Source organism: Schistocerca serialis, chromosome 5, assembly GCF_023864345.2.
Source record: "Schistocerca serialis cubense isolate TAMUIC-IGC-003099 chromosome 5, iqSchSeri2.2, whole genome shotgun sequence".
NCBI classification, from domain to species: Eukaryota; Metazoa; Arthropoda; class Insecta; order Orthoptera; family Acrididae; genus Schistocerca; species Schistocerca serialis.
Genome location: NC_064642.1, coordinates 515,937,289 through 516,081,467, shown reverse-complemented (window position 1 = coordinate 516,081,467; position 144,179 = coordinate 515,937,289). Strand labels below are relative to the sequence as shown.

At 46.5% G+C, this 144,179-nt stretch overlaps 2 protein-coding genes across 2 annotated transcripts in view; one reads left to right on the top strand and one right to left on the bottom strand.

The window, feature by feature from the left end:
• Window positions 1-6,676, top strand: part of LOC126482052 (cylicin-2-like) — a 7,784-nt gene extending 1,108 nt beyond the window's left edge. Inside the window, exon 2 of the mRNA XM_050106027.1 lies at window positions 5,948-6,676. Coding sequence (XP_049961984.1) covers window positions 5,948-6,676 — 729 coding nt within the window. The remainder of the gene's footprint in view (window positions 1-5,947) is intronic.
• A 25,101-nt stretch (window positions 6,677-31,777) lies between these two features.
• On the bottom strand, window positions 31,778-100,514 carry LOC126482051 (juvenile hormone acid O-methyltransferase-like). The gene is made up of 4 exons (XM_050106026.1): window positions 100,459-100,514; window positions 89,274-89,406; window positions 67,931-68,078; window positions 31,778-31,962 (listed from the first exon to the last, which is right to left on the bottom strand). Exons 1-4 carry the CDS (start codon window positions 100,512-100,514, stop codon window positions 31,778-31,780), a joined length of 522 nt encoding a protein of 173 aa, XP_049961983.1.
• Between the last annotated feature and the right edge of the window lie 43,665 nt (window positions 100,515-144,179).

The window sequence follows — 144,179 nt, the reverse complement described above, 5'->3', positions numbered from 1 at the left end:
GCCAAGATAACAACGTCACGCCTCTTGGTCTATGGCGTCTCTTACAAAAGGCAGGAAAATGAAGGTCACGCAACTGCTAAGTAAGTTCTCACTAAGATAACGATCTAGGATGAGGTCGCGTCCCCTCTGGGCCAATAGGAATCACGTTCGCTCTCCCCTCCCGATCTGCATAACTCCAGTTGCGTGATTTTCGTTATTCGACGTCTGTACCCTGTAGTGTAAGGCACAGTTTGTTTTCTTTGTAAAAAACAGACATAACAAAGAAAACTGATTTATTGACAATTTTTCACAATACATTTTTTAGAGTTATTACTCAATACAGTTTTTGTACTTTATTAGAAAAATCTATTTACAAATAGAGATACATCAGAGGTATGCTATTACGTTTCGCATTAGTTATTTACATATTTTTATATCACATATAGAATACGTGGGAAAAAGAGAGACTTAACTAGTATGACCAGCAGCAGATGAAGACAACCACAATCACACAAACATGTACATGATGTGCAATATATACACACCTATGACAAATAGTGCATATTCCCCTCACACATGTAACATGAATATTTCCACTCTCCCTGTCACCCAGGTGAAGAGTGTGAGTACAGGAGGGTGCAGATCTTGTCGTCGTGGGTGAGCCTTTTGTCGTCATGTTGCAACCGTTACAGAATGACTTTCCGTTGCATTGCAGTATGCACCTCATGGCCTTGCACTCGAAAACGTACTTGGCGCACGAAGTGCAGAGTCGAGATGGAGCACTGCCAACACTCTCGAGCAAGCACCTCTTGTAATCTTTGACTGTTAGAGCCTTTGAGGCTGCACAATGTACACTCTTAGCCAGACTTTAGGTGGCACCGGTAACTAACTGTATAGTACGTGTACCTCTCAGGTCCGAACTCCAGAAACTCCATACTCCTTTACCCATTCACCTCGTCTTTCATAAGGCCGCTAACCTTCTTGTTTTGAGGTGTAATATAAGGATTATCAGCTGCATATCCAGATCTGTTGAATGCATTGCGATAACACATTATTGCTTCACATGGAATGCAGCCTCTGGCTGTCTCTACCCATATAAAGTAACGTTGGATCGTCAAAGTTTGCTTTGACTAGCTCACAGTGGAAGTTGTACACGTGGAGTTAGTAAACGTCCAGTATACATATACAGACAGTCAGGTTTTGTGAACACCGAAACTTTAGCCATCTCACTAGTGGCTAATCCTTGATGGAAGATAGTGGCCTGCTTAAAATTTGATCTTGCACTGTGATCTCTTGCACCACAACGTCCATTACAACAGTAAACAAAATGAATTTTGCAACCCTTTCTCAGTTCTTCCACAGGTTTCCCGAAAACTGAATTATTCATTAATTAAAAAAAAAATCCTTTCCGGAATCATATGTCGCAGGAGCCCACTTTTGGATACTGACGTCCGTATACTCTTTCAACCAGCATGACTGTTTGAAGGAGGTGGTAGAAGCGACTTTAAGAACTTTCATCCCCAAAACTGAGGCATTGTTGGAGATCTCTGTAATGCACGATGTGTGTCTATTGGTTCCTCACCACCGTCAGCAATTTGGGGATGGAACCATTGTGTGGGACGAGTCACTCCAGACACAGAGCAAGTCACTGTGCACATTATGCAGATGGGCGAGATATGCCACGTCTTTGTTCTTATTGAGTCTGGCGATTTCCTTTTCGTTCAGCCAATGGAATTCTCCAGTCGCCAGAGACTGTTGCATGGCGTCCCCTTACAGGCTGTACACATCCAGGTATAAGACGTAACTCAAATTGTCAGAAGGCTTGTGATCCTCCTCGCTTATTTACGGGTTAATCACCTTTACATTATATGTCTGTCCATTTATAGTTGGGCATGCGCCAAATTCCTGTCAAACATTCACTGTATGCCCATGCTGCACATCCATTATGGAAGTGCCTGTAAGATAATTGGTGACTGCAGCTATGCCGGGCAATGTCGTTTTGTGTAGTGTCTCCTTTGCATCCAGATATTTGTAAAGAAAGACCACTTTCTTCGTCACAAGCTGAAGCTTTGCATATTTGCGATGTGCAGCTCCAGTGGTGCGCCTGTTCTCCTGACACATTGTCTCAGAAAATTTCTGAAGAGGTGCGTGCATGAACTGTAGGGAATCCAGGAAATGGAGCGTCGTTTTTTGTGAGATTCATTTGGAGCGTGCAACATATTTTTCAACGTTATAAGGCAAAGCACTAACCTTATCATTTCTTAAACGGAAATCACCAAAGTGTTCAACAAGAAGCGAGCATCATGCTCACTCAAATTGTTGAACACCAGTATGTGTCATGGCAGGCAGTGTTTCAAGTTACGTGCCTTGTGGGCTGCACCGCGGAACGTCCCCGTCAGATAACAATCGTCTCTACGTTTCTATCCCAAGGGCAGCCCATAAATATGACAATGAGCTGGCATCATACTCCCAATGTTTAGTCATGGGAATATTGGTGTGATAAATCCGATCAACATTCAGCGCAAGTCTTTCGAGATGAGCAAGCAACCATCTTGCAGAATTATCCCTGACATATGGTTCAGATTGGTTAAGTCTGGAATCATTCGAGCACACAACGTGATAGTCACCCACAAGGTAAATGTCGTTCTGTGAGAGCCAGTGGGGTTGTCTTCACAGTGTGCCACAGGAGCTGGTAGGCACTCGAAATCCACATAAACAACAAAGGGCAGTGCTACTGGTCGTTGGCGTTCTTAAACTTTAGGAACTCATTTGCCTTGGTAGCCATATGCATACACACTGATTCCTGATAATGCGATTTCTTTTCAAAATACTCGCTCTTAGTAATCAGTTTAGATGTATATGGCAAAAATGGCGTTTATGACCATATTTACTCATTTGGGTGGAAAGTAGACAGGACATGCCTTTGGTCCAGATATAGTGTTGCGTCTCAGCCTCAGAGAATAGCAACCAATCTATATGTTTGGGACAATAACGAGATACTTTTGAAAAAAAGAGTGGTCCAGCTATTTCATGTTTTAGATCTTAGATCTTTTGGTTTTGTAGTGTGCTCATCATCATCATCTTGTGATTCGATTTTATTATCTGCCCCTAAGCTGTAGATATGAACTGAATATTCCTGACTCTGCCTCTTCAATTTTGGCAGATTCTAAAGTTTCCCAGGAAAGGTGATGCTAGTGAACTTAAAACGCTCAGGAACATTACATGAGTTGTATGTGGTCATAAGCAGTGGATTATTCTGGTAATATCTACTGCAATCCAGGAGCAACCATGAAAAGCAAAATCGAACCCCCACACCTAGATTTTGGACATCAATGCATGCTTTTCTAGCAGCAACATCTTTTTGAAGAGGGATAAATCTAGACCCGACCTCCAATGTCTGGACCACAGGCATGGTGGCACAAACGCCTGAGCAATGAAAATCCACATACACCATCTTGACAGGCGGTAGCCAATTGACTTGACGGTGGGCTCTATACGACGCGAGTATTTTAGTAGCACAATATATAAAACATAACGTAATTCGACGAGCAGTTTGGTGGCAGAACAGATGTAATAGTTACTGCAGGGGATGTAGACAATATTGAATTTCCTTCCAGTCTTCTCCTGCAGCATCACAAAACAAATATCAAACACTTAGCAGTTTTATTTATAAACAATATCTTTTATTCGTCAACTAAGATACTGTATGTGCAGTAGGCAATGTGGACAGAGAAAGCGTTATTAACTGTGCCGTCTCTGCCTACAGATTCAATTATGTGCTTGTAAATTAAGTAGAGGGCGATTAGCCCGCTGTCAGTGTCTCTCCAGTAAGACGGACTGCGAAAAGGTAAGCATCTTTAGCGCCCTCTCAGATTTTATTTTTTTTTTAAATCGTAATTTGACCACCGCCGTATAGACATCCATTACAAGATCACAGCAGAAACGGTAGGTTTTCAGATCTATGCGACTTTCGAGTGGAGTGAAAAGAACACACCTATTTAATGCGTTGTGCATGTCGGGTTGTGTACCTACGAAACACCATATTATAGAGGCGTTAATCTTCTGGCCAATGTTTGGAGGGTAACGCATACCAGTCCTATGTGAACGATATACCTAGATCATTGGATCAAACATATTTAATCAATGCTCGGATAAAAGTTTTTGCAGTGTTTTGTACCTGGCACATATTGTTGATAGTTCATGTCTCCTTCAGTGCATAAACCACATAATGGAGACACCTTCAACTCTGTTCAGGGTACAGGTTGAAAATTCACCACGATTCATGCGCAAATGAGTAATCGATATTATGAATCATCTACTTCTACTCGCATCGTTCGACATTCACATGGACTACCGCAACAGCTTCATGTAGATGATAATTAGCATATGGATTTGAAGTAATGCAATATTTGCTAAGGATTTTTAACAAAATGGAGATGTGTGACAGTGTGTCATCAAACCACGACTTCTATGTGCAAGAGAAAGACTATCAGGTAATGTTATCGCAAACAACAGTAAGACTGTTACATATTTCTTGGCTAATGATCGTGGTGTTATCGTACTACAAGTTACAATTTCTAACTGTGGAGTGGACTTTTTGAATGGTCTTGTTGAAACCCGTCTAAATGCATTAAATGCCGCCAAGCAGTATCTTTAATTTTAAAGTTACACTCACTGTACTCTGCACCAAACAACCTCTTCCACCCCACCACCCCCCCCCTCCTTCTCTCTCCCTCCCTCTCTCTCTCTCTCTCTCTCTCTCTCTCTCTCTCTCTCTCTCTCTCTCTCTGTGTGTGTGTGTGTGCGTGTGCGTGCGTGTGTGTGTGTGTGCGTGTGCGTGTGCGCGCGCGCGCGCAGGTGGTGGTGTAAATTATAACAATGCATACTCCAACAAAGGCGACACATGTACGAATATTATACCGTACATAAGTGTCGCACTGAAGCTTCGGATAGGTATGTATTTTTGATTGAATCCAGGTTATTATTCTTAACAATCATATCTAGATATTACCGATTTAGGACCGGTTCATATAAACAACGTTCTTCCATAGTTAAGAAAACTAACCAGCTTAAGCCGTTCCCTATGGCAAACATTTTTTTTCGTCACTCCAGGACCTTGTTAATGTTATATACCACGCATCGAAGTTCTGTTCCGAAACAGAAAATACGTAAATGAATCGATTTGTCGAGCTCAAACCATTCACCACTTTAGAACATGGCAGCTGACAGCTGTAGTGCAGACATTTAGCCGTGCTAGATGGGTCAACTATGGATCCTAGCCAGAACCAAATCGTCTCTTCGGCTGCAGCATATTACTTCCTCCCACCTAAGTCTCGCGACGTCACTGCGTTGGGTGGATTCGGGAAATTATAGCTAATATGTAGGTTTACTGACAATCAACCTTTGGTTAAAACTTCGGGCTGAGAGGCCGAGGTCGATCTATAAAACTACTATTTCCTGACGTTTTGTTGCCCGCAATTGGCAAAGAAACATCAGGAAGTTTGATAGGTCGATGACGGCTTCTCAGTCTGGAAGTTTTAACTAATGAAGACCGGCCGTGAAAGCCTACACGTTATCACGTTATGAATCACACTTTGGGTTCATTGCCAAGCTCAGGCTAATTGACCACAGGAGAAATATCTTCGAGAATTGCCACCTTCTAACTCGTCAACTGCGAGCGAAAATAGATAACGGAGAGGTATGTCAAGGAAGTGATTTAAAAAAAAAAGGGAAAAGGAAAAAAAAAAAAGGGAAAAGGAAAAAAAAAAAGGGAAAAGGAAAAAAAAAAAGGGAAAAGGAAAAAAAAAAGGGAAAAGGAAAAAAAAAGGGAAAAGGAAAAAAAAAAGGGAAAAGGAAAAAAAAAAGGGAAAAGGAACAAAAAAGGGGAAAAGGAAAAAAAAAAAGGGGAAAAGGAAAAAAAAAAAGGGGAAAAGGAAAAAAAAAAAAGGGGAAAAGGAAAAAAAAAAAGGGGAAAAGGAAAAAAAAAAAAGGGGAAAAGGAAAAAAAAAAAGGGGAAAAGGAAAAAAAAAAAAGGGGAAAAGGAAAAAAAAAAAAGGGGAAAAGGAAAAAAAAAAGGGGAAAAGGAAAAAAAAAAAAGGGAAAAGGAAAAAAAAAAGGGAAAAGGAAAAAAAAAAAGGGAAAAGGAAAAAAAAAAGGGAAAAGGAAAAAAAAAAGGGAAAAGGAAAAAAAAAAGGGAAAAGGAAAAAAAAAGGGAAAAGGAAAAAAAAGGGAAAAGGAAAAAAAAGGGAAAAGGAAAAAAAAGGGAAAAGGAAAAAAAAGGGAAAAGGAAAAAAAAGGGAAAAGGAAAAAAAAGGGAAAAGGAAAAAAAAGGGAAAAGGAAAAAAAAGGGAAAAGGAAAAAAAAGGGAAAAGGAAAAAAAAGGGAAAAGGAAAAAAAAGAAAAGAAAAAAGAAAAGAAAGAAAAGAAAAAAGAAAAGAAAAAAAGAAAAAAGAAAAAAAAAGAAAAAAGAAAAGAAAAAAAGGAAAGAAAAAAAAAGAAAAGAAAAGAAAAAAGGAAAGAAAAAAAAAGAAAAGAAAAAAGAAAAAAGGAAAGAAAAAAAAAGAAAAGAAAAAAGAAAAAAGGAAAGAAAAGAAAGAAAAGAAGAAAAAAAGAAAAAAAGAAAAAGAAAAAAAGAGAAAAAGAAAAAAAAAAGAGAAAAAAAGAAAAGAAATACATAGGGTTGTCAGAAATGGTCTGAAAAGCTTGTAATGGTGTTGCAGAAGGGATAGTACTGCGACATAATTGTTAAGGACAAAGTTCGATGCGTTGCGCCGTTTACGGGCTATTTAGGATTGAAGTCAGCCGATCACGTCGTCGCGAGCACAAATTCAAGTAGCCTGTCACATGTGGGGTTATCAAACGTGTTCCTCGTTCGGTTCCTCATACCGAACAAACGTAGCTCTTGTTCACTTAGCTTAAATTTATCACTTTCGAAATATCCACATTTTAACTTGTGATGAGCTTTTCAACAAGTAGTGACTCTCAGACCTACAGATGTCTGAATTACCGAATTTTAGCCCGTGCAAAGTGCTTGAATTAGCATGTGCAACGATGCGACTCGCTAACTTCTATGCTAAGTAAGTCGGAAACGCCACACAGCACCCAATTGTTTTCGTAATTATTTCATAGCACAACCTCCCCAGCAACAACCTTACAAGCCTTCCAGATTGTTTATGACCACCTGTGTTCGTACAACGTAACTCCTATCTTCAAGAGGGTGTGGGAGAATGAATAAGGTAGCCGAGAGAGAGAGAGAGAGAGAGAGAGAGAGAGAGAGGAGGGGAGGGGGAGGAAGATCATTTCCATAGACCGTATGGAGCACGACCATCTGTCGTACAAATACAGCACAGCTGTTTCAAGATTATAAATAGCGGGCTAAGGTATTACTATTTTGTCAGAACCAATTCCGAAGACATAATAAAAATCGTGCCAAATGCCGAAATCTCTGCTATTTTATAAAACTTTCTGATCAGTCATCAAGGAAGAGTTCAAGGATATAATGAGTGAGCAACAACGCCACGGACACATATTCAAATGGCCCTGAATAATTGTGTTTATCCCCACTGAAAAAAAGAAAAACTAACGGATTTCAAGCCGATAACGTTTCGCGTAGACTCGAAAAATCATACATCGTGCCACGACAGCAAGATTAAAACTTTTTCAGATGTCGCTGGGCTGGGACAGAAGTGTAGTATACCCAACAAAAACATCTCACCTGGAAATTGTTCCTTAAGACAGATGCGGCATTCACATTACAGCATTAGGCATAATTATTAGGCTCTCCTGAGGTCATCAGTCCCCTAGAACTTAGAACTACTTAAACCTAACTAACCTAAGGACATCACAGACATCCATGCCCGAGGCACGATTCGAACCTGCGATCACAGCGGTCCTGCGGCTCCAGACTGTAGCGCCTAGAACCGCTCGGCCACCCCGGCCGGCATAATTACTAGGGCTACTGACCACGGCTTTAGAGACAGTTTTGCATAAAGTTAACCATAGATACTTAAGGAGTGTATTACAACATTTCAAATTTCCACAAGCAACAACAGACTTTCTGCTGTCAAGACGATGACGACGACGACGACGACGATGATGATTATTAGTGTTTTAGGGCGCACAATCTGCTGTTAAATCAGTACCGAATTGATCGCTACGAAGAAATATTAGGAACATTAGGGAGTTCTCTGATGGAAAACTACAGTCATTCTGAATATCATGCAAAGGATTGAATGCGTCAACAGACTGGCTCTGTTCAAAACGTTGTACGTAGCACAAGTCGTATCACAGACAGAAAATAATCTCGACGACCAATCCATCAGCTCATATGCATGTTTATAAGTGGTCTCACACAGAATGTGTCGCGACACACACACGCGCGCGCGCGCGCGCGCGCGCGTGTGTTCAGGTAGCCGCTATACAGCTGATGGGATGACGCATATCTGTTACGTACTAAATTTCATGTGGTACTCAACTGACAGGGGTAGCTCGGTGTTGTGACGTTGTAATGTGGTAACGGTAGAAGTTTGGGAAATTTTTTACAGTAGTCTGTAGCTAGTGTGTACATACTGTACTTCTAGTAAACTACCATATTCGAATTCCTGCTGTTACACGCCCACAGTTATGTCATGGTGTTAAAAAGACTCATTTTAGGCCTCACCATAGTGACGTCACACATTTGTGGCATTGCGGAATTGTTTAACTCGGAATACGTGTTTACTTTTTAAATTATCGTACTGTGCTACTTTTGAAATTCAGTTATTGGGGTATTTTGGTAAGGAATATGCCATAACTCGGTCCAGATGTCTACTCCTTGGTAGTTACTCCTTCCAGCAACAGTATGGAACATCAGTATTAGACACACACCGTCATTTTCCAGTTAGGCTACCTCTGCTGCTTCCTCTTACTATGGAGTCTGTAACAAAACTGACGAGGCTCTAATGATGAGAGGAGGCATTGTTGTTCTTGGCCCACGGGGAGCGGTATGTGGGTGGGAAGGGGTTTACCATCTTTTATGGGTCAATGCCTTAGAGGCGCAGCGGCAAGTGTGTGTTTCCTGTAGTGACCTGCCACCTGCCACCTACCACGATCGGAGTCTGGTAGGAGGCTCGGGATGTGGCAGGGAGATGGTCTGTGTTTCTAGCGTGGTGGCGTCAGTCTATCGTCAACCAGTTCGGCACTTAAACGTGCAGCGCTGAGTCGAAAGAGGCCTTGCTGTGGACACGCGAAGTGGCCGGTAGCAACACATTCTCCATTGCGGAAAGTCGCGGCGAGTGACGCTGCAGAGCTGGCGGAAGAGCGCTCTATAGTAAAGCGGGGCTCTGTGGATCGCAGTCCAGCAATGTCGATCGTCGTTCAGTCATGGATAACCTTTATGTACTATCATGATGTCACACACGCTAATAATGCAGAGAACATTTACTTTGTACTTAGCAAGTGCATATTTGCTGTTAAATAATGTATAGTGGAAACTTTTTGTTAATACATCATGATGCGGTAATTTATTCGTGTATTTTTACTTAGAGTAGTATGCTCCAGTAATGCTTATCTCTCTCTCTCTCTCTCTCTCTCTCTCTCTCTCTCTCTCTCGCTGCGTAACAGTCGAATTTATCTGCTTGCAATATCCTGCGAATAACTGTTTTCTAAAGACGACTTCGGCCCGAATCACGTTCAACCCTATGGGAGCGTTTTACATACATGGGAATTCCGTTTGTGTCTTCAACTTCTATAGATTCGCTGCTCATGGGGTCGACTGTTACAGACTTCGGCACTGGTGGAGTACAGGAATTTATAAATTGATTTCACTGTCTCACAATTACGCTAGGATTATGTCAATAGCCTGTAAACATGTAATGTGAGCTCTATCGTAGAGACCCTGGCGACATAATCTGCCTGTTTCGATCACTAATGTACAATACATACAAAATCATGTGTTTTAAGTACACTTTTGTACTCCTGAAGTTATTTCCAGCATTGCTTCTCCTAACATATCGTCTATAGACTCCTTCCTTCCAAATATATAGGCATTAAAACGATTAAGTGACATGTTAACTACGTCATCTTCTCTCAAGTATTTCCGTTACGCTGCATACATAATCCAACTTTTATCACGTATACTGCACTCAAGTACCGAGTACCGAGCCGCTGAAGATACTCCACTACAATTATTATGTCAAAGTCACTGCCAGCAGGAATCAAGCGTAACTCAGGCGTTTTGATCTGCTAGCAGTCGGATTATAGATATTGGCTAATAATAATGTTCTGCAACGAGGTTCCGACAGTGCTGATAAATCTGGAAGGCTGGTAGCAGGCTGCTATGGTCGCGTACACAGCAGTAAGACGAACGCCTATTCGTCATGGTCTAGTATAACTCCTAGCGTAACAGCTGCGCGCTGTACTGTCGGACAAGAAATAGTACGTACAGACTCTTATAATATCAGTAATATTAAAACTAATCGGGTTATTAATAATATTTACATTAACTATGGATGTACAGATATTTTTCTTACTGGCTGATCTCTTTGTTGCTGCTGGAATTTTATGGTGATCCTTTCACTATGGTGCACATAACGTATATGACAGTGATTGTGCAAATGGATTTATGTGAAGAGGTGGAAGGGGGGTTGGGAGGGGGAGGGACTTGATTCCTCTTTGCTCACGTTGCCGTGACGTCATCCTAGATCGTTATCTTGGCGAATACTGTCATAGGGATTTGGTGACCATTTTCCTGTTTTCCCCCTTTTAACACTCACAATTGACCAAGATGCTTGACCTCGTTATAGTGACTCGTATTGGTACAGTGGGTGGGTAACCTTCGTTTCCTTCCAATTTTAGGTCATACAACTACCTAAGAAGTGGCGACGGCGGCACTTCACACGCAATTGCCAAAGATGCGGGGAGTCTTACAACTGTTCCTTTAAATCTACTACGGTCACTGATACACTACTTATCTGTCTAATTTCCATACAGACTTACGGTGACTACCTACCCATTGTATAGATTACACAATCACTGAAGCCTTCCAGTGGGAGAATGTGATGAAACGTAACAATTCTGCGTCACATCAGGAAATGACGTTGCGAATATGGATTTAACTGGGACTGTAAGTCAAGGGTCCACAACTGGCAGAAAGTGTGTAAGACGCTGGGAAGATCCTTGTAAATGGTCACCAAGTATACAGTGTTTCTGCTCCTTCGTGGTCTAAATACTTTACTTGCCAGTTGTCTATTTAAAATGACTACTAAACCATTTAGTCCCCAGTCATAGATTGACAAAAATTAGTAGAAAGTCGGCACATCGTTGTATATTTTAAGTCTATAAAGCAGTGCGTGCTGGCAGAACCTCAAGCCAGATCTTAACGTTCACAGAAATGTCCACCTCGACTACACCGACGCCTGTTGTCTTCACAGTGTGAAAAAGTTAATTGAATTACGAATTGCTTATGTGGTACACAAGGTAAGTTAACTAGCAGAGTTAAGGAAATAAAGTTGATGGCCGTGAAATGTATCGACGGACGAAGGCTGTGTACGGTGAGTGCAGTCTGAGTCGTTCAAGTGTTGTGGAATGGCGCAAATGATTCCTTGAGAGGCGCGAGTCACTGGAAGACGATGCTCGTCCTGGACTGGTTCATCCACCGTACAGTCCCGACCTTACACTGTGTGGTTTTTAAGTGTTTGAACCTCTAAAACAAGCTATTCGTGGAAATCGATTCGCAACGGACGACGAAATGTGACTGGATCCAGGCCTGGATACGACAGCAGCCTACTAGCTTCAAGGATGGAATCGACCGACTAGTGTTGAAATGGGATAAATGTGCCAACAGTTTTGGCGACTACTTTTGACAATTTTTGTAAACATTTTTGGAATACAGTGATCAATAGATTATTATATTTTGACTAAAGTTCAGTTTTGATCACATCAGTTGACTTCGTAGCAGCTGAGGAGAGCTCTGCCTACCATCCTAAGGGAGCCATGGGTCTGATGATGGTTATGTAAAAATAACCGAAACCGGTTACCTATGTCATTGAAACATAAATGGTGTGATCAAGACTGAACTTTAGTCAAAATATGACTACTTTTGAATTTGTGTTCTGTGTATAACTACATTTTTGGGTTAATAAAATCGTTGCTGTTACTTTAAACTAGTGACCTGGTTTCATTCGAATACCCCTTAAACATCTACATCGATACTCTCCAAATCACGTCTAAGTGCCTGGCAGATGGTTCATCTAAACAACATCACAATAATTCTCTATTATTCCAATCTCGTACCGTTGCCGGAAAAATCTATCTTCCAGTGCGAGCTCTGGTTTCCCTTATTTTACTATAGCGATCATGTCGCCCTACGTAGGTCGGCGCAAAAATATTTTTGCGCATTAGAAGGAGAATGATTGTGACTGAAATTTCGTGAGAAGATTCCGCCGCAACACAAAACGCCTTTGTTTTAATCATGTTCACCCCAAACCCGTACCATTTCAGTGACCCCCGCCACCCCCCCTACTTCGCTATAATAAAAAAAAACGTTCTGACCTCCTCTGGACTTTCCCGATGTACTCCGTTAATCCTATCTGGTAAGGATCTCACACCGCGCAGCAGTATTCTAAAAAGGGGACGGACAAGCGTATTGCAGGCAGTCTCCGTAGTAGATCTGTTACATTTTGTAAGTGTCCTGCCAATAAAACGCAGTCATTGATTAGCGTTCCCCACAACATTTTCTGTGTGTTCCTTCCAATTTAAGTTGTGCGTAATCGTAATTCCAAGGTATTTAGTTGAATTTACGGCCTTTAGATTTAACTGAGTTGTCGTGTAACCGAGTTTGACGGATTTCTTTTAGCATTCAAGTGGTTGACGCCACGCTTTTCGTTATTCGGGGTCAATTGCCAATTTTCTAACCATACAGATATCTTTTTAAATCTTTTTGCAATTCATTTTGATCTTCTAATGACTTTACCAGTCAATAAATGACAGCGTCATCTACAAACAACCTAAGACGGCGGCTTACATAGTTCAACAGCAAGGGGCCTAGAACACTACCTTGGGGAATGCCAGGAATCTCTTCTGTTTTACTCGATGACTTTCCGTCAGTTACTACGAACTGTGACCTCTCTGGCAGGGAATCACAAAACCAGTCACATAGGTAAGACGATATTCCATAAGCACCCAATTTCACTACTCCTCCCCCCTCGGTATGCACACGGAATGCACATTGGTTTTCTTCCCCTTCTTGGCAGCCATGTTCATGTTCATAAGGGGCCTCATAACGCGTCTAACATTGGAGCTCCCAACTACAACCTATCATAATAGGCGATTTGTACTGAGTTGTGTTCAGTCTTGCTAGTTTGTGCATAGTTTTGGAGGCTTTGTCGATTGTCAGTTTCATATGATCGTTGAAAGTGTTTTCCGTCTAGATGCAGACCTAGGTAACGTATGGGTAGCTTCCTCTTGTCCAATTTTAGAATCGGGTTCCTCTTTAGTGTCCCTCTGAGCAGCAAATTTACAGTTTTATTGGGCGCTATTTTTAGTTTTTTTTCTTTGCACAGATTATTCATTTTCTGAAGCAGCAGTGTGCCTTTTGTCTCTTAGTACTACTCTCTTGTAGGCTGACACCACTACGAGCAGGTCTTCTGCGTAAGCCACCACACCTCTTACCCTGTCGTCGTTGTCCAGGGTGTTCAGCTAGGGCTGGATTGCTTTTTTTTTTTTTTTTTTTTTTTTTTTTTTTTTTTTTTTTTGGTAGGGTTTAAGGGCGCTCAACTGCTGAGGTCATTAGCGCCCAGTCACTGGTGTTAGAGCAAATGGAATCTGCTAAAACTCAAGGGGATGGGGGGACACCAGAAGTACCTGACAAAGATGCAGATAAAATAAGTAAAAAGGTTAAATGTCTTTGGACAAGCCAGTTAAAGTTATAAAACGCAGAATACGAGCAGCTGCTCGAGCGTCATCAGCTAAAACATCCGGTAAAGTAGATGGCAGGGACAGGATAACACGAAATTGACTAAAACGGGGACACGACAATAAAACATGGCGCACTGTTAATGCCTGACCACAAGGGCACTGCGGGGCTGGATCACCGGAGAGCAGGTAGCGGTGGCTAAACCGACAATGCCCAATCCGCAACCTGGTCAGAAGGACCTCCTCGCGCCGAGATGGTCGGGAGGATGTTGTCCAAGCAGTTGGGAGCGGTTTTACTGCCCGGAGCTTGTTTCCTTGGAGGGATGACCAAGCATCCCACCACAACGACACAAGCCTCTTACATACATCCCCACGAACGTCAGATAACGGGACACAATGGGAGGCTGGCCGAGGCAGGAGGACTGCAGCCTTGGCTGCAGCATCCGCAGCCTCATTCCCAGGCACTCCTACATGTCCGGGAACCCACAGAAAGCTGACAGAACCGCCATTATCAGCGAAAGAATGGAGGGACTGCTGTATTCGTTGAATCAAGGGATGGACCGGATAGGGAGCTCCAAGGCTCTGAAGAGCACTGAGTGAGTCAGAGCAGAGTACATACGATGAATGGCGGTGGCGGCGGGCATACTGAACGGCCTGATGGAGAGCAAAAAGCTCAGCCGTAAAGCTGGAACATTGGTCGAGGAGCCGGTATTTAAAGGTGGCGGCCCCGACGACAAAGGCACAGCCGACACCATCGTCAGTTTTGGAGCCATCGGTGTAAATAAAGGTGTGACCGGCAAGTCGAACACGAAGATCGACAAACCGTGAGCAATACACTGCAGCCGGAGTACCCTCCTTCGGGAGTGAGCTGAGGTCGAGATAAATAGGAACCGGAGCCTGGAGCCAAGGTGGTGTCGGGCTCTCACCCTCTCTGAAGGTGGTAGGGAGGGCAAAATCCAATTGTCGAAGCAGGCGACGGAAGCGGACTCCGGGGGGCAGCAGGGCAGACACATACAACCCATACTGACGGTCGAAAGAATCGGCGAAGAAGGACTCTTAAGATGGGTGGTCGGGCATAGACAACAGCCGGCAGGCATACCGACACAGCAGTACGTCGCGCCGGTAGGTCAATGGTAACTCGGCAGCTTCAGCATAAAGACTCTCCACAGGACTAGTGTAGAAGGCTCCGGTCGCAAGACGTATCCCCCGATGGTGGATGGAGTTGAGCCGGCGTAAGAGGGACGGCCGAGCGGACGAGTAGACGAAGCTCCCATAATCCAGCTTCGATCGGACTATGGACCGATACAAGTGGAGCAGGACAGTGCGATCCGCTCCCCAAGATGAACCGCTAAGAACTCTGAGGACATTAAGGGAACGTGTACAACGGGCCACCAAATTAGAGACATGTGGAGACCAACACAGTTTCCTGTCCAATGTGAGCCCTAGAAACTTAGTTGTGTCCACGAATGGGAGAACAACGGGACCGAGATTTAAGGATGGCGGAAGGAACGCTTTATATCGCCAAAAGTTGATACAAACTGTCTTCTCTTCAGAGAACCGGAAGCCATTTGCCATGCTCCATGAGTAGAGGCTGTCTAGACAACGTTGAAGGCAGCGCTCCAGGAGGCATGTTCTCTGGGCACTGCAGTAGATCGCGAAGTCATCGACAAAGAGAGAGCCTGAGACATTAGGTGGAATGCAATCCATAATTGGATTGATCGCGATGGCAAAAAGGGCTACGCTCAAGACGGAGCCCTGAGGTACTCCGTTCTCCTGGAGGAAGACGTCGGACAATGCGGAACCCACACGTACCCTAAACTTTCGATCCGTTAAAAAGGAATCAATAAAAAGGGGCAGGCGACCGCGTAGGCCCCACCTGTGCATAGTGCGGAGGATACCTCCTCTCCAACAGGTATCATAAGCCTTCTCCAAGTCGAAGAACACGGCTACCATTTGGCGCCTTCGCAAAAAGTTGTTCATGATGAATGTCGACAAGGTCACAAGGTGGTCAACAGCGGAGCGGCGGCGACGAAAGCCGCATTGGACATTAGTAAGTAGTCGTCGAGATTCAAGAATCCAGACTAACCGAGCATTAACCATGCTCTCCATCACCTTACAGACACAGCTTGTAAGAGAAATGGGGCGGTAACTAGAAGGAAGGTGTCTATCCTTCCCGGGTTTGGGTATAGGAACAACAACGGCGTCACGCCAACGCATGGGGACCTGACCTTCGGTCCAGACGCGATTGTAGGTACGAAGAAGGAAGCTTTTGCCCGCCGGAGAAAGGTGTGCCAGCATCTGAACGTGTATGGCATCTGGCCCCGGAGCAGAGGACCGGGACAGTGCAAGCACACGTTCGAGTTCCCGCATAGTAAAGGGGGCATTATAAGTTTCCAGATTCAGCGAGTGGAAGGAAGGTCGCCGAGCCTCTTCTGCCTCTTTCCTGGGAAGGAAGGCAGAATGGTAATGGGCGGAGCTTGAAACCTCCGCGAAAAAGCGGCCAAAGGCGTTGGAGACAGCCACAGGATCAACAAGGACCTCATTACCTGAGGTCAGGCCAGGTACCGAGGAGTGGGCCTTAATGCCCGACAGCCGGCGCAGGCTACCCCAAACGACAGCAGAGGGAGTGAAACTGTTAAAGGAGCTGGTGAAAGAGGCCCAACAAGCTTTTTTGCTGTCTTTGATGACTCTATGGCATTGCGCTCGGAGTCGTTTGTATTCTATACAATTCGCCAACGTAGGATGGCGGCGAAAGGTGCGTAAAGCACGTCGTCGAGCACGGATAGCGTCCCTACAAGCCTCGTTCCACCAGGGGACGAAAACGCGACGTGAAGAAGAAGTAGTATGAGGAATGGATTGTTCGGCAGCATTGATTATAACAGCCGTGAGGTATTCGACCTGACTGTCACAACTGGGAAAATCGTGGTCCGGAAAGGTCGCCAGGGAGGAGTACAGTCCCCAGTCAGCTTTCAGTATGTTCCAGCTCGAAGGACGTGGGGATGGGGTGTGGTGCAGGAGACGAACGACACAGGGGAAGTGGTCGCTCGAATAGGTGTCAGAAAGGACATACCACTCGAACCGACGGGCAAGAGTGGCAGAACAGATCGAGAGGTCCAAGTGGGAGTAGGTATGAGTAGAGTCCGAAAGGAAAGTCGGGGCGCCGGTATTGAGGCAGACAAGATTGAGATGGTTGAAGACATCCGCCAAGAGTGAGCCTCTTGGACAGGACGCAGGAGAGCCCCAAAGGGGATGATGGGCATTGAAGTCGCCAAACAATAAGAACGGCGGGGGAAGCTGAACGATCAGGTGCATCATGTCAGCCCGACTAACAGCAGATGATGGTGGAGTGTAGATGGTTCAAACTGAAAAAGTAAAAGCAGAAAGAGTAATGCGGACAGCTATTGCTTGGAGTGGGGCGGTCAATGGGATGGGATGGTAATAAACATCGTCCCAAATAAGCAACATGACCCCACCATGAGCTGGGATACCGTCCACAGGGATGAGGTCATACCGCTCCGAGGTATAGTGGGTAAAGGCAATACGGTCAGTCGGGCGCAACTTGGTTTCCTGGAGACCAAGAATGAGCGGACAGTGCAGGCGGAGGAGCAGTTGTAATTCCTCCCGATTAGATCGAATACCTCTTATGTTCCAATGAAACAACGCCATCTCTAGTCAAAAGGTTGGGGGAACGAGATGGGGGAAGAGCTGGTCACCTCGACGGCCGCAGAGGGACAGGTTGCGAGGGAACTATGCTACAACCGACGGGAGGCGGATCCGGTTCCATTAACTCGTCGCCAGCTGCGGCGGCTGTCCCTGGTTGTGTAGGACGGGCCGCATCATTTGCCGACGAAAGGCCGGCGGAGCGCCTGGCAGCAGAGCGTCCCGGCGAAACTGAGGACGGCCGGGAGCAGCGACTCACGGATGGAGCGTCAGACGAAACGCGCCGGGGTGGAGAGGGGGATAGAGACTTCTTCTTGGAGGCCTTCTTGGAAGGCCGAGGAGGCACAGGGATGGTGGGCTGGACCCGAAGAAGGTCCTCACGCGCGGGGTCCGTTTTGGAACGCCGGACCTCGGAAGCTGGGGTCCGGAACGTTTCCCCGATGGACGCCTGAGAAGAGGATCGCTTCTCAGGTGGCGTGGGGGGAGGAGGGGGGGGGAGGAGGAGGAGGAGGAGGAGGAGGAAGGGTGGCCCCTGGGGCAGAGGGGGTGGGGGCCATGGGGGAGGAGGATTTGGAAGGGAGGGATTTGGGAGGCGGAGGCAGAGCCCCCTGATGGGCGGAGGAGGCGGAGGGGGGACAGGATAGGGGTGAGGATACCGTGGAAGGAGTGGACACAACTGAGAAACGAGGTGGTCAATGGCACGGGATGGAGGCGGTCGTACTTCTTCCGGGCCTCAGAATAAGAGAGCCGATCCAAAGTTTTGATTTCTTGTATCTTCTTCTCCTTCTGATATGTGGGGCAGTCTGAGGATCTAGGCGAGTGGACGCCAGGACAATTAACGCACTGAGGTGGTGGGGTGCATGTATGTTACTCATGAAGAGGACGTCCACAATCGCCACAAAGGGGCTCAGCCTCACACTGTGATGACATGTGCCCAAAGCGCAAACACCTAAAACAGCACATAGGAGGCGGGACGTAAGGTTGCACGTCACACCGGTAGCACATCACCTTTACCTTCTCCGGGAGAACGTCCCCCTCGAAGGCGAGGATAAAGGCCCCGGTGTCGATGCGACGGTCTTTGGGGCCGCGCTGGACTCGCCGGACGAAATGCACGCCTCGGCGCTCCAGGTTGGCCCTGAGCTCCTCATCAGATTGTAGCAGGAGGTCACGATGAAAAATAACCCCCTGCGTCCTATTTAGTGCCAGATGTGGGACAATGGATACTGGGATGCCCCCTAGGCGGTCGCACGCCTGGAGCGCCGCCGACTGTGTGGCGGAGGTGGTCTTGATAAGGACGGACCCTGAACGCATCTTGCTGAGAGCCTCGATTTCCCCGAAGACGTCCTCAATGTGCTGAACAAAGAACATGGGCTTGGAGGTGGCGAACGTCCCCCCATCGGTTCGAGAACAGACCAAATAGCGGGGGAAGTACTTCGCCCCAAGCCGGCGGGCCTGTCCCTCCTCCCATGGAGTGGCCAAGGGGGAAAGGGCAGGAGAACCAGAACTAGAAACGGTACCTTTTCTTTTGAAAGACTCGGCCGCAGAGCGACCTGATACATGTTGACGTTTCATCTGCGAAACGTCCGCCCCGATACCACCCACTCCGATCAGGGGCTCTCCCCACGAGCGCCACCCAGCCGCAGCAAGGGCCGCCTGGCAGGATGACCATTGCCGGGAGTCCTGATGCCCCAAGGAGACGGGCATCTACTCCTTGGCCGACGTGGGGAGGGTGCAGCTCAGGTATCGGCAGTACGATCCCTGTGTTGTCAGGGGGCTACAACCTATAGGGTACATGACGACCCCACCACAACGGGCTGGCTACCGTGCTGGATTTCTGGTGCCATGGAAAGTCCATCATGATCGCTGGTGCAGATGGAGATGCACTATGGGCGTAACTTGGACAACCCATCAGGCGTTTAGGCCCAATGTGAGGAATAGTGGGTATGGTTACAACGCCGGTGCAATGCTGAGTGCCAAGGTCTTAGTGCACTTAGGACCAGTGGTACACCATGTAAGGTGTCCTTCCCCAAAAGGCTCGTACTTCTGTAGAATTTTGAAAAATGGAGGTCAAACCCCAAGGGGGACCATTACATGGAAGGCCGAAACGGTTGAAACTCCTTTTAGTCGCCTCTTACGTCAGGCAGGAATACCTCGGGCCTATTCTTACCCCAGACCCGCAGGGGGGGGGCTCGATTGTGGTGACCCAAAATATTGGTCTGCAGATGTGGACATCCCTTTGTAACAACTTTGTGTGTACGAGGCCCCCACTCCACCACTCTGCCTCTGCAGTACTCAGACTATTGTAAAGGGGGGTTGATAGCCCTATCTCCCTTAACATGGCGAAGAGAGATGACCACCACAGGTTGTCAAAAACGCCTGCTATGTCTATTAGTATGGCGGCCACGTATTTTTCTCTGATACTATTTTGTTACTGTCAGTGTTTGGTTGACGGCGTTTTCTACTGATTTACCTTCCCTGAAGCCGAATTGATGGGGCGTTAGGTCGAGGAGGCGTCTGTGCTATTGGAAGCGGTCACACGAGGCTTTGCTGGACCTTGGCGAGAGTGTTGATGATGTTTGGTGTGTGGGGGCGATCAACTGCGCGGTCATCAGCGCCAGTACAAAGTCACAATTTTTACAAAGTCAATTTTTTTTCACAACCCAATCTTACCACTGTCACAAATGGTGAAGATGACGATGAAATGATGATAACAAACACCCAGTCCCCACGGGAGTATGTAAGAGGCATATCGGTTGATACGCTTTGGCGTCTGTTGCCTCTTTGTCTTTTGATTTCCTGATTATTACCACATTAGCAGTTTCCCAGAGGCTTGGAATTCTGCCTATTAGCAGTGCCTCATTGAACATGTTGGTAAGAAAGGTGTGATTTGTGTTACGATGTGTTTTAATGTTTCTAAATGCATTTTGTTTGATTGCCGTCGCGATTACTTCTTGTGAGAATGGTAAGGTTTCACTGTCACTGACATGGTTGCCTCCTCTCTCAGAAGTGTGTGTCGCTCGTCTCGATCGTCAAAATCCAGAGCTGGTTCGAGGGCCCTGCCTAGAATGTTCCCAGTGTTCTCAATTGAGGAGAGACCCGCCTATCTCTCTGACCAAGGTGGTGTTCAGCAAACACGAAGGAACCCTCAAACTGGCCCCGGCGGAGGTTCGAGTCCTCCCTCGGGCATGTGTGCGCCAGCGCGTGTGCGAGCGCGTGTCTGTCCTTAGGATAATTTAGGGTAAGTGGTGTGTAAGCTTAGGGACTGACGACCTTAGCAGTTATGTCCCATAAGATTTCACACATATTTGAACATTTTTGAACCCTCAAACCAGTTCCGGGTTTTGACGATCTAACGCTCCAGTTCGGCAGAATTTCGCACGCTGTTCATCAGGAGAACGTCTAAGGACTATGTATCAATGTGAAGCCGAATAATTACTTGCATAAGTGTCAGATGGACCAACGCCTTTCTGACTTGCTCAATTTGTTAAGCTCATTCTTTTGAATGTATCATCCAATTTTTCTGAAATTTTAATTTTTTTGTTTTTTTTGTTTTTACATGTACATCGGATCTACGGATTTCCGCCCTTTTCGTGTAATTCCTTCGTGTTGTATGTTTTTAGTCTTACGAGAGTATGTATTCCGAAGCACTTCTTTGCAGTTTTCCTAAACTGTTTCACTTTTTTTTTTTGTTCAGTAGAGAAAGGCATTCTTAGCGCACTTCCAATGATTTGCTAACAGTGCTGTGCTGCTGTTCTGCATAAAATCCGTGAAGAATGACTGCCTCTCCTTTGAACATTCTGTATATATTCAACCATTATATTTGGCAATAACGCTGGACGTACACGATTCGAAGAGGAAGAAATCAAGGGGAATGGGTAGAGACATAGAAATTTAGGCGCTATAAATCATTAAGATAGACAGGCAAAAAGGCTTTAAAATAGCTAAAATAGGCAATAAAAGGCATCTGAGAAAATGACCCCAAAATCTGCAGTGGTGACTGGAGCAAATTAAACAATTATTGTAGCGTCAATTTCTACTGCAACTACACTGTCACCATATGGAACTAATTAACTCTGTTTATCTAGAATAGTCTTCGATCTCTGCACTGGATCATTGACAGTTTTCGCTGACTTCGTGAAACACTGTCCCGTTTCTTGAAACTTGCGCATCACTTGTGGCAGGGAACCAAACTCGGCCGCGAAGATACCGTGCTTCATTCTCCATTGCGATGACCACTTTGGTTATTCGCAGAAAATTTCAAGCTTAGTAACTGTCTGTATCTATGACGGGGCTTTCGCAAAGATCATCTCAGCACTGAAAACTAATTTGTCGACATCCTGAAACAAGCTCATCTCTCTTTACAGTCATGTAAGACCACGTGATGTGCACTTCACATGAAGCATGTTTCGAAATCGCAATTTTAAATTGTCTGAGCCTTTGTTACTTATGGTGCAGCGTCCGAGACGAAAAATACACTGTCTAATAAATTTCTACAGGCTGCAGTAACTATAATGAACCGGTAAATAACCGTCTTATTACTGCATTGTTAACTTTTTCGAGACGCTGTTGTAAGCAGAATGCTTTTGTTATTTCACCTTCTGAAGGATCTAATGGTCCAACAGTGTCATTGGCAACAGAACAGCCCATAGGATCAACTGACTCAACAACTTAAATCTGAGTGTGTTTTTACTTCACGTTTAATTAGTTTTCTTACTTCACCGTAAGATTCACTTTGGTAACATTTTCGCGTACTTTACTCACTGGGCCATTAGTTCACGTACTTTTCCTAAATCTCTCTTAATATAGGATGCTGTAATTTCCACAAAGGGGTCCGGCCATCAATCAAAAGCTGCACATAAATTTGAAAAGAAATTTCCATTTTCGACTATGCTGCAATTGAAACAAAGAAATTTTGCTAGTAGCCTAGCGCAGTGAATTTTTTTGTTTCGTTTTTCCGATATGGTGAGAAATGAAATTTTTATTTCCTTAGTTCACTGACTGCTCGCATACCTTGCACAGAATTATTCTGTCAGTAGAATGCGTCATAACTGAAATTATTAGTGTAACTTTGCATTTAATGCGTAAAGACACACGGTATTTCGGCTTGTTAGTTGCTACCTTTACCAATGAAGTCACAATGAAAATTGAAAGGAAGAACAAATCAGACTAATGAAACCAGGTTTTTTGATGCCACATTTATTATTGCTTTTCAAGGTTAGGATGCCAAGTAAACATGCACGATAATTAAAACCCTTACCTACTGGTATCTTTCTTTTTTACGAGACCGTTCTTAAGAAAAATAAAAAAGGCTAAACGGCATTAATTTCGGCAGTTGGGTGTTTATATAAAAAAAGACAGAAAAAATGCCGTGTTTTAATCACAAAGAACTAAATCGTGCAAACTGCCCGTTGAAACTGTAGCTAGATGTAACATTTAAAAAGTGATTCTGCGAGGTTCCACTCTTCGATAATGAGTTTAAGTAACTGTAAATTCTTTACACACTTGCAACTGATGTGATGTTTATTTTTACAAATGAATAGATCGCTTATTTCAATTACAATTAAAATCTGAATTGATCTTTTTTTATAACACTACAGTAATTTAAACAATGAATTTATAATATCAATCACAGCTAGAACAATCTAAATATTTAAACCAAAAATACGTCACATAGCTTCAGGCGGATGTTCCGTACTACGAGAGGAATTATAAACTGTTATTCATGAAGATCCCACTGCCCCAGCTCACAGTTTGCACTCAGCTGTTTAAAGAAAGTAATTGCGACACCTGCTGGTTACACGACTACAGTGAGACTGCTGTTTTATTTTCCTGGCCCATGTTACGTTATTTAGTTTGCTTGAAGTCTTTCAGACAAAATCTTTTCTTTCAATGTGCGATGACTGCCTTATGAAATTTTGCCTAATCTAACATCGGTGTGCCCCATACCCTCAGAGTAGCGCAGTGCTTGCATCCTCTTCACTCAGCTACTCAGGAGCTGAATGGAGAACGGCACCGAATTTCCGACCACACGAGTGTCGCCTTTTGTTTCTGCTCTTCCGAACACTTGAATCGGGTATTATTGAAAGAGTCAGGTAAGATCACGTTCTAAATCTTGTGTTATTCCTGGCTGCGACCACCAGTATTTTATTTTGCTAGAAGCTCGCATTGATGCAGCTCGATAAACGCTGAGTTATGGAACAAATGTGGAGTGAGGTACAAGCGACAGGTGGTACAGTAGGGACCAGTACCGTGGGAGAGTCCGCCAGTTGTACTGAACTTGCTTCTGATTGGTCGGCACATTCGGGTGTTAGGCGCCAAAACACCTAACTTCTCATATTAATTATTTATATACTTTTCCTTGTCTTTAAACCAGTTTTTAGTTTGACAATCTCTCACAGTTACCATGCGAGTATACCGTGTTTGTTTATTAAATTTCACTAGTTTTGAGGAACAGAAGAGTAGTGATATTGCAACCGAAGTGCTTCGGACATCTTCGGGTCGCTTTGGCGCGCCTGGGAGACGGAGTACTTCGGCTGCGCTAGTCAGACTGTTTCGGGCGTCCTAGAGGGATGGACGCGTAACTATGTTAAGGTCATTCTTCAGAGCCGGACATGTTGTACTCTCTGTCGGAAGTTGGATAGAAAAGTTACCGTACGATTACGAAAGCTACGTCGAGTGTCGTAAAAGACAGTGTAAAATGGGCGATTATTTAAATAATAAGAAAACATGATATATTTATCAGATGTGTAACCTACCATCATTGTCAGTCCTACAGATCTCGCCCTCTGTAGATACAGATACTAACCTGGGCAAGCGGCATTCCATAAGAAGCACAATCACAGTTTCAAGTTGACAGCATAGCCGCCTCCGCCGAAGAAGATCCCACGACCGACCAGCTGTCTTCTGCACTGGGGACACAAGTTGAGAAGACGACAGGTTGGTGGAAAGAACGGTTAGGGACTCCCCAGGTCTCTCCTCCCTCCCCCCTCCCCCCCCCCCCCCCTCCAGGTCTCCCCCAGGTCTGTTCCTCGTGATATTAGTGATACGTTAAGCGCCTAACGTTACATTTGAGAACTGATAATCAACCAATAATATTAATTCTGTATCCCTCAACAGTACCGGTAAAAGCGAGCCCTACGGTTTAATAGGGAATCCGATCCAGATGTAAAGGTACCTACTCTGTCACATGGGGCCATATGAGCATCTGCTTTATAAAAATCGACACAAGCCACCGCAGCCTCCGCTATATAGGCTGCACCAGGCTTGATTAGGCACAAGACATTTATATGCAATGGTGTTCAAAACTTACGGACGAAAGTAACTTCCGCCTAATGTGTCTCTACCAAGTAACAGTCCTATGAAACTTGGGCCATACATAGGAAGAACTGCTGTAGTAGAGGAGGTAACTTAAAGGAATACTCTGATGTGGCCGAGCGGTTCTAAGCGCTTCAGTCTGGAACCGCGCGACCCCTACGGTCGCAGGTTCGAATCCTGCCTCGGGCATGATTAGATTAGTTTTTCGTTCCATAGATCCGTGTTGCTCGGGGCTGTGAAACATGTCAACTTTCTTAAAAAAAATTTTAAGCTGAAATAAAAATACTAATAGTATGAATACATACAATACATGATTTGTTCCTATTAAAAAATTCGTTAATAGAGTAGTAGTTGGCCACTAGTAAGTCTTTCAGGCTCCTTTTGAACTGATCTTTATTTGAAACTAAATTTTTTGTGTTTGCTTGAAAATTATTGAAGATCAGTGTTCCTGAACAGTGGACCGCTTTTTGAACTAAAGTAAGTGCTTTTAAGTCCTTGTGCAGATCATTTTTGTTCCTGGTATTGTATGTATGAACTGAGCTGTTTGTTGGAAAAAAGAGATTATTTTGGACAAATTTCATTAAGGAATATATATCCTGAGAGGCAGTAGTTAGTATACCCAGTTCTTTGAAGAGGTTTCTACAGGACGTCCGTGAATTTACTCCACAAATAATACGTATTACACGCTTTTGGACTCTGAAAACTTTTGACTTGAAGAGTTACCCCAAAATATTATACCATATGACATTATGGAATGAAAGTAGGAAAAGTATGCAAGCTTTTTCTTTTTATGTCGCCTATGTCTGCTAACACTCGAATTGCAAATACAGATTTGTTAAGGCGTTTCTGCAGTTCTGTGGTGTGCTCCTCCCAACTGAATTTATTATCAAGTTGTAATCCCAGGAATTTAAGACTGTCAATCTCTTCTATCTGCTCTTCTTCATACTTTATGCATATGCTGGCTGGAAACCTCTTACAGGTTCTGAATTGCATGTAGTGAGTGTTTTGGAAGTTTAATGTCAGTGAGTAAGTTTTAAACCATTTATTAATATCCATGAAAATATCATTATCAGATCTCTCTAGAACTACACTCGACATACTATATATTGCAATACTTGTGTCGTTGGCAAACAAAACGAACTTTGCTTCTGGCAGTTTAACTTATGAGAGATCATTATTGTACACAAGAAAAAGCAATGGCCCTAAGATGGATCCTTGTGGGACATCACATGTAATTTCTTCCCGTTCTGATGATGACTGATGACTTAATTCACTAGTCCCTTGCACTGACACCCTTTTTTTCCTGTTAGTGAGGTATAACTTGAACCATTTTGCAGCACTACCTGTGACACCATAGATCTCTAATTTATTTAAAAGGATGTTGTGGTTCACACAATGAAATGCCTTTGACAAATTACAGAAAATACCTGCTGTTTGTAATTTGTTATTTAATGAATTAAGTGCATTTTCACTGTAGGTGTAAATAGCCTTCTCGATATCAGAACCCTTCAGAAATCCAAACTGTGTTCTTGATATGTTATTTGTGATCAGATGGTTGAGAAGCTGCCTGTACATTACGTTTTCTAAAATTTTTGAGAATACTGGAATGGATGTGTGTGATGTCTTTAGGTTAGTTAGGTTTACGTAGTTCTAAGTTCTACGCGACTGATGACCTCAGATGTTAAGTCCCATAGTGCTCAGAGCCATTTGAACCATTGAACTCTGTGTGATGAACAGAAATAACAGTAATTAGAGGACAGTAGTTACACTTAAGTCACTGGGGTTTATGATGGTCCCCTGGACTTCACAGAAAAGCGGGACATAGCTCTGGAAAGGATGTGCGATGACTACGGACGGCAATACATGTTCTACAATGTGGTCCATGCTGGTCACAAGGTTGGTAAAAGTACTTGTGGTAGGGCGTTCCTGTCCACCAGTGCTTTTGACAACTGCTGGATCGTCATCGGTACATGTGTACATACTGAAGTACGTCTCCCTAATGCATTCTACACGTGCTCGATGGGATTTTAAGTCGAGGGAACAGATAGACCTGTCCATCCTCAGAATATTCTCTCGTTCCAAGAACTGACCGGCTAGTGTGTCAGCGGCGTATGCTTCTAACGGTCCCGTTATATTCGCAGTACATTCACATTTTCTTCCCCAGAAAAGAGTTAAAATGAGGTACTGAAATGAAGCATTGAACACGTTTTCTGAATTTCGAGACAAGGATAGTGAGTGAGCGGAAAATCCCTTTATCAATTGTTTTCGGAAAATCTTATGTGGAAGAAAGTCCGAGTTGCAAGACATGCCGCATTCCAGGGAACGTAGCACCTGGACGTAAAACTTGTAAGCAGTGGAGGCGAGAAAACACTTATCCAGATGGCACAGAGCTTGCAGACGCTATTTCTGTGCCAAATGAAGAGATGATTGAAGTTTTGTGCACTCGTCGTCGTGTCTTCGCTATTGACTGAATGACTGTATTGTGCACCAGGCCAGTGTAAGTGCTCATGATAGTGAAGTTAACGGTAAGTCTCCCATTGAAGAATGTTAGATATCTTTTGTACCAGAGCAGCACCAGTAAATGCATTTTCAAGATACATACCGATAGAAAAAAATTGCAACATTAAAAAGCAATGTAGAGTTGAAATGTTTGAAATACATTTGTCTGGGTAACATGGTAACATATTTAAGTGATTAACATTGCAAGATCACATGTTAATGTATGTGCCATTGCAAATGTTAGCTACTGGTAAATTAGTAACAGGTGTAACCGCCACAATGTTGAATGCAAGCATGCAAACGTTGATGCATTGTGTTGTACAGGTTCCGGATACCCGTCTGTTGGATGGAATTCCATTTAAGTGTTGCACTTGTGTTGTGTACATAGTTCCGCGTAGTCAGCGCGTACACAACTTTCCCAATAGAGCGCGCCCCGCTAAGCACAACAGCGCAGGCGCAGCGCTCGTCCTTCTCCGCACTACGAGATGGCGCTGTCAGAGACGGACCAAATTCTGCTTCCGCCGATCCGCGTATTAATATGTAACGCAGCCAATGAGATTGCTGCTAACGTAGAACCTTTTCTCCTCGCGGATCACACTCGCGCAGTGATACCTGAACGCGCGCGATATTATAACGAGTGCACAGACCTCCGATTAGTCAGTCTGCATCGGTCTGCATTAGTCTGTGCCTAATAAGATTATCATATTCCTGTACAAAGCAGTAGGTACAGATACAATACCGGGAGAAATACTAAAATGCTTGAACCACAATGGAATAAGAGAAATATTGAGGTTATGTAATAAAATATATGACGGTGGTGAATGGCCTGAGGACTTTGACAACAGTAATGATTCCATTACCGAAAAAACAAGGAACCAAGAAATGCAGCGAGCACAGGACAATCAGCCTCATTTCACATGCAGCCAAAGTGATGTTAAGAATAATTAATAAAAGACTTGAAAAAGTAATAGAGGAGAATCTCGCCGAGGAGCAGTTTGGCTTTAGACGGAATACGGGCACCAGAGATGCAATAGGGCTCCTACGAATTTTGGGAGAAAGGTTTATTGGAAAAGGAAGAGACCTATATATGTGCTTCATCGATTTAGAAAAGGCATTTGACAATGTGGTTTGGGACAAGCTGGCGACTATTGTGAGGGAAAAGAGAGTGAACTGGAAAACCAGAAGACTTATAAACTCATTATACATTAATCAAAAAGTTTCAGTTAAAGTGAGAGGAGAAAGTACAAACTGGATCAGAGTAGGGAAAGGAGTAAGACAAGGATGCTGTTTATCACCTCTTTTCAACCTGTACTTGGAAAATATGATTGACCAATGCTCATTAGATGACAAAGGAGTAGAAATTGGAGGAAGAAGAGTAGGATGCTTGAGATTTGCTGATTACATGGTCCTTCTAGCCACAGGGGAAAAAGAATTACAGGATTTGGTGGACACCACTGCAACTAACTGAAAAAAATATGGAATGAAAATTAACACAAATAAAACAAAAGTATTGGCAATAGGAGGGAACAAGGAAATAAAAATTGTGCTGAATGGAGAAACACTAGAACAGGTGCAATATTTTAAGTATCTTGGAAGCAGGATAGACACCGACTGGAAGTGCACCACAGAAATTAAAACAAGGATAGCAATGGCAAAAGAGGCGTTTTATAAGAAAAGGAGAATCTTCTGCAGCGGTCTGGACAGAGAACTCAGAAAGATACTCATAAAATGTCTTGTATGGAGTGTTGTTCTATATGACGCTGAAACATGAACTATGAGGAAAAAAGACAGAAAGGCTGGAGGCTTTTGAGATCTGGACATGGCGGAAGATGGAAAGAATAAGTTGGAGGGACAGAGTAAAAAATGAAGAGGTACTGAGAAGAGTGGGAGAGAAAAGACAGTTACTAGATGTAATAAAGAGAAGAAAAAGAAATTGGATTGGGCATATATTAAGAAAGAATGATGGACTGATAAAAACAGTTTTAGAAGGTTATGTAGAAGGGAAAAGGAAGCGAGGAAGGAAGAGATTCCAGATACTGGACGACATGATTGACGGTACAACATACAGCAGCCTTAAGAAGGAAGCAATGGATCGCAGAAAATGGAGAGGCAAAGGACCTGCTAATATAGCAGATAACTGATGATGATGATTCCTGCACATAGCCATGAAGATAAATGTACAGACACTTTGACAAGGATCAGAGATATGTGAGAATAAGATTAATGTACCAAGACCAAAGGAACTTCAGATTGTCAATTGTCAAGTTACGTAATGTCTACTCTTTTTATTACTATAATAAATGTGTATGAAAATTAATCAAGTTCTGTTTAAAGTTGGTCACTGTCAACCTGCTACTCTAAGCGTGCAAGTGGCATTTCTATCGTCTGACCTAACGGCAGAAGATAAACACGCCACGATAAGACCACGAGACATATTGCTGACACTCTCTTACTTCGTTAGAGCGACAAGTCAATCTGATGGTGTGTGTACCGAAGGTCTTACAGTATGCACACCACAACTTGGTTGGTCAATACAGGGACGGTTAATGCTGTTTGTAGGTAACGCTGGAGTTGTAGCCTGATGATGTTCCTTATGTGCTCGATTGGAGAGATATCTGATGATGGAACAGGCTGAGTCAGCATGTCGACTCATTGTAGAGCATATTGAGTTACAACAGCGGTATGTGGGCTAGCGTTATCCTGTTACGAAACACCCCGTGGAATGCTGTTGATGGATGGCAGCACAACAGCTCGACCCAACAAACTGGCGTACAAATTTGTAATGAGGATGCGTGAGAGAACCGCTAGAGTGCTCCTGTTGCCATACGAAATCGCACCCCAGATCGTAACTCAAGGTGTAGGTGTAGTGTGTCTAGCACGGAGATAGGATGGATGCAGACCCTCAACTGACCACCCAACCAACACAAGGCCATCACTGGCACCGAGACGGAAACAGCTTTCACCAGAAAACACAACAGACCTCCACCCTGCACTCCAATGAACTCTCGCTTGACACCACTGAAGTAACAAATGGGGGTGGTTTAGAATGCGCGCTACAGGACGTGTGTCTTGGGGCTGTCCTTGGAGTAACCGATTTGTAACAGATGTTTGGCTCACTGTGTTTCCGAGTGCCACGTGGCCGTCTTCTTGCGACCGTTCGTTCTTGTGACCACCGCAGCTAGCAATCATGCACAGTAGATACATTCCTGTCGCGTCTTTATGCAGTATCACACAGAAGGAACATCCGATTTCTCTAATCCCTATTACACAACCTCGTTGCAACTCAATAAGGCGTTTATAATGGGGTCTTTGTCGCCTTGAAGGCATTCTTGACCAACGTCGATTTACTACATCCAGTTTCAAACGTAACTATCGCTCACGACCGTTACAGCACGTATTGCTCTAAATTTGAATAGACATCTTTCAGATGTAGAAAATCTCCTTCAGAGTTTCGTTTATGTCGCGCAACTCCCTGGTATTGCCCTTTTTTTCCGGTCAGTGTACGTAGCGGATCTCTTCAGTATTTCTTCGTTTATCTTTTAATGAGATTTTATCAGTGAGTAAGTGATTTATTTTCAACAGTGTACAGATTTTTTATTTTTATTTAATAATCAGTACATGAAGTTGGAAGAGGAGTTTATTCTTAGAATTTGCGAAGAGTACTGTCTACTTTTCGCACGTCTGAAGTGCCTTAATCGTATTGTGGTAGCAAGTTGGATTAATTTAATGCTGTCAGCTCGCCTATTTTACGACCACTTTTGCGTTAGAACAGTTGCAATAACAATAGTTTTACGGTAGGTTCCTCGACAGTCAGTTCACGCGAGCCAGTTTATCAACATTAAAATTATCGAGGTACAGCCCTCGGGAACTAATGGTTGGAAGAAAAGATTAGACTGCAATGTCCTGTCGACAGAGGTCATTAGAGACGAAATACAGGTTCGTATTACGGAACAATACGTAAGGAGAATCGCCAATGACTTTATCAAAGCAATCATCCCCGCATTTAGCCGGAGCGGTTTAGGGCAATCATGGAAACGTAAATCTGGATAGCTAGACAGGTATTTGAGACGTCGTCCTCATGAACAGGAATCCAGTGTGCTCATCACTCGCTGCCCTCTGTCCGATAACTGGAATTCTCTCATTCAAACACAAACAGCACAAAATACGTGCTCCACCGCATGCTCCATCTTAAAATGTTACATAAGTTACGTAGCAGTGGACACAATGTTCGCCATTGCAATGCCCACAAAAAACTGCCAACATTACCTGCTAGCCCATTACTGTTTAAGCAAATCATGCATCTACTTGTATCGACATTTTTATGCATGCGTTTAACTTGAGGTACGAATATTAGTGACTTCCTCAGCAGTTCTGAGATAGACGCCCCGCATGTGCATGCCTTCACCTGGGAACAGCTTGGAATCGAGTGGACACTTCACGTTTTGAGTGCGTGTGCGACTAGGGCGTTGTATGTTAGCGTGTACATTGTCCTGCTCTTACTGAGCTTCCGAGCAATCGCGGCGTCACCCTTGAACGCCGCCTCTTCACAATCCCGTTGGAAGGTCGCTCTCACGTCCCTAGGGATGCAGGTGAGGAAAGGGTTCATCGCCGCCAGCGTTTCTGTGAAAAAAGAAGGGCAAGCATTGAAGTCTTTGCTCAATGTCTCTAAAATAACCACCCACTCTTCTTTACACACTGAACTCAGCGTTCTCTAAACACTTTCCGTACAGCAGATCAAGAATTACAGGCCGTTTTAGCCTTCTAAAATTTATTTCAAGCGTTCTTTGAGATGTGATCCGTCTGTACAAATGAATTAAAGACTTATTAAATTTTCCCCGAGACATTTAAGTCTCATATTTATCTACGATAATTATGGAAGTTGAAGAAATGAAGCCGGCGGGAGTGGCCGAGCGGTTCTAGGCGCTACAGTCTGGACTCGCGCGACCGCTACAGTCGCAGGTTCGAATCCTGCTTCGGGCATGGATATGTGTGATGTCCTTAGGTCAGTTAGGTTTAAGTAGTTCCAAGTTCTAGGAGACTGATGACCACAGCAGTTAAGTCCCATAGTGCTCAGAGCCATTTGAACCATTTGAACCATTTTTTTGTTGAAGAAATGAATTAAAATTTATGCCACGGACCTGGGACTTTTGCTTTCTATGCAGAAATGCTGACCATTTCCACACATTTCAGTGTAATACTTAATTTTCACTCTGTAGGCTGTGTGTTTTGCCAACTGCCACTGTGTGATTTTCGTTCGCGGGTTGTGGTGAGGTGTATGAATATAATTTGATGTTCGTTTATTATGTGTTATCCTGTTGGTGCCGCTGTACTATGTAGAGGGAATCTACAATAAAGTTATTTAGGTAAAAGTGCATTTATGACGTCCGTAGCTTTTCCGTTGCATGCTGCTGTTAGTTTGTACATTCACTCACGGGAATTGAAAACGAATCATGAGTCAGGTGCAGATAGCCATTGAGATCTCTTTCGTAATTTCGTGTGCTTCGTAAATAAAAATTATTAGTATTTTGTTTTAGAAGGTTGTAATTTAACCACACTGTTGGATTTTCTTTAAAATCGGAAATAAGAGAAATTAGATTACATTACGAGTTGCTACACATGAATCTATTACGATAATATTTTCAGGTTGAGATTCGTTGGTTTCATCAACTCACAACCAAGCTGTCACATTCGAATCTACCCTAAGCGGCTGTTTACGCTACAGATTAGTCTCGATTTTCAGTCACTAAAGGAAGATGAAAAATCAGTGGAAAAACTTAAAATTCATAACAACCAGATAAGTGAAAGGTATTCTGACGTTCTCCATATCGAAAACAATTTTAATCAGTTTTTATCTTCTGCCGAAAAATCAGATTCAGCGATTCCCATTGACTGCTGTATGCAGTTAACTGATTGGCTACAACCAACTCAACGAATTTCCAACCTTTGCAAACAATAAGAGAGCCACCGACACTGTCAGTGCACTTCAGCGTTTTTTAATGTGTAGGCGATGGCAGGTTAAGTAGACATTAAGTTGTTATTTATTCTGGTTATGTTTAACATTTCCATTATTGTTTTAGTAAACAAAATGATGATTAGTTGTTGATTTGGTCACTATTACCTTGTTCATTGCAAGGGTTATTTGTATGTGAAAAATCTCCTGTAATGTTAGCACGTTTGTATTGCAGTTTATCATTCTAATAATTTTCACACTGTATTTCTTGTTAGAAGCTTCAGGCCAGAGCTTTGTTAGGTGTTTAGCAAACCTGTTTTCATAAAATCACAAATTTGCAAGTAGAACAACATAGTAAATTAATATTGCAAACATTGTACTCCTAAAAGTAGTGTCTTACAATATTAGTTTGTAAGGCGATGGTATTTTTCCTTCATACATGTAGTATACCCTTTTGTTTGCATATTTTATTCGATATGGGATAGTGACTGTCGATGGGTGATTGGGTAATTGATTGTTTCTTTGGTTGTTACTGGGTAGCACCACGTACTGATATTTGTCTGTAGTGTTGCATGCCTGAGATTTGAGCTGGACGCTGACCGCACTGTGCCGTGGTCATTAGGCTTTCCTGTGAAAGCAGCGATATGCAAGAAGGAGTGTAGAAGAGAAAACGTGTTTTTCACAGAGAGTGATATATTATTCTAAAGGGAACAGAGATGGGGCAACAACTTTATAGCCAGCAGGCAGTCTCCCTACGGTGGGCCCGATGACCTTATGCTGGACTCACCACTGCCCTTAAAAAATATCTGTGGGAACAGCCAGTTGCTGGAAGCCGGGGGTGGAGAGCGATAGCATCTTATAAGGGCAGGGGTGGGGAGGGGAGGGGAGGGGAGGGGGGTATCCTTCGAGTATGAAGCAATGCGCAGCGGTCACGAAAGGCAGACACGAGCTAGCATTTCGCAAATCACCTCACAAGAGGTGGCGGGGCCACATATCACACCAAACAGCAGAGCAGTGAATTTGATTGCTAAAGTTCTCAGTCGTGGGAGGAGTTTTAGAAGGTTCTGGAACAGTGTTCTGCACGGAGTATGAGCGACAGGCGACTGACTGGCAGATTCATGACCGTGTATTGGGAGGCACTGCTTTTGTAATGGGCGCAGGGTTTCATTGTAGAGAGAGCACACGTGTACGCCACAAGCCTCGCTGGAAACTGGCATAGGGGATTGAGAGACTGTCCTGCGGGTGTCTAATGGGGACACGTCGCGCAAGGAGCAACTTAGACTTCGCTGACAAGAACATCTGAAGAGTCAGGAGAGAGGTAAGTAGTTTCTCTGTAAGCACAGTGACGATTCTTTGCTTCTCTGTGGAGTTTGCGGCATATGAACTACTTTCTCACGAACCAATACACGAGTGGACTTTATGTTCCTGGCTTATGAGCAAACAGAAATCGTGGGTCGTGATCTGTGTCATACTAAAAGTAGTTCAGCTCTAGGAGTTTACAGACTGTCTCTTACCTCCACTGTGTGTATAATTTATAGGTACGAAACGGACATCCTCTGCACGGCAGCAAACAGCATCAAGCAGATCGACGCTGCAGAATGACTACTTCTTGCAGCATCAATCGGTGATATACATGGCTCGGCAGATAGGGAAACTGTCACAGTAAACGTGTTAAGTTCCATTTGTTTCTGCTCTGGGCTCTTTGCTGTCAGTGCCGGTCAGGGTAGGGGCATTCTGTTTCAGGGGGATTATCGATGTCGACCAGTTTAGTGTGTCCGTCGGATAAACAGGGACGCGATTTTCAGAAAAATCGCAAATGTTCTACCGATTTCAATGCCAGCGTAAGAGTGGGATTTAACATACTGTATACGATCTTGCATTTTTCTGTTGTTTGAAAATAATTTAACAGTATATATTTGTTTCATTGTAGCAGGATACTTAGCCAACAATGTCGATCTCGAAAGCAAGTTGGAGCAGAATATTCTGACGACTAGATATCGAATGTATTCCTTTAGGTGTAGGTTGTCAATGGAAAGGCTGTTTTTAATTCGCTTATAAGCATGATATTTCCTTTGGACAACCACACACACATACATACATACATACATACATACATATGCCAAACGTACACAAACAGCACTGGTTTTTACAAGACTTTTGTATTCTTATTGTGAAGTAATTTGTATGGAACATTACATGACAAATTTATTATATAAACAGATGTATTAAAGCCCACTGAACATGCTTCTACATATGGAGGAGAGAAAAGTACGTGACATAAAACAGCCTTCATTTAGTTCCATTGATGGACCCACTCAAAGAATGTAGAAAAGGAAGAACTACGAAAAACATAAAAATGAAGATATTACAACTATGTCAGGCATTTTCCTTTCAAGATATACAACCTTTCAAGCATGTCAGGTTCAGTAAAACGTAAAATGCAATTCCAAGTTACTCAGTGTAAGGCCGCAACAGTTCCTTCATAGCAACAAGGAGGAAGTTTGAAGAAGAAACTTTCTTAAAAAGCGAAATCAAATTGCTCGATGCCAAGAATGTGTGTGACATTATTTGCATTTCTCAGACTTTATGTCGGGTTAAAAATGGAAAGTGACGTGGACCTTGATCAAGTGTGACTTCCTTTTAACTGTGTGGTACATGTTACATCGCATTTAGGAACTTTCGGGCATTTGAACATGTATCAATAATTACAGATTTCTGTAGTTGTATATATACGTTTGGATGTAGCTGTACTGCGTTGATGTACTGGTGGATATTGTGTGGTATGACTTCTGTAGTTGGTAGTATCATTGGTACAATGTCAACTTTATCCTGATGCCACATGTCCTTGACTTCCTCAGCCAGTTGCATATATTTTTCAATTTTTTCTCCTGTTTTCTTCTGTATATTTGTTGTATTGGGTATGGATATTTCGATTAGTTGTGTTAATTTCTTTTTATTGGTAAGTATGATGTCAGGTTTGTTATGTGGTGGTGTTTTATCTGTTATAATGGTTCTGTTCCAGTATAATTTGTATTCATCATTCTCCAGTACATTTTGTGGTGCATACTTGAATGTGGGGACGTGTTTTATAAGTTTATGTTGTAAGGCAAGTTGTTGATGTATTATTTTTGCTACATTGTCATGTCTTCTGGGGTATTCTGTATTTGCTAGTACTGTACATCCACTTGTGATGTGATCTACTGTTTCTATTTGTTGTTTGCAAAGTCTACATTTATCTGTTGTGGTATTGGGATCTTTAATAATATGCTTGCTGTAATATCTGGTGTTTATTGTTTGATCCTGTATTGCAATCATGAATCCTTCCGTATCACTGTATATATTGCCTTTTCTTAGCCATGTGTTGGATGCGTCTTGATCGATGTGTGGCTGTGTTAGATGATACGGGTGCTTACCATATAGTGTTTTCTTTTTCCAATTTACTTTCTTCGTATCTGTTGATGTTATGTGATCTAAAGGGTTGTAGAAGTGGTTATGAAATTGCAGTGGTGTATCCGATGTATTTATATGAGTGATTGCCTTGTGTATTTTGCTAGTTTCTGCTCGTTCTAGAAAGAATTTTCTTAAATTGTCTACCTGTCCATAATGTAGGTTTTTTATGTCGATAAATCCCCTTCCTCCTTCCTTTCTGCTTAATGTGAATCTTTCTGTTGCTGAATGTATGTGATGTATTCTGTATTTGTGGCATTGTGATCGTGTAAGTGTATTGAGTGCTTCTAGGTCTGTGTTACTCCATTTCACTACTCCAAATGAGTAGGTCAATATTGGTATGGCATAAGTGTTTATAGCTTTTGTCTTGTTTCTTGCTGTCAATTCTGTTTTCAGTATTTTTGTTAGTCTTTGTCTATATTTTTCTTTTAGTTCATCTTTAATATTTGTATTATCTATTCCTATTTTTTGTCTGAATCCTAGATATTGATAGGCATCCGTTTTTTCCATCGCTTCTATGCAATCGCTGTGGTTATCCAATATGTAATCTTCTTGTTTAGTTTGTTTTCCCTTGACTATGCTATTTTTATTTTTATTATTTTTATTATTATTATTATTATCGGAACTGATGATTAGCATGATAAAGAAAACATCACAGGAAAAAAAAACACGAACAGTTTCTAAACAAGACGTTGAAGAATTAACTAAGAAAGAAACGACTGTTAGAAAAAGGGCCCCGCCACATCAACGAGACAGACTACCAGTACACGGAAAATTTGATTGGAGAAAGAGAAAAAATTCTAACAGTGTAAGAGAAACAAGAAAATACTCCTATATATGTATAATCCGAAAACTAGTGAAGAATAAAACGAGAATCATAATCGTGCCAAAGAAAGACCACAGCAGGAAACTTCAGATAGATACCACAAAGAAATTAAAAGAAAAAAATGCATTCCAGCAACATCACGATCACCAGAGGGAACACAACAGCACTATTCAATAAAGAGCAATATACAAACGAAACCAAAGAATTCAGCTCTTTAAAGATTGTCTCTGAACTGAAATCTTGTCCCATGGTATATTTGCTGACACACCAACAACAACGTCAAGGACGTAAAACATGGTTTATATTCACGGGGAACGACAAACAATATGTCACATACAAGGTGTATGAGGCTAACACTGAGCGACCTGTCAAATCTGTGTTGTTCTTGTATAGACTGCTGTTTTAATCTCTTCCAGACGCTTAAACCGAGTTTCAACTCCGCACAGGACCCACGTTATTTTTGATAGTGCCATCAGCTAAGTTAGCTTTTTGTTGTTACGAAAATGGAATATTGGAATTTAGAGCAACGTTATGCCGTTAAGTTTTTTGTTGAACGTCAGGAATCAACGTGTGTGTGCCAATTGAAAAGTTGAAACAGGCGTGTTGATGACATTCCTTACAAAGAACATGTTCTTCCCTGGCACAAATTATTTTTGTAAGGCGGAGAACACATTTAAGAGGAACCTTGCTCAGGGAGATCTTCAACGAAACCGACGAACGTTTGCGTGCTCATGTGAGATCAGACCTTCAGGCCGAACTGTCAACTAAACGTTTTACGAAGATGTCCTTGAAACGATCAGGGGAAGTGTGAATCGAGTGCAAGCGGACATTGTAGAAAAGTGGATGCTGCAACGTGACAACGCCTCATATCACACGGCCACTTCCATCACTGATTATTTGACTTCAAAAGCATTCCTGTTGTTCCACTGCCCTCCTATTCACATTGTGGGTGTCGTTGTGACTTCTCTTTTCTCAAATTTGCGATGGTCTTAAAAAGACGTCGTATTGGGATTCTTGAGAAAATTCAAAAGAATGTGTCCGACATGTTGATAGAGCTACCAGTTGAAGCCTTTCAGAGGTGCTATAAAGACTAGGAACAAAGATTCCACCAGTGTATAGCTGCGAAAGGGAACTATTTTGAAAGGGACAGCATTGTGGTTTGAAAAAATAAAAAGTTTGATAGACAAAAAGTCATTATTTTTCTCGAAAAACAAAGAAAGCACTGACGCTCAGAAGCCAATCGAAAATACACAAATGAAAATTTCCATGAGTCATCTCACATTTTATGAATGCAGCATGATACTACATGGCAAAACAAAAAGATGGTTGGTTGGTTGGTTGGTTAACTGAGCGAGGTGGGAGGGCGAACAGGAAATGATGAGAATATTACGCAATAAGCAACTGAACAGTGAGAAATGCAAATAAAAAGCTTACCCATTCCACATGCAGCTTAGCAGATTTATTCGGACGGAAATTGTAGACAATATTAGTTGAAGTGAACTGACAGATAAATCCAATAATATTAGAGAAATAACTGAAATCCTTAAAGTCATCAAATCATAAAATTATTTTATACTGGAAAAGAAGTACTACAGAAAGACAGCCTTCTAGCGGGATCCTCAACATCTGAAGCATTGGCAGAAATTTGCATGAGCCATATAAAAAAAGCAATATTTCCTACAAATTCAGAAAGAAATGACAATTGGTGTAAGTTTGTGGATGATATAATTTGTATGGTAGACGAACCAGAAGAGACTGTGTCAGGAAGACATGAACAGTGTACATAAGAATATCCAGTTCAGACATAAAAAGGAAAACAAATACACTTCTTGGGCACAACAACAGACAGCAGTCTGAATACCTGAAATGTACAGAAAGCCAACAGCAAAATACACCAATACATATCCCATATGAAACTGTCTGCAAAACCACATACTAGCAGCTCTTTAACGTATGATACACAGGCTGAAAGTCCTGTTCAGTTGAGAAAACTATGCCAAAGAACTAAAAACAAATGATCCATAGCCAAAATAAATGTAACAACCCTATGATAAAGAGACACCCACAAATCTAAATACAACAAAAAATGAAAATAAGTAGGACATAAGCACCACAAAACTTCACAACCAACAGACACTATATTATGCACAAACAAAGAGCAGGGACGATCATGAAGTGACGAAAAAAGGTACACACTTACAAAAGCAAAACGCAGATAATAGCAATTATACTGAAGAAACATGCATTACACATAGCACACAGGCCAAGAGAAACACTCCAGTCGTAATTACAAGGACCAGTCGGTAAACCAGACCATTACCAAGGAGCTGCTGTCCACCAGATGAAGTTTCGAAATTTCAAATCAATTCTTCTGGAATGAAATGCAGAAATTTCGAACCAACATACAAAAAACACATGAGCTGGCAGTATGGACAGCCATTCCACCTTTAATAAACACCTAATAAAACTTTGCATTAACTATTTGGCGTGGAACAGGATATGAAAATTATTAGAATGATTTATTAGATCAGGAAACTCCCAACATTACAGGAAACCTTTCACATACAAAGAACCTTTGCAATGAACCAAATATACGATAGCTATTCGGAAAATAAGTCCGACTGGTCGCGAAAAGGAGACCACTGTGAAAATGAAGAACGTGTTATTTGCAACAGTTTGCTACAACTCCCAGCTACTTATCTGCACAGTCGCCGATCTGATAGACACCTGCGTAGCGTTTTACTAATTTTCCAATACCCTCGACATAGAAGGCAGCCGCCAGTGCATTCCACCGATTGTCTACGCTGGTCTACAGCTCGTTGTATGTACTAAAATATTGTCTTCATAGCCAGCAGAGATGAAACCAAGAAGAAGCAATTTACAGGCTGTACTGTGGGTGATCGAACACTTCCCATCGAAAAAGCTGCTGTAGCATATCCATTATCCATGCAGAATGCGGCTGACAATTATCTGTAAGAAGGAAACGCATGACAGTTACGTAAGCTGTATAGCTTCAGGCGAAATTTCTCTCCAGGCCTCTTTCTTGGCGCGAGAGATGATTTTATAGGCATCTTTACTTGCTCACTGTGTTCTCAGAAGTATGGAGAACGACATGCCGCCATCAATGGGAGTAATAGAGACACTACCCAACACATCTGTGCAAAGCTTCATCGGATTTTTACAGTGGTTTCCATTTCACGACCGATCTTAACTTACTTTCGGAAAAGAAGCCGACCTTGCCTAGACTATTGAAAAGGTCAGAGGTGGCAGTTAGTGAATGTTCCAGAGATACAGTGGACAGCTGCGAACACAGACTAAGCAGTACCAGACCAAAGCAAAACAAAACCAAATCCACACTGCATCTGTCTTGTAGCAATTGGCAAAGTGGTCAGCGTATGTTCACCAATGGGGCGGCTGAAATTTATGTTAAGGAACTAACCCTTCCAGTCTAAACACACTGAGTTCACTCAGTGAGTCTTGTCAATCTCACCTGATTCCAGGTACAATCATCATTGAGTATTTTGGTAATCACATTGTTACCTCAGGTGGTCAATACTCTACCAGTATTACTGGCGCAATTGGTCTTTCGGATTCTGGGGCGCCCAGGTTAAAATGTAGTGTGATTCAACTGAGGAAGTCTTCAGAGAATGAGATTTTCACTCTTCAGCGGAGTGTGCGCTGATATGAAACTTCCTGGCAGATGAAAGCTGTGTGCCGGACGGAGACTCGAACTCGGGACCTTTGCCTTTCGCGGGCAAAGGTCCCGAGTTCGAGTCTCCGTCCGGCACACAGTTTTAATCTGCCAGGAAGTTTCAGAGGAAGTCTTGAAACCAAAACAAATACACTAAACATATTGAAACACGGCGGTGCCTTGCGGGCAGGCCACTACCGTGGTAATACCTGTCAGGCACTTCCCCTTTTATTTTGTTTTAGTGGTTATCGTAAATTTAATTTGCTTTTGGTATATCTAAATTTTCCCCGATTGATATTAATCTGATGCACTATTAGGGTTAGGGTAAACCATTGATTGATTTCACTGCACTTGCATGACTTGAGCAGCGTTGTGGAATTAAACTTTGCTAGAGAGACAGATTTTTGCACACTGGAGGTGACCATTGCATCAGGAGCAGCTTTAGAACTCTCCCCAAGCATCAAGCGAGTTCGCGGAAGCTCCTAATTGCTAGCGTCCCTCTGTAGTCACCGAAACTGGCAGTGGGGCTTGCAGGGCAGTGCTTTATGGGCCACCATTCTGGCGGTCGGCCGTGTTCCGAAGGTGGCCGAAGGTGAAATGACACTTTTTTAGAAACTGGCGGCGCCGGGAATCCTGGCTCCGACCTAACCGCCTTAATAGCCAGTGGACATGCTGTGGGAGTCTGGTCTCCTTATCCTACATACGAATCGAGGTAAAGCGGCGTCGGGCTGCCGCCCGGCTAATGTGTTTACAACAAGGACAGCGTACCTTGTGAGACAGGATGAATTTCTCTGGATGCTGCGTTTCTTAGCTGCCGCAGTGCCTCACCAAAACGCCGCCCATTACATCACTTCATGGACGAGACTGAGCTTGAGTTCACTGGGAAGCTTCCCTCATCTTCTGAAATGCACTGGGGGTCAGGTTGCAGAACTCCAAGCATGATGTGCTTTTTTTTTTTTTTTTGGAGAACAGAGTGTACTGCACTGCAGTGATTAGTTCTGTAATATGGGGTCTCTCTGCTAGAAAATATGATTGTCAAGGCAACCATATCTGGGCCATGATAGGTTTATTCAAGATCATCAGGGGGAACAGCCGTTTTTTTGGGAAGGTTTTGAGCAATGGTACAGGCTAGGACTTGCTTCTCGATCATTGCGGAATGCAGCCGTTAGAGCTCTTCCGTTTCTATGGGGATAACAGTTAATTGTTAACACGTCTGAACACCCGGGCGAAACTTCATATTTTCGTGGACGTGAAACAATCATCGGCAAACGTGGGGTTATCTCCGACAGTACGACGCGCAACTGACTCTAGCAGCTTCGGCAGCATCTCGTCTTTCACTGGCTATATCGGTAATGTCGCGCAGCTTCAGCAAATTCAGAAGCCTATCAATCGTTTTCACTACCATCTTTTTTTGTAGCAGCCTTGTACTCTCAGTAGTCACTCCCAGTGTATTTGATGCTTAATTGTATCTTGACACGAGAGACAAATCACTGGAACGATACAGCAGTGTGTGCCTGCCTAGATTGGCACTCTTCCACTCTCAGTAGCCAGTCTCATCTACATGTCAATTCCAGTTAGGTTCCAAAGTTCTTTGCCAACCAACCTGAGTTCCTGTTAATGAGCTGTCATACAGTTAAAGTTTCTGTTTATATTGTTCCATAAAGTTTCGGGCGTGCAGCCCCATAAATTCAGCTTCTTCTAATATTTCGGCTGAATACCATCCAGCCATCTGTAGAGTGAGCCGAGGTGACAAGCGCCCAAGCACTTGCTCCATCCTTTTAAACCAGAGGATCGAACCACTGTGTATGCGGCCAAAGATACACAAGATATATCTTTGTTCTCTCTTGACCTTTATATTCGTTAATAAATCTCTTTGTGATAACGTAGAGCCTTGTTATTAATATTTCAACGACACTCATTCTCTACGGTATCATTTATTTTTTTGTCGTTTTGAAGGCGTTAAATTAATTTTATGTTGAGTCAGTCATCTCTCTAGGTGATCCACACAGGGGCCACTATTTAACGTACGTCATAATTCCTGGCGCAATTGATAAACGTGGCACCTCTTTGGTGTGATGGTTACGACCTTTTAGTCGTTTGGCAGACGGAGAACTGCCGCCACCATAGGCTAGCTTGCAATATAAACGCTTTTGCAACCAAGTTAACTTTATAAATTGGGAGATACATGAAAAGAACAGAATATTCACATTTTGGCACTTAAACACGAATGACGGACAGTAACACCATGGGTGTCAGCAATTATCGTCTTTTAAAGTAAAACTGATAAAAGAATACTTAATAATACACCACATCTTGGAGTTGCTTTTGCGGTCTCAAAAAATATTTTAAATTCAGTAATGGAGCTACAAACCATTAACAATAGACTAATGACAATTTCTCTCAAATGTGCAAATAAAGCACACACTTTAATGCCCATATGCGAATCAATGTGGATAACTGCAAAAAACCTAAATTAGTTAATGAAGCTTGTGATTCGTTAGAATGAATCATCTCGAAAAATTCCCCTCATACCATATTAAAATTTTAATGGGTAATTTTCATGCTCAATTAGGTAAACAGAAAAAATACACTCCTGGAAATTGAAATAAGAACACCGTGAATTCATTGTCCCAGGAAGGGGAAACTTTATTGACACATTCCTGGGATCAGATACATCACATGATCACACTGACAGAACCACAGGCACATAGACACAGGCAACAGAGCATGCACAATGTCGGCACTAGTACAGTGTATATCCACCTTTCGCAGCAATGCAGGCTGCTATTCTCCCATGGAGACGATCGTAGAGATGCTGGATGTAGTCCTGTGGAACGGCTTGCCATGCCATTTCCACCTGGCGCCTCAGTTGGACCAGCGTTCGTGCTGGACGTGCAGACCGCGTGAGACGACGCTTCATCCAGTCCCAAACATACTCAATGGGGGACAGATACGGAGATCTTGCTGGTCAGGGTAGTTGACATACGCCTTTTAGAGCACGTTGGGTGGCACAGGATACATGAGGACGTGCATTGTCCTGTTGGAACAGCAAGTTCCTTTGCCGGCCTAGGAATGGTAGAACGATGGGTTCGATGACGGTTTGGATGTACCGTGCACTATTCAGTGTCCCCTCGACGATCACCAGTGGTGTACGGCCAGTGTAGGAGATCGCTCCCCACACCATGATGCTGGGTGTTGGCCCTGTGTGCCTCGGTCGTATGCAGTCCTGATTGTGGCGCTCACCTGCACGGCGACAAACACGCATACGACCATCATTGGCACCAAGGCAGAAGCGACTCTCATCGCTGAAGACGACACGTCTCCATTCGTCCCTCCATTCGAGCCTGTCGCGACACCACTGGAGGCGGGCTGCACGATGTTGGGGCGTGAGCGGAAGACGGCCTAACGGTGTGCGGGACCGTAGCCCAGCTTCATGGAGACGGTTGCGAATGGTCCTCGCCGATACCCCAGGAGCAACAGTGTCCCTAATTTGCTGGGAAGTGGCGGTGCGGTCCCCTACGGCACTGCATAGGATCCTACCGTCTTGGCGTGCATCCGTGCGTCGCTGCGGTCCGGTCCCAGGTCGACGGGCACGTGCACCTTCCGCCGACCACTGGCGACAACATCGATGTACTGTGGATACCTCACGCCCCACGTGTTGAGCAATTCGGCGGTACGTCCACCCGGCCTCCCGCATGCCCACTATACGCCCTCGCTCAAAGTCCGTCAACTGCACATACGGTTCACGTCCACGCTGTCGCGGCATGCTACCAGTGTTAAAGACTGCGATGGAGCTCCGTATGCCACGGCAAACTGGCTGACACTGACGGCGGCGGTGCACAAATGCTGCGCAGCTAGCGCCATTCGACGGCCAACACCGCGGTTCCTGGTGTGTCCGCTGTGCCGTGCGTGTGATCATTGCTTGTACAGCCCTCTCTCAGTGTCCGGAGCAAGTATGGTGGGTCTGACACACCGGTGTCAATGTGTTCTTTTTTCCATTTCCAGGAGTGTATAAGTGGGTGGATTTCTTGCACATAAATGGAGCAACCAAAGTGGCTAAAAACTTGTTGAAACGTGCAAAAATTTTAACCTTAAATTCATGTCAACACATTTTAAAAAGAACCTTACTGAACAAAAAACTTGTGGACTCACAGTAAATTTATTGGAAAATTTCAAATCGATCATGTAACAGTTTCATACCCTAACTACAAAGAAATTTTAAATGTCCAAGTTAGGAAAAGGTGTACTATTGGTTCTGATCATTATATAATGTGAATAAAAAACTTCAGCCTGAAAAACTCTTCAAAACAAAAACCGTTATCCTGAAATTTGACCCTACTGAAATAATCCTAACTCTAACAAGTGAACTTGACAAACAACAGTCAAACCGTTGGCAAAGCCTAAAAGGAAAGTTCATCAAAACAGCACAAAATTTAATTCCACTTCAAAAGAAAACACCCTTGGTTGAACGCAGTTTTTTAAACAGCAGCTAAGTCTACATACTAGGCATTAAAATGGTATAGTAACAATACTGAACATACATATGACACCTTTCGAACCCTCAATTAATCCCACAGACTAGAAGGAGCTTCAAAAAGGCCCAACTTTTAGAAATTGGGAAACACTTCCAAAACAACAATACAAGAATCTCTATAAATGATTTAAAACAGAATTAACCAGTTACCAGCCTCGAAGTCTTTGCCTCAAAAATAAGAACAGCAGTTTGGGTCTTAAAAACCAGGAAAACTAGAAGGTACTTGCTAATTGTTTTGAGAAACTATTTAACTGTCCAGAACCAGCATATAAATTCCATCAGCAGCAAACTAAAAACACCAACACCAACACTGCAGAACCTAACGAAATCGAAATAACTAAACAATTTAAGAGACTGAAAAACAATCATCCAGAGAAGAGGGTGTAATTGCAGAACTACTGAAATCGGGCTGGCCTTTACACTATAAAAGAGATCACTCAACTAATAGGACATTGTGGCGAACTGAGAAAATAGCTGAGGATTGGAAAACTGCCCTACTTCATCCACTACATAAGAAATGGGATATAAGTGATATTAATAATTACCAAGAAATCTCTCTTCTCCCGGTCATATGCAAAATTCTATCGCAATACTTACTTTATTGAGCCCAAGAACAGTTAGAACCTAAAATTGGTGAATACCATGGAGGCTTTAGACCAAACAGGTCCTGTCCAGAACAAAATGTTAATTTAAACTAATCCTTAGGCACCAAAGAATTTCTAGTAATAATACTGTTTGTACATTTGGGGATTTTAAAAAGGCCTACAGCGCAGTTGATCATGAACCTCTTTTCCAAATTTTAAAAGAACAAGACTACATAATGACATTCTTACACTGATTAAGGAAACGTTAACCTTCACTAGCTATAAAGTTAAATTCATGGGAGAAATTTCTGAATCAATTGATGTAAAGACTGGTGTTAGACAGGGAGGTGGACTCCACATTACGGTTTAATCTCAGAATAGTGGGAGCAAAAGACGAGTCAAAATATAGATCAATCAATCAATAGAGTTAGATAGAACTAATATTAGAGTAGATTTCCTCGCCTTTGCAGACGATCTGGCAATTTTAACTACAGATGTTACCACAGCCCAAACACAAATTAAAACTCTCTAAAAAGTTGCAGAAAAAGTAGGACTACAAAAATCATTCGGAAAAAAAACGGAATATATGATATGCAACAAACAAGCACCGAAGTTTTTGAATACGAAATGTGGAAAGAAAAGTGTTCCTCAGTTTAAATACTTGGGGGAATTCATAGTAGAAAAAGCTGCAAATGAAGTTCGCTGTCAAGAAATGGCAACTGCATTCAGATTAACACAAAATATTTATGATAAAAGATAACTTTGTAAATCCTATATACTTAGGTAGCATGATTCTGAAAAGATTGCCAGTATCCACAAAGGACCACGGTCCATGTTGTGGCAAACAAAGACCTCTGAAGAGCAATGCAGAAGGCAGGGGAAGTGCTTAAAATATACCATAGCTCAGCAATGGAAAAAACCTCTACCGCTCCACTGGAGAATAATGCTGTTGATGTGCTATTTGGCCATGAAGGGACCAAGGATGAAATTTGTAGCATAGGGTCCCTTGCTGCCAATGGGTTATGGCAACACACACACCTTCTGTGTTCCATTGTGTGGTCGGATCCAGGGCCTCGGGTCACCGAAATCTCTACCTCGGCCATGGTAGTGGAACAGGTGGGATCTGGTGGCGTGGGGGCCACCACAATCACCACCTCCTTGGAGAACTACCTCTTATCTTTCCTTAGATGATTTGGATTAATGCAAGGGCTTCTCTGAATCAGTTTCAGGTAACTATGATGATCACGAAGTAGTGCAACGAGCAGCTTGTGGCTAATTCAGCCACTGGCTCGTGTCCAGTTGTAGACCGGCAGAAACCTTGGAATGAGAACCAACAGGAAGACGATTTGGCTCCAGCTGGAAGCTGGGGACCGATGGCCTTGGCAGGTGGGAAGGCAGTGACCCTGAAGTAGCTGTAGGGGAAGGAGAAGCAGCAAGAGGAGAGCCTCAAACCATCAAGAAGGGTGGTGCAGGCTTGGTTGAGCAGCCCTGACTCCCTCTGTAGGAGGTGTGATGGGTGGGGGTACCGTCGGCAAAGCGACAATGTCATAGCTGCAGCATATGTGCTGCTATACATGCTGGGTCAATCACTCATACTACTTCTTGACCTCTTGGTAAGTTACTTTGTTCAGAGTCTTATATTCCTTTATTTTCATCTCTTTCTGGAAAACAGTGCAATGGGGTAAGCAGCGAGAATGCTGGTGTCCACAGTTGACACAAACGGGGGAAATGGACAAGGAGTGTGCGAATGCAGTGGTCATCCAAAATCTCTGCACATACAGCTAGCATTGCAGTGCAGAGATGTGTGCCCGAATTTCAAACACTAAGCACGCTTGGGGACATACAGTTTCGCCTCACGTTGGTAAACAATCACTTTGACCTTTTCAGGCAAAGAATCCCCCTCAAAGGCCAAGATGAAGACCATGATAGAGGCCCTACTGTCATTTGGCCTCCTACGTACACCCCATCGCTCCAAGTTGACACATAGCTGAACATCGGATTTCAAGAGCAGGACTCAGTGAAAAATAATGTCCTGAACCATACTATGACTATTTTGGGGAGTTTGTGTGTTTTGTTTTGGTTTTAGGGCGCAAAACTGCTATGGTCATTAGCGCCCGGTCTGTGACTTAGGAAGCAGTAAAAAACCGAAAATGGAAACCAGCAGCAATGGGAACGAAAGTCATAAAATTGGAGAAACTAAAAGCAGAAGGAAGGCTTAAAAATCCACTACAGAAAGGGGTTGGTTGTCCCCAAAAACAGCTTCAAATGACTGACGTCATTTCACTGGTACTAATAAACTCGAGAACGCGGTCAGCTGAGTGCGTGTCATCTGCTAAAATCGACGATAGAGCAGGCAAAAGCTGTAGACGGGAGCGTAACGGATTAAAATAGGGGCACTCAATTAAAAGGTGTCTTACCGTCCACAGCTGAGAGCAGTGGGGACAGAGTGGGGGAGGATCGCCGCTTAAAAGATGTCGATGGCTAAAAAGACAGTGCCCTATCCGGAGTCTAGTTAAAATTACCTCCTCCCGACGACGCGTTCGGGAGGAAGAGGTCCAAGCACAAGGAAGAGCTTTCATGTCCCGCAATTTATTATTGGGAAGTGTCGACCAATGCGTGTGCCATAAATGAACAACACGTCGACATAGAACGCTCCGTAGAATCGATTGAATAGCTGGCCGAAGAAGAGAGACTGCAGCCTTGGATGCAATATTGGTCGCCCCATTTCCGCAGATACCAACGTGTCCCGGGAGCCAGAGGAACGCCACCGAGACGCACCCCAGGTGGAGCAAGCACAGACAGTCCCGAATCCGGTGGATCAGAGGGTGCACAGGGTAAAGAGCTTGGAGACTGAGGAGAGAGCTGAGAGAATCTGAGCAGATAACGTAGTGTATCCGCCGATGGCGGCGGATGTAGTGGACAGCCTGGAGAACAGCGTGAAGCTCCGCAGTATAAACCTAACACTGGTCGGGAAGCCGAAAGTGATTTGGGGTGTCGCCAACAATATAGGCACTCCCTACACCTAACGATGTTTTCGAGCCGTCGGTGTAAATAGATGTGGCGTCTGTCATTTGTGCACATAGAGCAGCAAATGCCCGACGATAAACAAGTGAAGGGGTACCATCCTTGGGAAATCGACAAAGGTCTCGGAGCAGGCAGATCCGGGGATGGAGCCAAGGCGGTGCTGTACCCCAAGTTGTCAAGAAGGTTTTAGGAAAGCGGAAGGAAAGAAAATGGAGCAGTTGATGGAAGCGGACTCCCGGTGGTAGTAGGGAGGAGGGGCGGCCTGCATACCCTACATCAAAGGAGGCGTCGAAAAAAATGTCATGGGCTGGATTAGCAGGCATGGAAGACAGATGGCTAGCATAACGACTCAGAAGGACTGCTCGCCGATTGGACAGCGGAGGTTCAACAGTCTCAGCATAAAGGCTTTCCACAGGGCTGGTGTAAAAAGCTCCAGACACTAAACGTAATCCACGGTGATGGATAGAGTCGAGACGCCGAAGAATAGACGGCCGAGCAGAGGAGTGGACTATGCTTCCATAGTCCAATTTCGAGCGCACTAAGGCGCGACAGAGGCGGAGAAGGACCACTCGGTCCGCTCCCCAGGAGGTACCATTCAGGACACGGAGGGTGTTGAGGGATCGCAGACAGCGAGCCGAAAGATAGGAAACGTGGGAGGACCAGCACAGTTTTCTGTCAAACATAAGACCCAAGAATTTAGCGACGTCTGAAAACGGAAGGTTGACAGGACCTTGCTGTAAGGAGGGCGGAAGAAACTCCTTACGTCGCTAAAAATTAACACAAACGGTCTTACTGGGAGAAGAACGGAAGCCGGTGTCGACGCTCCAAGAGTGGAGGCGATCGAGACATCCTTGAAGACGTCGTTCAAGAAGGCTGGTCCGTTGAGAGCTGTAGTAGATCGCAAAATCGTCCACAAAGAGGGAGCCCGAGACATCAGGAAGGAGACAATCCATAATTGGATTTATAGCAATGGCAAACAGTACAACACTCAGCACGGAGCCCTGGGGTACCCCGTTTTCTTGGGAGAAAGTACGGGACAGAGTAGTGTTCACCCACTCCCTAAATGTGCGCTCTGCCATAAATTCGCGAAGAAAAAGAGGCAGCCGACCTCGAAAGCCCCAAGAGAACAGTGTGTGGAGGATGCATGTCCTCCAACAGGTATCGTATGCTCTCTCCAGATCAAAAAATATTGCTACCGTTTGGAGTTTCCGGAGAAAATTGTTCATGATATAAGTGGAGATAGCAACAAGATGGTCAACTGCAGAACGATGCTTTCGGCACCCGCATTGGGCGGGTGTTAAAAGACTGCGGGATTCCAGCCACCAAGCTAAACGGAAATTCCCCACACGCTCCAAAACCTTACAGACACTACTCGTGAGAGAAATGGGGCGATAGCTAGAGGGGAGATGTTTGTCCTTTCCAGGTTTCGGAACGGGAACGACAATAGCTTCCCGCCATCGTCTGGGAAAGGTACTGTCGGTCCAAATTCGATTATAAAGGCGAAGGAGGTAACGCAGACTATGGGTTGATAAATGCAGCAACATTCAGACATGGATACCAGCCGGTCCTGGGGCGGAGAAGCGAGAAGAAGAGTGTGCATGTTGGAGTTCCCGCATGGAGAAAACAGTATTTTAGCTTTCGCGATTTTGAGAGGAGAAAGCAAGAGGTCGCACTTCCGCTGCACGTTTCTTCGGGAGAAACGCTGGCGGGTAATTTGAAGAGCTCGAAATCTCAGCAAAGTGCTGACCCAATGAGTTAGAAATTGCGACGGGGTCCACTAATGTATCATGCGCGACAGTGAGCCCAGAGACCAGGGAGAAACTAGGCGCGCTTGAGAACCGTCGAAGCCGACTCCAAACTTCCGAGGAGGACGTGAAGGTGTTAAATGATCTAATAAAGAATTTCCAGCTTGCCTTCTTGCTATCGCGGATGACACGACGGCATCGCGCTCGGAACTGCTTATAGCGGATACAGTTGGCCAAAGTAGGATGGTGGCGGAAAACGCGGAGAGCACGTCGCCGCTCACGTATTGCGTCACGGCATGCCTCGTTCCACCAAGGAGCTGGGGGGCGCAGGGGCAATTCGGAGGTGCGTGGTATTGAACGTTCCGCAGCTGTAAGAAGAACGTCGGTAATATGTGTGACCTCATCGTCGACGCTGGGAAAGCGACGGTCATCGAATGTCGCTAGAGACGAAAAAAGTGTCCAATCGGCTCGGGCAAACTTCCAGCGTCGCGAGCGCATATATGGCAGTTGAGGCTGCAGTCGAAGAACACATGGAAAGTGGTCACTCGAGTGTGTATCATCAAGGGCGAACCATTCGAAGCGCCGAGCTAGCGGAACAGTACCGACCGAAAGGTCCAAATGAGATAAATTTGTCATGGAGGCAGGCAAAAATGTAGGGACCCCAGTGTTGAGGCAAACTAGATCCGCTTGGTGGATTACGTTTAGCAAGAGTGAGCCACATGGACAAGGATGTGGAGATCCCCAAAGCGGGTGGTGGGCATTGAAGTCCCCAATCAGCAAATAGGGGGATGGAAGCTGACCAAGAAGATGAAGGAGATCAGCTTATGCCATTGGTGTGGACGATGGAATGTATACAGTGCAAAGAGAGAACGTGTATCCAGAAAGGGAAAGACGGACGGCGACAGCTTGGAAGGAAGTGTTTAAGGGGATTGGGTGATAATGGAGAGTATCTTGGAGAAGAATCATAAGTCCTCCTGTGCTGGAGTGCCTTCAACAGAGGGGAGATCAAATCGGACTGACTGAAAATGGGGGGAAAACAAAGCGGTCGTGGGGACGCAGCTTTGTTTCCTGAAGACAGAAGATGACTGGCGAGTAGGATCGTAAGAGGATCGACAATTCATCCCGATTGGTTCGAATGCCGCGGATATTCCAGTGGATAATGGACATAGGGTGAACAGAAAATGGAGGAATGTGACGAAGGTTGCTATCAACTCAACGACTGCTCAGAGCTTGCGACCAACAGCAAGGAATGGCATTCAGCCGAAGGCAGAAGATCCTGATCCATAGGTTGTTCAGGAGCAGCTCCCGCCACCAGCGATCGGCCGGTTGATCGGCCGCCAGCAGTGCGCCTCGGCGACACAGAAGACGGCCAAGGGCGATTTCCGCCAGGTGGTGCTGTAGAGGGGACACGCCTTGGCGGAGGAGGAGATGAACTGTGTTTCTTTGTAGCCTTCTTAGAAGTATGATGTTTAGATGAAGGAGGAACCGATGGTTGGGAAGTTGCGGTATTGACTTGGTGTTTGACTTTTGGGCTCGAGATTTAGCAGAACCCGTCGAAGGGTGAGCCAGAGAGTGGGCAGGCGAAAGTGGTGAGGTTGAACGGGCTATCTTTGCGCTGGCCGATCTGACGACTGTGGCACTAAAGGTGAGGTCGCAAGTCTGCATGGCCGCCTCCTTTGTTGGTTGGTAGGTTGGTTGGGGGATTAAAGGGACCAGACTACTATGGTCATCGGTCCCTTTTTCCAAAGACAAAGAACACCCACAGAGAATAAAAACGAGGAACAGAAGAGATCACAGGCGATACAGAACAGGAGAGACTGAGACAAAGACAAGACAAAACGAACGAAAACCACATAGAGATTGACGGTGGTTGGCCGACCATAGAAATAAAAAAGGAAAAGCCAACCACTTAGAAACACATTAAAAAATCAGTGTAAAATCATAGGCCAAAGGCCAGAATCAACACAAAACAATAAAATAAAACAGAAACACTCAGATTAAATGATAAAATCCCCCTGCCCGAATAAAACGTAAAACTAAGTCAGCCATAGCGCAGTCGTCTGTTAAAAGGGCAGGGAGCGTATCAGGCAGCGCAAATGTCTGCCTGACCACTGCTAAAAGGGGGCAGGCCAACAGAATGTGGGCCACTGTCAAAGCCGCCCCGCAGCGACATACAGGAGGGTACTCCCTGCGCAGTAAATAACTGTGTGTCAGCCGGGAGTGGCCAATGCGGAGCCGGCAAAGAACTACCGAGTCCCTGCGAGTGGCTCGCAGGGATGACCGCCACACAGCCGTCGTCTCCTTGACAGCACGGAGTTTATTGGACATTGCCAGTTCGCGCCATTCATCGTCCCATAGCGCCAAGATTTTGCGGCGGAAGACTGCCCGGAAATCAGTCTCAGGGAGGCCAAGGTCCAGAGCTGGCTTGCTGGCGGCCTCTTTCGCCAGGCGGTCAACATGTTCGTTACCCGGGATACCGACATGACCGGGGGTCCACACAAAGACCACAGAGCGGCCGCAACAGGCAAGAGTATGCAGAGACTCGTGGATAGCCATCACCAGACGAGAACGAGGGAAACACTGGTCGAGAGCTCGTAAACCGCTCAGGGAATCGCTACAGATAACGAAGGACTCACCTGAGCAGGAGCGGATATACTCTAGGGCACGAAGGATGGCGACCAATTCAGCAGTGTAAACGCTGCAGCCATCCTGCAAGGAACGTTGTTCGGAACGGTCCCCTAGAGTGCGCGCATACCCGACACGACCAGCAACCATCGAACCGTCAGTGTAGACAATACCAGAGCCCTGATACGTGGCCAGGAGAGAATAAAAGCGGCGGCGGAAAGCCTCTGGAGGGACTGAGTCCTTCGGGCCCTGTGCCAGGTCCAGCCGAAGGCAAGGGCGACGAACACACCATGGGGGTGTATGCAAGGTAGCCCGGAAAGTAGGTGGAACAGTGAAAACCTGAAGCCCAGAGAGAAGGTCTTTGACGCGGACCGCTATTGTACAACCAGACCGGGGCCGACGATCTGGCAGATGGACGACCGATCGCGGGAACAGGAGACGATAATTTGGATGCCCGGGCGAGCTTAGAACATGGGCAGCATAAGCGGCCAGCAAACGTTGGCGTCGGAACTGCAGGGGAGGTACACCTGCCTCCACTAGTACGCTGTCCACGGGGCTGGTGCGGAAAGCACCAGTGGCAAGGCGTATCCCGCTGTGGAGAATTGGGTCCAGCACCTGTAACGCAGATGGGGATGCTGAGCCATAAGCCAGGCTCCCATAATCCAGACTGGACTGGATTAACGCCTGGTAGAGCCGCAACAGTGTCGAGCGGTCGGCGCCCCAGCGGGTGTTGCCCAAGCATCTCAGAGCGTTTAGATGCCGCCAACACGTCTGTTTCAGCTGCCGGATATGAGGCTGCCAAGTCAACCGGGCATCGAAAACAACCCCCAAAAACCTGTGGGTCTCCACCACAGCAAGGAGTTCGTCGGCAAGATAAAGCCGCGGCTCTGGATGGACTGTTCGGCGCCGGCAGAAATGCATAACGCAGGTCTTGGCTGCCGAAAACTGAAACCCATGCGCTACAGCCCAAGACTGCGCCTGTAGCTGACGTTCAACAGCTGCAATGCCAGTAGAGCTGTAATAAAGGCAGAAGTCGTCAGCATACAGGGAAGCGGAGACAGAATTTCCCACGGCCGCAGCAAGCCCGTTAATGGCTATTAAAAACAGACAGACACTTAAAACAGAGCCCTGTGGCACACCGTTCTCCTGGACGTGGGAGGAACTATACGAGGCCGCGACTTGCACGCGGAAGGTACGACACGACAGAAAATTGCGGATAATTATCGGCAGAGGACCCCAAAGACCCCATCCATGAAGCGTAGAAAGAATGTGATGACGCCATGTTGTATCGTACGCCTTCCGCATGTCGAAAAAGACAGCGACCAGGTGCTGACGGCGGGCAAAAGCAGTACGGATGGCCGACTCCAGACTCACCAGATTGTCGGTGGCGGAGCGGCCTTTACGGAACCCACCCTGAGACGGAGCCAGAAGGCCCCGAGACTTCAGTACCCAATGCAAGCGCTGGCTAACCATCCGTTCAAGCAACTTACAAAGAACGTTGGTGAGGCTAATGGGACGGTAGCTGTCCACCTCCAGAGGGGTCTTCCCAGGTGTCAAAACGGGGATGACAATGCCTTCCCGCCATTGCGACGGAAACTCCCCCTCGACCCAAAGACGGTTGTAAAGATCGAGAAGGCGCCGCTGGCAGTCCACTGAAAGGTGTTTCAGCATCTGACAGTGGATGCCATCTGGCCCAGGAGCGGTATCAGGGCAAGCAGCTAGGGCACTGCGAAATTCCCACTCACTGAATGGAGCATTGTAAGATTCCGGGTGGTTGCTGCGAAACGAAAGGCTCCGACGTTCCAGCCGCTCTTTAATGGAGCGGAAGGCCTGGGGGTAATTCGCAGAAGCGGAACTCATAGCAAAATGCTCTGCTAAGCGATTTGCAATGACGTCGGATTCGGTACAAACGGCTCCATTCAGTGAGAGCGCAGGGACGCTGGCAGGGGTCCGATAGCCGTAGACGCGTCGAATCTTGGCCCAGACCTGCGAGGGAGTGACATGGAGGCCAATGGTGGACACATACCGCTCCCAGCACTCCTTCTTGCCTTGGCGGATAAGGAGGCGGGCCCGCGCACGCAGCTGTTTGAAGGCGATAAGGTGGTCGAGGGAGGGATGTCGCTTGTGACGCTGGAGCGCCTGCCAGCGATCTTTAATCGCTTCAGCGATCTCAGGTGACCACCAAGGCACAGCCTTCCGCCGAGGGGACCCACAGGAATGGGGAATGGCAGATTCGGTGGCAGTAACGATGCCGGTGGTGACCGATTGAACCACCGCATCAATGTCATTGGTAGCGAGATGCTCAAAAGCGGCAGTGGAGGAGAACAAGTCCCAGTCAGCCTTATTCATAGCCCATCTGCTAGGGCGCCCAGAAGAGTGGCGCTGTGGAAGTGACAAAATGATCGGAAAATGGTCACTACCACACAGGTCGTCATGCACACTCCAATGGACAGACGGTAAGAGGCTATGGCTACAAATTGAAAGGTCAATGGCGGAGTAGGTGCCATGCGCCACACTGAAGTGTGTGAAGGCACCATCATTTAAAAGCGAGAGATCGAGCTGCGACAATAAATGCTCAACGATGGCGCCTCGACCTGTTGCCACTGACCCACCCCACAGAGGGTTATGGGCGTTGAAGTCGCCCAATAGCAAGAAGCGTGGCGGCAATTGGGCGACCAGTGCAGCCAGGACATGCTGCGAGACAGCACCATCCGGTGGAATGTAAAGACTGCAGACGGTAACAGCCTGTGGCGTCCACACGCGTACAGCGACAGCCTCTAAAGGCGTCTGGAGAGGGACAGACTCGCTGTGCAGAGTGTGAAGAACATATATGCAGACGCCACCAGACACCCTTTCATAAGCTGCTCGGTTCTTGTAATAACCCCGATAGCCACGGAGGGCGGGGGTTCGCATCGCTGGAAACCAAGTTTCCTGGAGAGCGATGCAGAAGAAAGGGCGAAGGCTGAGAAGTTGGCGGAGCTCAGCTAAATGGTGGAAAAAACCGCCGCAGTTCCACTGGAGGATGGTATTGTCCATGGCTGAGAAAGGCGTGAAAGGACTGGGAAGGCAATTTACGCCGCTTGTTCACTCACTGCCACCGATTCAGTACCCGTACGAGAGGCATCCATGGCGTCTGAGGGACCAGCGAGATCAAGGTCCTCAGCGGATGCTAGAATCTCGACTTCATCCTCAGACGCAGAGCACGAAAGGTGCGGTGGGGTTGGTGCCACCGCAAGTTCTTTGGCCTTAGAGGTCTTTCTCTTGGACTTCTCTCGCTGAACCTTGGGTTTCACCGGCTGGGAAGGCTTCACCGATTCAGTCTCCGGGACAGAGGAGGATCGTGAAGCCCTACGCCCGGCTGCTGGTGAGGACTTATGCCACTGGTGGCCGTCATCCTTCCCGCTGGTGGAACCCTGGGAAGGGAGGATCCCAAGGGAACTCTTACGGGCGAGAGTAGCCGAAGAAGTTATACGCTTCTCCGGCTGAGAAGCAGGGACGGACGTCTCCGACGGGTGGGAGGAGGTTGCTCCTGAGGTAGGTGGTGCAGGAGCAACCGGTTGGGGAGAGCCCCCCACGGGCAAGGGGGCAGGAGGAGTCTTACTGCTTATCGAGCTGGCTGGAAGTCTCGAAAGTGATGGAGCTAGCACAGTAGTTGTAGCTGCTGCATACGAAGACGTCATTCTCACAGGATGGAGTCTGTCATATTTCCGTTTGGCCTCAGTATAGGTCAGCCGGTCCAGGGTCTTATATTCCATGATTTTGCGCTCTTTCTGAAAGACTTTGCAGTCAGGCGAGCAAGGTGAATGGTGCTCCCCGCAGTTGACGCAGATGGGAGGCGGGGCACATGGAGTATCGGGATGAGACGGGCGTCTGCAATCGCGACATGTGAGGCTGGAAGTGCAGCGGGAAGACATATGGCCGAACTTCCAGCACTTGAAGCACCGCATCGGGGGAGGGACATAGGGCTTGACGTCACAGCGGTAGACCATCACCTTGACCTTTTCCGGCAACGTATCACCCTCGAAGGCCAAGATGAAGGCACCGGTAGCAACCTGATTGTCCCTCGGACCCCGATGAACGCGCCGGACGAAATGAACACCTCTACGTTCTAAGTTGGCGCGCAGCTCGTCATCAGACTGCAAAAGCAGATCCCTATGGAAAATAACACCCTGGACCATATTTAAACTCTTATGTGGTGTAATAGAAACGTTAACATCCCCCAACTTGTCACAAGCAAGTAACCTGCGGGACTGGGCGGAGGATGCCGTTTGTATCAGTACTGACCCAGAGCGCATTTTAGACAAGCCCTCCACCTCCCCAAACTTGTCCTCTAAATGCTCGACGAAGAACTGAGGCTTTGTGGAGAGAAAAGACTCCCCATCAGCTCTCGTGCAAACTAAGAATCGGGGCGAATAACTGTTACCTCCATCCTGAGACTTACGCTCTTCCCACGGCGTGGCCAGGGAGGGGAACGTTTTCGGATCGTACTTCTGAGCATTAAATTGAGCCCGAGAACGCTTAGAGACTGCTGGCGGCTGGCCGCCAGCGAGAGATGATCTACCACGCTTCATTGCGGGTCATCCGCCCTGATGCCACCTACTCCGACCAAGGGCCCTCCCCACGGGCGCCACCCAGCCACAGCAATAGCCACCTGGCAGGATGGCCATTGCCGGGAGTCCTGATGCCCCAGGGAGATGGGCATCTACTCCTTGGCATACGTGGGGAGTGAACGGCGCAGGCATCAGTAGAGCGATCCCTGTGTTGTCAGGGGGCTACAACCAAGAGGGTACATGGCGGCCCCACCACAACGGACTGGCTACCGTGCTGGATCTTAGGTGCAAAAATGGCCAAGGTCGTCGTCACAGTTAAAAGAAACACTGCAGAGTGCAATGTGGTAATCGCCCAAGAGATCGAAAACGAGCGGGACACCCTTGCAACGACGAGAAAGACGGCTAAAGGTCTAATTGCACGACTGATACAGTGCACCATGTAAGACGCCCTTCCCCAATTGGCTCGCTCTTCGGAATAATTTAGAAAAATGGAGGTTAAACCCGAGAGGGGACCATCACATAAGGCCGAAACATTTGAGACTCCTTTTAGTCGCCTCTTACGACAGGCAGGAATACCGCGGGCCTATTCTAACCCCCGAACCCGCAGGGGGTGCCTCCTTTGTTGGCCGAGGAGAAGCAAGGACAGTGGTGTATTTTCCTGTCTGAGGCATGGTGTGCTGTCGACTGGCGAATAATTTTCGAGCAGCAAAGGTCGACACCTTTTCCTTCACTCTGAGTTCCTGGATGAGCTTTTCGTCCTTAAAAACGGGACAATCGCGAGAGGAAGCAGCGTGGTCACCCATACAGTTGATGCAACGAGGGGATGGAGGTGGGCAAGCACCCTCATGGGCATCCTTGCCACACGTAACACATTTGGCTGGATTGGAACAAGACTGGCTGGTGTGATTGAACCGCTGACACCGATAGCAACGCGTAGGGTTTGGGACGTAAGGGCGAACGGAAATTATCTCATAGCCTGCTTTGATTTTGGATGGGAGATGAACTTTGTCAAATGTCAAGAAGACAGTGCGGGTTGGAATGATGTTCGTGTCAACCCTTTTCATTACTATGAACAGCCATTACGCCCTGGTCAGAAAGGTAGTGCTGAATTTCTTCGTCAGACACTCCATCGAGGGAGCGTGTATAAACGACTACACGCGAGGAATTTAAAGTGCGGTGCGCTTCAACCCGGATAGGGAAGGTGTGGAGCAGTGAAGTACGCAGCAATTTTTGTGCCTGGAGGGCACTGACGGTTTCTAATAACAGGGTGCCATTCCGTAATCTGGAACAAGACTTTACAGGACCTGCAATTGCGTCGACACCTTTCTGAATAATGAAAGGGTTGACGTGGAGAAGTCGTGAGCTTCGTCAGACCGAGAAACAACAAGGAACTGTGGCAACGATGGAACAATTGTCTGTGGCTGAGACTCAGTGAACTTACGCTTGTGAGCAGAAATAGTGGAAGGTGAGGAAACCATTGTGGAAGAATCCCCCATGATTACCGGCGTCTCCGATGGCGCGCTCCTCCCTTGTGGGGGCCCTCTCTGAGGGCACTCCCGCCTTAGGTGATTGTTCACACCTCAGGTCACACCTCCCAACAAACGGACGGAGCGACCAATCTGCACTTTCGGAAGTTATCAGCTTGGGTAATCACCCCTCCCTGGGCCTGGCCGTTACCAGGGGGTACGTACATGTCCTACCTGTCTACCTGGGATGGGGAATTACGCGTTACCCCGTCACCGGCTACGCATGGAAGTGCGTGGGTCGGCCTTCAGACACGCACAGGGAGGAAGAAAGAGAAAGGTAAAGGAAAAGGAAAGAAGAGAGGTCTCAAACGCCGCAGCAGAGAAAATGGTAAAGAGAAGAGGTAAGGAAAAGAGAAGGACAAAGGAAGGATGAAGACATATAAGCAGAGAAGGCGAATAATGTGGTACATTTACGAGCGTCTGTCTCCAGACGTAGGCACAAACCATACTCCCAGAGGGGGAGAAAGGGAAGGTTCAACGGGCGAGGGGAGAAGAGGCGAAGATGGGGGAAAGGGAATGATCCAGAAAAGGAAGGTATGCAGCCCGGAAAGGAAGGATGGCCACATTAGCTCGGGGTCCCACACTCGCTACACACGTATCCACAAAAGAGTTGTGGACCCCCTGTGGGGTATTTTGGGGTGTTTTTGTTTTTTTTTTGTGGTGTTCGGGCGCACAACTTCAGTGGTCATTAGCGCCCTGACTACTCTAAGAATGCACCGCGAGGCACAAGTTGACAACAACAACTAAAAGGGAAAACACAATAAAAGACAGACTGACAGGCATAGGACTAAAAAACATCATCAAATGTCCTTAGCGAGGTTTGTCAAATTGATAAAACAAAGAACACGAGCAGCTGCTCGTGGGTCATCCGCTAAAATGGCATCTAAAGTATTAGGCAGGTTAAGATCGAGGCGCAGTGTGTTAAGATCTGGACAGGACATTAAAATGTGTCTAACCGTCAGCAAGTGCCCACATGGGCAGAACGGCGCCGGCGCAGCCGTCAGCAGATGGCGATGGCTGAACCGGCAGTGTCCAATTCTTAACCTTGCTAAAACGACCTCCTCCCGCCGAGAAGGGCGTGAGGAGGACGTCCAAGCCACGGGAAGAGGTTTTAAGGCCCGAAGCTTGTTGTCGGGAAGTGCAGCCCAATCGGCATGCCACAGCGACACAACGCGCCGACAAATGACCCTGCTAAAATCGGACAAAGGGACACAACAAGAAGCTGTCCGAGGCTGGAGGACCGCAGCCTTGGCCGCGGCATCTGCAGCTTCGTTCCCAGGGATACCGACATGGCCAGGAACCCACATAAAGCTAACCGGCGTACCGACGTCCACCAGCTGCTGAAGAGAGTGTTGGATCCGGTGTACGAAAGGGTGAACCGGGTACGGATCACTGAGGCTCTAGATGGCGCTCAGGGAATCTGAGCAGATGACATAAGCAGAATGTCGGTGGCGGCAGATGTAAAGAACAGCCTGGTAGAGGGCAAAGAGCTCAGCTGTGAAGACCGAACAATGGCCATGGAGCCGGTATTGGAAACTTTGTGCCCCAACAATAAAGGAACACCCGACCCCGTCATTGGTCTTAGAGCCATCTGTATAAATGAAAGTCATGTTGTTGAACTTCGAACGAAGTTCCAAAAAACGGGAGTGGTAGACCGAACCGGGGGTGACCTCTTTTGGGAGCGAGCTGAGGTCGAGGTGAACGCGGACCTGAGCCTGGAGCCAAGGTGGCGTGCGGCTCTCGCCCACTCGAAAGGTTGCAGGGAGTGAAAAATGAAGGTGTTGAAGGAGGCGACGAAAGCGAACTCCAGGGGGTAGCAAGGCAGAGACATACAACCCGTATTGAAGGTCAAGAGAGTCGTCAAAAAAGGAACGATAAGACGGATGGTCGGGCATTGACAGTAGCCGACAGGCATACCGACAAAGCAGTATATCGCGCCGGTAGGTGAGTGGCAATTCGCCAGCGTCAGCATGAAGACTCTCTACGGGACTGGTATAAAATGCTCCGATCGCAAGTCGTAAACCCCGATGTTGGATGGAGTTGAGGCGGCGTAAGATGGATGGCCGTGCAGAGGAGTATACGAAGCTCCCATAATCCAGCTTGGAGCGGACGATCGACCGATATAGACGAAGTAGGACGGTTCGATCCGCTCCCCACGACATACCACTGAGAACACGGAGGACATTTAAAGAACGGGTACAACGGGCGGCCAAATATGACACATGTGGAGACAAGCTAAGTTTCCTGTCAAATGTAAGGCCTAAAAATTTGGTTGTCTCCACGATTGGGAGAGCAACGGGACCGAGTCTTAAGGACGGTGGGAGAAACTCTTTGTATCGCCAGAAGTTAATACAGACCGTCTTCTCGGCAGAAAAACGGAAGCCATTGGCGACACTCCAGGAGTAAAGACGGTCAAGAGAACGCTGAAGACAGCGCTCCAGGACACGTGCACACTGCGCGCTGCAATAGATGGTAAAATCGTCCACGAAAAGGGAGCCTGATACATCAGCTGGGAGGCAATCCATTATTGGATTGATCGCGATGGCGAAGAGAGCGACGCTCAAAACTGAGCCCTGTGGCACCCCATTCTCCTGGCGAAAGGTGTCGGACAGGACAGAACCCACACGTACCCGAAACTGTCGATCCATTAAAAAGGAATGAATAAAAAGAGGGAGGCGACCGCGAAAGCCCCATGTATGCATGGTGCGGAGAATGCCCGCCCTCCAACAGGTGTCGTAAGCCTTCTCCAAATCAAAGAACACAGCCGCGGTCGGGCGCTTCCGCAAGAAGTTATTCATAATGAAGGTCGACAAGGTAACCAGATGGTCAACAGCAGAGCGGCGCCTTCGAAATCCACATTGTACATTGGTAAGTAGGCGTCGAGACTCGAGCAGCCAAACCAATCGAGAGTTAACCATTCGCTCCATCACTTTACAGACACAGCTGGTAAGCGAGATAGGTCGATAACTGGAAGGCAAGTGCTTGTCCTTCCCCGGCTTAGGAATCGGGACAACAATAGACTCGCGCCAGCATGCGGGAACATGTCCCTCAATCCAGATGCGATTGTATGTACGAAGAAGAAAACCTTTACCCGCAGGAGAAAGGTTCTTCAGCATCTGAATATGAATAGAATCAGGCCCTGGAGCGGAGGACCGTGATCGGCCAAGTGCGGTTTCGAGTTCCCGCATGGTGAATGGGGCATTATAACTTTCACAATTCGAGGAGCGGAAGTCAGGTGGCCTAGCCTCCTCTGCCTGTTTGCGGGGGAGGAAGGCAGGGTGGTAATGAGCGGAGCTCGAAACCTCGGCGAAAAAGCGGCCGAAGGCATTGGAGACAGCCTCAGGGGCCACAAGGACTTCATTCGCGACCTTCAAGCCAGAAACTGGGGAGTGGACCTTAGTGCCAGATAGCCGGCGCAGGCTACCCCAGACAACAGAAGAAGGAGTAGAACTGTTGAAGGTGCTTGTGAAAGCAGCCCAGCTGGCTTTCTTGCTTTCTTTAATAATACGACGACACTGAGCACGTAATCGTTTATAATTAATACAATTCGCCACTGTAGGGTGGCGCTTAAAGGTGCGTAAAGCACGTCGACGAGCACGTAAAGCGTCTCTACATGCTGCGGTCCACCAGGGGACCGGTACGCGACGTGGAGAAGAAGTAGGGTGAGGGATGGAATATTCAGCAGCAGCGAGAATGACTTCCGTGAGGTGTGCGACCTGACGATCGCAGCTTGTGAAGGTTTGATCCTGAAAGGTAGCCCTGGAAGAGAAGAGCTCCCAGTCTGCCTTGGAGATGGTCCAACGAGAGGAGCACGGAGAGGGAGTATGCTGCAGGAGATGGATAACACACGGGAAGTGGTCGCTCGAATATGTATCAGAAAGTGCATACCACTCAAACCAGCGTGCAAGTTGGGGAGTACATATAGAGAGGTCTAAATGGGAATAGGTGTGAGATGTGTCCGAAAGAAAAGTAGGAGCGCCAGTATTGAGGCAGACAAGATCGAGCTGGTTGAAAAGGTCTGCTAACAAGGAGCCCCTCGGACAGGATGCTGGAGAGCCCCAAAGGGGATGGTGAGCATTGAAGTCTCCAGTTAACAAAAATGGTGCAGGTAGCTGAGCAATAAGTTGCATCATGTCTGCCCTGGTAACGGCAGATGACGATGGAGTGTAAACGGTACAAAAGGAAAACGTAAAAGTGGGGAGAGTAATGCGGATGGCAACTGCCTGCAGGCCGGTGTGCAACGTGATGGGATCGTAGTAAATATCATCCCGGACCAGCAACATAACCCCTCCATGAGCTGGGATACCTACCACAGGGGGTAGGTCAAAACGCACAGAGGTGTAGTGTGCCAAGGCAATTTGATCGCATGGGCGTAGCTTCGTTTCCTGGAGGGCTACGACAAGCGGACGGTGCAAGCGGAGCAGCAACTTCAAGTCCTCTCGGTTGGAGCGAATGCTGCGAATATTCCAGTGAATAAGTGCCATCGTAAGAAAAGAAAGATGAGAGAAGTGGTCACCTCGAAGGCCGCTTAGGGCCTTGCTTCGAGCGAGCACTGCCGCCGCTATCAGTAGGCGGACAGTCATCGTCCATTGGGTCTATAGGGTCATCGGCCATCTCGGGAGGATGGCCGGGAGGGGGAGCTTCCTCCGCCAGTGAACGGCCAGATGTACGGCGACCAGCGGTGCGGCCAGGCGAAACGGATGACGGCCTGGGGCGGCAGCCGCTGGGTGGCGCAAGAGAAGAAATGCGCCGTGGCGGGGAAGGAGAACTGTGCTTCCTATGCGCCTTTTTGGAAGGACGTATAGTGGAAGTACCGGTCGAAGGCTGTGAGGTCGAGGTACGGAGGAAGTCTGCACGGGATGGTTCCTTCTTGAAGGCCCGTGCATCTGACTTCGGTGTCTTCGTTTTAGCAGAAGCTGAAGAAGGTGCTCGTGTCTGTGGGGTGATGGGAGGAAGAGGAGACGTCGACCGCGCGATCTTAGCACTGGCCGAACGGACGACCGTGGTGCTGAAGGTCAGATAGCATGTCTGGGTTGCTACCTCCCGGGTAGTCCGAGGAGAGGCGAGGACAGTACTGTATTTCCCCGCTGGGAGCAGCGTGGGCTTCCTACTAGCCAATAGCTTGCGAGCAGCCGAGGTGGACACTTTCTCTTTGACCCGAATTTCCTGGATACAGCGTTCTTCCTTATAGACAGGACAGTCGCGGGAGGATGCTGCATGGTCACCCTGACAGTTCACACAACGAGGAGACGGAGGTGGACAGTCACCCTCATGGGCATCCCTGCCACAAGTGACACATTTAGCCGCATTGGAGCAAGACTGTCGAGTGTGATTGAAACGCTGACACTGGTAGCAGCGCGTAGGTGTCGGGACATAGGGGCGAACAGAAATAACCTCATAGCCCGCCTTGATGCGCGATGGCAGCTTAACACTATCGAAGGTCAAGAAAAGTGTCCGGGTCGGTACAAGGTCATTGTTGACCTTTTTCATGACCCGATGGACAGCCGTCACACCCTGCTCAGCGAGGAAAGATTGAAGCTCCTCGTCAGTCAATCCATCGAGGGAGCTACTATAGACTACACCACGAGACGAATTCAAAGTGCGGTGGGCCTCCACCCGGACAGGGAACGTGTACAAGAGTGTGGCCCGAAGCAGCTTTTGCGCCTGAAAGGCACTCTCAGTTTCTAGTAATAAGGTACCGTTACGCAACCTGGTACAAGATTTGACAGATCCGGCTATGGCATCTACGCCCTTCTGAATAACGAAAGGGTTAACAGAGGAAAAATCCTTTCCGTCCTCAGATCGAGAAACTACGAGGAACTGTGGGGCAGGCGGTAGTACTTTTGTCACTGTTGGCTGGTCACGTTTCCGTTTTTGGGTCGAAGTCGAAAGCGATGGAGTGGAATCCATTGCGGAGGAATCCCCCATGATTGCCAGCGTCTCCGATGGCGCGCTCCTTCCTTGTGGGGACCCTCTCAGAGGGCACTCCCGCCTTAGGTGAATGTTTACACCTCAGGTCACACCTCCCGAGAAACAGACGGAGGGACCAATCGGCATGGTCAGAAGGTATCAGCTCAGGCAATCACCCCTCCCCGGGCCTGGCCTTTACCAGGGGGTACGCGCGTGCCTTACATGTCTACCCAGGGCGGGGACTTACGCGTTACCCCGTCACCGGCTACGCGTGCGAACGCGTGGGTCGGCCTTCAGACACGCACAGGGAGGAAGGAAGAAGAGGAAAAAGAAGAGAGAGAGGGAGAAAGAGGACAGACTGTCTCAAACGCCGAGGCGGAGACCAGAGAAGGCAAGGAGAAGAAGGCAAGGAGAAGAAGGCAATGAGAAGGCAAGGAGAAGAAGGCAATGAGAAGGCAAGGAGAAGAAGGCAATGAGAAGGCAAGGAGAAGAAGGCAATGAGAAGGCAAGGAGAAAAAGGCAATGAGAAGGCAAGGAGAAATCAAGGGAAAGAGTAAGGAAGACAGTGAAGTGGAGAAGAGCAAAGAAAGGAACCAACAAAAGGAAGGAAGAAACGAGAAGTGAAAAACCAAAGAGACCACGATTATAGGTCGTGAAACCGTCCGTCTCCGGACGCAGGCGCTAACTACCCCCGTGAGGGGGATGGACTCCTTTTAGTCGCCTCTTACGACAGGCAGGAATACCTCGGGCCTATTCTAATCCCCGGACCCGCAGGGGGAATTTTGGGGAGTGACTGTCACCAGTACATCACCGAGTTTGTTACATTCAAGCAGCAAGTGTGACTGGGGAGGGCATGTTTTGATCAAAACAGACGCCTTTTTCAGTTTGGAGATGGCTACCAATTCCCCAAATTTGTCTTCTGTGTTTCCCGACGAAGAATATGGCTTCTGTGGCCAAGAAAAAACGCAAACCAGGCACCGCGCAAACCAGGCACCGCGCAAATCAGGTATTGAGAGGAGCATTACTCTGCTTGCTGCATAGCCTTACATTTTTCCCAAGGAATAGCCAGTGAAGGCAAAATGTTAGGGTCAGTCTTTCTGCACTGAATGAGGACTTTCGTTCCATAGACTTCTAGGGCGCTATGGCCACCAGCAAGATGTAACTCCATTCACTTAATTTGTGGCTCATCTGCTCATCCATCGTGGTGCCCTCAAAACAGGGGCTCTCCCCATGGGCGCTACCCAGCCTCAGCAACAACTATCTGGGCAGTAATCCATTGCACTGAGTTCCTGGGATCCAGCCATGATGGGCAAACACTTCTTGCCATACATGTGACGTTTTCAGCTCAGGAACCAACAGATTGATCCCTGTGTGGTCCCGGGGCTACCACCATGCATGTGTTTGCCACTCCACACACACACACACACACACACACACACACACACACACACACACACACACACACACACACACACACACACGTGAGAAATCATAAAGCAGGTCCAAGCGGGGTCTGCATCAATAAAACCATTTGATGGAGAGACACAGGAGGAAATGGAGAATGGGAGTGTAAGCTTATAGCACCGGAAGGAAGTAATGCTACCAAGGCTGGGGCCGAACAGTAGCCAAGCACGTACTCTCAACACAGTTTAAAGCCCCATGGGGGAAACTTTTCAAGTTCGAATGCCACTGCATCATCGTTTGACAGAAAAACGATCCCACCCGACTTCGTCTACTTGCGCAGTTCAATGCTTCTTGTGCGTGATTTTCTGTTTACTGAGCAGAAACTGTTGGACCATTGAACTATAACAGCTGAGTGGATTAACCATGCTTTGCCAGTAATTTCAGAGCCATCACATTGAGTTCCTTGTATTTGTCTTGGGGGATTTTCTTTATTTTTCTTTTTCTTTGTGGGCGAAGGCGATTTAACATATAATTGTGATCTCCCCACTTGTCTGTATTCCTTTTAGTGTCTTGATCAGAAAGTTATTAAGCTGGAGGTCAATGTTAATTACATTTTCTAGTATGTAAGGCATCTGATGCTTGCGTCACGATTGGGACAAAATGCGTAGGGCAGATGCTCGATTCAGTAAGAACAATCATGAGCGGATCTAACATAACGTCTGCATTCCATAAGATGTTGCACATAGCGGTTGAAACTTAGAATATCACTTACCTTTTGCACATGACTCTTTTTCAGTCACGTACACTATCTCCTGTTGGTTACACGTTTTTACAGCGAGTCCTGCCTGCTGCAGGTTGATGTTCAGATCATCTTGCAGGTTATCTGAGAGCTGGTACGGTGAGAGGAACTGCTGATAATCCTGTAATCATAAAAGTTTTACCGCAATGAAATAATCTTGAGTCGAATGTTGTCTGTTGCACCACTCTTCACAGTACAGACACTAATACCTTATCAAAGTTTGAAAGATGAGAGTACAACAATAACTATACTGCCTGACGAAAGGAATGTAACACCCAGAAGGGGATAGGAAAACTAAACGTTACTTCATGGAACGATATTTCAGAGATAAAATACAGTCAAATTTACGAAGAACTCGGCAGTGTTTTTTTTTTTTTTTGTTTGTGGTTTTAGGGCGCAAAACTTCTATGGTCATTAGCGCCCAGCCCGTGACGTAGAAAACAGGAAAAAAACGAAATTTAAAATCAGCAGCAATGGGAACAAAGACATAAAATTTGAGAAACTAAAGGCAGAAGGAATGCTTAAAAATCAACTATAGAAAGGGGGTGGTTGTCCCCCAAAGAAAAAGGCTTCAAATGACTGACGTCATTTCACTGTCACTAATAAACTGTAGAACGCGGTCAGCTGAGCGCGTGTCATCTGCTAAAATCGACGATAGAGCAGGCGATAGCTGTAGACGGGAGCGTAACGGATTAAAATAGGGGCATTCAATTAAAAGGTGTCTGACCGTCCACGGCTGAGAGCAGTGGGGACAGAGTGGGGGAGGATCACCGCTTAAAAGATGTCGATGACTAAAAAGACAGTGCCCTATCCGGAGTCTAGCTAAAATTACCTCCTCCCGACGACGCGTTCGGGAGGAAGAGGTCCATGCGCAAGGAAGGGCTTTCACTTCCCGCAATTTATTATGGGGAAGTGTTGACCAATGCGCATGCCATAAATGAGCAACTTGGCGACATAAACCGCTACGTAGATCGGTAAACGGAAGAGACTGAATAGCTGGCCGAGGTAGAGAGACTGCAGCCTTGGCCGCTGTATCGGCCGCCTCATTTCCACAGATACCAGCGTGTCCCGGGAGCCAGAGGAACGCCACTGAGACGCCCCCCAGGTGGAGCAAGCGCAGACACTCCTGAATCCGGTGGACCAGAGGGTGCACAGGGTAAAGAGCTTGGAGACTTAGGAGAGAGCTGAGAGAATCTGAGCAGATTACGTACTGTATCCGCTGATGGCGGCGGATGTAGTGGACAGCCTGGAGAATAGCGTAAAGCTCCGCAGTATAAACCGAACACTGGTCAGGAAGCCGAAAGTGATTTGGGGTGTCGCCAACAATATAGGCACTCCCTACACCTAACGATGTTTTCGAGCCATCGGTGTAAATAAATGTGGCTTCCGTCATTTGTGCACATAGAGCAGCAAATGCCCGACGGTAGACAAGTGTAGGGGTACCATCCTTGGGAAATTGACATAGGTCTCTGAGCAAGTCGATCTGGGGACGGAGCCAAGGTGGTGCTGTACCCCAAGTTGTCAAGAAGGTTTTAGGAAAGCGGAAGGAAAGAGAATGGAGCAGTTGACGGAAGCGGACTCCCGGGGGTAGTAGGGAGGAGGAGCGGCCTGCATACCCTACATCAAAGGAGGCGTCGAAAAAAAGGTCATGGGCAGGATTAGCAGGCATGGAAGACAGATGGCTAGCATAACGACTCAGAAGGACTGCCCGCCGATTGGATAGCGGAGGTTCAGCAGTCTCAGCATAAAGGCTTTCCACAGGGCTGGTGTAAAAAGCTCCAGACACTAAACGTAATCCACGGTGGTGGATAGAGTCGAGACGCCGAAGAATAGACGGCCGAGCAGAGGAGTAGACAATGCTTCCATAATCCAATTTCAAGCGCACTAATGCGCGATAGAGGCGGAGAAGGACCACTCGGTCCGCTCCCCAAGAGGTGCCATTCAGGACACGGAGGGTGTTAAGGGAACGCAGACACCGAGCCGAAAGATAGGAAACGTGGGAGGACCAGCACAGTTTTCTGTCAAACATAAGACCCAAGAATTTAGCGACGTCGGAAAACGGAAGGTTGACAGGACCTAGATGTAAGGAAGGCGGAAGAAACTCCTTACGTCGCCAAAAGTTAACACAAACGGTCTTACTGGGTGAGAAACGGAAGCCGGTTTCGACGCTCCACGAGTGGAGGCGATCGAGACATCCTTGAAGACGTCTTTCAAGAAGGCTGGTCCGTTGAGAGCTGTAGTAGATCGCAAAATCGTCCACAAAGAGGGAGCCCGAGACATCAGGAAGGAGACAATCCATAATTGGATTAATGGCGATGGCAAACAGTACAACACTCAGCACGGAGCCCTGGGGTACCCCGTTTTTTTGGGAGAAAGTACGGGAGAGAGTAGTGTTCACCCGCACCCTAAATGTGCGCTCTGCCATAAATTCGCGAAGAAAAAGGGGCAGCCGGCCTCGAAAGCCCCATGAGAACAGTGTGCGGAGGATGCCTGTCCTCCAACAGGTATCGTATGCTCTCTCCAGATCAAAAAATATTGCTACCGTTTGGCGTTTCCGGAGAAAATTGTTCATGATATAAGTGGAGAGAGCAACAAGATGGTCAACGGCAGAACGATGTTGTCGGAATCCGCATTTGGCTGGTGTTAAAAGACTGCGGGATTCCAGCCACCAAGCTAAACGGTAATTCACCATACGCTCCAAAACCTTACAGACACTACTCGTGAGAGAAATGGGGCGATAGCTAGAGGGGAGATGTTTGTCCTTTCCAGGTTTCGGAACGGGGACGACAATAGCTTCCCGCCATCGTCTGGGAAAGGTACTGCCGGTCCAAATTCGATTATAAAGGCGAAGGAGGTAACGCAGGCTATGGGCTGATAAATGCAGCAACATTCAGACATGGATACCATCCGGTCCTGGGGCGGAGGAGCGAGAAGAGAGTGCATGTTGGAGTTCGCGCATGGAGAAAACAGTATTGTAGCTTTCGCGATTTTGAGAGGAGAAAGCAAGATGTCGCACTTCCGCTGCACGTTTCTTCGGGAGAAACGCTGGCGGGTAATTTGAAGAGCTCGAAATCTCAGCAAAGTGCTGACCCAATGAGTTAGAAATTGCGACGGGGTCCACTAAGGTATCATGCGCGACAGTGAGCCCAGAGACCGGGGAGAAACTAGGCGCGCCTGAGAACCGTCGAAGCCGACTCCAAACTTCCGAGGAGGGAGTGAAGGTGTTAAATGAGCTAATAAAGAATTGCCAGCTTGCCTTCTTGCTATCGCGGATGACGCGACGGCATCGCGCACGGAGCTGCTTATATCGGATACAGTTGGCCAAAGTTGGATGGTGACGGAAAATGCGAAGAGCACGTCGCCGCTCACGTATTGCGTCACGGCATGCCTCGTTCCACCAAGGAACTGGGGGGCGCCGGGGCAATTCGGAGGTGCGTGGTATTGAAAGTTCCGCAGCTGTGAGAATAACGTCGGTAAAATGTGTGACCTCATCGTCGACGCTGGGAAAGCGACGGTCATCGAATGTCGCTAGAGACGAAAAAAGTGTCCAATCGGCTTGGGCAAACTTCCAGCGTCGCGAGCGCATATATGGCAGTTGAGGCTGCAGTCGAAGAACACATGGAAAGTGGTCACTCGAGTGTGTATCATCAAGGGCGAACCATTCGAAGCGCCGAGCTAGCGGAACAGTACCGACCGCAAGGTCCAAATGAGATAAATTTGCCGTTGAGGCAGACAAAAATGTGGGGACCCCAGTGTTGAGGCAGACTAGATCCACTTGGTGGAAGACGTCTAGCAATAGTGAGCCACGTGGACAAGCATGTGGAGATCCCCAAAGCGGGTGGTGGGCATTGAAGTCCCCAACCAGCAAATAGGGGGGTGGAAGCTGATCAAGAAGATGAAGGAGATCAGCTCGTGCCAGTGGTGTGGACGATGGAATGTATACCGTACATAGAGAGAACGTGTATCCAGAAAGGGAAAGACGGACGGCGACAGCTTGGAAGGAACTGTTTAAGGGGATTGGGTGATAATGGAGAGTATCATGGAGCAGAATCATGAGTCCTCCATGGGCTGGAGTGCCTTCAACAGAGGAAAGGTCATATCGAACGGACTGAAAATGAGGGAGAACAAAGTGGTCATGGGGACGCAGCTTTGTTTCCTGAAGACAGAAGATGACCGGCGAGTAGGATCGTAAGAGGATCGACAATTCATCCCGATTGGCGCGAATGCCGCGGATATTCCAGTGGATAATGGACATAGGGTGAACAGAAAATGGAGAAACGTGACCAAGGGTGCTGTCAACTCAACGACTGCTCAGAGCTTGCGACCGACAGCATGGAATGGCATTCAGTCGAAGGCAGAAGATCCTGATCCATAGGTTGGTCAGGAGCAGCTCCTGCCACCAACGATCGGCCAGTTGACCGGCCACCAGCAGTGCGCCTCGGCGACACAGAAGATGGCCGAGGGCGATTTCCGCCAGGTGGTGCTGTAGTTGGGACACGCCTTGGCGGAGAAGGAGAGGAACTGTGTTTCTTCGTAGCCTTCTTGGAGGTATGATGTTTAGAGGAAGGAGGAACCGATGGTTGTGAAGTTGCAGTACGTAAAAACTCTTCACGAGAATGCTCTTTTTTCGAAGACTTGGCGTCTGACTTTTGGGCTCGAGATTTAGCAGAACCCGACGAAGGGTGAGCCATAGAGTGGGCAGGCGAAAGTGGTGAGGTTGAACGGGCGATCTTTGCGCTGGCCGATCTGACAACCGTGGTACTAAATGTGAGGTCGCAAGTCTGCGTGGCCGCCTCCTTTGTTGGCCGAGGAGAAGCAAGGACAATGCTGTATTTTCCTTTCTGAGGCACGGTGGGCTGTCGACTGGCGAGTAACTTTCGAGCAGCAAAGGTCGACACCTTTTCCTTTACTCTGATCTCCTGGATGAGCTTTTCATCCTTAAAAACGGGGCAATCTCGAGAGGAAGCAGCGTGGTCACCCATACAGTTGATGCAGTGAGGGGATGGAGGTGGACAAGCACCCTCATGGGCATCCTTGCCACACGTAACACATTTGGCCGGATTAGAACAGGACTGGCTGGTGTGATTGAACCGCTGACATCGATAGCAACGCGTAGGGTTTGGGACATAAGGGCGAACAGAAATTATCTCATAGCCTGCTTTGATTTTTGATGGGAGTTGAACTTTGTCAAATGTCAAGAAGACAGTGCGGGTTGGAATGATGTTCGAGTCAACCCTTTTCATAACCCGATGAACAGCGGTGACGCCCTGGTCAGACAGGTAGTGCTGAATTTCTTCGTCAGACAATCCATCGAGGGAGCGTGTATAAACGACTCCACGCGAGGAATTTAAGGTACGGTGCGGTTCCACCCGGACAGGGAAGGTGTGGAGCAGAGAAGTACGCAGCAATTTTTGAGCCTGGAGGGCACTGTGTGTTTCTAACAACAGGGTACCATTCCGTAATCTGGAACAAGACTTTACAGGACCCGCAATTGCGTCGACACCTTTCTGAATAATGAAAGGGTTGACCGTGGAAAAGTCGTGACCTTCGTCAGACCGAGAAACAACAAGGAACTGTGGCAACGATGGAAGAACCGTCTGTGGCTGAGACTCAGTGAACTTACGTTTGTGAGCAGACATAGTGGAAGGTGAGGAAACCACTGCGGAAGAATCCCCCATGATTACCGGCGTCTCCGATGGCGCGCTCCTCCCTTGTGGGGGCCCTCACCGAGGGCACACCCGCCTTAGGTGATTGTTCACACCTCAGGTCACACCTCCCGACAAACGGACGGTGGGACCAATCGGCACTTTCGGAAGGTATCAGCTCGGGTAATCACCCCTCCCTGGGCCTGGCCGTTACCAGGGGGTACGTACGTGTCCTACCTGTCTACCCGGGGCGGGGAATTACGCGTTACCCCGTCACCGGCTACGCATGGAAGTGCGTGGGTCGGCCTTCAGACACGCACAGGGAGGAAGAAAGAGACAGGGAAAGGAAAGAAGAGAGGTCTCAAACGCCGCAGCGGAGAAAAGGGTAAAGGGAAGAGGTAAAGGGAAGAGGTAAAGGGAAGAGGTAAAGGGAAGAGGTAAAGGGAAGAGGTAAAGGGAAGAGGTAAAGGGAAGAGGTAAAGGGAAGAGGTAAAGGGAAGAGGTAAAGGGAAGAGGTAAAGGGAAGAGGTAAAGGGAAGAGGTAAAGGGAAGAGGTAAAGGGAAGAGGTAAAGGGAAGAGGTAAAGGGAAGAGGTAAAGGGAAGAGGTAAAGGGAAGAGGTAAAGGGAAGAGGTAAAGGGAAGAGGTAAAGGGAAGAGGTAAAGGGAAGAGGTAAAGGGAAGAGGTAAAGGGAAGAGGTAAAGGGAAGAGGTAAAGGGAAGAGGTAAAGGGAAGAGGTAAAGGGAAGAGGTAAAGGGAAGAGGTAAAGGGAAGAGGTAAAGGGAAGAGGTAAAGGGAAGAGGTAAAGGGAAGAGGTAAAGGGAAGAGGTAAAGGGAAGAGGTAAAGGGAAGAGGTAAAGGGAAGAGGTAAAGGGAAGAGGTAAAGGGAAGAGGTAAAGGGAAGAGGTAAAGGGAAGAGGTAAAGGGAAGAGGTAAAGGGAAGAGGTAAAGGGAAGAGGTAAAGGGAAGAGGTAAAGGGAAGAGGTAAAGGGAAGAGGTAAAGGGAAGAGGTAAAGGGAAGAGGTAAAGGGAAGAGGTAAGGAAAAGAGAAGGACGAAGAAAGATGAAGACATACAAGCAAGGAAGGCGAAGAGTGCGGTACATTTACAAGCGGCCGTCTCCGGACGGAGGCACAAACCATACTCCCCAGGGGGGGAGAAGGGGAAGGAAAGAGCCAGAGGTGAGGGGGAGGGGCGAAGACGGGGGATGGGGAAGGATACGGAAAGGGAAGGTATGCAGCCCGGAAAGGAAGGAAGGCCACATTAGCTCGGGGTCCCGTGCTCGCTGCACACGTATCCACAAAAGAGTTGTGGATCCCCTGGGGGCAACTCGGCAGTGTGTTTCCATTTATCAATATGACGTTAGGCCACAGCCCCTCACCCCGCCCCCTACTCCCTCCGTCAAAGCCGCTGCGTTCTCTCCTGAACCAAGCTGGCCCACATCTGTTTCAAGTGGTCCTTGACATCTTTGATATTGGCATTGAGACGGAGTTTATGACCAAGCTGGTCACGCAGATGTTAGGTACAGATCTGTGGACCTTTCTGGATACGACAGTATCTTAATATCATGGAGGCATTTAAGGGCAATAGCCATGTGTGTACGAGCAAAATTGCAGCAAGATACTGTCACATGGGAGGTAATACATGAGGACTCAGGATGTTCGTGATTTGCTTTTGCGCCGTCAGAGTTCACTTTATCAGTACCAGCCGTGACGAAGTCATACCAGATAGCTAGCTATGTCATGGCGCCATGAGCAACACCTCTGTTTCTCTCCAAAACATTCGAAGAATGGGATCCCTCGACGGTTCGCCGCCATACTTACCGATGACGGCCATCGTGGGTAATTCAGAATGCTGTTCATCGCAGAACAGAATGCGACGCCATTCATCAGCAATCCTTGCTTCCAGATCACGACACCACTCCAAAAGCAGCCATTTGTGTTGTGATGTGATTTTAATGGCAGCCTACTCATGTAATGGTGTTTTCTTAATCCGTTTGCTGCTCGTCTCTGACATGTGGTGCAGGATGACACGATGTTACAGGGAGTCCAGTACTTGTTCTCGGTTGGAAGACCCAAATGTGAAGGGGTTACAATGTGCGTCGTGCACAATATGGCTATCCTCCATTGTGATGATCTGAAGTGCTTGAGGAAAATGTTTAATACTATGCCTGCTATCAAGTTTCAGTCGGAGTTCAACATCGGAAAGCGCCAAAAATCTGGATATTCGACCAGCTGGCCAAATGGACACCTGCAGTGAGACCCTATTCAAACTCTGCAACGTGCTGAGAACGCTGCCTCGCATGGGTATGATACATATTTGCGTCCATCAGTGATCACTTCACATCAGATGCTGTGCAAGCCCCATATACCCTACCAAGCCTGGTAATAACAGTGAACACGAAAACATTAATGCGCTCTGGTGCTGATCCTATTTGTCAGAGAATCTTAGTTCTAACCATTTCTATACCCGCCGACGAGTACTTTTATGAAGTTACATTGACATCGGACCATGTTTTCTGTGCACTTGTTTTTGTCAGGCAGTGTAGAGTGGGTAACAGTATTCACCGAGTAGGACGTGGACGCCGAGCTCTGTGGCTGTTTTGGTTACTTTCGAGGGCAGTGCGCTAGCATTGTGCCTATCTGGCTTAAACCTTCCCCCTTTCTTCCTTTATTTATATCGTATAATACTTCCACTATCTTAAACCGTACACAACATCTACACTTGATACTTCCTGCCATTTCGGAAGATAATCGCGAGATCTCTTATTTATGACTTCACTCAGGTTCTCGCACTGTCGACAATGAGTACTGAGCTCAGAAGAAGCTTCATCCCCTTTTACAGTGAATATTTACCAGAGTCAAAATCTGGTCTTTGTTACGTGTCATTCTTCCCTGGAAAACTGTACATCAATAATACATTTTTCCATGTGCAACGCTAATGTGGAGACATTTTTAGACAGCACATCGTTTCAATTTACACAATCGTTGAACACTCCACGAACATACAGGTATTCTATTTCTAACGTCGGTTTCTCTTAGAGTATGTGGTATAATATTATGATGATTTACGTCCAATAGCCGATTTAAAAAGAAGCCTCACAGGACCAGAGGAAATTGTCGTTTGGGCCAAACCAGTATTTCGCTAATTACATCCGAGGGCCCCCCCATGAACCATGGACCTTGCCGTTGGTGGGGAGGCTTGCGTGCCTCAGCGATACAGATGGCCGTACCGTAGGTGCAACCCCAACGGAGGGGTATCTGTTGAGAGGCCAGACAAACATGTGGTTCCTGAAGAGGGGCAGCAGCCTTTTCAGTAGTTGCAGGGGCAACAGTCTGGATGATTGACTGATCTGGCCTTGTAACATTAACCAAAACGGCCTTGCTGTGCTGGTACTGCGAACGGCTGAAAGCAAGGGGAAACTACAGCCGTAATTTCTCCCGAGGACATGCAGCTTTACTGTATGATTAAATGAAGATGGCGTCCTCTTGGGCAAAATATTCCGGAGGTAAAATAGTCCCCCATTCTGATCTCCGGGCGGGGACTACTCAAGAGGACGTCGTTATCAGGAGAAAGAAAACTGGCATTCTACGGATCGGAGCTTGGAATGTCAGATCCCTTAATCGGGCAGGTAGGTTAGAAAATTTAAAAATGGAAATGGATAGGTTAAAGTTAGATATAGTGGGAATTAGTGAAGTTCGGTGGCAGGAGGAACAAGACTTTTGGTCAGGTGATTACAGGGTTATAAATACAAAATCAAATAGGGGTAATGCAGGAGTAGGTTTAATAATGAATAAAAAAATAGGAGTGCGGGTTAGCTACTACAAACAGCATAGTGAACGCATTGTTGTGGCCAAGATAGACACAAAGCCCATGCCTACTACAGTAGTACAAGTTTATATGCCAACTAGCTCTGCAGATGATGAAGAAATTGATGAAATGTATGACGAGATAAAAGAAATTATTCAGGTAGTGAAGGGAGACGAAAATTTAATAGTCATGGGTGACTGGAATTTGTCAGTAGGAAAAGGGAGAGAAGGAAACATAGTAGGTGAATATGGATTGGGGGGGGGGGAGAAATGAAAGAGGAAGCCGCCTTGTAGAATTTTGCACAGAGCATAACTTAATCATAGCTAACACTTGGTTCAAGAATCATGAAAGAAGGTTGTATACCTGGAAGAATCCTGGAGATACTAAAAGGTATCACATAGATTACATAATGGTAAGACAGAGATTTAGGAACCAGGTTTTAAATTGTAAGACATTTCCAGGGGCAGATGTGGATGCTGACCACAATCTATTGGTTATGAGCTGTAGATTGAAACTGAAGAAACTGCAAAAAGGCGGGAATTTAAGGAGATGGGACCTGGATAAACTGAAAGAACCAGAGGTTGTACAGAGTTTCAGGGAGAGCATAAGGGAACAATTGACAGGAATGGGGGAAAGAAATACAGTAGAAGAAGAATGGGTAGCTCTGAGAGATGAAGTAGTGAAGGCAGCAGAGGATCAAGTAGGTAAAAAGACGAGGGCTAATAGAAATCCTTGGATAACAGAAGAAATATTGAATTTAATTGATGAAAGGAGAAAATATAAAAATGCAGTAAATGAAGCAGGCAAAAAGGAATACAAACGTCTCAAAAATGAGATCGACAGGAAGTGCAAAATGGCTAAGCAGGGATGGCTAAAGGACAAATGTAAGGATGTAGAGGCTTGTCTCACTAGGGGTAAGATAGATACTGCCTACAGGAAAATTAAAGAGACCTTTGGAGAAAAGAGAACCACTTGTATGCGTATCAAGAGCTCAGATGGCAACCCAGTTCTAAGCAAAGAAGGGAAGGCAGAAAGGTGGAAGGAGTATATAGAGGGTTTATACAAGGGCGATGTACTTGAGGACAATATTATGGAAATGGAAGAGGATGTAGATGAAGATGAAATGGGAGATACGATAATGCTTGAAGAGTTTGACAGAGTACTGAAAGGCCTGAGTCGAAACAAGGCCCCGGGAGTAGACATCATTCCATTAGAACTACTGACGACCTTGGGAGAGCCAGTCATGACAAAACTCTACTATCTGGTGAGCAAGATGAATGAGACAGGGGAAATATTCTCAGACTTCAAGAAGAATATAATAATTCCAATCCCAAAGAAAGAAGGTGTTGACAATTACCAAACTATCAGTTTAATAAGTCACAGCTGCAAAATACTAACGCGAATTCTTTACAGACGAATGGAAAAATTGGTAGAAGTCGACCTCGGGGAAGATCAGTTTGGATTCCGTAGAAATGTTGGAACACGTGAGGCAATACTGACCTTACGGCTTATCTTAGAAGAAAGATTAAGAAAAGGCAAACCTACGTTTCTAGCATTTGTAGACTTAGAGAAAGCTTTTGACAACGTTAACTGGAATACTCTCTTTCAAATTCTAAAGGTGGCAGGGGTAAAATACAGGGAGAGAACGGCTATTTACAATTTGTACAGACACCAGATGGCAGTTATAAGAGTCGAGGGGCATGAAAGGGAAGCAGTGGTTGGGAAAGGAGTGAGACAGGGTTGTAGCCTCTCCCCGATGTTATTCAATCTGTATATTGAGCAAGCAGTAAAGGAAACAAATGAAAAATTCGGAGTAGGTATTAAAATTCATGGAGAAGAAGTAAAAACTTTGAGGTTCGCCGATGACATTGTAATTCTGTCAGAGACAGCAAAGGACTTAGAAGAGCAGTTGAACGGAATGGATAGTGTCTTGAAAGGAGGATATAAGATGAACATCAACAAAAGCAAAACGAGGATAATGGAATGTAGTCAAATCAAATTGGGTGATGCTGAGGGGATTAGATTAGGAAATGAGACACTAAAAGTAGTAAAGGAGTTTTGCTATTTGGGGAGCAAAATAACTGATGATGGTCGAAGTAGAGAGGATATAAAATGTAGACTGGCAATGGCAAGGAAATCGTTTCTGAAGAAGAGAAATTTGTTAACATCGAGTATAGATTTAAGTGTCAGGAAGTCGTTTCTGAAAGTATTTGTATGGAAGTGAAACATGGACGATAACGAGTTTGGACAAGAAGAGAATAGAAGCTTTCGAAATGTGGTGCTACAGAAGAATGCTGAAGATAAGATGGGTAGATCACGTAACTAATGAGCAGGTATTGAATAGGATTGGTGAGAAGAGAAGTCTGTGGCACAACTTGACTAGAAGAAGGGATCGGTTGGTAGGACATGTTTTGAGGCATCAAGGGATCACAAATTTAGCATTGGGGGGCAGCTTGGAGGGTAAAAATCGTAGAGGGAGACCAAGAGATCAATACACTAAGCAGATTCAGAAGGATGTAGGTTGCAGTAGGTACTGGGAGATGAAGAAGCTTGCACAGGATAGAGTAGCATGGAGAGCTGCATCAAACCGGTCTCTGGACTGGAGACCACAACAACAACAACAACAATCCGAGGGCGTGCCGAAAAGTAATTCTTCCGAATTTTGTATGTGTAAACTTTTAAAGTTTTTTTTAATATAACTATAAGACCATCCATAAGCTTCATTTTTTATGTCTACATATTTATTTCCCCACACAGCCACCCAGGCGACAAAGACGTTTCTGTTAACGAGAAACCAGTTTGTTGACACCGTCAACTGCAGAATGTTTGACTTTGTTTACGGATCCAACACCTCTCCTTGCACCGCTTCATCAAGGTCAAACTTAAGTTCTCGAAGGCGTCCTGTAAGTTTTTGAAACGGATGCTAATCAGATGTGGCACATTCGGGACGGTATGGAGGATGACCGATGCCACTGAACCCAAGGTGTCCCATAGTTGCAGATGTTTCGGCGCTCGTTTGTGGTCTGGCATTACGCAGGAGGAGGTGGTGCTCCTTGTGTGGACGACCTCAATGCATTCGTGCCTTCAGTTGTACTGAGGGTTTCTCACGCACAGACAGTTGCGTATATCACACGCTACTGTTCGGAGCCCTCCAGCGGCATAGGATGGCTACTTGCGTCAGCGAAGCGGGGAAGTCGACCGAGGAATGTGCATGACGTGCAGTATATCAACACATATAGGGAACAGAGAAAAATCTGAGGAGCATCTTTTCTGCACGCCTTTGTAACTATGATTTTGTATTAATTTTTCTGCTCTAGAAGTAGTTTGTAACGTGGCTTACGAGTCACGGTGACCGACGGTCTGAACTTCTTACCCGAGCGTCATGCTACGAGTTTGAAATGAATAGCCCATGTTTGTCCACGCGCATTCATGCAGTTATACATAGTACGTCATTTATATGTTTGACGATGAAATATTTCTCCAACTTTTCCAAGAAACTGTTCAAAACATATTAAATAACTCTTGTCGCCCCACTAGAAGTTCCAAATACGCGATGATTCATGTTGGGCTATGTTTTGTCGCATCGCCTGAGAACAGTTGTGACAAAACTCGATGGATTACGAGTGACTGCCCAGCGGCCATGGGTGAGCATTGTTTCCAACAATTCAGAGATCATGTCGACTCAGTACTACGGAAGGATGGAAAGGGATTGTTGCATCTTGTCCTTATCAGTATATTAGCATAACTGGTCAAGTTATGCCCTAACAATTTTTCTGCTTTTGTTGTTGTGGTCTTCAATCCGAGGACTTGTTTGATACAGCTCTCTATGCTACCCATCCTGTTGGAACCTCTTCATCTCCAAATAGCTACTGGAAAGTGCATTCTTCAGAATCTGGTTCCTGTATTTATCTCTTTATCCGGCTTTATGATTTTTATCCCCACACGCTTCCCTCTGATGATCTCTTTATGTCTAAGAATACGCCCTACCAAGCGATCACTTCTTTTGGTCAAGCTGTGTCGCAAAATTTTCTCCCTAGTTCTATTCAGTAGCTTCTCATTACTAACGTGATCGACCCATCTAACCTTCAACATTCTAATGTAGCACCACGTTTCACTTCCATTCATGGCAACACTCCATACAAAAACCTTTACAAAAAGACTTCTTAACACTTAAATCTACCCTGGAGCGCCAAAGGAACTGGTGTAGGCATGCATATTCAAATACAGTGATATGTAAACAGGCAGAATACGGCGCTGCGGTCGGCAACGGCTACATTTGACAACAAGTGTTTGGCGCAGTTGTCAGATCCGTTAGTGCTGCTACAATGGCAGGTTATCAAGATTTAAGAGTCTGAACGTGGTGTTATAGTCGGCGCACGAGCGATGAGATACAGCAACTCCGAGGTAGCGATGAGTTTACCGTGAATATCAGGAATCCGTAAAAACATCAAATCTCCGATATCTCTGCAAGAATGGGACCGACCACGTCTGAAAAGAATCGTTCAGCGCGACAGAAGTGCAACCCTTCCGCAAATTGCTGCATATTTCACTGCTGGTCCATCAACAAGTGTCGTCGTGCGAACCATTCAACGAAACATCATCGATATGGGCTTTTGGAGTCTAAGGCCCACTCGTGTACCCTTGATGACTGCACGACACGAAGCTTTATGCCTCGCCTGGGGTGGTCAACACCGACTTTGACTGTTTATGACTAGAAACATGTTGCGGGTCGGACGAGTCTAGTTTCAAATTGCATCGAGCGAATGGACGTGTACGGGATGGAGACAACCTAATGAATCCATGGACCCTGCACGTCAGCAGGGAGTGTTCAAGCTGGTGGAGGCTATGTAATGGTTTGGGACGTGTGCCGTTAGAGTGATAAAGGACCTCTGATACGTCCCGATACGACTGACAGGTGACACGTTCGTAAGCATCCTGTCTAATTACCTGCATCCATTCATGTCCGCTGTGCATTCCGACGCCAAAGGACTTGAGCAATTCCAGCAGAACAACGTGACCCAACACGTCCGTAACTGCTGCAGAGTGGCTCCAGGAACAGTCTTCTAAGTTTGAACACTTCCGCTGGCCACCAAACTCCCCAGACAACATTACTGAGCATATCTGGGATGCCTTGCAGCGTGCTGTTCAGAGGAGATCTCCACCCCCTAGTACTCTCACGGAATTATGGACAGCCCTACAGAATTCATGTCAGTTCCCTCCAGGACTAATTCAGACGTCAGTGAAGTGCATGCCACGTCGTGATGCAGCACTTCTGCGTGCTCGCGGGGGCCCTACACGATATTATGCGGATGTACCAATTTCTATGGCTCTTCAATGTTTCGATGTTAAAAAAATTTCTCTTCTTCAGAAATGCGGTTCTTGCCATTGCAAGTGTACGTTTTATGTACACTAATTCACGTATCATTAGTTACTTCGTTGCTTAAATACACTATGTGATCAAAAGTATCAGGACACACCCAAAACACATACGTTTTTCATATTATGTGCATTGCGCTGTCACCTACTCTGGTACTCCATATCAGCGATCTCAGTAGTCATTGGACATCGTGAGAGAGAGCAGAATGGGGTGCTCCGCGGAACTCACGGACTCCGAAAGTGGGCAGGTGATTGGGTGTCACTTGTGTCAAACGTCTGTACGCGAGATTTACACTCTCCTAAACTTCCCTAGGTCCACTGTTTCCGATGTGAAAGTCAAGTGGAAATATGAAGAAACACGTAAAGAACAAAAGCGTACAGCGCGAACTGGTGTGTTGACTGAGACTGCCGATAGTTGAAGAGGGTCGAAATGTGTAATAGGCAGACATCTATCCAGACCATCACACAGGAATTCCAAACTGCATCAGGATCCTCTGCAAGTACTATGGCATTTAAGCAGGAGGTGAGAAAACTTTGATCTCATGGTCGAGTGGCTGCTCATAAGCCACATGTCGCGCCGATAAATGCCGAACGACGCCTCGCTTGGTGTAAGGAGCGTAAACATTGGACGATTCAACAGGGGAAAACGATATGAGGAGTGACGAATCACTGTACACAATGTGACCATCCGATGGCAGGCTGTGGGTATGGCGAATGCCCAGTGAACGTCATCTGCCAACGTGTGTAGTGCCAACAGTAAAATTCGGTGGTGGTGGTGTTATGGTGTAGTAGTGTTTTTCGTGGAGTGGGCTTGCACCTCTTGTTTTGTGTGGCACTATCACAGCACAGGCCTACATTGATGTTTTAAGCACCTTCTTGCTTCCCAATGTTTAAGAGCAATTCAGGGACGGCGATCGAATCGTTCAACATGATCGAGTATCTGTTCATAATGCACGGCCTATGGCGGAGTGGTTACACGTCAATAACATCCCTGTAATGGACTGGCCTGCACAGAATCCTGACCTGGGATGTTTTGGAACGCCGACTTCGAGCCAGGCCTCACTGACCGACATCGATACCTCTCTTCAGTGGAGCGCTCCGTGAAGAATGGGCTGCAATTACCAAGAAACCTCCCAGCACCTGATTAAACGTATGCCTGCGGGTGTGGAAGCTGTCAACGTTAAGAGTGGGCCAATAGCATATTGAGTTCCAGCATTACCGATGGAAGGCGCCACAATCTTTTAAGTCATTTTCAGCCTGGTGTCCTGATCCTTTTCATCACATAGTGTAGCGAAACTCAGCTACTACTTTAAGTTCCTAATTTAATTCCCTCAGCATGACCTGGTTTATTTGGACTACATGCCATTATCCTTGTTTTTGCTTTTGTTGATATTAATCTCATATTTTCCTTTCAAGGCACTGTCCTTTTTGTTTAATTACTCTTCCAGGTCCTTTGCTGTCTCTGACAGAGCTACAATGCCATCGCCAAAAGTTAAAGTTAGTATTTCTTCTCTGAAATTTTTCTTTGGTTTCTATTACTGTTAGTTCAATTTACAGATTGAATAACGTCGCAAATATGGTTGTAGCCTGTCTCACTTCTTTCTCAACCACTGCTTCCCTTTCATGACCCTAATTTAACTGCAGTTTGGTTTCTGTACAAGTTATAAATAACCTTCTCTCGCAGTATTTTACCCCTGCTACTTTTAGAATTTCAGAGAGTATTCCCATCAATATTGTCAAAAGCTTTCTTTAAGTCTACGAATCATATAAACGCATGTTTGTCTTTCCTTGACCGCTCTTCTTAGGTAAGATGCAGGGTCAGTACTGCTTTGTACCTACATTTCTCTGGAATCCGAACTGATCTTCCTTGAGGTCGGTTTCTACCAGTTTTTCCGTACATAATATTCGCATTTTGCAGTCATGACTTATCAAACTGATAGTTTGATAATTTTCACACCTGTCAGCAACTGCTTTCTTTGGAAATGGAATTACTGTATTCTTGTTGAGGTCTGAGGGAATTTCGCCTGTCTCATACACCTTCTACATCATATGGAGGAGTTTTGTCATGGCTGGCTATCCGAAGGTTGTCAGTAGCTCTTACGGAATATTGACTATCGCCGGGACCTTGTTTGGACTTTGATCTTTCAGAACTCTGTCAAATACCTCTCGCAGTATCGTATATCCCATCTCATCTTCGTTTATGTCCACTTCCCTTCCTATAATATTGCCTTCAAGTGCATCTTACTTGTATAGACCCTCTATATCCTATTCCTACCTTTCCCTTAAGATGGGATTTCCATCTGAGGAGTTGATATTCATGCAGCTGCTTCTCTTTTCCCCAAACGTCTCTTTAATTTTCCTGCAGGCAGTGTCGATCTGTATCTTTCCCCTCTGAAATCCTTACATTCCGTTAAATTTAAAAATTCTGCAGACTTACTGTTTTGCACTGTACTTTTACAGTCAATATTTCATTGCTCTGTAAACAGTTGCTGCTTTTCTTAGCAGTAATTGCTACCAGCCTTGCTCACTACTTAATACAAATATATCTGTAACTGACAGTTTTTACATTGAGGTTTGAAATTTTCCCGGCGTACTGATTGTTGAATAAAAACACGGAAGAACTGCCATCTTGCCACGATATTTCGGCACAAAGTCTTTTGGCCTTCTTCAGGTGAGTACAGCTGTAGAAGTACTGGCGAATACGCGCTGAGCTCTGCTATTTAAAGCCAAAGGGGGCTGCATTGCGCATGCGCTGTGCATGTACGGTTTAGCGAGCGTGTTCACAACTCCGTGCGCTGCGCCTGGCGCCCTCCGCGGTGAAAACTTGGCATTTCGATATCAGGTCGGTCTTCATCTTCATACCGATAACTACGTTGACTACGAAGTTTCTCTACAACAGGATTCCAAGCGGAATTTAACTGGTAACCGCTATCTCGATTGATAAGAGTCTCGCTGTCTGGCAATTTTATTTCTATGGATTCATTTATAATTGAACTCCAGAAATTTGATGTTTGAACCACAATTTTTGTATCATTGTAATTCATGGAGTGGCCAGTAGAAATGCAATGTTCAGTGATTGCGGACTTAGTGGGTTGGAGAAGGCGAGTATGCCGCTGGTGTTACACAATACGTTCCTGCACCGTTCTTGTTGTCTGCCCTATGTATGACTTGCCGCAATCACACGGAATCTTGTAGACACCTGATTTACGTAAGCCCAGGTCATCCTTAAAGGATCCTATCAGTGATGATATTTTAGGAGGAGTACGAAAGATGACTAACTCGATGCTTCCCCAATATTCTACCTATCTGTGACGAGATGTTCGCAATAAAAGGTAGATAAGCCGTTGACCTGAAGACTACTTCTTCCTTGTTGCGTCGTTTGTAGGACTGCATAGCTCTGTTCACTTAGTTGAAAAGCCATTCATCAAGAATACCTTTTGCAGGTGTTCCAGTTCCGCTTGAAGACTGTCGACGTCAGAAATAGTATGGGCACGGTGGAATAGTTTTAAGCACACCCATTGTTGGTGCTGGATGGTGGCAACTGGTAGCTTGCAGATACAAATATGTATGGGTCGGTTTCCTATACACCGAATGACCAAGTGTGCCATCATTCTTACGCCGTACCAGAACATTTAAAAATGGCAAACAACCATCTTTTTCAGTTTTCATAGCGAACTTAGTATTTTCATACAAGGAATTCATGCGATGTAGAAATTCTTGGAGACGGTCCACGGCATGAGGCCATGCTATAAAGGTGTCATCCGCGTAACGTCAAAACACTGTCGGTTTAAAAGTGGCAGAATTGAGAGGTCTCTCTTCAAAGTCTTCCATAAAAAGGATTTGCCACCAGGAGAGACAAAGGACTCCCCATGGCGACACCGTCAGATTGTTCATAAAATTCATTGTTGAATGTAAAATATGTAGAAGAGAGAGTATGCTCAAACAACGTTGTAATATCTGTATCAAACATATTACCGATCATGTGTAATGAATCTACAAGAGGCACTTTGGTAAAGAGAGAAACCACGTCAAGGCTGACCAGCTAGTCGTTACTTTGCAGCTGTAAAGACTGAATACGGCTGAAAAAAATCAGAGTTTTTTATGTTATGAGGGCATTTGCCTATAACTGGTTTAAGCAGTGATGCCAGAAATTTTGCTAAGTCGTAGGTGGCTTCCCCAATGTTGCTCACAATCGGACGTAATGGTACATTTTCCTTATGGATCTTAGGCAGTCCATATAGCCTGGGAGGAACCGCACTATTTGGTTTCAATCTCTTGATGACCTCCTTCCATCGAGAACTATTTGACAAGAGTTCTGGTGTTTTTCGCTTAACTCGGCTCGTTGGGTCCTTATCAATTTTGATTCCACCTATCACATTTATAGTATGGCCTCATGGCGTGGACCGTCTCCAAGAATTTCTACATCACATGAATTCCTTACATGAAAATATTAAGTTCGCTATGAAAACTGAAAAAGATGGTTGTTTTCCATTTTTAAATGTTCTGGTACGGCGTAAGAATGATGGCACACTTGGTCATTCGGTGTATAGGAAACCGACCCATACAGATTTGTATCTGCAAGCTACCAGTTACCACCATCCAGCACAAACAATGGGTGTGCTTAAAACTGTAATCCACCGTGCCCATACTATTTCTGACGTCGACAGTCTTCAAGCGGAACTGGAACACCTGCAAAAGGTATTCCTGATGAATGGCTTTTCAAATAAGTAAGTGAACAGAGCGATGCAGTCCCACAAACGACGCAACAAGGAAGAAGTAGTCTTCAGGTCAACGGCTTATCTACCTTTTATTGCGAACATCTCGTCACAGATAGGTAGAATATTGGGGAAGCATCGAGTTAGTCATCTTTCGTACTCCTCCTAAAATATCATCACTGGTAGGATCCTTTAAGGATGACCTGGGCCTACGTAAATCAGGTGTCTACAAGATTCCGTGTGATTGCGGCAAGTCATATATAGGGCAGACAACAAGTTCGGTGCAGGAACGTATTGTGTAACACCAGCGGCATACTCGCCTTCTCCAACCCACCAAGTCCGCAATCACTGAACATTGCATTTCTACTGGCCACTCCATGAATTACAATGATACATAAATTGTGGTTCAAACATCAAATTTCTGGAGTTCAATTATAAATGAATCCGTAGAAATAAAATTGTCAGACAGCGAGACTTATCAATCGAGATAGCGGTTACCAGTTAAATTCCGCTTGGAATCCTGTTGTAGAGAAACTTCGTAGTCAACGTAGTTATCGGTATGAAGATGAAGACCGACCTGATATCGAAATGCCAAGTTTTCACCGCGGAGGGCGCCAGGCGCAGCGCACGGAGTTGTGAACACGCTCGCTAAACCGTACATGCACAGCGCATGCGCAATGCAGCCCCCTTTGGCTTTAAATAGCAGAGCTCAGCGCGTATTCGCACGAACTTCGCCGTGACATCTACCCTTCCTTCCAACTATAACCTGGCCTTGTTCCCCCCCCCCCCTCCCCAGGGTCCCCTTCTCCTCTTTCCTCCTCCTCCCAGAGCGGATTTTCCTCCATCCCCCATTCCCCTGAGGCCCTGCACCCCATACTTGCCTCTCTCTTTCCCACATCCCTCCCTACCTGGCCCTCTTCCGCGCGCCCCCAATTCCCCTCCCCTATCTCTTCCCCTCCCTCCCTTCTTCAGGTCTCCCTCCTCTCCTAGAACCTGGCAGATCCTCTGTATTGATCGTCATCAGTGTGCCACATCAGTGTTGTGTTTAGTGCTTTTCTCGTGTGCGTCAAGAGGTGTGATTTTAATTGGGTACTGCCTTGAGCTTCGCCGTCAGTGTTACGTTATGTGCTATGCCATCCGTCAACACCTTTGTGCTCCAGTCATACTGTGCCTTGTGTTCTTTTAATCGTCGCAGTGTGAGGCTTTTTGTGTGTGCTACTTTTAAACAGTTTTTTATCTCCATTTTACAGTCACCCCGTTTTTTTGTGTATTGCCTTCCATGATGTTCTCCCTTTTTTTCTTTCTATGTTCGCCTTCTTCTCTCCTTTGCTGTTTTTAAATGTCTTCTATTGTTTTGTTCTATGTCTTTTGGCTGAAGAGCAGCGCATATGCTGCTGCCAGCCCGCCCCGGTGGGGAATTGAAATACAATAAAAAAAAAAAAAAAAAAAAAAAAAAAAAAAAAACGTATTCGCCAGTACTTCTACAGCTGTACTCACCTGAAGAAGGCCAAAAGACTTTGTGCCGAAATATCGTGGCAAGATGTTACTGACCTACGGCAGTTCTCCCGTGTTTTTAAGGAACAGTTTTTACATTGTTATTTTTACTACAAGTAAGGAGTAAAATTGAATTACATTGCCATTCTGAAGCTAATTTAAATTGGAGAAAGCGCTACAGACCTTTGTGCATGGTATCACTATTTAGGAAAAGCCAAGTACGCTATAATTCGTTGCATAGAACTTCTTAGGCCTGCTTCCGTAGCTACGATGCTTACCTTCAAGTAGCTGCTCCACTTGGCTGACTTTGCCACATTCGCGTATGTTGCAAATAAACCAGTACGACTCATTAGTACAATGACAGTTTCACCACCAGAACAGAGAAGTTTACTGATGTTCTTTATTGCCCGTCTGCAAGGAAAAATAGAAAGAGTTTATACAATCAAACAAACAAACAAACGTACATTGAGGATTTTCCAGCAGAGAGAACAATGGAACTAAGGACACTGCTCGTTTATTTCCAATTCCACAAAATAGCAACTTTTAGTTGAAGTATGGTTCACTTTTTTCACTATTCATGAGACCTGACTGTTTTAATCTGCCATAGCTTGTGCCTGTTCTGAAAAAAACCTCTTGCTGTGCTGTTTTTAATTCTCCCAGATGCATTTCGCCTTTCACTTTAAGAAATCATCAATGGGATCTTAGTGATACAGTTACGATGTACCTCTGACCCTCTGATATTCTAAGTTTTACTCTTAGATTATAAAACAGTTCACTTGTCGCTGTTTTATGGTCTACGGATGACACGTAGCAAATCGAAAGTGTATCCTAACTATCATTATAGATCCCACTGACGATGCCTTAAAGCGAAAGATAGGCGAAACGCGTCTGGGAAAATTAAACACAGTGCAGCAAGAGAAGACATTTTTATTTACAAAAATGTTTCTGTGCTTGCTGCGGAGGATGGCTACGCAAACAAACTCTTGCCACATCTTGGTACGTTGGTTAATTTCTTACATGTTTATTAAAATCTAGTGCCCTATACAAGCACACATTCTTGTCTTATTCCTGTCTTACAATCGAATATTTTCACTGTTGCATCCAGTGTGGTCTGTAGCTATCACTTTCACATGTGGGCAAGTATCACCGGCAACATGTTGGCAGGTGTTAGAATTTCCACTGAGAAATATGAAACCGTTCGGACCGAGAAGCTATCTGGCAGTTTTGTGTCCTGCAGCTGCAAGGCACACGCGCAATGACTGAAGACTGACGATTGCCAGGCAGTAAGTCATATTTTATTGTCACAACACAATAGATCAACGTTCAACATAATGTAAATTCTAGTGATCCACTGAAATATCCTTCTGATCTCAATGGAATATGATGAACTTAAGGTCTATTGTGACGTATGTCGTGATGGTCATCGCTAGGCACATAATCGTAATATAAGTTCCACGGAAGAATACCGTTTCAGGGACAATGCATCCGGGGAAAGTAAGTGTCGGGGGAGACGAAGGCTCTCACGATGACGGCTAGTTGGTCAGTGTGGTCGCTGTGGAGTGACCTTCCCTGGTGGCTGCTGGAATGGCATGGCGGCGTGGTGTAGAACCAGCGGCTGCGCTCAGCTGGAGGGAACCCTGTTTGTGTAAGCTGCTACAGGCCGTCGAGCAAAACATATCTGTGTGGCGACAACAGGCTCGTCTAGTGTTCAGTGAACACGTGACCAGCTTGTGTGTGTGGGACAGTCAAATGAAAACTGAACAACCCTTACAACGAGACCACGGAATGGCGCGTAGTAGTTTCCGAAGTGTCCTCACATTCGAGGATAACTACGAGCAGAGGGCACGTGTACCCAAAGGAGGTCATGATGACCTTCCCAGAACTTGCGTGAACGGCTTTCCACTTCTTTGGCGGGGAAGATGTATATTTCCGCTACTGGCTTTGTCGTTTGACCTCGGTCTGTCGGGACGCTGTCTGACGGAATCATCTTACTGCACGCGAACACTCACTCCCACACTGCCTATCGGACGAAGGCAACACTTCAGTGATCTTTCACCGTGTGATCTTCACATGTTCAGCGACATGGAGGAAGATGCGTGGACGTAGATTTCAGTCCGACGAGAGAGTGGGTGCGGTTGTGGGTCCCTGAGCAGCCGACCGTGTTCTATGAAACAAGAATTAATAGTCTCTTCACCCAGTGCGACAAATGTCTTAAGGTAACTTGCCTGTGAATCTGCTTCAAAAATGGATTTTCCTTTTTCATCTTATATGGGTGTTTAGAGTTTTTTTGAACAATGTGGTGGTGAAAAGAAATGAACTGGAAATCAGGAAGTAGTTTAAAAATCTGTCGGTTTGCATCCACACCAATGTTTCCGTTGCTTTCGCATGGCAATGCTGTCAGACTGCTGTTTGAGAAACATACTATGCAACTGTTTTTCAAGTTGACAGCCCTGTTCGAAGTTAGGCTCTTATGTTGCTCTCGTATATCATCGGTTTGCGAGTGTTGGTTTCCCGATAAACTTTTCTGTAGTAAGAGTTGCTGCCATTGTCATTCTCTTAAGTTATTATGCCTGTAATTTGTTTTAATGTGGGCAGTGTTATAAGGTGTGAAGATCTAGAGTGACTAGGAATATATTATGGGTTTAATATGAGACAGTCACTGTTGGTAATTGATTCCATGAGTGTAGTCCAAGCTGCAAAGTTGCTCCTCAGGGTAACTAATGACACCTGCGTAACAAGCAGAAACATGAAAAGAAAAGATGAGCTTATAGACCAAGAAGATTACGCACCTTCAGTGTACTATAGCAGAGGAGAGCTTTAGATCAAGTTTATCTTTGAATTTCAGGAGAAATAGATTTTGTGATATGTTTATTCAATAACCTATTTGAGCTAGAGATGTGAAATTTCCTGTTATGTTTCAGTGTGCTATTTGGGGGAAAGAAGATTAGAAGCACTGATTTACTATCAACAGGAAGGGCAATACATACTTATTAATTATAAAAAAGCAACCTTAACTTCGACTATCGGATGTAAATATTTCTAGAATAGAATCTTGTGGCAAGAAATACATGACTGAAGTCTACTTTTCAGAAAGACTTATTGTTAGCCGGCCGCGGTGGTCTAGCGGTTCTGGCGCTGCAGTCCGGAACTGCGGGACTGCTACAGTCGCAGGTTCGAATCCTGCCTCGGGCATGGGTGTTTGTGATGTCCTTAGGTTAGTTAGGTTTAAGTAGTTCTAAGTTATAGGGGACTTATGAGCTAAGATGTTGAGTCCCATAGTGCTCAGAGCCATTTTTGAACTTACTGTTAACATATACCCAAAGTATCTTCATATGAAATTGTAAAAGTGTCAACGTGAGAACTCAAGTGATCAATAGTATATAAAAATATGCAGTAGAAACGCTGGTATTTTCAACCTTTCAGCCAACAGAGCGCTCACATTTTTCAGTTAGAGACGTGTAAAATTTAACTGAAAATTGTCAATATTTTTAAATATGTTCACAGACAATTTGCTTTATGGTGTGTGGTGATTACTTCTGGTTTGTTGGTGCATTGAGGGGGAAGGAACCAAACAGGGAGGTCATCAGTCCCGTGATCTAAGGTTGCAGAAACCAAGGGAGGAACTACAAAAATAGCACAGCACAGTCAAGGGGAAGGACAACGAGCAAACAAAGAATTACAAGGAATTTCTGGGCAGCAGGAAGATTGAAGAACAGAAGGAGCGGAAATGGCGAGTTGAGGGGCGCCCCAGAGAAGCTAAACGCATTGGACCACCAGCACACCGCCGCCGCCGCCGACCCTTCCCAGTCTCCACTCTATACCATGATCACGTCAACAGGCACAACAGGGGAAGAATAAACAAGGAAAGGGTAAAGAAAACGGCACAAGAAGTCCAAACAAAATGTAGGAAAAAGGGACGGGGGGGGGGGGGAGAATGTGGTCAGTATGGAGGTAAGGCCAAGGGCTCCATAATCGACGCCAACGCTAACCGAGGGACTTCATTTCCGGAGGGCAATTCAGGTACTGGGGCCTGCAAGGCCAAACCACTTTTGCGAAGAAAACCGGGACAGACGTAACCACATGAGGTTCGTCCGCTAACATCTGTGACATGTTGATATAAATAGATTGACGGGGTTATGGGACTAAACAGCGAGGTCATCAGTCTCTTGATTCGAAAATTACTTGCGTAAGATAGAGGTGTCCGCTGAAAGTGGGCTGATCCAGTCAGAGGGGTCAAACTCTAAACCGAGGAAACTAAGAATAAAGGGGGAAGGCATGAATGGGTAGGCCAAATCTAAAAACTTGAAAAACAGAGGGATAAAAGAGCGTCTTTGCAAGGGAGAGCGGTCATGGGTCCCAGTTCCAGGAAACTGGAGGAGGGACCCCAGCCGCAGCCACCATGCCCCTGCTTCAGGAGTAAAGCAAAACTTTATAAGTGATGGTGAGTGTTCATCGGAGGTGCGGGTATCATCTGGAGTGCCCCAGGGAAGTGTGGTAGGTCCGCTGTTTTCTATCTACATAAATGATCTTTCGGATAGGGTGGATAGCAATGTGCGGCTGTTTACTGATGATACTGTGGTGTACGGGAAGGTGTCGTCGTTGAGTGACTGTAGGAGGATACAAGATGACTTGGACAGGATTTGTGATTGGTGTAAAGAATGGCAGCTAAATATAAATATAGAGAAATGTAAATTAATGCAGATGAATAGGAAAAGAATCACATAATGTTTGAATACTCCATTAGTAGTGTAGCGCTTGACACAGTCACGTCGATTAAATATTTGGGCGTAACATTGCAGAGCGATATGAAGTGGGACAAGCACGTAATGGCAGTTGTGGGGAAGGCGGATAGTCGTCTTCGGTTCATTGGTAGAATTTTGGGAAGATGATGTTCATCTGTAAAGGAGACCGCTTATAAAACACTAATACGACCTATTCTTGAGCACTGCTCGAGCGTTTGGGATCCTTATCAGGTCGGATTGAGGGCTGACTTAGAAGCAATTCAGAGGCGGGCTGCTAGATTTGTTACTGGTAGGTCTGATCATCATCACGCGAGTGTTACGGAAATGCTTCAGGAACTTGGGTGGGAGTCTCTAGAGGAAAGGAGGCGTTCTTTTCGTGAATCGCTACTGAAGAAATTTAGAGAACCAGCATTTGAGGCTGACTGCAATACAATTTTACTGCCGCCAACTTACATTTCGCGGAAAGAACACAAAGATAAGAGAGATTAGGGCTCGTACAGAGGCATACAGCCATTTATGCTCAATAAGCTCGATTGACTCTCAGAGGCATCCTGGTGAATAGTGAAACCACGTCGAAGCTCATTAGGGGATCAGTGTCTTTCAGTCAAATTTGACGAGAAGAGTACCGAACTCTTTAGGCATGTCTTGACCTCAACGTATTTTCTGTTCAATGCGGAATACTATGAGCAAACGGAGTCGCAATGGGCAGCCCACTCTCGCCGGTGGTCGCGAATTTGTACATGCAGTACTTTGAGAAGGAAGCCTTGGCGTCATCCAATTGGAAACCCATTTGTTTCTTCCGTTATGTCGATGACACGTTCGTCATCTGGCCCCATGGTAACGACAAGCTCCTGGATTTCCTTACACACGTAAACTCCATACATCCAAACATCAAATTCACTATGGAGACCGAAGCAGAAGGAAGATTACCATTCCTTGACGTTATGGTCAAGAGAAGAGCTGATGGTACCCCGAGTCACGGTGTGTACAGGAAGAAAACGCACACTGACCTGCAACTGCATGCAGACAGCTGCCACCACCCTTCTCAGAGGAATGGAGTACTAAAAACAGTAGTACACAGGGCGTGCAGCATCTCAGACGCAGAGAATCTGACCCAGGAAATTGAACACCTCAAAACCGTGTTCCGAAAAAACGGGTACTCGGAATGGCAGATTAGACGCGCTCTCCGTCCCACCACCACAGCACAACCTGTGGTTACGGATGAAGTCACCGAAGAAGAGGTAGCCACTGCCTTTATTCGGTACAATGGCGCACTATCGGGGAAAATCGGCCGTATATTAAAGAAACACCGAGTTAAATCGTCTTTTGCCCGCCCAATAAAACACGGGCATTACTGGGAAGTGTGAAAGATGACCTCGGTTTGAGGAAGGCCGGTATATACCAAATTCCCTGTGAGTGTGGGAAAACTCATATCGGACAAACAGTACGCACCATCTAAGATCGTTGCCGAGAACATCAAAGGGACACTCGACTGAAATATCCAAATAAGTCGGCGGTAGCAGAGCACTGTTTTTCCGAGAAACACGAGATGGATTATGAGCGTACCAAGATCCTGGCTCAGACCTCTAAATATTGGGACAGCGTTATAAGGGAGGCTATCGAAATTCGCACTAGGGAGGATCAACCGAGATTGCGGCTACAATCTCAACAAGGCTTGGGACCCGGCACTGAATGTAATTAAGAAGACTCTCAGCAAGAAGTACGAACTGGCGACTCGACGCTAGGACATTCAGACTCCCACGTCTCCGCGACCACCGGCGCGCGGGCGCAGACGGCGAAGACAGCGGCCCGCGGGGGAAGAGAATTTAAATCGGCCGCCCGCACTAAGGAGCTCAGTTCGTCAGCGCACCTGACGATGGCGACATGTCTGATCGCCGAAATATTGTGCCCGTTGGACACTATTAACCGGCAGTATACCCGTGGACTGTTCGAGCAATCGGCAAGTTCATTACCTGGGATACGTACATGGCTGTGAAAAAGGAAACCAACCAATAAACAGCATTGCCAAGAATGAGATTTTCACTCTGCAGCGGAGTTTGCGCTGATATGAAACTTCCTGCAGATTAAAAACTGTATGCCAGACCGAGACTCCAACCTGTGACTTTTGCCTTTCGCAGACAAGAGCTCTACCAACTGAGTGCCAAGATCGACGAGAAGGTTATGAATGGCAGAGACCAAGGTGTGGAGTAGAAAACCCTGAAGGACACCCATTGAGTCGATCCACATAAAAAAAGTCGGGTGAAGGAGGACCGTTTGATAACGCAGATCGCCTGATAGATGGACATCAGTAACATGATAAACATCCCAGACATGGAAGGCAAGGTATAGTGTTCCATGCCAACAGAGGGTGCGAAGGCATATCCCACATGATCGGCGGATTTAGGGCCATCGATGTGAAGAAACCTTAGCGTCCTGTAACTCCCATAACAGGAGGCAGAACAAACAATGGAACAATGGAGACTCTCAGACTCTAGAACCGCTCCATTCGAATCTGGGCTGAGGAACTAACCAAGGAGGGGTGGTCGGGAGAGAATGTGGGGAAGAGGACAAGGAGAGAGAAGCAAGGCGGAGCCCAATCGGTAAACCCAGCGTGAAGGCGACGTCCCGAAGCCGCAAAAAGTAGAGTAGAATAGGTGAGCAGGAGAAGAGCGTGAGCCGTGGAGCTCAGTGCGACGGGACGCTTTCCATCGGCAAGGAAGTCTGCGAGAATTTCGAGAGAGAGTAGAGAAACTAGGCAGGAGAGGTTGGGGTTGTGGCGCGAACGGGGAGACGAGTGCAGACGGCAGTTGTGAGAGGGAGATGAGGAGTGCTGTGGCCTGCATGAGGTATAGAGATCGGCCCGTAGTCAATCGGCTGCTGCTGCTGCTGCCGTGGTCGCCTACGATTGTCCTTCACTGAGGTAGTCCGTGGAGCTGTGAAACGGCGGCCTCTTGTCTATTGCCACCACTATGTACGGCGCCCAATGAGACCAATTCCAGCGACTCAAAACGGCTATCCTTGCTGCGAATCAGACAAATCTGAGTAACGAAGGTTTGTAAAGTGGCGATTTGAATCACAAGCTGGTTGTGAATGTTTCTCAGGAATCCTTGATACTGTGTATGACGGTTTAAGGTACCGGAAGTGTAGCAGGCTCAAGCCTACGTCTGCGTGTGACTTTAGTACAGCTTGGGCAGCTGAATTACATGGGCTAAGCCGTTAGTATTCGGAACTATATGTGCTCCATTGCCGTGTAGCGCTTGCTGTAATTACATGCATTGGACCTTGTTAGTGCAACTGGTAGGAACTTGCTACATTCAGGTTCCATTCTTGTCAGATAAGGAGTTTAACCTTGTGTCAACGCTCATATACGAAGCGCCCCTTTCAGCAATATAAGCTTTGGTGTGACCAAATGATGCTCCTTGGTAATGTTATAAACTTAGCCTGTTTTAGTGCGCTGCTCCTCGGGCCCTGAAATTGGTCACCTTTCCCTCCATGTTGTTGGGAAAGCATTTCAAGTTGCATGTGGTGGTCCAAATGGTCTGGGCCCGTCAGTTGATGGAGGGAGGAAACTGCCAAATGCGGTAAACTTGTTTGTAATATTGTTGTGGCGAAGGAGGTGGGCACCTTGTATTATTATGGACAAAGTTATGTACATAACACTTGTGTTAAAATTATTACGTTTAATGGTCTGTTAAAGTGCATCGCTTAATTAACTTACCACCTTGCAACTGAAATGTATTTCAGTGTGTGCCTAGCAGCATTTTTTTTTTTACATTCTGTGTGCAAGCACGAAAATCGTTTAATCACGTTTTAATCTCTGTAAATTATTACCAGATATTTATTCAATGTTAGTTCTATGATTTTAGCCAGTTGTGTGCCTTGAGAATTTTTTTCTGAGATGAAGTGACCAATGGCCTTAATTGTGTTGGTATTATTGATGTTATAAACTTGATCAATCATTATCTTAACGTCAATATTTGTTAGCCTTAAATTTTGGCACGAAATTAGGTAGTTCCTATTAGTTGAGGATTTTGATTGCCTTAATAATTGCTAGATATGTAAAGCAAACATGTTACTTATTAATACCATTATTCTGAATATTTTCTTGGTATTTGTGAAAGCTATTTATGATACAAGGTATTTAAGAAAATTTTTGTCTTCATTAAAGAAATTATTTTTAACCTTTTTTAAGAGATTGTTATTTTGAATATATCAGATTGTTCAAGCTGAGAGATTTAAAGAAAAAATTTTTCGCCCAGTCGTTGGACATCATAAATACATGTAATTAGTTAATGTTGGTTTATCAAATGAAGCTTGCCAATTGTTACATAAATTTTCTTTTTAAGAGTTTTAACTGTGAATGGTACTGCTGTTGTGTTACCCATGGGGTTTCCCTTCCACACCACAGCCCTTGTGCTGACCTTTACCTTCCCCTGGTACACCTAGTTCGTGATGACACTGGAAACCAGGAGCTGGTACCGCCAAGCCAGGAGGGGAGGTATCCCACGGTCAACCGGAAGGCTATTGACCACGATAGCGTGGAAGGCATCAGTGGCTAAACGGATACCATGATGGTGAACTGGATCTAAGAGGAATAGCACGACGCAACTCGGCAACAGAGGTTTTTATGAGGTGAAATGAGGGAAATGCTAAATGGGCGCAGAACTGTCTATTCACCTCTCATATTCACAAGTTTTTCACAATTTTTCTTTCTGTCCTTTGGATAATTCAAAAAGCTGATGCGTTAGTAACAGGGAATCTTCCTGATCCTACATTTTCATTACTCCCATTTAGTAGCTATTAGAAAGTGCTTGTCTGCCGCACCATACCATTTCCCTCTTTTTACCCATGTACACTCATCAGCCAGAACACTGACTACCAGCCTAGTATCCATATAAAATCGTCCAGGCGATAGCAGTGTCACCTGGCAACGAATGAATGCTAGTCAGACATACGCACGATGCATATAAGTGAGCGTGCTGTCCTTGTGTAGAGAAGACACGATGTCTTCGTGAGTTTGACAGAGGGATGATTGTGATGGCCCCCGAGGCTTGGCACGAGCATTTCGGAAACTGCTCGATTTGTCGGGTATTCGAGGTGTGCTGTGGTGAGTCTTCAGCATGTGGCGAAACAAAGGTGGAACGACGTCCAGACGTCGTGAGGTTGGGCGACCAGCCCTCATTACTGATGTCTTACGTCACAGGCTGAGGATACAGGTAAAACAGACAAGCGGCAGACTGGCGGAACTGACAGACTATAATGTTGGGTAGAGTAGAAGTGTGTGTTAACACACAGTGCACTGAACACACTTAACGATGGGACTCCGCCGCCAACGACCCACACATGTGCCAGTACTAACAACACTACATTGCCAACTGCGACTGAAGTGTGTACTTCACCATCGACACTGGACGCTGGCGCTGTGAGGGATTGTTGCGTGGTGTGATGAATCCCGATACCTCCACCATGCCGGTGGGAGGGAGCGAGTAGGTCGTCTTCCAGGGGAACAGTTGCTTCACATCTCTACTGCAGGATGGAGAGAAGCTGGCCGCGGCTTCATTATGCTCTGGGGGACATTCACTTTGGCATCCACGGGTACCGTGGAGCTCGTGCAAGGCTTGTTAAAATGTCTGAAATCTTATGGGACTTAACTGCTAAGGTCGTCAGTCCCTAAGCTTATACACTACTTAACCTAAATTATCCTAAGGACAGACAGACACACACACACACACACACACACACACACACACACACACACACACACACACACGCCCGAGGGAGGACTAACCTCCGCCGGGACCAGCCGCACAGTCCATGCGTGCAAGGCTTCATGGGGGCCCAGGATGATCGTACACTGGTTGCAGACCACGTACACTCCTTCATGACGATGGTGTTTGCCGACGGCAGTGGCATTTTTCAGCAATATGATGCACCGTGTCAGAATGCCGGGAGTGTGAGTGGTTCGAGGAACACAGTGGCGAATTCCAGGTTATGTGATAGCCACCTCAACTAGCCGGAGACGAACCCTATTGAACTAATGTGGGATGTTACTGAACAGAGCTCAACGTGTGTGTAGAAGTGGCGCCAACTGTCTCCACTGACCTGCCAAGGCCTCAGGGCTTCTATGCTATGGTGCGTCGCCGTCGCAACTTATCCGAGACAAAGGTAGACATAAGTGTGTAACACCACCATACCATTCTTTTTAACATTCAGTTAGCTTTTATTAATGATTATTGAACTGCTTTGAGTAGTTGGTACCCAACACTTAATAATTAAAAAAAATCAAAATTCACTGCGAAGAACTCTTGATAAAACTATTATACAATCAGTTTAGATCCGCAAACCAACTGAAGTCACATGGAAAGCATTCCAAACTTAACTGTGTGTGTGTGTACCACTATCTGGTGCGGACTTTGACGAACTCTCACAATATACGTCTCTCTCACACAAATTATTCGAAATAGCATACACGGCAAAATATAAGTAAAACAGTGGTGTCAAAATATAAAATCCACAGTCCGTCACTATAGATTTAGATACGACACTAAGTGATTTAAGAGACAATATATATTACGAAACGCTTAGGTACATAGCATTTAAGCACTGTTACCTGTTGCCAAGTAGCAATTTAAATTACGTAGTCAGCAGTAGAAATGTACTAGGCACTGGCTCTCCATGTTACGACAACTTACAACGTTGCCAGAGCAGGCAATTCATTTACTCCTGACTGCCCTCCTCACTAAGTTTTCCTCCAGCAGCAGTAGTAGTTTTACACATTATGATGCGGTACCACACCCAGGAAACTTTTATGGCGTCCAACCGAAGATGTTTCAGAGATCTGCATATATCGATAACTACAGTACGTTATGAATAGTATCTAGTATCTTATTATTGTACATGGTACGTGCAAGACGTTACTATCAGCATACGTGCGACAGAAGACTTTAACGTTCAATACGTTGCATGGAGCAGCACTGTGTTACAAGAGCAATAACACGAACAGTAATGAAATTCAAATGAATAATGACTTATTTATAATTTACGTCTGTGTGAGAAACTACGCTTGCGTGACCTTACAGTGTTACAGTATATTTTAATCGAAAGTAAGCTGGATACAAGAAAGTAAATTTGTTAGTTTTAGACGTCGCTGCCTCCCTGTAATGAGAGACTAGAGTAATTGTACATTACAGTTAGCGATTAAAAATAGGAACACAATAAACCTATAATTTCCCCGCCAGGGTAGCCGAGAGCGCTAACGCGCTGCTTCCTGGACTCGGGTAGGCGCTGCGGACCCGGATCGAATCCGCCCAGCGGATTACCGACGACGGCTGGTGTGCCAGCCAGCCTGGATATGGCTTTTAGGCGGTTCTCCACATACTCCTAGGTGAATACTGGGCTGGTCCCCACATCCCATCTCAGTTACACGACTAGCAAACATCTGAAACACACACTATTTCACGATTTCCACGGGACGCAGACAGCTGGGGTACACTCTTTCCGTCCTGGGGGGTATGGGTGGCGGCAGGAAGGATATCCGGCCACCCCTTACACTTAACCATGCCTACCCTGCGCACAATGCGGGATAAAGCCGGTAGTGAAAGAAAGAAAGAAAGAAAGAAAGAAAGAAAGAAAAAACCTATAATTTGTAGGCTGACATGATTTAGGAATGTAGTGATATTGAAGTGTGTCGTTATTGCTAAAACAGCATCACTGAAAATAAAACATCACATACTTGCTGATCAAAATAACAGATATAGTGCGCAACTAATGTGATTTGACTAAACCTTTAACACTTTGAACAAATACACTACATTGCATGCCTACTGAATTGCCCGAATGCACACACTGCAGCCACATTAATGTGACCACAGCCTACATTCGACCTCAACGTGCAAAAACCGTTCAAAGGCGGCAGGTGGCGGCATTAGTAGCGGAGGGTGTATCAAGTTTATCAGAGGGAGGGGGGGGGTGGTCGAGGTGGTGGAGGGATGCGGGCTGTAGCTGCGAAGACATAGAACCCAAAATAGAAAGTGCCCTAAACAAGTTACAACTATGGTGCAAAAACACTAAAATGACGATATCACTGAGCAAGTCTACCTACTTGTTATTGAAGGGACAATTAATCCGTAACCCGACTGTACGAATCGAGCGCTCGCCAGTCCTTCGGCGACGTGACACACGATACCTAGGCATCATCATTGATGAGAAGTGGGACTTCGGGAAACACATTGAAACCGTAACTCAGAAAGCCCTTCAAACATTGAACAATCTCGTATACATCGGACATAAAAGATTTCCTCTTCGCCCTCACCTCATAAGACTACCACTCTACCATAATACCATATTCACATAAATATGGGTTACGGCTCGGGAGTCTGGGCACACAGGCTCACGAGGGTTGTGCCCGCCATGACAGTGAGAAGGGTTCAAAGGAACATGATACTTAGATCTGTGGGGGCTTATAGATCACCATCAGGGGAGCGCTATTGGTCATAATGGGGCTCTGCCCCCTGGACATCAAAATCAGAGAGCAGGCCGCGTGGTTCTGGATTAAGAAGGGAAATGCAGCGAAGATAGAAGAGATTTTAGGCACTGGGGCTAGGGACAATGGTGAGATTCGGCAAAGGGGAGAACACCTATGGCAAGAACTATAGGAGACGGACGAAACAGGGCGTAGGACATATGAACTGATTCCAAACATTAGGGAACGACTAAAAATGAAATACTTTGAACTCACCTGAGGACTAATCCATTTTCTCACTGGACATGGGCCCTACCCGACATACTTATGTCGGTTCGGGAATAGGGCCACACCCACGTGTGAATGTGGTGAACCGGAGGGCACTCCCGATCATGTGATTTACGAGTGTCCCCTCTTCAATGATGTTGCTTCCACACTACGTGACCAACTACCTGACCATGACACATACCACCTCATAAGACAACGAGACACTTTTCAAACACTAAATAAACTAGCAGAATAGGTATCACGAAAAGTGCTAAAAATACATGAGGGAAATAAAATAATCAACACAAATTACAATAAAACTAGAGAAATTCTAGTACTAAATACGCGCCCTACGCCCATACCGCCATCGCGTGGACAGGCCGACCTTCACAGTCTGGAATACGCCACGTGCGGGATTAGGGGGAGTGGGGAATAACATCAAGGACTAGACAATGCACCGGAATTGACATAGGTTATAACTAGTTAGTAGAAATTAGAGTAGGAAACTAGTATTAGGAACCTGCAGCGAATAAAATCCTGGCCTGCCCTGTGTCAGGGGCTCGCCCATTGGGATTAGCTCGATGGCAAGGCAATAAAGTAGGTTTATATACGTTTCTGACATTGTGACGCTGCAGGCAGTAGAGTTAGTTAAAATCTTAGAAGTTAAAAACAAATAAGTGTAAGAATAGCTGCCCTTTGTAATTAGAGTATAGCTGTGGCTCACAACCCACTACATTGTAATTAGCTGCTAATTGTGTCTAACATGCTTAGAAAGTAAGACCCACTAATTATAAGGAAGTGGGTTATGATGTATAATAATAATAATAATTATTATTATTGATAAAAAAACACTACAGAAAAAAGTGCGGTCGTTGACGTGGAGTGGAAACAGAGCGATTTATCTGAAGTACAAATGGGCATGATCATTTGCTTTTGGGCCGATGATGGAAGCATTCCAGAAAGGGCTAAGTCTGTAAACTGTCTGCGTGCCGCCGTAAGAGAAATATACTGATCCAAACCCGGTGCCGAGACAACTGTGGTACACCAGCGGCTATAGATGACAAGGGTGAACGGCGGCTGCGAAGACGTGTACGGTTCAAATGGCTCTGAGCTCTATGGGACTTAACTTCTGAGGTCATCAGTCCCCTTGACTTAGAACTACTTAAACCTAACTAACCGAAGGACATCGCACACATCCATGCCTGAGGCTTAATTTTCGGGGAAAAATTCTTTACACACCTGAGTAAGTGGAACTGTTAAAAGTTTGACATGGTTTCTAATATAGGTATCATCATGAGAATGCTTACCCCTGACGCTGTTCCCACTGCAGAGAGAAAAAGGAGAAGACCTTCGAGTATGGTCCAAGGCGCCAGACAGCTGTATTTTGGATGCGACGCGTGCCTATGTGCAATTTAAGGAAAATAAGGCGCGGTCCAACGAATCTGGAAGCAGCATGGGCTATTGCGGAGTCGCTCAGGTCGGCAGCGACGACGCGCACATCGATGGGCAGCCGCGGCAGCAGCTGGAGCGCCGTAACGTCACCGGAACCGCAGCCCACGTCCAGCACGGCGCTGCTGGCCACCTGCCATTCCAGCTTTGGCCACAGGCGGTCCAGCACAGCAGACAGGAACTGCCGCTGCAGGGTAGTTGGGGTGGCGAACGAGTCTGCCCTCTCCATTGGTGCGAGCGCCTGTCAACACACTGTTGCTGCTTAGAGTTAAAGTCTTTTTTTAAGTTAATTTTCCACAATAGGAATAGTAAGTACCGATTTAAATGAATTAAAGCCTGCCCGCCGACCTAAGCCTGCCCGCCGACCTAAGCCTGCCCGCCGACCTAAGCCTGCCCGCCGACCTAAGCCTGCCCGCCGACCTAAGCCTGCCCGCCGACCTAAGCCTGCCCGCCGACCTAAGCCTGCCCGCCGACCTAAGCCTGCCCGCCGACCTAAGCCTGCCCGCCGACCTAAGCCTGCCCGCCGACCTAAGCCTGCCCGCCGACCTAAGCCTGCCCGCCGACCTAAGCCTGCCCGCCGACCTAAGCCTGCCCGCCGACCTAAGCCTGCCCGCCGACCTAAGCCTGCCCGCCGACCTAAGCCTGCCCGCCGACCTAAGCCTGCCCGCCGACCTAAGCCTGCCCGCCGACCTAAGCCTGCCCGCCGACCTAAGCCTGCCCGCCGACCTAAGCCTGCCCGCCGACCTAAGCCTGCCCGCCGACCTAAGCCTGCCCGCCGACCTAAGCCTGCCCGCCGACCTAAGCCTGCCCGCCGACCTAAGCCTGCCCGCCGACCTAAGCCTGCCCGCCGACCTAAGCCTGCCCGCCGACCTAAGCCTGCCCGCCGACCTAAGCCTGCCCGCCGACCTAAGCCTGCCCGCCGACCTAAGCCTGCCCGCCGACCTAAGCCTGCCCGCCGACCTAAGCCTGCCCGCCGACCTAAGCCTGCCCGCCGACCTAAGCCTGCCCGCCGACCTAAGCCTGCCCGCCGACCTAAGCCTGCCCGCCGACCTAAGCCTGCCCGCCGACCTAAGCCTGCCCGCCGACCTAAGCCTGCCCGCCGACCTAAGCCTGCCCGCCGACCTAAGCCTGCCCGCCGACCTAAGCCTGCCCGCCGACCTAAGCCTGCCCGCCGACCTAAGCCTGCCCGCCGACCTAAGCCTGCCCGCCGACCTAAGCCTGCCCGCCGACCTAAGCCTGCCCGCCGACCTAAGCCTGCCCGCCGACCTAAGCCTGCCCGCCGACCTAAGCCTGCCCGCCGACCTAAGCCTGCCCGCCGACCTAAGCCTGCCCGCCGACCTAAGCCTGCCCGCCGACCTAAGCCTGCCCGCCGACCTAAGCCTGCCCGCCGACCTAAGCCTGCCCGCCGACCTAAGCCTGCCCGCCGACCTAAGCCTGCCCGCCGACCTAAGCCTGCCCGCCGACCTAAGCCTGCCCGCCGACCTAAGCCTGCCCGCCGACCTAAGCCTGCCCGCCGACCTAAGCCTGCCCGCCGACCTAAGCCTGCCCGCCGACCTAAGCCTGCCCGCCGACCTAAGCCTGCCCGCCGACCTAAGCCTGCCCGCCGACCTAAGCCTGCCCGCCGACCTAAGCCTGCCCGCCGACCTAAGCCTGCCCGCCGACCTAAGCCTGCCCGCCGACCTAAGCCTGCCCGCCGACCTAAGCCTGCCCGCCGACCTAAGCCTGCCCGCCGACCTAAGCCTGCCCGCCGACCTAAGCCTGCCCGCCGACCTAAGCCTGCCCGCCGACCTAAGCCTGCCCGCCGACCTAAGCCTGCCCGCCGACCTAAGCCTGCCCGCCGACCTAAGCCTGCCCGCCGACCTAAGCCTGCCCGCCGACCTAAGCCTGCCCGCCGACCTAAGCCTGCCCGCCGACCTAAGCCTGCCCGCCGACCTAAGCCTGCCCGCCGACCTAAGCCTGCCCGCCGACCTAAGCCTGCCCGCCGACCTAAGCCTGCCCGCCGACCTAAGCCTGCCCGCCGACCTAAGCCTGCCCGCCGACCTAAGCCTGCCCGCCGACCTAAGCCTGCCCGCCGACCTAAGCCTGCCCGCCGACCTAAGCCTGCCCGCCGACCTAAGCCTGCCCGCCGACCTAAGCCTGCCCGCCGACCTAAGCCTGCCCGCCGACCTAAGCCTGCCCGCCGACCTAAGCCTGCCCGCCGACCTAAGCCTGCCCGCCGACCTAAGCCTGCCCGCCGACCTAAGCCTGCCCGCCGACCTAAGCCTGCCCGCCGACCTAAGCCTGCCCGCCGACCTAAGCCTGCCCGCCGACCTAAGCCTGCCCGCCGACCTAAGCCTGCCCGCCGACCTAAGCCTGCCCGCCGACCTAAGCCTGCCCGCCGACCTAAGCCTGCCCGCCGACCTAAGCCTGCCCGCCGACCTAAGCCTGCCCGCCGACCTAAGCCTGCCCGCCGACCTAAGCCTGCCCGCCGACCTAAGCCTGCCCGCCGACCTAAGCCTGCCCGCCGACCTAAGCCTGCCCGCCGACCTAAGCCTGCCCGCCGACCTAAGCCTGCCCGCCGACCTAAGCCTGCCCGCCGACCTAAGCCTGCCCGCCGACCTAAGCCTGCCCGCCGACCTAAGCCTGCCCGCCGACCTAAGCCTGCCCGCCGACCTAAGCCTGCCCGCCGACCTAAGCCTGCCCGCCGACCTAAGCCTGCCCGCCGACCTAAGCCTGCCCGCCGACCTAAGCCTGCCCGCCGACCTAAGCCTGCCCGCCGACCTAAGCCTGCCCGCCGACCTAAGCCTGCCCGCCGACCTAAGCCTGCCCGCCGACCTAAGCCTGCCCGCCGACCTAAGCCTGCCCGCCGACCTAAGCCTGCCCGCCGACCTAAGCCTGCCCGCCGACCTAAGCCTGCCCGCCGACCTAAGCCTGCCCGCCGACCTAAGCCTGCCCGCCGACCTAAGCCTGCCCGCCGACCTAAGCCTGCCCGCCGACCTAAGCCTGCCCGCCGACCTAAGCCTGCCCGCCGACCTAAGCCTGCCCGCCGACCTAAGCCTGCCCGCCGACCTAAGCCTGCCCGCCGACCTAAGCCTGCCCGCCGACCTAATTCTGTCTTCACCATCGTTGTTCGGTTGTACAATGGGATCGTAAAATAGATTGTTAGGTCTACTACTTATATGATATGCTTACGTACAGTGGTTGGCCAATAATTTACACCTCTCAAACTCGGTGCTGTGTACTTTTCCTTCTGGATCTGGAGGAGAGCCATGACTTCTGTGACCGCTGAAGACGGGGCACTTAAAGCCCCTTTTACACGAAAGGCTTGTCTCAATTGACTAGACAAGTGCATCTACTGCAGTGTCCTTGGCGTTTTGTTCCGTAATGGATCTCGTCTGTTTTTAGTTATTTTTGTTTACACATCAGACACTAAATTGCCGGAGTTGTGAGAGCTGTCTGCTGTGCAGTTTGGCATCTGAGTTTTGACGCTGATTTTATGAGGGACTATTGTTTTTATGGAAAATCTAAATGTAGTAACAACATGTAGGAAGAAGCTATGGCAAAAGCTTTTGTTAGTGACCAAAACAGAATTCATAGTGGAAGTTCTTGTCAAAGGTCGTGTTGTAAATTGTTCACAGTCCTAAGAACTGAAAGAATAGGGAAAGAATCATCCAAAAATTTCAGAAAACATACATTTATTTTCTCGAGAAATTATTACATCAGACAATATGCAGAACCCAGGAAGTAGCGCCTTTTTGTTTTGTGCTTTGTATCTTGTTTCCTTGCTAAGTATTAAATAACAATGTCTCGTTCAATAATTCTGACTTTTTCACTATTCAAACAGTTTTCATTAAAACACTTTTTTCTATTTAGTTTTTATTTATGCATTGTGTAGGTTTTTTCTCTGTAAAACGTAAATACTTTTCGCTTTCAGACATTTCATCTCTCTCTTAGACCAATACTAGCAGGGAAAATACCAGGACCTTGTGTAAATTTCGATGTGCCACCAAAGCAAAGCAACAACGTAATAAAGATTAAGACGACACGAAATCCATTTATATAATACGTGTGAGCTCTACCAGGCTAGAACTCCCAATGTCAACAGAGGCCGCTCTAGTCCTATGTCTCCCCGCATCTGCAGCGTGGAGCACACACTGAAATTTAGAACACACTCGGCACACTGATGTCATCGAAACGTGTCGTGATTGGTCGCTGATTTACACGCAGGCACGAAAGGCGCACGCACATTGTGTAGTCTATTTTGACCAGAAAGTCGCTCATGTAAAACAAGCTTAATGGGACGGCGGAGAGCTGCTAAGTGAAAGGGCCTCGCCACAGACGACCCGGGAATATGCGGGCCATTTTGTGGGACAGTGACCGCGGCCTGCTTTGTATGAAAGAGCCCTCGCTCTGGGGCACGAAACCAATTAACCCCTGCGGTGACATCTGTAGACTGAATATTTTCCGCGGATGGCTAACACAGTAAGATTTTTTTGTTATGGTTTTAGGGCGCAAAACTGCTATGGTCATTAGCGCCCGGTCTGACTTAGAAAAAGGTAAAAAACGAAACTGGAAACAAGCAGCAATGGGAACAAAACTCAATATTGGAATATTGGAGAAACTAAAAACAGGAGGAAAGCTGAAGAAAACACTATAGAAGGGGGTTGGTGGTCCCCAAAAAGAGCTTCAAATGACTGACGTCATCTCACTGGCACTAATAAACTCGAGAACGCGATCGGCTGAGAGTGTCATCTGCTAAAATGGAAGATATGTCAGGCGACAGCTATAGACGGGCGCGTAACGGAGTAAAATAGAGGCACTCAAGTAAAAGGTGTCTTACCGTCCACAGCTGCGAGCAGTGAAGACAGAAAGTGGGAGGATCGCCACTTAAAAGATGTCGATGGCTAAAAAGACAGTGCCCTATCAGGAGTCTAGTTAAAATTACCTCCTCCCGACGACGCGTTCTGGAGGAATAGGGCCAAGCACAGGGAAGAGGTTTCACGCCCCGCAATTTATTATGGGGAAGTGTCGACCAATGTGCGTGCCATAAAAAAGCAACACGACAACATAAAACACTCCGTAGATCGGAAAAGGGAATCATGCGAATAGCTGGCTGAACAAGAGAGACTGCAGCCTTGGCCGCTATATCGGCCGCCTCATTTCCACAGATACCAACGTGTCCTGGTATCCAGAGGAACGCCACAGAGACGCCCCCCAAGTGGTGCAAGTGGAGGCAGTCCTGAATCCGGTGGACCAGAGGGTGGACAGGGCAAAGCTTGGAGAATGAGGAGAGAGCTGAGAGAATCTGAACAGATAACATACTGTATCCGCTGATGGCGACAGATGTATTGGACAGCCTGGAGAACAGCCCAAAGCTCCACAGCATAAACGGACCACTGTTTCGATGCTCCAAGAGTGGAGGTGACCGAGACACCCTTGAAAACGTCGTTCAAGAAGGCTGGTCTGTTGAGAGCTGCTGTAGATCGCGAAATCGCCCACAAAGAGGGGAGCCCGAGACATCAGGAAGGAGACAATCCATAATTGGATTTAAGGCGATGGCAAACAGTACAACACTTAGCACGGAGCCCTGGGGTACCCTGTTTTCTTGGGAGAAAGTACGGGAGAGAGTAGTGTTCACCTGCACTCTAAATATGCGCTCTGCCATAAACTCGCGAAGAGAAAGGGGCAGCTGACCTCGAAAGCCCCAAGAGAACAGTGAGCGGAGGATGCCTGTCCTCCAACAGGTATCGTATGCTCTCTCTAGATCAAAAAATATTGCTACTGTTTGGCGTTTCCGGAGAAAATTGTTCATGATATGTAAGTGGAGAGAGCAACAAGATGGTCAACTGCAGAACGATGCTTTCAGAATCCGCATTGGGCAGGTGTTAAAAGACTGCGGGACTCCAGCCACCAAGCTAAACGGCAATTCACCATATGCTCCAAAACCTTACATACACTACTCGTGAGAGAAATGGGGCGATAGCTAGAGGGAAGATATTTGTCCTTTCCAGGTTTCAGAACAGTAATAACGATAGCTTCCCGCCATCGTCTGGGGAAAGTACCGTCGGTCCAAATTCGATTATAAAGGCGAAGGAGGTAACACACACTATGGTACGATAAATGCAGCAACATTTGTACGTGGGTACCATCCGGTCCTGGGGCGGAAGAGCGAGAAGAAGAGAGTCCATGTTGGAGTTCCTGCATGGAGAAAACAGTATTGTAGCTTTCGCGTTTTTGAGAGGAGAAAGCAAGAGGTTGCACTTCCGTTGCACGTTTCTTCGGAAGAAACGCTGACGGGTAATTTGAAGAGCTCGAAATCTCAGCAAAGTGTTGACCCAGGGAGTTAGAAATTGCGACGGGGTCCACTAATTTATCATGCGCGACAGTGAGCCCAGTGACCGGGGAGAAACTAGGCGCTCCAGATAACCGCCGAATCCGACTCCAAACTTCCGAGGAGGGAGTGAAGGTGTTAAATGAGCTAGTAAAGAAGTCCCAGTTTGCCCTCTTGCTATCGCGGATGACGCGACGGCATCGCGCACGGAACTGCTTATAGTGAATACAATTGGCCAAAGTAGGATGGTGTCTGAAAACGCGAAGAGCACGTCGCTTTTCACGTATTGCGTCACGGCATGCCTCGTTCCACCAACGAACTGGAGGGCGCCGGGGCAATTCGGGGGTGCGAGGTATTGAACGTTTCGCAGCTGTAAGAATAACGCCTGTAATATGAGTGACCTCATCGTCGACGCTAGGAAAGTGACGGTCATCGAATGTCGCTAGAGACGAAAAAATGTCCAATCGGCTTGGGCAAACTTCCAGTGTCGCGGGAGAATAAATGACAGTTGTGGCTGCAATCGAAAGACACATGGAAAGTGGTCACTAGAGTGTGTATCAGCAAGGACGAACCATTCGAAGCGCCGAGCTAGCGGAACAGTACCGACCGAAAGGCCCAAATGAGAGAAATTTGTCGTGGAGGCAGACAAAAATGTAGGGTCCCCAGTGTTGAGATAAACAAGATCCGCTTGGTGGAAGACATCTATCAATAGCGAGCCACGCGGACAAGGATGTGGAGATCCCCAAAGCGGGTGGCGGGCACTGAAGTCCCCAACCAGCAAATAGGCGGGTCTAAACTGACCAAGAATATGAAGGAGATCAGCTTGTGCTATTGGTGTGGACGATGGAATGTATACAGTACATAGAGAGGTGTATCCAGAAAGAGAAAGACAGACAGCGACAGCTTGGAAGGAACTGTTTAAGGGGATTGGGTGATAATGGAGAGTATCATGGAGAAGAATCATGAGTCCTCCATGTGCTGGAGTGCCTTCAACAGAGAGGAGATCAAATAAGACTGACTGCAAATGGAGGAAAACAAAGCGGTCATGGCGACGCAGCTTTGCTTCCTGAAGACAGAAGATGACCAGCGAGTAGGATCATCAGAGGATCGACAATTCATCCTGATTGGCTCTAATGCCATGGATATTCCAATGGATAATGGACATAGGGTGTACAGAAAATGGGAGTATGTGACCAAGGTTGCCCTCAACTCAACGACTGCTCAGAGCTTGCGACCGACAGCGTGGAACGGCATTCAGCCGAAGGCAGAAGATCCTGATCCATAGGTTGTTCAGGAGCAGCTCCTGCCACCAGCGATCGACCGGTTGATCGGCCACCAGCAGTGCGCCTCGGCGACACAGAAGACGGCCGAGGGCGGCTACCGCGGTAGATGAGACACGACGTGGCGGTGGAGGAGAGGAACTGGATTTCTTATTAGCCTTCTTGGAAACAGGATGTTTAGATGAAAGAGGAACCGATGGTTGTGAAATTGGGGTACGTAAAAAATCTTCGCGAGTAGGCTCTTTTTTGGAAGTCCGAATGTCTGACTTTTGGGCTCCAGATTTAGCAGAACCTGATGAAGGGTGAGCCATAGAATGAGCAGGCGAAAGTGGGGAGGTTGAACGGGCGATCTTAGCGATTGCCGATCTGACGACCGCGGCACTAAAGATGAGATCACAAGTCTGCGTGGCTGCCTCCTTTGTTGGCCGAGCAGAGGTTAGGATAGTGCTATATTTACCTGTCTGAGGCACAGTGGGCTTTCGACTGGCGAATAATTTTCGAGCAGCAAAGGTCGACACTTTTTCCTTCACTCTGATTTCCTGAATGAGCCGTTCATCTTTAAAAATTGGGCAATCTCTAGAAGAAGCGGCGTGGTCACCCATACAGTTGATGCAACGAGGGGATGGAGGTGGACAAGCACCCTTATGGGCATCCTTGCCACACGTAGGACATTTGGCCGGATTGGAACAGGACTGGTTGGTATGGTTGAACCGCTGACATCGACAGCAATGCGTAGGGTTTGGTATGTAAGGGCAAACGGAAATTCTCGTATCCCGCTTTTATGTTCGATGGGAGTTTAACTCAGTCAAATGTCAAGAAGACAGTATGGGTTAGAACGATGTTCGTGTCAACCATTTTCATGACTCGAACAGCCCTGGTCAGACAGGTAGTGTTGAATTTCCTCGTCAGATAATCCGTCGAGAGAGTGTGTAAACGACCCCACATGAGGAATTTAAAGTGCGGTGCGCTTCCACCTGGACAAGGAAGGTGTGTAGCAGTTCGGAGCAATTTTTGTGCCTGGAGGGCACTGACTGTTTCTAACAACAAGGTGCCGTTTCGTAATCTGGGACAAGACTACAGGACCTGCAATTGCGTCGACACCTTTCTGAATAGTGGCTGACACTCATTGAACTTACGCTTGTGAGCAGGCATAGTAGAAGATGAGGAAACCATTGCGGAAGTATCCCCCATGATTACCGGCGTCTCCAATGGCGCGTGCCTCCCTTGTGGGGGCCATCTCTGAGGGCACTCCTGCCTTAGGTGATTGTTCACACCTCAGGTCACACCTCCTGAGAAATGGACAGAGAGACCAATCGTTACTTTCGGAAGGTATCAGCCCGGGTAATCACCCCTCCCTGGGCCTGGCCATTACCAGGGGGTATGGATGTGTCCTACCTGTCTACCCGGGGCTGGGAATAACGCGTTACCCCGTCATCGTCTATGCATGGAAATGCATAGGTCGGCCTTCAGACACGCACAGGGAGGAAAAAAGAGAAAGGGAAAAACAAAGAAGAGAGAAGGAAAGAAGAGAGGTCTCAAACGCCACAGCGGAGAAAAGGGTAAAGAGAAGAGGTGAGGAAAGAGAAGGACAAAGGATGGACGAAGACTTGCAAGCAGAGAAAGCAAAGCATGTGTTACATTTTCGAGCGTCCGCCTCTGGACATAGGCACAAAACATACTCCCAGAGAAGGAGAAAGGGAAGGAAAGAGGCGGAGGTGAGGGAGGGCGAAGATGGAGGATGGGGAAGGATGCGGAAAAGGAAGGTATGCAGCCCGGAAAGGAAGGAAGGCCACATTAGCTCGAGGTCCCGTGCTCGCTACGCACGTATCCACAAAAGAGTTGTCGACCCCCTGGGGAGAACACAGTAAGAGAATGGGTAATTCAGGGATTGTGTGGTACTAACATCTCACCCAGCCCCCTGCTTTCTGGCGCAATATAGCGAGGGTAGAAGATAAATGAACGGCACTTATTTGGTCAACTGCCGTGTTACGTCGGGTGGTCGTAGGAGATGATGGATCTCGCAGTTTGTGGAGGGAAAGGAATTTAAAAATTTTCTGAACAAAGGAGAATGGCGATTCGATTCCGGCACGCCAGAGGCGAAACATCTTCACGGTGACAGATCGCTCATGACTCCGACACGTGCAATGCGACGTCCAGTTCCATCATACGGTCGTAATAGCGGATTACATCCTGTCTCCGTATCACCGAGCATATTACACTGTGACAAACATTACGGCGAGAGTTTTTTTTTTGTTTTTGTTTGGGGTTTTAGGGCGCAAAACTTCTATGGTCATTAGCGCCCAGCCCGTGACGTAGAAAACAGGAAAAAACGAAATTTAAAAACAGCAGCAATGGGAACAAAGTCATAAAATTTGAGAAACTAAAGGCAGAAGGAATGCTTAAAAATCCACTATAGAAAGGGGTTGGTTGTCCCCCAAAAAAAAGGCTTCAAATGACTGACGTCATTTCACTGTCACTAATAAACTGTAGAACGCGGTCAGCTGAGTGCGTGTCATCTGCTAAAATCGACGAGAGATCAGGCGATAGCTGTAGATGGGAGCGTAACGGATTAAAATAGGGGCATTCAATTAAAAGGTGTCTGACCGTCCACGGCTGAGAGCAGTGGGGACAGAGTGGGGGAGGATCACCGCTTAAAAGATGTCGATGACTAAAAAGACAGTGCCCTATCCGGAGTCTAGCTAAAATTACCTCCTCCCGACGACGCGTTCGGGAGGAAGAGGTCCATGCGCAAGGAAGGGCTTTCACTTCCCGCAATTTATTATGGGGAAGTTTTGACCAATGCGCATGCCATAAATGAGCAACTTGGCGACATAAACCCCTCCGTAGGTCGGTAAACGGAAGAGACTGAATAGCTGGCCGAGGAAGAGAGACTGCAGCCTTGGCCGCTATATCGGCCGCCTGATTTCCACAGATACCAGCGTGTCCTGGGAGCCAGAGGAACGCCACTGAGACGCCCCCCAGGTGGAGCAAGCGCAGACAGTCCTGAATCCGGTGGACCAGAGGGTGCACAGGGTAAAGAGCTTGGAGACTTAAGAGAGAGCTGAGAGAATCTGAGCAGATTACGTACTGTATCCGCTGATGGCGGCGGATGTAGTGGACAGCCTGGAGAATAGCGTAAAGCTCCGCAGTATAAACCGAACACTGGTCGGGAAGCCGAAAGTGATTTGGGGTGTCGCCAACAATATAGGCACCCCCTACACCGAACGATGTTTTCGAGCCATCGGTGTAAATAAATGTGGCTTCCGTCATTTGTGCACATAGAGCAGCAAATGCCCGACGGTAAACAAGTGTAGGGGTACCATCCTTGGGAAATTGACATAGGCCTCTGAGCAAGTCGATCCGGGGACAGAGCCAAGGCGGTGCTGTACCCCAAGTTGTCAAGAAGGTTTTAGGAAAGCGGAAGGAAAGGGAATGGAGCAGTTGACGGAAGCGGACTCCCGGGGGTAGTAGGGAGGAGGAGCTGCCTGCATACCCGACATCAAGGGAGGCGTCGAAAAAAGGTCATGGGCTGAATTAGCAGGCATGGAAGACAAATGGCTAGCATAACGACTCAGAAGGACTGCCCGCCGATTGGATAGCGGAGGTTCAGCAGTCTCAGCATAAAGGCTTTCCACAGGGCTGGTGTAAAAAGCTCCAGACACTAAACGTAATCCACGGTGGTGGACAGAGTCGAGACGCCGAAGAATAGACGGCCGAGCAGAGGAGTAGACTATGCTTCCATAATCCAATTTCGAGCGCACTAAGGCGCGATAGAGGCGGAGAAGGACCACTCGGTCCGCTCCCCAAGAGGTGCCATTCAGGACACGGAGGGTGTTAAGGGAACGCAGACAGCGAGCCGAAAGATAGGAAACGTGGGAGGACCAGCACAGTTTTCTGTCAAACATAAGACCCAAGAATTTAGCGACGTCGGAAAACGGAAGGTTGACAGGACCTAGATGTAAGGAGGGCGGAAGAAACTCCTTACGTCGCCAAAAATTAACACAAACGGTCTTACTGGGTGAGAAACGGAAGCCGGTATCGATGCTCCACGAGTGGAGGCGATCGAGACATCCTTGAAGACGTCTTTCAAGAAGGCTGGTCCGTTGAGAGCTGTAGTAGATCGCAAAATCGTCCACAAAGAGGGAGCCCGAGACATCAGGGAGGAGACAATCCATAATTGGATTAATGGCAATGGCAAACAGTACAACACTCAGCACGGAGCCCTGGGGTACCCCGTTTTCTTGGGAGAAAGTACGGGATAGAGTAGTGTTCACCCGCACCCTAAATGTGCGCTCTGCCATAAATTCGCGAAGAAAAAGGGGCAGCCGGCCTCGAAAGCCCCAAGAGAACAGTGTGCGGAGGATGCCTGTCCTCCAACAGGTATCGTATGCTCTCTCCAGATCAAAAAATATTGCTACCGTTTGGCGTTTCCGGAGGAAATTGTTCATGATATAAGTGGAGATAGCAACAAGATGGTCAACGGCAGAACGATGTTGTCGGAATCCGCATTGGGCTGGTGTTAAAAGACTGCGGGATTCCAGCCACCAAGCTAAACGGTAATTCACCATACGCTCCAAAACCTTACAGACACTACTCGTGAGAGAAATGGGGCGATAGCTAGAGGGGAGATGTTTGTCCTTTCCAGGTTTCGGAACGGGAACGACAATAGCTTCCCGCCATCGCCTGGGAAAGGTACTGTCAGTCCAAATTCGATTATAAAGGCGAAGGAGGTAGCGCAGGCTATGGGTTGATAAATGCAGCAACATTTGGACATGGATACCAGCCGGTCCTGGGGCGGAGGAGCGAGAAGAAGAGAGTGCATGTTGGAGTTCGCTCATGGAGAAAACAGTATTGTAGCTTTCGCGATTTTGAGAGGAGAAAGCGAGATGTCGCACTTCCGCTGCACGTTTCTTCGGGAGAAACGCTGGCGGGTAATTTGAAGAGCTCGACATCTCAGCAAAGTGCTGACCCAATGAGTTAGAAATTGCGACGGGGTCCACTAAGGTATCATGCGCGACAGTGAGCCCAGAGACCGGGGAGAAACTAGGCGCGCCTGAGAACCGTCGAAGCCGACTCCAAACTTCCGAGGAGGGAGTGAAGGTGTTAAATGAGCTAATAAAGAATTGCCAGCTTGTTTTCTTGCTATCGCGGATGACGCGACGGCATCGCGCACGGAGCTGCTTATATCGGATACAGTTGGCCAAAGTTGGATGGTGACGGAAAATGCGAAGAGCACGTCGCCGCTCACGTATTGCGTCACGGCATGCCTCGTTCCACCAAGGAACTGGGGGGCGCCGGGGCAATTCGGAGGTGCGTGGTATTGAACGTTCCGCAGCTGTGAGAATAACGTCGGTAAAATGTGTGACCTCATCGTCGACGCTGGGAAAGCGACGGTCATCGAATGTCGCTAGAGACGAAAAAAGTGTCCAATCGGCTTGGGCAAACTTCCAGCGTCGCGAGCGCATATATGGCAGTTGAGGCTGCAGTCGAAGGACACGTGGAAAGTGGTCACTCGAGTGTGTATCATCAAGGGCGAACCATTCGAAGCGCCGGGCTAGCGGAACAGTACCGACCGCAAGGTCCAAATGAGATAAATTTGCCGTGGAGGCAGACAAAAATGTGGGGACCCCAGTGTTGAGGCAGACTAGATCCGCTTGGTGGAAGACGTCTAGCAATAGTGAGCCACGTGGACAAGGATGTGGAGATCCCCAAAGCGGGTGGTGGGCATTGAAGTCCCCAACCAGCAAATAGGGGGGTGGAAGCTGATCAAGAAGATGAATGAGATCAGCTCGTGCCAGTGGTGTAGACGATGGAATGTATACCGTACATAGAGAGAACGTGTATCCAGAAAGGGAAAGACGGACGGCGACAGCTTGGAAGGAACTGTTTAAGGGGATAGGGTGATAATGGAGAGTATCATGGAGCAGAATCATGAGTCCTCCATGGGCTGGAGTGCCTTCAACAGAGGGGAGGTCATATCGGACGGACTGAAAATGAGGGAGAACAAAGCGGTCATGGGGACGCAGCTTTGTTTCCTGAAGACAGAAGATGACCGGCGAGTAGGATCGTAAGAGGATCGACAATTCATCCCGATTGGCGCGAATGCCGCGGATATTCCAGTGGATAATGGACATAGGGTCAACAGAAAAGGGAGAAACGTGACCAAGGGCGCTGTCAACTCAACGACTGCTCAGAGCTTGCGACCGACAGCATGGAATGGCATTCAGTCGAAGGCAGAAGATCCTGATCCATAGGTTGGTCAGGAGCAGCTCCTGCCACCAACGATCGGCCAGTTGACCGGCCACCAGCACTGCGCCTCGGCGACACGGAAGATGGCCGAGGGCGATTTCCGCCAGGTGGTGCTGTAGTTGGGACACGCCTTGGCGGAGAAGGAGAGGAACTGTGTTTCTTCGTAGCCATCTTGGAGGTATGATGTTTAGATGAAGGAGGAACCGATGGTTGTGAAGTTGCAGTACGTAAAAACTCTTCACGAGAATGCTCTTTTTTCGAAGACTTGGCGTCTGACTTTTGGGCTCGAGATTTAGCAGAACCCGACGAAGGGTGAGCCATAGAGTGGGCAGGCGAAAGTGGTGAGGTTGAACGGGCGATCTTTGCGCTGGCCGATCTGACGACCGTGGTACTAAATGTGAGGTCGCAAGTCTGCGTGGCCGCCTCCTTTGTTGGCCGAGGAGAAGCAAGGACAGTGCTGTATTTTCCTTTCTGAGGCACGGTGGGCTGTCGACTGGCGAGTAACTTTCGAGCAGCAAAGGTCGACACCTTTTCCTTCACTCTTATTTCCTGGATGAGCTTTTCATCCTTAAAAACGGGGCAATCTCGAGAGGAAGCAGCGTGGTCACCCATACAGTTGATGCAGTGAGGGGATGGAGGTGGACAAGCACCCTCATGGGCATCCTTGCCACACGTAACACATTTGGCCGGATTGGAACAGGACTGGCTGGTGTGATTGAACCGCTGACATCGATAGCAACGCGTAGGGTTTGGGACATAAGGACGAACGGAAATTATCTCATAGCCTGCTTTGATTTTTGATGGGAGTTGAACTTTGTCAAATGTCAAGAAGACAGTGCGGGTTGGAATGATGTTCGAGTCAACCCTTTTCATAACCCGATGAACAGCGGTGACGCCCTGGTCAGACAGGTAGTGCTGAATTTCTTCGTCAGACAATCCATCGAGGGAGCGTGTATAAACGACTCCACGCGAGGAATTTAAGGTACGGTGCGGTTCCACCCGGACAGGGAAGGTGTGGAGCAGAGAAGTACGCAGCAATTTTTGAGCCTGGAGGGCACTGTGTGTTTCTAACAACAGGGTACCATTCCGTAATCTGGAACAAGACTTTACAGGACCCGCAATTGCGTCGACACCTTTCTGAATAATGAAAGGGTTGACCGTGGAAAAGTCGTGACCTTCGTCAGACCGAGAAACAACAAGGAACTGTGGCAACGATGGAAGAACCGTCTGTGGCTGAGACTCAGTGAACTTACGTTTGTGAGCAGACATAGTGGAAGGTGAGGAAACCATTGCGGAAGAATCCCCCATGATTACCGGCGTCTCCGATGGCGCGCTCCTCCCTTGTGGGGGCCCTCACCTAGGGCACACCCGCCTTAGGTGATTGGTCACACCTCAGGTCACACCTCCCGACAAACGGACGGAGGGACCAATCGGCACTTTCGGAAGGTATCAGCTCGGGTAATCACCCCTCCCTGGGCCTGGCCTTTACCAGGGGGTACGTACGTGTCCTACCTGTCTACCCGGGGCGGGGAATTACGCGTTACCCCGTCACCGGCTACGCAGTGCGTGGGTCGGCCTTCAGACATGCACAGGGAGGAAGAAGGAGAAAGGGAAAGGAAAGAAGAGGGGGTCTCAAACGCCGCAGCGGAGAAAAGGGAAAAGAGAAGGACAAAGGAAGGAAGAAGACATAAAAGCAAGGAAGAAGAAGAATGTGGTACATTTACAAGCGTCCGTCTCCGGACGTAGGCGCAAACCATACTCCCAGAGGGGGAGAAAGTGAAGGAAAGAACCAGAGGTGAGGGGGGGGGGGGGGTGAAGACAGGGGATGGGGAAGGATGCGGAAAGGGAAGGTATGCAGCCCGGAAAGGAAGGAAGGCCACATTAGCTCGAGGTCCCGTGCTCGCTACGCACGTATCCACAAAAAGAGTTGTCGACCCCCTGGGGAGAACACAGTAAGAGAATGGGTAATTCTGGGATTGTGTGGTACTAACATCTCACCCAGCCCCCTGCTTTCTGGCGCAATATAGCGAGGGTAGAAGATAAATGAACGGCACTTATTTGGTCAACTGCCGTGTTACGTCGGGTGGTCGTAGGAGATGATGGATCTCGCAGTTTGTGGAGGGAAAGGAATTTAAAAATTTTCTGAACAAAGGAGAATGGCGATTCGATTCCGGCACGCCAGAGGCGAAACATCTTCACGGTGACAGATCGCTCATGACTCCGACACGTGCAATGCGACGTCCAGTTCCATCATACGGTCGTAATAGCGGATTACATCCTGTCTCCGTATCACCGAGCATATTACACTGTGACAAACATTACGGCGAGAGTGTATGCAGCATCGGCAAGTCAGGAAGTTCAGAGGTAGAATCAATCAGGGTTTAGGATACGCATTTGCAGTAGACGCTAAGTTCCGTGAAACTCTTTTCACTTTAGCTTCAACTAACAGGTGATCAGGCACCACTAACAATGTATAGAGCAGATAAGGTTCTGGAATCATTTCCATATCCCTCTCGTAATTTTTCATAATATTAGCTTCAACGAAACTTGCTCTTTTTCTTAAGTAACTTTATTGTACATACAGAGTAAAGTGTAAAATTTTGTGTTTTATTACCTTGTACTTATTTTGCTTTGATTATAACGTATCAGGAAGTTAAAATGGCATGTGCCTCTTATTCCATTAATGAGCGTTTCCCTCATCCGCATTAAATTCAAAATCTGTGATTCATCACCTGAAGATTCAATCCTAGGGCTGCAATCTTGCTTACTTTTTTAAATCCACTGTGAACATTTGACCAGCATTGGAGCTTAAGGTTGTGTCTCGCTAGGACCATGTCCGATTCTTGCATTCAAGAGGGGTGTCGCACGTGCGTCGACGATGTGGTCATTAGAGGAGGGTCGTACCGAACGAGTGGCGAGAAATGCCACATATGGATTGCACAAAAGTCACGAGGAAAGCAAAACATTAAAGACGATTTAAAAACTGGGACAGATACATAACTTCTCCAACTCCCCGTGCACCTGCATTCTGCCTATGAGAAGAAATGCTGTTGTCAGAGACATTTTTTCTAGCACAAGAAAGAACAGACTCCTATCGCTAATATGGTCTGGGTGCCAATTGTGTGCTTGGTTCACACATTTTCTGCATACACCGCTCGCTTGCGTTCAGTAGTTGAGCTGTTGGTGCTACTTAGATGTCTAAGTCAGCAGGCAGGTAAGTGTTGTGACAAATGCATATGCTATTTAACCGAAAGCTTCCGATTTTTGGTGACTTGCTGACTGCGGACTGGAGTGAGCCATAACGGCAGAGTAAGCATGCAAAAAAAGGCTGTAGGGGGATATGTAATTTACTTGCGCTGCTCCTTTGCTATGATTGGGCCGATGTGGTATGTAATTACAACTGAAGGATACTCCATATGTGGCTTGTTAACAATATTGACTTCTTGTCACTGGGAAGAGAGATATACTCTTAATACAACCTGAAACTTAAGCTCAGCCATTGATCATGGATTATGTTGATCAAACCTCTGATACCACAAGACCACTGGAAGCAGGCTATTTATTGGATATATGTAGATCGTTTGTCATAACTCACAGGACAGTCAGCTTCGTCGTGACAGCCAGCAATGTCGTGTGATGCTGTCATCCATACTCCCATATCCGAGCAAACAATGGTGAAATGGGCAGCAGAATTGTGGGTTAAATGTTATGTTAATTAGTGGATTTGTTCCGTCATTGCAAGACTATGCCAACAGAGAGGCTGGTACATGCACCTCCCTTATCATACATGGGTGAACAAGGAAGAGCCTACATTGACATAAGAAAGAAGAAATCTGTTTTCCATCACATCACCATCAACTCAGTCCAGATGACTTATCTGCTTTAGCAGTGATTATTTGGTTTGGTTTTGCTTTTCTTTGCTTTGCTTTGCTTTGCTTTGGGGCGAAAAAACAATTGGGGGCACACGCGTCCAAGTGAAAACAAAACACGAAGACAAAGAGGAGTTAAAAACGACTATACGTAAGTCCCAATTGGCATAATAGAAGACAGCTGAAACAGGCATGTGGAAAAAGTGTTAAAAAGACACGATACAGAAACGGAGGTCCAAAACTAAAAATTAAAAGGCCTTCGCCATATTGTATTGGCGGATAAAAAGTAAAACGCTGTCGACAGCCCACGCGTCATTTGTTAAAACGACCGGGAAAGGAAACAGTTAAAAAATGGGCATTCCATCAGGAAGTGGCAGACAGTTAAAACTTGAGCACAATGTGTACGAAGTGGTAGGGTGGCGCAACTTATCAAATGATGATGGCTAAAGAGGCGGTGCCCAATACACCACCTAGTTAAAGACATCCTCCAGACGGGAGGGCCGAAAGGAGGACGTCCAAGCCGTTGGGAGAGGCTTAACAAGCCGGAGCTTATTCCCATGAAGGGAGGACCCATTGGCGATGCCAAAGGGACACCACCTCCTGACAGATGGCAACGCAGAGATCGTCGGAGGGAATATAGGAACTCGCATGCTGAGGCACGAGGACTGCAGACTTTGCAGCGGCGTCAGCGGCCTTGTTTCCTGGCAGACCGACATGACCACTAACCCACAGAAACATCACATTAGCTCCACCAAGAGTGAGCAAATGACAGTTTTCCTGGACTCGCTGCACTAAGGGGTGGGTGGCGTACAGTGCACATAGACTTTGAAGGACGCTGATTGAGTCTGAGCGGAAGACAATTGGAAAGGCTGTGTCGCTAGATTTAGTCCGTGGCCTGCTACAGGGCGAAGAGCGCGGCTGTAAATACTGAGCAGTGTGCCGAAAGCCGACATAGAAATACATGGGTGCCAGTGACAAAGGCACACCCGACCCCCAAGTCAGTCCGAGAGTCACCAATGTATACACAGGTACTATCGTGATGTTCCATGTGAAGGTCATGAACTTAAGGCGATAGACCGAGCATTGAGTAGTGTCCTTAGGAAGCGAATGAAGGCCAAGGTTAACACGGGCCACCTCACGAAGCCAAGATGGTGAAGGGTTAACACCCACTGGGAAAGTTGCAGGTAGTATGAAGTTAAGCCGCCATAGCAAGTGGCGAAAGCAGACTTCAGAAGGTAACAGAAGAGGGACGCACCCATACTGGTGATCAAAGGAATCATCAAAGAAGGAGGCATAGGATGGGTGGCCACTCATGGCAGACAAAAAGCATGCATACATGCTGAGGAGAAAGTCACTGCAGTAGGACATGGTAGTTCAGCAGCTGCAGCATACAGACTCTAAACTGGGCTTGTGTAAAAGGCGCCTGTGGCCAAACGGATGCCACGATGGTGACTAGTGTTGAGTTTGTGTAAGAAGGATAGATGTGCAGATGCATAAACAAAGCACCAATAGTAGAGTTTCGAAAGGACAAGGAACCGGTACAAACGGAGGAGGGCGGTTCGATTGGCACCCCAGAAGTACCATTGATGACACGTAGCACATTGAGGAACCGAGTACAGCGGGCTGCCAGGAAAGACACATGGGAGAACGAAGAGTTTCCCAACGAGCATGAGCCCCAGGAATTTCGTATTTTCAACGAACGGAATGGCAACATGCCTAAGATATATAGATGGTGGGAGAAACCAGTTGCGTCGACAGAAATTCATACTGACGGTTTTGTCAGTGGAAAAACGAAAGCCAGGAGTAAAGACGATCAAGACAGGGCTGAAGACGATGCTGAGAGACAGGTCCGTGGATGCAACAGATGGCAAAATGTCAACAAAAAGGGAGCCGGCCATTATAGGGTTAATGGCGATAGCAAAGAGGACGACGCTCAGGACAGAACTCTGAGGCACACAGTTTTCCTGGATAAAGGTGTCCAACGAGACAGAACCCACACACACCCTGAAAACTTGGTCTTGTAAAAATGCCCGAAGGAAACAGAACGGGCAGATACAGAAACACGGAAACCCCACCTGTAAAGAGTACAGAGGATACCAGTTCTCCAGCTGGTGTCTTAGGCCTTCCCCAAATCGAAAAAACACGGCCAAAGTCTGGGATTTCCATAGAAAACTATTCATGACATGGGTGGACACAATGCGTTCGTCAGTAAATTGCGAGACTCGAGCCGCCATAACATCAGGGCATTAATCATATGTCGCATTACCTTGCAAATGCAGCTGGTGAGAGAGGGAGGTAGCTAGAAGGAAGGTTTGTGTCCTTACAGGTAAATGTACCCTCTGCCCAGATGCGAATGTGTGTGTTAAACAGAAAGTGCTTGCCTGCAAGAAAAAAGCGCTCCAACATCTGAATGGGGATGGCGTCTGGCCCTGTTGCGGAGGATCAGGATGGACTGAGAGCATGATCTAGCTCCATCACAGTAAAGGAGGCTTTGTAGCACTCACTATTCGGAGAAGAGAAGGGTATCGCCAGAGCCACCTCCGCACATTTCTGATGGAGAAAGGCAGAGTGATAGTGGCAAGAGCTCTAAACTTCCGCAGAATGGCGGCCAAGGTGTTTGAGATAGCAACAGGGTCAACGAGGACATCGTCTGCTACTGTCATACTAGAAGTTGAGAATGGATCTTTGTTCCAGAGAGCCGGTGGAGGTTGGCGCACACGACAGAGGAAGAGGTGGAACTGTTAAAAGAAATAGTAAATGAAAGCCAGCTAGCTTTTTTGATGTCCCTAAGAACGCGATGACACTTTGCAAGCATCTGTTTATAATGACTGCAGCTTTCCATCGTAGGATGACTGTTAAATACGCGGAGAGCACGTCTCTGCGCGCGAACTGCGTCGTGGCATGCCTCAGTCCACTAAAGGACTGGGACACAATGTGGTAAAGAGTAAGTGCAAGGAATGGAATGTTCCGAAGCAGTAAGGATAACGGTGAGATAGTCCACCTGGTCATCACAACTGGGGAAATCTTGTTTTTCGAAGGTCGCCAGGGAGGAGTAAAGCTGCCAGTCAGCCTTAGTAAGCTGCCATTTTGGTTCGAGTATGTGTAAAAGAATAGACCACTCAAGACAATGGGCAAGCCAGGCAGTGCAGAAGGATAGGTCCAAATGGGAATAGGTGTGTGTGGAGTCGGAAAGAAAAGTGAGTGCTCCAGTGTTAAGGTAGAACAGTTTGAGTTGGTAAGATCGGCCAAGAAGCACCTCTCTCGTATTGAAGTCACCGAGAAGCAAAAATGGGGGCAGTAGCTGCCAAATAAGCTGATCAAAGTCTGCCCTATTGACATCAAATGATGGAGGGACATAAATGGTACAAAGGGATAAAGTCAGTTGGGGAAGGATAAGGCGAACTGCAACAGCTGGATGATGGGTAGTCAGGGGGATGGGTTGACTATGAATGTCATCCCATATGAGCACCATGACGCCCCTTTGAGATGGAAAGCTGACCTCAGGGGAAAGGTCAAAACAAATACGTCAGAAATGTGAAAGCTCAAAGCGGTCTAGAGGGCGGAATTTCGTTTCCTGAAGGCTGGGTACAACGGGATGCTGTGATGCTAAAAGCAGCCATAAATGCTCTTTGTGGGACTGAAAGCTGCGAACGTTCCATTGGAGTAGAGTCGTGATGAAGACTAGATGTAGGGGTGTCACCTTGGTGGCTGCCAAGTGACAGTCAGTGAAGAGTCGCTAATAGGAGGATCCAGCTCCATGGGGTCACAGAAGCATCTGCTTGCTTGTGCGGTCGGTCTGTGGAGTCCAATGCTGAAAAACGGTTGGTGGTGTGCACCGGCGACACGGAGGCTGGCCGGGCTAAGGTATCATGTGGTGACACCGTCGATGAAGACCTTAGAGTTGGTGAAGGGGAATACCGTTTGCTTCTGGTGGACTTCTTCGATCCTTACCAGGTAGAAGACGACTTGGGTATTGTTTGGCTGTAGGAGCAGAGGAAGTCTTCACGGGAGTACTACTCCTATCCTTTCCGGCCTACTGGTTGTGAAGCTGGTGGATTCGCCCCTTGATGAAAGTTTGATGGCTTGTTGCACAGCTGGATGGGGAGATGGCGATGCTACCTTGACACTGGGCGATTTCACAGCCTCAGAGTTGAATTGGAAGTCGCACATCTGTGAGGCCATGTCCTTCATGGAACAAGGGTAAAAAGAACAGAACTATAGGTGCCAGATGGGAGAATGCAGGGTTTGCGACTAGCCAGTAAATTGTGAGCTACTTTACCCAGATCTCTTGGACAGCCCGCTCATTAAGATACACGGGACAATCCTGAGAGAAGGTGGCATGGCCATCATTGCAGTTGACACAGAGGGGAGGAGGAGGAGGCAGACAATCGCCCTCATGTATATCCCTACCAAAGGTGACATTTGGCTGGGTGTCGATAAGAGATTCTAGTGTGGTTGAAACAATGTCATTGGTAGCAGCGCATTGTGTTCAGAATATATGGCTGGACTGTGATAATTTCATAGCCTGCTTTGATCTTGGACAGAGGCACCACTCTACCAAAAGTGAGAAAAAGAGTGCAGGTGGGCACTAAGGAGTACTCGATGGATGGCAATGACTCCCTGGTCAGAGAGGTAAGATTGGATTTTGGCTTCCGTTAGACTATCGAGCAGCCTAGTGTGAATTGCACCACATGTTGAATTCAGTGCTCTATGAGGCTTCACACGAACAGGGTAGCAGTGGAGAAGCGAGGCAGCAAGCAGTAGCAGTGCTTGAGAATCAGAAGTAGTCTCCAAAAGCAAAGTGCCATTCTGTAAACGAGAGCAGGATTTCACCTTTCTGAATAATAAACGGATTTACTAAGGCGAAGGACTGACTGTCTTCAGTACGTGAGACCACAAGGAACTGTGGTACAGTGGGAAGGGTCTTTGAATCATTAACTTCATTACTTTTACGTTTTGCAGACGTTGATTGTGAAGATGGACTCATTGTCAGCAAATCCCCCCACAATTGCGAACTTCTCCGATGGTGTGCTCCTTCCAATTGGCGGCCATTTACACAAGGAGGCGCACTGGCCTTAGGTTATTGCTCACACCTCCCGAACACCTGACAGAGGGATCAATCGGCGTACCAGGGGGTACGTGTGAACCCTACCTGTCGACCCGGGGCTGGGAATTACGCGTTGCCCAGTCACCTGTTACACGTCAGACGTGTGGGCTGGCCTTCAAGGAACATACAGGGAGGAAGAAGGAAAGAGGAACCTCAAACGCCGAAGCAGAGGAACGAGAGAAGGGAAACAAAGAAAGGAAGTGGAGTGAAACAAATGTTGGACTGTTTGTACCTCAGCGACAGACAATGCAGAACATTCCCAATAACATCCCAACCATGTTCCCCAAGTGAGGACAAAAAGAATAGCAGGAGGATAGACATGCAGCACAGAACGGAAAAAATACTGCGAAGGTTGCAGTGTAATGTAGGCTGCATTATTTAAAAAAGATTTTGTAATAATATTTTTCGGGGAAAGAGACTGAACGTAAGAGATTACATAAATGGAAACATGATAAATGCCAGCTTTTGAGGTAATCCAGTTTTCTTTATACTTTTAACTGTGTAGTTAGTTGTTAGAACATTGCGTATGGTTGACGTCTGTTGCAGAAATTGTATAATGCAATAAATGTTAAGGTAGGCAATTCTACACAAGAGAGTCATTAAGAAATATTTTGCTAATTTGTATAGGTTTGAGAACTTCATGAAAAGGTGTGTTGTTGTCATGGTTTAATTAGGCATTGTGAAACTGAGTCTTTGTTCTCAGTTATCAGTCGTGAAGATTAGTTTCCCTTCCTCATTTTAGTTCCATAACTGCACACTCGCATCGCACATCGCAAGTTGTGTACTGAGAAGCATTTTTATGAAAATTCATACTATACAGGCTTGCACTGCACGTCGCAAGTAAGGCCAATGAATTTTGGTTTTTGGTCGTCATATCATTATTCCTAATACAAACAAGTAGCATAGCAGACGAGCGTTCCATGCGCGCAATGCACACTTTTAATTAGCACAGAAGTTCATGTCCACTGTAAGGTACAGTAATTGTCAGTGTATTTGTGAAAATAATGTATCAGTTCAGAGGCCTAATACCAGTAGATTTCACTAAAGTGAAATTTGAATTTTGAATTGTTAAGTAATTGTACCAGAAAGATGTGTTCTTTTTTATGTTAATTTTCCATGTAATTATATCACATAGGGACTGATGACCTTAGCAGTTAAGTCCCATAAGATTTCACACACATCTGAACATTTTTTGAAAATTTCATAACAATTCTGGTACGGTGATCGTTTGCAAGACTAACGGAAGAGTCGGAACATTTAACACACTCATTTTGTCATAGTTAGCGTGCATAAACTTTATTGAGAACAGATTTCTTTCCCGCAGTAGTATTGTTTAATCGACTGGTTACCACGGATTTCACATGTTTTAGTGCGAGCTACTCATATTTGCATCTCAATTACGTTTTTGATACTTTCAGTTAACGCTTCCCAATTACTCAGCTTAGCCTATTTTACCCCCTGACTTCACTATTATACGGGTATTTAAACATTATGAAGGATTTTTCATGATTTAGTACATCCGGAGGTCACCCCTTCAGCTAAACTGTTGGCAATAGGCGTCATACGAAAATTATAAGTGTTTACGGTGGTGGATCGGTTTGATAGTTGATCGAAGCATTCCCTGTTTCCAATATTTCGGCAGACACTGGCTACGACTCTACTAGCAGGCTGGCTTGCTTGCTATGACATGACTCAAGTGATCGAGTGTGATTTCGGAAAACAATGAGGCCTGTATTTCGAGAGCTGCTACAAATATGCTACTGCTGTCACATTCGAACAACTAGTTACCATGCAGTTAACAACGGGTTACTTAAAAGATTTCACCGATCTTTGAAGGCTGAGTTAATAGTTCACGGCTCTAAGAGGACGGAGGGTTTACCTCTGGTGTTATGCCTTCGATCAAGAGTATCTAGGTGGTTCACCTGCAGAATTGGTGTTTGGCAAACAAGAACGCCTACCTGCTAATCTACTGACCGACAAACCTACAATCCTACCGAACGAGTGCCCGATTTTGGTTGGCGACTGAAAGAGAGAATGTCACGGATCAATAAGCATCCTCTGCAGCAGCAAGGCAGGTTTCGTACACGAGGATCTGGCCAAATCAACGCACGTCTGGCTTCGAGATGACACTTTACGTCCCCCTCTCCGCCAACCATACGAAGGTCAGTTTCTAATGCTGCCCAAATTGCCAAACGACTTCATTACAGGTTGGAACGGAAAGCATGGAACAGTCTCCATAGACCAGCTGAAAGCCGCTCACCTCGACACACAGGGCAACGCGACTTCGAGTGCGGCCGCTACAAACCACGACGCCCTCCACTTACTGTTCCAGTGATCACATGGGCCGGAAGAACTTTTCGCCGCCAATACCCCGTTGTATCTGGGACACGGAACTACAAAAGGGAGGAGTGCTGTAGCGCCAAATGATACCTATCACTGGATACAGACGGAAGTGATACGTTTCCGTGCGTTTGATCTTTATGCATGTACTATTTTTCTATTGTTCTGATGCTCGCTCTCTGTGTGTTTTGGCGCGAACTCGCCATGTTTGTAATTTGTGCTGAAGTGCGAACATATCTTGCAATCGTGGAGTTTATTCTTTTTTGCTATTAATTCTATTCACTTAAGGTTGAAACCTAAAAGTTAATATTGTGCTGTCTAGTTTCTAATAGAGACGGGTAGCCTCATAGTCGGATGGAGAAAAGGAAGACAAAGGAAATCGGCTGTGTCCTTTTCAAAGGAACCATCCCGGCGTTGGCCTTAAACGATTTAGGGACATGACAAAAAACTAAATGTGGATTATCAGAAGAGTATTTGAACCGTGGTCCTTTCGACTGCGAGTCCAGTGTCTTACCGCAGCGCGATGCAAGATGAAAGAAAACTACATCCATTCGATGTTTCATCGTCAATCATCTCATTGTCCGTCTCACATCCAACACCTCGTAATGTCACTGGCTCATGTCGGCAAAAGCGGAATTTGTCTCTCCGTCCATCCGTCCACAATTTGTTCGTGTGCGTGGCTTGGCAGTATTCCGACTGGTTTGATGCAGTCCGCCATGAACGAATGTTCTATCCAATCTCCTCGTGTCAGTTGCATTTGCACACTACGCCCTCCGTTGTTTGTATTTCGGCCTGTCTTCCCCTAGTTTTTACTCTACAGCTCCCTCCAGTGCCAAAGTAGTTACCCCACTGTGTCTTAACACACATCCTATCAGCGTGTCTCCTCTCTCCCTTCTGACCAGTGTTTTCCTTATGTTCCTTTCCTCCTTTCTTACCTTATCAGTTCAGCTAATTTCGAACGTCATTCTGCAGCAACACATCTCAAACGCTTCGCTTCTCTTCCATCCCGTTTTACCACAGTTCATGTCTCAACCATAGAACGCTGTGCTCCTAACGTACACTCTCAAAAAATTCAGTGGACTTCACTTGCCCAGGAATGCCCTTTCTGCCAGTGCTAGTCTGTTTCCTAAGTCCCTCTTGCCCCATCCTCCATCGATTATTTTGCAGCCTGGGTAGCAGAATTCCTTAACTTCATGATCCCCTGTTCTGTTAAGTTTCTCGTTGTTGTCATTTCTGCTGCTTCTCATTACATTCGCCTTTCTTCAATTTACCCTCAGTCCATATTCTGTACTCAGACTGTTCAGTTAACTGAACAATTTTAATCCTACTCCTTCACTGAGTATAGCAATGTCATCAGCTAATCCTCTCACCTTCCATTTTAATCCCACTCTAACCTTTTCTTGCTTCTTCGATGTATATATTGTACAATAGGGACGAGAAAGTACGTCCCTGTTTTACATCCTTTTTAATCCAAGCACTTCGTTCTTTGTCTTCCATTCTTGTACTTCATTTCTTTACATATTCTGCATCACCTTTCACTATAGCTTACATCAATTAGTCTGAAAATTCGAACATTTTACGACTTCGTAAGTTGACAAATCTTAGACTTGACTTCTATAAAGTATTCTTTCAATTACCAAGCGCTATGTGAGAACTGTCTCTCTAGTGCCTTTACCTTTCCTGAAGCCGAAACGATCGTTCTGTAACAACTTCAATGTTCTGTTTCATTCTTCTCTACACTATTCTTTAGAATGAGTATTTCGCAATCGGCCTGTGTCTTGTTAGCAACGAAATGAAGTGGGAAGTGTAGAGGAACGCAAGATGTTAACGTAATTTCAAGCTATTGATCGAGTTCACGCTTGTGCTGGCGATGGATGTGATTTTCTTCGGAAAACGTTGCTATAACCTCCAGGTTACCAGGTTTGTTCAAGTTCACATCTTTAGTATTGCCTGTACAGCGTTTGAGTTTCGCCATATGTAGTGCCCTAGTCTACCGCATTACCCTCTTAAGACGGCTGGCTCGAAGAACTGAACCTCGGTTGAGAAGCACATGTAGTACTGGAGCACTTGTTGTGTCGTAACAAGAGAAACTCTCCATCCCCCCTCCCCTCAGATTTAGTGGACAGACCGAAAAAAACTGAGCATAAATCAAGCATGAAAACAGGAAAATGACGTAGCGAGGTTTAAGGCAGGCACCTGTAATGACAGTTGATTCTGCACAACTACTCTAGTAGCAGCGGTAAGGAAGTGACTTTCGAATGGGAACCGCAAACGTTTGATGAAAAGGCGACAGGTCAAACGAATCCTCCATCACAAAACATGTCTAGTGCGTGCCATGCGCGGAATTAGCGATAGTACGTGTCTCATTTCATAGGAATCTCTTACCGATGCACTGGTAAGTGAGTCAGATGTCTCCTTGCCCGATATAGCTGTTCGTATAATGTGATCACTGCCAAGGAAATTATGAAGACAGTAACATAAGCTACAACAAATGAACGGAAGTTTCACAATCACACAGTTTCTCTATACTCTGTTAAAAGTTATGTTTTTAACGTTTTTGAAGTTGCGTTCGGTTTTGAAAAATCTTGCCCCATGAATTCCTTTGTTGTAACATAGCTCACACCCGTTTATTTGTTGTTTTCATTTCAGTGAGACGCCTACGTGGCATCTCGTCTGCTCCCACTATTCCATCAAATTTACTTGCGACGGTAACGCATTCATACCACATGACTCATATTCTATAACCAATTTGTAGTTTGGCAACTACCAAGACTACAGAAGGATTACTAACATTTCAGTGACCGGACGGACAGTTCATAATGCTGTGAAAAAAATTTGTGTATGATTTTCTGTTTATTCGTCTCCAGGGTTCTGCAGCATTTGAGAAATATCTACGTGTTCCACACGTAGTGTTATTAAACTTATTTACGATCTCAGTTTGAAAGTACAGTAATTCGTACTACATACCAATGCTAAAGTAAAGTTTGTAACTAAAATTAAAGTCCGTTCTCAAATAATTAGCAGTAGTTTGTTTTAAAAAGGTTTACTATTTCCTACTTAATTGAGTGCGTTTGCATTCCGATGAAGATATTGTCCTAGTGCCAACCACATTTACATGTCTTTTACAAGCCTTGTGAACAAGATCTAAATACTGAGTGCTGCGATTAAGGAAGAGTTTATTTTCAGGATCTAAAAACCTGTTGCGCAAATCACGGAAAATTTAGTATTATATCTAATAGTTTTATACGATGCTAATCGCGGAGTAAGAGTCAGTTTGAACATACCAAGGAAGGGCAAACTCAAAATCGCGCTTTCTATCGAGAAATAAAATTGTGTCAATTTGGCAAAGGAACTCAGTCTAAAACCCAGGATCTCACCTTGAAATTGAGGAAGAGTGGAGAGAAGTAACAGCCACGTTAAAGAAAACTGGGTACATTTGGCACCAGATGATAGCAGCTTGTGGGGCCCCTTTCTAGAGTTACTGTTGAAAGCCAAAAATCCAGACAAGTGTGTGTCGTAGTCACCAGTACTCTGGGCAGTGTGTTGACTGAGCTCCGCTGTAATTGAATCTTCAGGGATCACTTCGACTGGAGTTTTGAGTTCCAGAAGATTCAATCACAGGCGAGCTCACAGACCCAACACAAACCAACCATCATGGCAGAACAATGGGAAAAAATCAACTATCCTGGGCTCCAGTCGGTAACACTCGGTAAAAGACCCGATCATCTGATTCTGGGGGGGGATCAGGCATATCGTTAATAGAAGAATTCGAGTGTCTCAAAAAACCCTAACGACTAAGAATATTTTATGTGGGAACAACATGAACACACTACTGAAACCAGATATGTTGAAACAACTGACAAACAGAATGGACAAATTCAATATCGAAATTCTGGAAATCTAGGAAATACTATTTTCATATGGGGAACAACTTTGACTCAGAAGTACAGAATATACAAGGGAACTCACACTCAGGCTTTCCTGGAAATAATCTCAAACTCTTTGGAGCTGGATTTGCAGTAAACAAATTGATACTGAACTCAAACAGATTTCACTTGAAAATCAGAACAAAAATCAACCTCACAATACGATCTGAAAACAATGCCTATAGACTAAGTGCACGTGACCTCACAGATAACTACCACATGAAAACCCACATATGGTAGAAGATTTCAGGGGAGATAGGGAAGAAACCAATGAAGTCCTCACGAACCACGTGACAGTTACTAAAGTGCGCGTCATTTATGATGGCGGCCGACTTTAGGTTCGTTCTGCGCATCTGACGTCACAAAACGCAGTCTGCCAATGAACAGAGAATGACGTTCCCAGAGCTTGACTGCAGTGCAGAGCATGGACGAGTGTCTTCAGTTTTAGAAACGCTCAGTCATAAATAAAGTAATAGAACAAAAGCAATGTCTTGATAGCAACTTTATTTTATAGAAAGTTTGGAAAAAGCATTCTTTATACCAATTGCTTCATATTCTATTAATTAATTAAACCAAACAAGCAATAAGCCTCCTAATTCAGGCGATAGCAAGGAAAGGTGTTTGTATCATTCTCACTAACCGCTTTTTCGCAATAAAGAACAGCAGTAAATGTTTATTTCCTATTTTACTTCGACGAAACGTGAGTAATTCATAACCATACCAACAGTGTTTGTCGGTATTTTGCGCGAAATTTTAAAGTCCTCCGGGAGATATTTTGAATCATGAGCTGCGTCAGCGTAATGGTTATAAGTATATGGTTGCTAAGCGAACGGTTCTGAGTTCAAACCTTGGTTGGTGTTTAATATTTTCTTTATTTAAAAACAATATCGAAGTGTCTTGCTTCATAAATTTTATTCGTTTGAATGTAATTTTTTGAAATTTCTAGTGGCAACTAAAATCGACCATACAGAAAGTATATGCTATGGACTTTTACCTCAGCAAACTCTTCAAAATTTCGTGCAATGGTTTACTACATCTAATGCTGCACAATAACTGCGTTGAACATCGAAACAAAATTAAATCTTTTATGGGGGGAAGGTATCAGTCAAGATGCGTGAAAATCAAAATTTTGGGCCAAATAGTTCTTGTGAAATCGAATGATAAGGTGTGTCAAAGCAGTCGAAACACCATGTGCCTGCGCAGGCGAGCAGTGCAATGATGACAAAATCGCGCACATTGCGGAATGCGGGGAGCACATCTCTGTAGCATCGAAAGGGTTAATGCGGCCGTGGTGGCTTTACTTCATAAACTGCGCGTTCCCCCCCTAAAAGTAAGTTTGCGAACTATACTATGGCGCTGCTTCTCTTGGCGCGTACAACTGGCAACACAGCAATCTCCCGCGTCGGGGCGGGCATGCGCGAACCGCCAAGATAAAACAATTGAACTATAGGAGACTAACGTCCAGTTGGGCAGGGAAAGGAAACATTCACAACAGGAAAAACACACGTCCTACAAGAGGACAAACAAGAATAGAGAGGGGTCTAATGAACTTCTGCAGGAATCTCTATCTCAAAATCATGTCAGTGCAATTGTAGAAACTATACGAGACATTGCCAACTTCTAAATCCCCAACACCACCCTAATAGAATTTAAAACAGACCACACAGAGATACGTACGAAAAACACTAGAGAAATTATGAATATAAAATCAAGGAAAGGGTTTTCCAAACCGGGTTACCACCTACACCAAAGCGAAATTTGTATCCAACAGAAATCAAGAGAACCAACTGAACTTTCAGAACAGACCCAGAGTACCTACCATAAGTATGAAGGAAATAACCGGAAAACATTAAGAAAATCGACAGTAACGACAGGGCGGAACTGTCAGAAAAAAAAAAATGAAGGAACTCATAAAACTGGGCAAACCAACGAGATAATGAAAACATACGTAGTTGACATCACATGTGACAGAGCAATAGAAGAGAATACAAACCTGTAAAAAAATTAAAACAGAAGATCTTGACAACGAAAGAAATCGACTGAATAAAGGAGACCAGTCCAAAAATAATCCGTAGAGAAAAAAAGAGGTTACGGAAATAACAGGCAAAGAGATACAAGAGTACTTAAAAAAAACACACGAAATTTTTACACAACAGTCAGGGAAAATGTGACTGGATGTCAGCCACCGAGCTTATGCTTCAAAAGACAAGACGGAACACTGGATATAAACCCTAGAAAGAACTGAAATATTAGAGCAATAGTTAAACATCTTTCTTAACTGAGATAAACTGATGCAAAGGCTAGATTTCCTAATGCCAGAACCTAATCTCGATTCCAAACCCATATCATACGCAGGGATCCTGAAAATAATATTGTAAAATAGCAGCACATGGAGAATCTGGACAGATTGCGGAATCAGGTAAATTAGACCGTGAGAACATTACACCCAAAATACACAGCCATTGAACGCATCTCCAAAACAGAAAATTTACCGGAAGTGTGGTAGTCAACCATAATACACCCCCTCCACAAGAAAGGAGACAAAAAGGATCCTAATAATTACAGAGGAATAGCGCTACTGTCTGTGGCATTCAAAATTCTATCCAAATTCCTGTGAAATCGGGTAGAGCCTCAATTCAGAGAGAAGGAAGATCATGCAGTGAGCAGAACTAGTGCACGAGAACAATGTTAAGAACAAGAATGTCCAGGAACACCACAGTAACATTCGTGGACTTCAAGAAGGCCTACGACTCCATAGATAAATTTTATTCAGCACACTGAAAGAAATGAAGGTGAACAGAAAGACGAAAAAGCTAATCCAGAAAACATTAACAGATGTAACATCCAAAGTGAAGTTTGTGGGAGATATCTCTGGACCATTCGAAATTAAGCCAGGAGTGGGACAGGGCCTGTTTTGGATAACATAATCAGGACGTAGGACAAAGGATTCAGTGGGGTAAATACGCGGGGCCAAGGATAGAACTGTCAATATATATCGTCTGGCCTTTGCTGCTGATACAGCAATCATAAATAAGAGGAAAGAAGCCAAAGAAGCTCCAGAGACACTAGACGTAATCCTTGCTAAAACTGGACTACAGATCTCTTATGAAAATACGAAAAACATGGACAGAAAACCCACGGAGATCCACTAGTAACGAAGTATGGAAACGTAACAACTAGAAAATTTCAAATACCTGGGGGAGATAACACAGAAAACAAGATTGAACTGGACACCCCATAAAGGAAGGATCACGGAGCTGAAAAAGCATGCAGACTTAGATGAAACTATTACAACACAATAAGTACTTCCATCAGGCCTTATATGCCTCAGATACGATAGTAGTCAATGAAAGAAAGAAAATCAAGGAGATTGAAAAATTAGAGAGGTATATGCTTAGAAAGATCTACAGGCCATTTCAGAAGGGAATTAACGACGACGACGACGATGGGAAAAGGAGATGAAACATATTTCTTTAAATGGGGCATCTGAAACATACTTTACATGTATATAGCATAGAAATATCACTTAGAGGACTCATTAAGAGATAGTAAGTAAAAGTGAAATGGAACACATTATCACATTACATCACTTCATCACAATTTGTTTTTACAAGAAAATATGCCAAGATCTGTAGTGTATGATACATTCGTCTTGTCACTCTTGAGTTCAAAATTTTACTCATAATGGAGGGCTACCGATACTCTTACACAGACTGAAGGGAAGAATGCCGTGTACAAAGCTAATAGCACGTTTATGAGCCTGCACTTTTTTGGATGGACTGGAGGAACCGTAAGCAGCTCTGCAGCATGTTTGTGATCCTGAAGTCGCCAGCAGGTGTCCAAAATATATACCATAACTGAGCACTGAACTATATTTGATATTGAAGTTTGTCTTGTGAAGATTACGGATAATCAAGAGAACGTTGCGCAATAGAGCAATAGAATGAAGCAGTGCAATCGTTAAGACAATAACCTCATATGTGGAAGGACGGATTTTGTTCTGTCTGGCCATCCTTGTTTAATTTTTCAGCAATTTCTGGCAAAAGCCAGGATAAGTGCTTCAGCAAGGCCACAGCCGACCATCTGACCTATCCTCGCAGAAGAACATTTCTATAGGCTACATTCTGTGTGTATGTACACTTGGGCTATCTATTTTTCCTTGTATTACGATAAATCCTGTATCATTCTGAAATGTTCTCTGTATAAATAAGTAAATAGAAAATACAGGATGTTCGACTAGAAGGTGGCACAAGCTCAAATCCCGCGCACAAGCTCAAATCCCGCGCAAAAGTTCAAACTATGCTTGCTAGTGTTCTGGCTGTTGTGATATCTGAGTTGTGGTCAGCTGGAAAAATCCTGTTTTCCGCAAACTTATAGCAAAGAGAGTGAACAAGATGAAAAAATATTTGATGTTACTGTGATGGTCTGTCTTAAACACGTGGTCTGTTTGAAGGAGATACTTTTGATTTTTTGGATAATACGACACCAACTCAGTTTGTATTAATGTCTATTAAAATTAATCAGTAATAGAAGTACCTTTAATACCTCGTATTGTTGGTTAAAAACGTGGCTTAGTGTGATCACTCGTGGTGCCTCATAAGAGGTGATGCCAATATGTAAGGTGTGTTCAAAAAGTAATGCTAATATTGTAATTTTTGTGTGTTTTAATGTTGTGTTTAGGCATGGCCTACACCTAAACAGGACTGGGAAGCGAGGACTAATAAACCTGATTCATAAAAGTATAGGGGGTGGGTCTCGTGCCACACATGGTGAAATGTCTGTTGTCATGGGTAGGTAAAGTAAGTGTTTTAGGATAAATCCAAACAATAGGTTCCCCTGCCTAAACAATATTCCCAGCACCTTAAAAATACTGAAACAATCACTCACAAGACAGATTTTAACACTCCAAATATCACACACGTCAGATGTCACAAAGAAAAGACAAACAATTGGAAAGAGTAACACGGGACATTTCGCTGACTTAATCCTCCAACGAAAGATGTAATCAATAAAAAATAATATACAACTAATAGAAGTTGAGCCCCAGTCTTTGAACTGTACTGTAGTTTGTGTTAATGAGCACTCGTGTAGTGAGAGAAATCCAGCACATAGAGTTATCTTATGAAAGGGCAAACTCTTTCTGCAGAACTGCTTCAAGGGGTGGAGGAGCATAAATTTATATCAGAAAAGGAACACATTTCAAATCAAGACATGACCTCAGTACAGCAAGTGAAGACAAACACTTTGCAATATCAGCTATTGAATTGACAGGGCTCGTTATCACCAAGAAATTAATCATTTTATGCGTGTATAGATCTCCCAGTGGTAGATTTTTGTGTTAGTTTTAGGGCACAAAACTACTACGGTCATTAGCGCCCAGTCTGTGGCTTAGGGAAAGGTAAAAAAATGGAAATCAGCATCACTGGGAGCTAAACTCAAAAATTGGGGAAACTAAAAAACAGAAGGAAAGCTTAGAAAACCAAAACCCCAAAAAGAGCTTCAAATGACCGACGTCGTCTCACTGACACTCAAACTCTAGGACGCGACCGGCTCAGCGCGTGTCATCTGCTGAAATGGAAGATATATCAGGCGACAGCTGTAGACGGGAGCATAACGGATTAAAATAGAGGCACTCAAGTAAAAGGTGTCTCACTGTCCACAGTTGCAAGCAGTGGGGACAGAGTGGGGGAGAATCGCCACTTAAAAGATGTCGATGGCTAAAAAGACAGTGCCCAGAGTAAATATTACCTCCTCCCGACGACGAGTTTAGGAGGAAGAGGTCAATGCACCGGGAAGATGTTTCAAATCCCGCAATTTATTATTGGGAAGTTTAGACCAATTTGCATGTCAGAAAAAGGGAAAAAAGACGACATAAAACACTCCATAGATCAGCGAAGGGAACCATGTGAACAGCAGGCTGAAGAAGAGAGACTGCAGCCGTGACCGCTATATCGGCCGCCTCGTTTCCATGGATACCAATGTCTCCTGGGATCCAGAGGAATGACACAGAGACGCTCCCAAGAGTAGCAAGTGGAGGCAGTCCTGAATCCTGTGGACCAAAGGGTGGACAGGGTAAAGAGCTTGGAGACTGAGGAGAGAGTTGAGCATATAATATACTGCATCCGCTGATGACGACGGATGTACTGGATAGCCTGCAGAACAGAGTAAAGCTCCGCAGTAAAAACCGAACACTGGTCGGGAAGTCGAAATCGATTAGGGGTGTCGCCAACAATATAGGCACTCCCAATACCAAACGATGTTTTTGAGCCCTCAGTGTAAATAAATGTGGCATCCTTCCTTTGTGCTGATAGGGCAGCAAATACCGACGATTAACGAGAGTAGTGGTACCATCCTTGGGAAACTGACAAAGATCACGGAACAGGCAGGTCCGGGGCCGGAGCCACGGTGGTGCTGTACCCCAAGTTGTCAAGAAAGTATTAGGAAAGTGGAACGAAAGAGAATGGAGCAGTTGAGGGAAGCGGACTCCAAGTGGTAGTAGGGATGAAGGGCGGCCAGCATACCCTATATCCAAGGAGGCGTCGAAAAAAATGTCACGGGCCGGATTAGCAGGCATGGAAGACAGATGGCTAGCATAACGACTCAGCTCGCCGAATGGACAGCGGAGGTTCAGCAGTCTCAGCATAAAGGCTTTCCACAGGGCTGGTGTAAAAAGCTCCAGACACTAAACGTAATCCACAGTGGTGGATAGATTCGAGACGCCGAAGAATAGACGGCCGAGCGGAGGAGTAAACTATGCTTCCATAGTCCAATTTCGATCGCACTAAGGCGCGATAGAGGCGGAGAAGGACCACTCGGTCCGCTCCCCTGGAGGTGCCATTCAAGACACGGAGGGTGTTGAGGGATCGCAGATAGACAGCCGAAAGATAGGGAACGTGGGAGGACCAGCACAGTTTTCTGTCAAACTTTAGACCCAAGAATTTAGAGACGTCCGCCAACGGAAGGTCGACAGGGCCTAGACGTAGGGAAGGCGGAAGAAAATCCGTACGAAGGCAGAAATTGACGAATGGTCTTACTGGGAGAAAAGCGGAAGCCCGTTTCGATGCTCCAAGAGTGGAGGCGATCCGGGACATCCTTCAAGACGTTGTTCAAGAAGGCTGGTCCGTTGAGAGCTGTAGTAGATCGCAAAATCGTCCACAAAGAGGGAGCCCGAGACATCAGGAAGGAGACAATCCATAATTGGATTTAAGGTGATGGCAAACAGTACAACACTTGGCACAGAGCCCTGGGGTATCCTGTTTTCTTGGGAGAAAGTACGGGAGAGAGTTGTGTTCACCCGCACTTTAAATGTGCGCACTGCAATAAATTCACGAATAAAAAGAGGCAGCCGACCTCGAAAGCCCCAAGAGGACAGTGTGCGGAGGATGCCTGTCTTCCAACAGGTATCGTCTGCTCTCTCCAGATCAAGAAGTATTGCTACTGTTTGGCGTTTTCGGAGAAAATTGTTCATGATATAAATGCAGAGAGCAACAAGAAGGTCAATTGCAGAACGATGCTTTCGGAAACCGCATTGGGCAGGTGTTAAAAGGCTTCGTGACTCCAGCCACCAGGCTAAACGGCAATTCACCATACGCTCCAAAACCTTACCTACACTACTCGTGAGAGAAATGGGGCGATAGCTAGAGGGGAGATGTTTGTTCTTTCCATGTTTTGGAACAGGAAAGACAATAGCTTCCCGCCATTTTCTGGGAAAACTGCTGTCGGTCCAAATTCGTTTATAAAGGCGAAGGAGGTAACGCAGACTGTAGTGTGATAAATGCAGCAACATTTGGATGTGGATACCATCTGGTCCTGGGGCAGAAGAGGGAGAAGAGAGTGAGCGTAGGAGTTACCACATGCAGAAAACAGTATTGTATCTTTCGCTATTTTGAGAGGAGAAAGCAGGAGGTTGCACTTCCGCTGCACGTTTCTTCGGGAGAAAGGCTGGCGGGTGATTTGGAGAGCCCAAAATCTCAGCAAAGTGTTGACCTAATGAGTTAAATTGCGAAAGGGTCCACTAAGGTATCATGCCCGACAGTGAGCCCAGAGATCGGGGAGAATCCAGGCGCGCCAAATAACCATCGAATTCGACTCCAAAGTTCTAAGGATGGAATGAAGATATTAGAGAGCTAGTAAAGAAGTCCTAGCTTGCCTTCTTGCTATCGCGGATGACGCAACGGCACTGCGCACATAACTGCTTATAGCGGATGCAGTTGGCCGAAGTAGGAGGCTTTCGGAAAACGCGAAGAGCACGTCGCCGCTCAGGTACTGCGTCACGGCACGCATCGTTCCACCAAGGAACTGGAGGGCGCCGGGGCAATTCGGGGGTGCGAGGTATTGAACGTTCCACAGCTGTAAGAATAACTTCTGTAACATGAGTGAACTGATCGTCGACGCTAGGAAAGTGACGGTCATCGAAAGTCGCTAGAGACGAAAAAGTGTCCAATCGGCTTGGGACAAATTCCAGCGTCTCGGGCGCATAGATGGCAGTTGTGGCTGCAATCGAAGGGCATATGGAAAGTGGTCACTAGAGTGTGTATTAGCAAGAGCGAACCATTGAAAGCGCCGAGCTACCTGAACAGTACCGGCTGGAAGCTCCAAATGAGAGAAATTCGTCGTGGAAGTAGACAAAAATGTAGGTTCCCCAGTGTTGAGGCAAACAAAATCAGCTTGGTGGAAGACGTCTATCAATAGTGAGCCACGCGAACAAGGATGTGGAGATCCCCAAAGCGGGTGGTAGGCACTGAAGTCCCCAACCAGCAAATGGGGGGGCGGGAGCTGCCAAGGAGATGACGGAGATCAGGTCTTGCCATCGGCGTGGACGAAGGAATGTAGTACGGTACAGAGAGAGAAGGTGTATCCAGAAAGAAAAAGACGGACAGAAACAGATTGGAAGGAACTGTTTAAGAGGATTGGGTGATAATGGACAGTATCATGGAGAAGGCTAGTAAGTCCCCAAGTGCTGGAGTGACAACAGATGGGAGATGAAACTCGACTGACTGAAAATGAGGGAAAACAAAGCGATCGTGGGGACGCAGCTTTGTTTCCTGGTGACAGAATATGACCGCCAAGTAGGATCGTAAGAGGTTTGACAATTCATCCCAATTGGTTGTAATGCCGCGGATATTCCAATGGATAATTGACATAGGGTGGACGGAAAAGGGAAGAATCTTACCACGATTGCTCTCAATTCAACGACTGCTGAGAGCCGGCGGCCGAAATAGTGGAACAGCATTCAGCCAAAGGCAGAAGATCCTGATCCATAGGTTGTTTGGGGGCAGCTACTCTCACCATCGATCGGCTGGTTGATCGGCGGCCAGCAGTGCGCCTTGGCGATACGGAAGATGGCCGAGGGAGGTTACCGCCAGGTGGCGCTGTAGGTGAGACGCCGTGGCGGAGAAGGAGAGGAACTTTGTTTCTTATGAGACTTCTTGGAAACAGGACGTTGAGATGAGGAAGGAATCTATGGTTGTGAAGTCGGGGTACATAAAAAATCTTCGCGAGTAGGGTCTTTTTTGGAAGTCCAGGTTTCTGATTTTGGGGCTTGTGATTTAGCAGAAGCCGATGTAGAGTGAGCCTTAGAGTGAGCAGGTGATTGTGGAGAGGTTGAACGGGCGTTCTTCGCGCTTGCCGATCTGACGACCGTGGCACTAAAGGTGAGATCACAAGTCTGCTTGGCTGCCTTCTTAGTATCCGAGGAGATACAAGGACAGTGCTATATTTACCTGCTTGAGGCACAGTGGGCTTTCGACTGGAGAATAACTTACGAGCAGATGATGTAGACACCTTTTCCTTTACTCTGATTTCCTGAATAAGCCGTTCATCTTTGAAAATGGGGCAATCTCTAGAGGAAGCAGCATGGTCACACGTACAGTTGATGCAACGAGGGGATGGAGGTGGACAAGCATCCTCACGGGCATCCTTGCCACACACAACGCATTTGGCCGGATTGGAACACGACTGGCTGGTATGATTAAACCGCTGACACCGATAGCAACGCGTACGGTTTGGGATGTAAGGGCGAATTGTTGGGTTGGGTTGTTTTTGGGGAAGGAGACCAGACAGCGAGGTCATCTGTCTCATTGAATTAGGGAAGGAAGTCGGCCGTGCCCTTTGAAAGGAACCATCCCGGCATTTGCCTGGAGCTATTTAGGGAAATCACGGAAAACCTAAATCAGGATGGCCGGATTGAACCGTCGTCCTCCCGAATGCAAGTCCAGTGTTTAACCATTGCGCCACCTCGCTCGGTAAGGGGGCGAATTGTAATTATCTCATAGCCCATTTTAATGTTCGATGGAAGTTGAACTCTGTCAAATGTCAAGAAGATAGTACAGGTTGGAACCAAGTCCTTGTCAACCTGTTTCATGACTACGTACAGCCGTTATGCCCTGATCAGACAGGTAGTTTTGAATCTCCTCGTTGGACAGTCCGTCGAGTGATCGTGTAAACCACCCCCCATGATGAATTTAAAGTGTGGTGCGCTTCCACCCGGACAGCGAAGGTGTGTAGCAGTGAAGTTTGCAGCAATTTTTGTGCCTGGAGGGCACTGACTGTTTCTAGCAACAAGGCGCCATTTCGTAATAGTGAACAAGACTAACAGGATCTGCAGTTGCGTCGACAGCTTTCTGAATAATGAAAAGGTTGACTGTTGAGAAGTCTTGACCTTCGCCCAACAGAGACACAACAAGGAACTGTGGCCCTGATGGAAGAATTGTCTGTGGCTGAGACTCATTTAACTTTCGTGAACAGAAATTGTAGAGGCAGAGGAAACCATTGTGGAAGTATCCCCATGATTACTAGCGTCTCTGACAGGCCTCTCCTTCCTTGTGGGGGCGCTCTCTGAGGGCGAATCCCATCTTAGGTGATTGTTCACACCTCAGGTCACACCTACCGAGAAACGGACGGAAGGACCAATTGGCACGTTTGGAGGTACCAGCTCGGTTAATCACCCCTCGCTGGGCCTGGCCATTACCAAGGGGTAAGTATGTCTCCTACCTGTCTACCCGGGGTGGGGAATTACGCGTTACCCCGTCATCGGCTATGTGTGGCTCGGCCTTCAGACACACACAGGGAGGAAAGAAAGAGAAAGGGAGGGAAGAAACAGAAAGGGGGAGGAACAAAGGAAAGGAAAGAAGAGAGATTTCAAACGCTGCAGCAGAGAACAGGGTAAAGAGAAGAGGCAAGGAA

What these genes read in the sequence shown, in the direction of transcription:
- LOC126482051 (XM_050106026.1), bottom strand. Translation starts at nt 100,514, where the DNA reads ATGTGTAAAACTACTACTGCTGCTGGAGGAAAACTTAGTGAGGAGGGC. An exon ending in AGTGAGGAGGGCAGTCAGGA is followed by an intron (nt 89,407 to 100,458) that starts GTAAATGAATTG and finishes TTTTCCTTGCAG; the next exon opens with ACGGGCAATAAAGAACATCA. An exon ending in AAAAGAGTCATGTGCAAAAG is followed by an intron (nt 31,963 to 67,930) that starts GTAAGTGATATT and finishes CTTTTTTCACAG; the next exon opens with AAACGCTGGCGGCGATGAAC.